This window comes from Anolis carolinensis, chromosome 3, assembly GCF_035594765.1.
Source record: "Anolis carolinensis isolate JA03-04 chromosome 3, rAnoCar3.1.pri, whole genome shotgun sequence".
NCBI classification, from domain to species: Eukaryota; Metazoa; Chordata; class Lepidosauria; order Squamata; family Dactyloidae; genus Anolis; species Anolis carolinensis.
In genome coordinates this window covers 162776799-162902388 of record NC_085843.1, presented here as the reverse complement: position 1 = coordinate 162902388, position 125590 = coordinate 162776799, and the positions used below count along the sequence as shown (strand labels likewise).

General features: G+C 38.5%; 2 protein-coding genes across 4 annotated transcripts; one reads left to right on the top strand and one right to left on the bottom strand.

Annotated features, from left to right (window-relative positions):
- Nucleotides 1–5594: 5594 nt before the first annotated feature.
- dclre1a (DNA cross-link repair 1A) lies at nt 5595–30546 on the bottom strand. Of its 2 annotated transcripts, none has more exons than XM_003223440.3 (10): nt 30420–30546; nt 25049–25873; nt 21853–23286; nt 21078–21211; nt 19761–19879; nt 19302–19445; nt 17959–18104; nt 15588–15742; nt 8119–8260; nt 5595–6293 (listed from the first exon to the last, which is right to left on the bottom strand). In XM_003223440.3, exons 2-10 carry the CDS (start codon nt 25509–25511, stop codon nt 6127–6129), a joined length of 2904 nt encoding a protein of 967 aa, XP_003223488.2. In that variant the 5' UTR covers nt 25512–25873; nt 30420–30546; the 3' UTR covers nt 5595–6126. The 2 variants fall into 2 exon arrangements, with proteins under 2 accessions (XP_003223488.2, XP_062831776.1); XM_062975706.1 differs by having other exon boundaries at nt 21853–22041; nt 30420–30545.
- A 364-nt stretch (nt 30547–30910) lies between these two features.
- On the top strand, nt 30911–84690 carry nhlrc2 (NHL repeat containing 2). Of its 2 annotated transcripts, XM_003223439.4 has the most exons (11): nt 30912–31106; nt 39468–39620; nt 50151–50606; nt 52331–52452; nt 53293–53422; nt 68060–68159; nt 68566–68797; nt 70840–70962; nt 77548–77757; nt 79992–80217; nt 81061–84690. In XM_003223439.4, the coding sequence occupies exons 1-11, from the start codon at nt 30941–30943 to the stop codon at nt 81315–81317; spliced, it is 2175 nt and encodes a 724-aa protein (XP_003223487.2). In that variant the 5' UTR covers nt 30912–30940; the 3' UTR covers nt 81318–84690. The 2 variants fall into 2 exon arrangements, with proteins under 2 accessions (XP_062831777.1, XP_003223487.2); XM_062975707.1 differs by lacking the exon at nt 70840–70962 and having other exon boundaries at nt 30911–31106.
- Nucleotides 84691–125590: the final 40900 nt, after the last annotated feature.

The window sequence follows — 125590 nt, the reverse complement described above, 5'->3', positions numbered from 1 at the left end:
TATCCATAAAATTAAGCCATTTAACTAGTAGAAGAAGTCATTGTAGCAAGCAGTTCACTTCCAACATACATTTCAAAGCAATATGTATTGTTTACCTTTCATTGAGTTGTTTAGTGAACCAAGATGAAGCAAATAGTAGCAATTTCCAAAAGAAAGCAAGATATGCTAACAAAGCATGAAGGTGCTATTTCTGCACAAATTAAAACTGGCAGTAGAAAGAATAGCTTAAAACAATCATGGAGCAGAGAGAGTTTTGTTTGATGAGTAGCTGCAAGGGGACCAAGCTAAACCAGAAGTCGAGCAGTTAGCATATTAATGATTACATTTCTGTACTACCCAATACCCAACCAATGGCTGCAGTGTGTGAGGTATATCAGCAATTGTCAATGTTGAACTCTTCAGTATTACCTGTCCATGATAGACAAGAAATCCATCCAAATATCAAAGAGAGAAATACTTTGTGAGCCTCAGTCTTCATTACATTACGGCTAATTTTTCCAAGGTTCTGTACTCTTCAATTAATATTTCCCAATGTTGCTATGGAGCTGTCATTTTGTTATTCTACTTGCCCAGTTGTAAACCCATCACTTACACAATTAAGAAACAACTTACATATAAAAAGATCTAACCTATGTCTGTGAGTGTGTCTTTTGCTTACTGGGTATTTATTAAAGAATAGCTGGCAGTTTTCATCATAGGCGATTACTCGTGGCCAACTATGATTGTCTTCTAAGAGTAGAGTCTTGATGGTTGGTCCATAAGTGACTATGAAGACCTATTCTGTATCCATATGGCTATTCACATTGAGAACATAGATTTCCAGGTGGAAGGCGGTCCTGACACTTGATGTGCCTTTCTCTTGGCACATTTATTTCTTTCACCATGAAATCATGCCTCTTTAAAATCCATAGCACCATTGGTAAGAGCTGACCTCCAGTTAGACCTCCATGAGAAGATCAAGGCCAAACAGCTAATAGATTATATATATTCTTCACGACTTTCTATATAACTTTTATTTTTAAGTGTACTGTATCTATTTCATATATTTATAAAATGTATAAACTTCTTTACCAAAATATAACCAGATAAACCCAGAGACGTTCACCTCCCTGCTGAGAGATTTCCTGGACAAGGAAGGGTGGGAAAAACCTCTGGGACTTTTTCCAAGCCAAGACAATTAATCAAGCCCATTGTTTGTGTGTAAGTACAGATAGGTGATTTCCTGTAAGTCCAGATAAACCCAAACCTGTTTATCTAGTTATATGGTTCACTTGAAGCTGAGATATTACTGCCTGTAAAAACAGAAGAACAAAATATATACATTCATAAACCTCCTTTCATAAGGAGGCTTTCATTCATAAGCCTCCGGTGGCTGTGTGTTAAAGCGCTGAGCTGCTGAACTTGCAGACCAAAAGGTCCCAGGTTCAAATCCGGGGAGAGGAGTGAGCGCCCGCTGTTGCCAACCTAGCAGTTCGAAAACATGCAAATATGAGTAGATCAATAGGTACCGCTCCGGCGGGAAGGTAACGGCGTTCCATGCAGTCATGCCGGCCACATGACCTTGGAGGTGTCTACGGACAACGCTGGCTCTTCGGCTTCAAAATGGAGATGAGCACCAACCCCCAGAATCGGACACAACTGGACTTAATGTCAGGGGAAACCTTTACCTTTACCTTTAAACCTCCTTTATTTTAGACCGAGACATGGACTACAGAGATCATTACCCTTTGTCTCTTGAGCCTTGCACCTTTGTTTGGACACAGAACTAGACATTTGAGCTCATCAGAGGCCCATCGTCATATCTTTAAGCTTTGTTTTCTCAGACTGTGCCCTCCCAGGGGGGTGCCTCTGCAGCTGATCATTCCTTCACTCCAACTAGTTCCCTGCTGCCATTCCCCTCTCCCAGCCAATGCTGGCATAGATCCTAGGCAGCTTTTCTGGCCAAATCAGGGGAGAAGGCGGGAAGTATGAATAGCTATCAGAACCATAAAATATCTTGTATTTCTCCGCATGTTTATGCTTGTACCTATGAAAGCATCCACTTGTACATGCATCCTTTCTGGCCACATCAAATAAACTTCTGTGACTTATCTTCAGCTTGGTGAGTTGGCTTATCTGTCCTGGCCTATCAAATAGTCATGTGTGCAAAATTTTGTTTTTCCCATTTCATCAATTTATTTCATTTCTTTCGTTCCTTCGGAGGCACGAAACAGGAAGGCTCCTCCCGGAACGAAAATAAACTCGATACGAAAGCGGGCGGGAGCAAATACAGCTCCAAGTCTGCTTTTTGGCATCCTAGTTATAGAGAAGAGGGATTGTGCTGAGGTCTCTTCATTGGAGATCCTTGGCGTGGTGGCTGGCAGCTTGCCGGTTAATGGGGCTTACCCTCCATCGCGTTTGCTGGTGGCCTTGTTTGGCAAGTGTGCTGGCCAAGAAAGGCCGAGACGCCTACATGCACAAGTCTGCCAGGGCTTTTCTGGGTTGACGGTATAATTTCTCCAGTGGTGTGGGGTGTAGACATCCTGTGATAATGCAGCATGTCTCATTAAGAGCCACATCCATTGTTTTAACATGGTGAGATGTATTCCGCATTGGGTATGCATATTCAGCAGCAAGGGCAGAAGTCTTCACTGTGTCTGGTTGTGATCTCCAGGTTGTGCCAGTCAGCTTTCATACAATGTTATTTCTAGCACCCACTTTTTGCTTGATAGTCAAGCTGTGCTTTTTGCAAGAGAATGGTCCAGGGTAACTCACAAGTATTTTGGGGTGCTGCAATGCTTCAATGAGATTCCTTCCCAGGTAATCCTCAGAGGTCGAGATGCTTGTCTATTCTTAAGATGAAAAGCACACATCTGTGTCTTAGATGAATTAGGGATCAGCTGGTTTTCCCTGTAATAGGCAGTTAACAGCACCTAAAGCTTCAGAGAGCTTCTGTTCAACCACTTCAAAGCTCCCTTCTTGGGCGGTGATGGCAGTATTATCAGCATAGATGAAACTCTCTATACTTTTTACCATTATATACATATAATGGTGAAGGAAAATGTGTCCCTTATATAAAATATCATAACAAGGTATGTTTTATGGAATATATTTTATGGAATATTTTCAAACCATGGATAGTTGAATCCATGTATACAAAACCTATTGATATGGAGGATCAGTTGTATTCTTACCTCTGGTTTTTAGACCTTTAACAATAAGTATTTTAGCTTTTTGGAAGATTTTAAAAATATATTTTGTACTTCATGCACTCTTTCAACCATTTACATCTGTTCTAAACTTATTCAAGTTGAAATACAACTTCCAGAATTCCTAACCATTGGTTCTTGCTGGCTGAGACTTCTGAGAGTTAAATATTTGGTGAGCCAAGTCTGAGAACTAATAAGTTAGATAGACAAAAAAGCATAATGAATGAATGAATGACATGACATGAGTGGTTTTCCAGAGCTCTTTGTAACTCCAGTTTGATAGTCCGAGAAACCATTTCCATTATTAATCATTTTGCTTAGCAGGTTCCAGATGGATCAGTATTAATCATGTCATCTGAGTTTAGGATCATAACAGCAATTTTTCCAATCCAATGTGCTCAAATTAAAGAGAAAAATAACATCCCATTACCCACAAAAGTAGATGAAACTGAACACTGGTAGTCAACACACACACTCAAAAAGCTAGTGCAAGGGCAGGGCACAGATCTGTGTTTTAGCAGTGCACACTGGAACATACTGCTGCCTTCAAAGTATCAATTGACAATAATTCCACTTCAGCTTTGTTCATGAAGTAAAACTGTGTTGGCGCTCAGCTCTAACCAAGACAGAAAACTGGCTAAAAGGTGACAAATGGTCCTGCTAATTCCCACCATTCACAATAGGATCTTTCCAAGATTCTTCAGTGTCTAGACAACTCGTTTTGTGGACTTATGCATTCTGGAAGTATCTTTACCTTCAAACTGAACCAAAAGGTCATACCTTCTATTCATTTTGCAAAACTGATAAGAACAGGAGTGGGTTGAATGTAATGCCTTTGACTCTTCCTACTCATTTTTTCAGTCTGCAAAAATGTTCTTAGAATTAAATCTGTTCATTAGTGAAGTCATTGGATTCTGTTTCAAAACTGTGCCAAACAATCTCTCTCTCTAATATGAAGTGGTCTGGTCAAAACAGATATAAAAAAAGGTTTTGTGAGTAGTTGAAGAGTTGTACACACCTTAGCATTCTTAAAGAACCACAAATGTGTAATCTTTAAATTGTAGAAAAGGAAGCATTCAGTACCAGTAGGGTTTGCCTCTTTTCTGAAGGATAGGAAGGTAACCAACATTATTATTAACCTTTAAAACGGAAATCATCCATCCATTGGACTAAAATCTGTCCTTCCAGGCAGATTGGTTGAATGCATAATTAAAGGTTTGTAGGGAAGACTCTGCAAAATTAACTCAACAATAATTTATATTTTAGGACTTCTTTATTAATATTTTAGTTTTTGAGTGTAAATAAGTGTAATTAGGTCCAATGCAACATTATTAATTGGACAGCTAACAATTCCTTTTCCTCCTTTTCCTTTTCTTCATTTTTAACAAAGTTATTCAGAAGATTTAAAGAGGGAAATTAGCAGTAATGGGATAAAAAGTCAGGCTCTGTTACTGCTCTTTATTTGAAGTAAAATTGTGTAATTCATTTATAAATGATCTAGAGAAGGTGATGAGTAGAAAGGTAGTGAAAGGTCAAGCAAACTATAAAACGCTCAAGGGATTACATCATAAAAATTGAATGATCAGTAATATGAGGCAAGCTGGGACAGAAAACATCTCAACTTCACTTATGGAGATGTGACATAGTAGTAAAAAAAAGGCTATCGCTATGACTTCTTACAAATCTGTGTTACAGTCACAATTCCGTTATTATAAACAGGTATTGCTTCTGTCATTTCAAAAACGAAACAAGTATTACAGAGTTGGGAAAGATACTAGAAAAAAATCAACCAACATAATTAAAGGAATAAAGTAGGACTTTCCCTGCACAATATGACCCAGATCCTGTGTAAGAGGCTATGACACAGAACTTTATGATGGAACAACACTCGCATAACCCACAATCTTGCCAGCAAATTGCCAGCAATGGGGCGACATACAAGATGTCCTAGTGAGCAACTAAGACTCCCACTGTACTTTGTGCAAAAGCCGGCTCTGTTAAAGCAACTGTCCTGGTGGTGTTAACTACATCTTCCCTTACTTCCTAAGAATACAAACGTTGCACAATTGTACAATTCAACATTACAATTGGTTTATAGAGATATAGCATCTCCACAAAATACCAACCTGCATGATTAAAATATGGAGAATGTTGTCACAAGAAATCATGGTGACCACTAACTTGAAAGGAAGCCAGATGAGAACATAAGCTTGAAGTAGTATCTGATCAACAAAGCTTTACTTTAGCGCAGAAGCAACTGTATGCTCAGTGTTCGCACTGTAAACATAATCACACTATTCTGTGAATAGACAAACTTCAAAAATTATTTTGGAACCTTTAACTGAATTTAAAAAAAAAAAAAGAGCTAAAAAAGACAGTTCATACAATGTTTCAATAAAACAGGAATGCATTTAGATAGTTTATTTAAAATATATTTCTTTTATAAGCATATAGAACATAAAATATTATTAGTGTATACCACTTGAAGTGAATTCAGCATTTTGTATACAGTACAATCACAGGCTTTTTGAACCTTTAGTTATAATACAAAGTTTGCAAATAAGTTAAATAGTTTGTTTTCACTTCTATGAAAGAAACTGATATTCTACAAATCCATGTTACCAATTTATAAATTTTTCCTGATCTGTACTTAGTATTGTGGGACATCTCCAGAGGATGAAATGGGCTAAATGTTAGAATTAAACAGATACTTCAATATGACAGTACTGTCAGCAGCCATTACCTTATCAATTAAGTTATAAGTTATTTAATGAGTCTGTATCTCAACAGATTTCATCATTTTCCTGATAAATAGTATTATTTTATTAATCAGCATGAGATTCCTATCATAATACAGTGACTCCATGATTCAAGGTCAAAGAATAAGAAAGAAAAACTAAAATGGAATGTAAAGCATGACACAAATTTCCCTCAGTTCCTAGTTCCATCCAGGAGTATCCATTTTCCAGTCTCTGAAATGTTTTTCCATTTCATTTCTGGTTTTCCAATTACCCACATTTACAGTAGGGATAATCTTCTGTGGTTTCAACCATTGGACAAAGCGTTTCATTTCAACAAAGCTGCTGTGTTCACTGTAAGGAATCCCTGGAAATGAAACATTTCAGAAGAAATGTAGTTAACATATGTAATTGAAATCTAGCACAACATGTTCTATAAGAGGCTATGGAGCAACTATTTTAATTACGAAGTAATTTATTTATTACATCACTTCTACCCCGCCCTTCTCACCCATCGGGGGACTCATTTGACCTTCAATTTGTTCTAGCAAAAGAGGAGAGACGTTTCTAGCATTTATCTTTCCCATAACTTCTCAATTATACTTGGTAAAATTATATTTGATAAAAAAAATGCAATACAGGAGTTTTTTTAAAATCATGTCAGAAGCGATGTGAGAACATAAGTCACTTTTGGTGTGAGAATTGGCCTTCTACAGAGACGTTGCCCAAGGAACGCCTGGATTTGTTAGCTGGGAGGCTTCTCTCATGTTCCCACAAGCTAGAGTGGACAGAAGGGAGCTCACCCCCTGACCTTCAGATCAGCAACCCAACCTTCAGGTCAGCAGTTCAGCCAGTACAAGGGTTTAACCCACTGCGCCACTGCAGCTTCATTACAGGAGTTGATCAGTTTGGAAAATAAGTCATTGTCAATCATACATAAATAGGTTGAATTCTATGGCCCTTGAGCAATAGGCATACTCGCTTCATGGTTGTGTGAACAGAGTTCCACAAGTGGAACCACTGCAAATGGGGCCCAATCCTATTGGTTATCCTGATTAAAGAATAGGCACTGAATCAACTAAATTTACCATTGTAAAACCACCATGTAAATATGCAAAAGTGTAGCTTTATGAATGCTAGCACAACATTGGATCTTGGTGTTTCAAAATTTGTTTTTGGTGTAAGATTGCCTTTCATGCAATCCATTGGCTCTGGAGTAGCTCTTAGAACAGGAGGGGGCAATCTGCAGTCCTACTTATATGTTGCTCTTGGCCTAATTTCAAGCTATCAACAAGTCACCCGTTCAGGATTCTGCAAGGATGATTTGATTCTTCCGAGTAAATGAGGGAAGGAAAAAAATAGGAGGTTCCTGTTTTTTTTGGCCCCATTCATCAATGCTAGCCATCTCATTTGCAGTGGACAGAGAATGACATGCAAAAAGATAGCTAGGCCTAGATTTAAAGTTAAAGGCTATGAATGTGGGCTTGTTTCACCACATGCATGGCTTAAGAGAAGCGTAATTGTGCTTCATATCATACGGTTATGCACAGCCCAGGAAATGTAACCGATTTCATCAATCATTCTGGCAAACTTAAACATAATGGCTTTATGAATCTAGTCCTGCTTGTCTATATGTCTAACCAATCTGTTGTCATTTTAAGGTGTTGTGAAATATATTTGAAAACATTTGCAAACTACTAAAGTTAGGCTTGCTGGTACAGTAGAGTCTCACTTATCCAACACTCGCTTATCCAACATTCTGGATTATCCAACGCATTTTTGTAGTCAATGTTTTCAATACATCGTGATATTTTGATGCTAAATTCGTAAATACAGTAATTACTACATAGCATTACTGCGTATTGAACTCCTTTTTCTGTCAAATTTGTTGTAAAACATGATGCTTAGTTTGTAAAATCATAACCTAATTTGATGTTTAATAGGCTTTTCCTTAATCCCTCCTTATTATCCAACATATTCGCTTATCCAACGTTCTGCCGGCCCGTTTATGTTGGATAAGTGAGACTCTACTGTATATAGCATTTTGGCAAAACATCAGGAATCACAAAGATTGCCTCTATGTCCACCATCATGAGTAGAAATTGTCTAAGAGCTACTCCAGAGCCAATCGTTTGCATGAAAGGCAATTAGAAGAGCATGAAACATATTAAACTTTTTGGAAATGATGTTACCATAGATGGTGATGTTTCCTCTGGTCTGTGGTTGGATATCATTCAAAGAATAGCACTGATCTGAATAAGTCCATCCAGTGGGTTTAAAAGCCAGAATTTGATCAAATTTCGCAGAAAACTTACTCAAGTGGTTTTGCAAACCCTGTTGGTGAAAAGCAACTGGTTATTAACAATAGGAAACAAATGCTTTGTGAAAAAAAAATTCAGGAGCTTCTCTATAAAAATGACAGACATGTTTTGTGGACATGTTTACAAAGAAGCCAATGACTAAAAAGTCTATTTACCTTAGTACAGGCTGAGTTTTTTTTTTAATCCGAACTAATTTTATATCATTTTGAATTTCAATTTTCCAGATAAGGGATGTTCTGCTCTACTTTTATAGAGTTTAAAATGCATACACACATGCACTTATGAGATGTAAATCTCTTCCTTTCAGTCTATCCCCCCACCACGCAAATTACAGAGGTAAGAATGCTTGTCATGAATCCAATGCAAGAGCATTGGTATTAAAAAGCTAATGCAGAAAAAAAATCCCTGTACAGACAGGTTAGCTAACCAGTGCTTCATAAGAGAACCAGCATTATATACTGTAAACATAAAGAAGAGAAAAGGAAAAACCATTAGTGACACAGACATATTGACCAGCCCCTAAGTCAGAAACATCTATAAAAAGAATAAATGGGAAAAAGGAAAATGTAGGCTTTTTAGTAACGAAGCAGAAATTGCAACTACTCATAACCTCCTACAAGCAATTACACAGGTCTGTTTGTGGTGCTTGAAAGCACTATTCGCTTTTACTGTATATTCCTGTCTATGAGTGTAACAATTGAACCCTTCATCAGACACATGATTTGCATGATATTCTTCAAGTGACTAAGGATGCCTGGGAATCCTGCTAAATTCTACCAAGACCAAATATACTTCTAAGGAAACACAGAGAGGACTGCATTATAAGACACCAATCCTGAAGACTGAAAGGTAAGTTACAGTAAAATCAGTTATCCAGTTCTTGATCAAACTACATGTTATATTTTCGCAAGGTGGTCAACAATGCACATTGACACATATTTTGTATTTTCTACAGTACAGAATACCCAAGCATCAATTTTTTTTTCACAAAGAAAGAAATAGTGATTCACTGGCCAACACACATTTTGGTGCTTCAAATGTTAGGCCTGTTTCTGGTTATATTTGACCTGCTGACTCCAAAAATTACACCAGTTTTTCCACATCAGCTGTAGTTTTTGAGATACAGAACATATGCCACATACTTCATCTGCTCATACAGAGAAAATAATAACCATATCTAAGAAACTAGAGCTGATGAGGTCTATCCAATGCATTTTTTAAAATCAGCTCCCCAAAGAACCCCAGGAACAGGCCCAATTTTTTTTTGGTTGGGCTGTTATCTGAGGTAGCATTTATCCTAGTGTTCTAAAGATCATCACATAGATAATAATGTTCACACATAATCATTCTGAGTGTTGAATATCTCAATATTTTAAATATATTATTTAATTATTAGCAATTTGGTGATTTAATTCATAGACAAGGTCAGAGATGCTAAATTTGTTATGCAAAATTCAGGATACTATTTGTCCCTCATGACACTGTGAAATGCTGTAGAGCTCAGAGGTGGATCACATGCGTTACATTTGAATCAAGCATGAAGAAAGCACATCCCCAAAGGTTGCTTGTGTTCCCCCAAACCTTATTTTCAATCACTAGAACATTTGAGTGTCTTCAAGAGTATGAAAAACCATGACCAAAATTAGTGTACACTGTAGTTTGTCGCAAAACTTTTATGGGACAATGTTATTGCTGTCTTTGTTCTGATATGTTTTTTCTACTCCAACTTATGGTGACCCTATCTTAGGGTTTTCTTGGCAAAATATTTTCAGAGAATTGGCACTGCTTTACTCTTAGGCTGAGGGTTTGTGCCTTGGCAAAGATCACTCAGTGCATTTCCATCTCTGAGTATAAATTCTAGGAGTTCTTACTCGACCCACAAACCAGCATACTGCACTAGCTAGGAACAAATAAGTATACATTTCTCTCTAAGCTTTCACCCCTAATCAGAAGAAGAACAAATCTTGGAGATGGGCAGCTGCAACAAAGAGTTATCATAACATCGGTTACTTTAAGTCAGTGGTTCTCAACCTGTGGGTCACCAGGTGTTTAGGCCTTCAACTCCCAGAAATCCTAACAGCTAGTAAACTGGCTGGAGTTGTAAGGCCAAAACATCTGGGGACCCACTGGTTGAGAACCACTGCTTTAAGTGATAATAGGAAAATGAGTATTTACATCTGCCATGGGTTAAGGGTACCATCACTTTTTATTCTTCACTCAGCACTTCCTTTCACTAAAGCAGGTTCCTCTCACTTGTCCAATTTTCATGAAAAAAGTCCAAGGAAATGAAAACCAGTTTCAGGGGCTGCTGCTACTTATGGTGGTGCTCCCAGTGGTTGCACTAATCATGAAGATAAATACAAAAGAATTATGGATACAATTGCATCATATATGAAAGAGAAGGGACAACACTACAACTCTTAGCATACACAAAAGTTTGGTTGCTTCTTAGCCCCATCCCCATTAATACAGAGATAAAGAGCCAGGTCTTTTCGTTCTGTAAGTCCTTTGTCTTCCCTGCCAGGAAAAATACATCTTTGTTGACTTTCAAAGTCTTGCTGCTATAGTTCTTTTAAACACAAGGTGTCTCCTTACCCAAAGCACAGTCTCATTTGTGAATCAACCTTGTTTACTTTTCAATGACACATCAGAATGAATGTATTTTATTTTGTGATTAATTTTGTGAAGCTAATATTTACGGAAGAATTAATTTAAATGAATGTAATTTATTTGATAAAAAAACAAGCAATACATGGCATTTTATTACTATAAAACTGCACAACATTATGATGTTGTTCGGAACAACATGGTTCAAGAACATATTAATAAGTTGAAATATGTCCAGAGGAAGAAAACCATGCTGAAAAAAAAGCTCTGTAAACCAAGCCCTTTAAACTTGGGAGAACTGAATGTGTTTAGATTGGAAAAGAGAGGACTGAGAGGTAATATAAACAGCTATCTGTAAAGATCTGAAGAGATGTCACATAGAATAAAGAATGAACGTGTTTCCAAATATCAGAACATGAACCAATTAACTGAGATTACAAGAAGGGATTCCTTCTAAAAATTAGGAAGAATACTTTTCAACAGTGGAATAGACTGCCTATGTGAATGGTGGTTTCACCTTTGTTGGAAGTCTTTAAATGTAGGTAGAATGGGCATTTTTCAAAAGAGCTTTTATTGTCTGTTCCTGTGTTGTAGGGATTGGTCCAAAGTCCCTTGAAACTCTAAGAACCTGTGCTTTCCATCAACCTGGAAAGTGGCTACAGTTCTGCCTTACTTTTTTATCCTCAATGTAAGGCATGCCACATTCAATCCCTAACATTTCCCAAGTAGAAGTGGGGAAAATTCATGTCAGAAATCATAGAGATCTGCAGCCAGCTAGCAGAGTCAGTCGGCACTAGATGGAGTGGAGATTGTATTTGGCATGATACTTTTTGTATTAAATTCAACAGAGTAACATGTGAAACAGTTGTGTAAATTTTGACACAAGCCATTTCTGTGGCCATAAAATCTGCTTCACACAGTAGACTAATCTCTTGGGTCACGGTCACCTCTCCTACAGCTGCAGTCAACAAGCTTAGAAGCAGCAATAAAAAAAAACACTGGCAAATTCTGGGCAACACTTACAGGTCTGTCCCAGAAAAACAGATAAGTCTCCAGCAAACTAGCACTTAAAATTCTTATGCAGAAGTAAACATCTCTGCTCTCCCAATGCATTAAGATGCTAAACTATAAATACAGTAAATAAATAATAATAAATAATAAACATAAGATAGAAGCAATAAAGTATTACAGCAAAGCATGGAAAAACACTAGGACTCAAGCTCCCATCCTATGACCAAAGTCACAATATAGGAATGATAGCTCCGTATCAGTGAAAAAAGATGGTTGGCATTATAATGTGGAGCCATTCATTTGTCATAATGACAAACTCTTCCAAGTTAGAAAAGAGCAAAATGTTGGTGGCTTCGTTCAATGGCCATTTAATGCTATATTTAGTTTCCAGTTTTATATTCCAATGTTTTCAAAGCAAAATGCCAGTTCTTTGCACAGGATTGCTGCAAAATTGAACATCTGCTTCTCATTGACAGTGTTAAAAACTAAGTCTTAAAAATGAATGTGTAATAGATGTGTAAAAAGAAGTATAATATTCAGTTAGCTGGTGCCAGTGAGCTTCATTTTTCAGCAATTCTGGAAGTGGTATTTTACCCAGTACTAAAATAAGTAAAGCTGTAATATCAATTCAATGTGCATCCACGGAAGCCAGCAGTTAATGACTCATAGGACACATTTCTCACTGGTTATCACTTATGATTGCTAAATGAAGCCTCGGTGTTCAGAGGTAGGAGCAATTTATCACTTTCTAAGTTCCTTTTCAAGCATGCAGATGTAGAAGGAAGAACACTGAGTTCCACAGGTTTGATAAGGTTTCTGTTTATGATAGATACATAACCTATTCACCTAACTCCACAACGGTTCATGGTTCACTGAAAAGTGTGGACCAACTTCAATCTAAATAATTAACCTAACAATGCCAATGGAAGGATGGCCAGTATGCTGATAGTTATAGCAATGAGAGGCTAAAGTAGCATAATATCAAATTCAATTTACACTTGAGAATTCTACAATGGAAGAATAACGTTGACGGTTCTGTTCAATGTTCATCTAACACTGTATGTCAAAGTTATTCAATCAGGGTTCACTGGATCCCTAGGATTCTGCAACAGGTCACTAAGTTTTCCATGAGAGATCACGACAGAAAATAATTTAGACGTCTTTGGACCTGTATAGATAATATTCTTAATGCAATGGTTCCCTGAGAATTATATCAAGGATTTCTTAGGATAAAGGAGTTGGGAAAGACTGCTATATATGGCTTCCAATAGTCATCATCAGCTGCTTCTGATAATATCTCTCAAGAGAGAGAAATCTGGGGGCTCCTGATGAAATCTAGAATGTATTCCTCCCTCAAGTGCTGGATACACAAACATCTGGAGATGTTTTTTCCCAGCCGTGAGCAAAGTGCTGGAGAGGTGCCCCTATTGGGTCAAAACAACTAGTTGGACCATATAGTTTACTTGTAGGAGGAAGCAGCACCCCCTTATGGAACCTGAAGGCCATTGCTTTGTGGACTATGAACCTGAAAGGGCCCCTTTGGCTGAACTGAGATCTGAAGACACAAAAGGCTCCAGATCAAGAAGGGCTTATTTGGTGGGGAGGGGTAAAAAAAGGGCAAAACTTTGTTTTCACCTTTGGTTTCCACCAATACATTTTCCAAAGCTTCACTAAATAAACTGACAAGTAGCCAAATTACATTTTGATTTGATATTGGTGTTTCAATTTTTATCCAAAGTTGGTGGCTGGCCACAATAATAGCCATGGTCTAGAAGCAAACTTAACACAATTAAAGCTAATATCTGACATAAGAACAGAAGCCATTATGAGTTTATCCCCCTCCCTAAAGACCAGCAGAAGAACATCTAATCACAGCTCTGACAAACAAGGAGATTACTGAAGCAGCTTTGATGGCATGAGCAATAGATTCATGAGGCCTACACTAAAAAAGCCTCCAATCTTTTATCCTCCAAATTTTAAGGACTATTGTTGTCATCTTTAGGAAAAAGAGAGTCCGAAACCAATGCAGCCACAGTGATATTAATAAGGGGAAGTTTCAACTTTTTGATAATGCCAAGAGTTAGTGTATGGAAACATTTAGCATTAGATGGAAATACTTTAGCCATCCCAGGATGAAACCACAGCTTCCTTAACCTGTCACCTCTTTAAGGAGAGGCACAGCAAATTGCTCCTGCTTAGCCCTGATTTAGGGGACCTATTCAGAAGTTCTAACAGAAGCTAGGCCTACCTTCTTAAAAATCTATTCTTTATTTGCTTACTTTATTTCTATCCCACTTTCTTCCCATAGGGACTCAAGGTGGCTCATAATTACATGACACAATCCAATAAATTTTAAAACAGCAAATACAAAAATTAAAAACAATAAAGTATAATGTGTCACAGATATAAGTTAAACCTTGGTTAAGATACAATAAAAATACCTGCACAATTAAAATTGCCCTTAAAACATATCCTTCCCAACTCCTCCCACAATGTCAGAAAATACTCTGCCTCAAATGCACAAAAACGTGTGGGAAAAGAATCTTCTTTATTTAAAGATAACTCTCCATCCTCTCTATCTGAGATCTCTGAAGAGACAGAACTCTCACTGTGTACAACAGACATTTTCTTTATTTTCAAGAAATCAATAGACATTTTCTTGATTTTCTTTTAACTGTATGAGAGAAACAGGAGCTCCTTCCTCATGTTCTCCTCTCCCATTGTAAGAAGTGTGGGAGGATTGTGAAGACTGCCACTTTCTGGCCTGGGCAGTAGAGGGCCTGCAACCTTTTGAAAGCTGTCCACCACTTCTGCGTTTGTTTGTTTTTGCACCAAATCTCATGGCACTTTCCAGACTATTTGTCATCTTAGGTAGCTTCAAAATTCTCACAACCCAGGCATACATGTCTGCTGTCTCCATAGCCAAACAACAAGAGGATTTAGTCCCCCCCCCCCCCCCCAGTAATGGTAAATTGGTTTCATCTCTGAACAATACCAGGATTTGATCCCTCTGAGAGAGTAGGTCGGTCTGCTCTCTGAGTACACCCCTAATTGGTTCCCCCAATTAGGCTGGAAATAATGACTGTCATTAAATAAAATTCTGCCTACTAGGATCATGGAAGGAGAAAGGTCCAACTTAAAGTTTGTCGCCTCACTGTGCAAGAAAAAGCAGTATTCGATACATATTCACAATCAAGGACACTGTCAAAAGGGATAAGCTGAAAGTCTACCAGCCACAGTCTGTTCAGAAAATTATTAATTAGATGTTTTACGATAATTTGCAGACTTTTTGCATGAGAGACCACCTTCCTCCTCTCAGTACATTTCAAATCTGATCTCGTGGGGTTTTAATTCTTCTTAAACTTTGAAATTATCAGAAAGGAACAAGAAAGAGAACAAGAATTGCAAGATCCCAGTAGTTAACAGGAGTGATAAGAGGTAATATTCTAAAGAACCTTTTTTCAAATACCCATGAGTCTTTGAACAACTACCATCTTGTCTTGTTCCATGAAAAGACTTTAAAGAGAGAGCTTTTACATCCTATAAATTATACTGTTCGCCATTAATTTTTAATTTTTTCTTCGACTGGAAAGGTTACTACAGTAATTATAAGAAAAGCAGTAACAAATTATGATACTAGAAATAAAATGGAAAACCCCTGAGATTTTATCCTCACATTCTAAGATTAGTCAGTAAATACAAGTGACAGTTTTTAAACTCACCTTAAAATTAATTTGCATCATAGGCAGAAGGTGAAGCAAGGTATTATTCCAGTCCAGGGTGATGAGGGAATTTATTTCTGTTGATTCCAGGCACTGCAATGTTTTATATTTTTCTTGGGACATGCTCACCTTTGAGCCTAGAACATTAGCTATTGCTGCAAAATTAATGGGGGGAAATTGATGGTATCATGAAAAGAGAAATGGATACATAAAATAAAAAAATCAGCGGACAAGATGTTAGACGGTTATGTTATAGGGCTAAACTTATGACCACACAACTGTTTATTATTTACATCTGTAGTATTATTATTATTACAATTTAAATGCCTTTGGAATTGACCTCAAAGGCCTTTTAGTCATCCTGAGAGACATAATTTTGTGACTCTGTCAAGGACACTAAAGGATGATGTAAACAGGCATCAGTGAGTGATGGTATGACAAAGAGTTGTGCATATACCTCAGAAACTTGCTTCAGCTATTCAAACCATTGCTCACTGGCAGGAGGGTGCTGGTCATATCATAATGTAGTGCCTTGCTCACCAGCACCACATAACTCCATTGCTTGGAACAGCTGACTAACACTTAAGGTGGGTATCAGAGTTAGATTAGGAGATGAAGTGCAGCAATGATACTCACAGGTTCTTGACTAAAACTTTACAAAAAATTGTTAAATATCATCTTGCAGATACTTCTGAGATTGTTTTATACTTTTCTGCACAATTCCTTGTGCTTCCTGAGCATAGCTGACCCAAAGCTGCAAGATACTAGCTAATCCATTCCCCCCGCCCACCCCATGCCTGCATCCTATGGAGCTCTAAGGCTTGTAGTTTGGTGAGATGCTAAAGAAATTTGCAAGAGCGTTCTAAATATCCCTCCTTTAACTGCAAATTCCAGGATTTCACAAGAACATACCATGAAGTAGAATTGCAGTGCTGTAACTGTGCAGTGCAAAAGGGCCCTCAGCAACACATTCCTACCACAAGCCTTAGCATTCCTCTCCCATACTTAAAAGAGTGCAATGAAAATTTAAGGAAGTCAGATTTCTTCACATGTGAGGCTTAAGAATTTACTTTTAGGATTGCTACTGGATAAAGAATTGCTAGAGAGAAAAAATGTTCCCGTCACTGGGATACCTTTTTGTCCTTACTGAAATAGAAATATTCCATGATTTTTCCCAGTAAACCCTGATGCTAAGTAGTAGGAATGGCATACTCGGGTTGTCATTGGCCTGGCACCATTCAGGAGAAATAGAGGTTGCCACAGTATAAGACGTGTATGTTCTATTTGTTTACTGATGCAATGTTTTTTGTTTTGTTTTTAAACTTAGCACGTAAAGGTTTTTTTTCTCGTATCAGGAGTGGCTTGAGAAACTGCAAGTCATTTTCGGTGTGAGAGAATTGGCCGTCTGCAAGGAGGTTGCCCAGGGGATGGCTAGATGATTGATGTTTTTACCATTCCATGTTTATGTTATCCCGTTTATGTTGGATAAGTGGGACTCTACTGTACTATTAAAAGGGAAAGATCCAGAATACCCGACTAATTTCTTATGAGAGGAACGAGTATTGAAAACTATATAAGCTATTCAATTAAAAAATATATACAGTAGAGTCTCACTTATCCAACATAGACGGGCCGGCAGATCGTTGGATAAGCGAATATGTTGGAAAAAGAAGAGATTAAGGAGAAGCCTATTAAACATCAAATTAGGTTATGATTTTACAAATTAAGCACCAAAACATCATGTTACACAACAAATTTGACAAAGTAGTTCAATATGCAGTAATGCTACGCAGTAATTACTGTATTTACGAATTTAGCACCAAAATATCACGATGTACTGAAAACATTGACTACAAAAATGCGTTGGATAATCCAGAACGTTGGATAAGCAAATGTTGGATAAGTGAGACTCTACTGTATTGTGTTACCAGAACTGAGAGATTTTAAAGTAGAGTAATTTAGATGCAGGTCTTGAATGGTTTCAAGAAATGATGCAGGAGTCATTTCATTACAGAGAATAATTTTCAAGAAGTATTGATGTGTATGTTTAATAAATTATAAAATCATTTATAATGTATTTTGCATTTGGAAACTTAATGCACGTACCAAGACACTAAGGCTCAAACTTTTAAAAATGCATTACATTTACAAGGCTATTACTATCACTGGAGAGTTTTTAAACTGGAGCAAAATCAGCAAATTATGCAAGCCATCTACTGTTTGGCTCTGAACTCAAAAGCAAATAGATTAAAATGGTCTGTTTGAAGTATTTTTTTGTAAAAGAAAAATAATAAAGAATAGATTGTTTCGAATGTTATTACTTTAAAAACATGGAAATGTGAGTAACATTAATGTCTGAGATCTCACATACCTAGAAAGACCTTTTCTTTTCCAATAGAATAGGTACCGCAAACAACTAATGTTCGAGGGTTTAAGGTCACTATCTCAAAGGCAGTATTGGCAGCAAATTGGATCATTTCTTGCTGGGAAGGAAATGTATATTCAGGACTGCAGTATCTAAGGAACAGAAATGGAAAACAGTCAAAAGGTTTGAATGTATTTAAAAAGAGAGACTCTGCATTATTCCATGGACAAGAAGAGATGCCTGTAAAGAAGGGGGTGGGAATCATAAGGCCTTCCAGATGTTGTTGAACTTCAACTTCTAGCAGTCTTGGCCAGTTTAACCAATAATGAAGAATACTGGGAACTTTAGTTCACAATATCTGAAGGGCCACACAGTTCTATCCCCTGGTGTACCAATGCAAAATAACATTAGGATAGAGCGGGTTTTTAAGATCATGTCAGGAGTTGCTGTGGTTTTCCTGTCATTTCCTGTTGTAAAAAAGGCCTGTCCTGAGTCAAGGATGCCCCCATGTCCCCCAAAGATCATGGAGGGCTGGAAGGAAAGTTTTGCATTTTTTGCAGGGAGTGCATCGGGATGTTGTCATATAGAATACTCAACCTTAAAATGCAATAATAATAAGACTTTATTTCTAACCTGCCCTCTTTCCCCAAGGAGGACTCAGGGCAGCTTCCAAAGAAAAACAAAATGGCAAACATTCAATGCCAAGTGCAGAAACAAGATAAAACAAACAGTCCAATTAAAATAGGCAGATTTAAAATACACAAATAAAATAAAAAATAAAATAAAACAACACTGGCTAAAACATATTATAAATCAGGCCTCATAAATAACATATTAAGCAATTAAATCTGTATAAAAATATAAAAGTGTAAAAGTGTGTCTCTCAAATAAGTTAAGGCAATTGCTGTCAGCATTGTCACATGAGATAAAATCTGTGAAATCAGTCATCCTCCTCTCTGAAGGCTAAAGTACAAAAATAGATTTTTAATTTATTGTCGAAAGGTTTCATGGCCAGAATCACTGGGTTGCTGTGAGTTTTTTGGACTGTATGGCCATGTTCCAGAAGCTTTCTCTCATGACGTTTCGGCCACATCTGTAGCAGGCATCCTCAGAGGCTTTTTACTACTTCACTATTTGATCATTTTGTTAATTCAATATGAGACTCATTTCTTGAACATATTTTCCCTGTTTTTAATAACTCCAATAATGGTAAAATTATAAGGATAAAAATTTAAAAGTAAAAGTAGCATCGTCATCATCCAAAGCCCAGGGTATTAAACAGTTTTGATTTTAGGCATAATTAAACTTTCAATGACATAGGATGGTCTCTACAAATGAATATAACTTACGTTGTATCTAAGTAAAGAGTATTAATTTTCCGGCCAATCAGAAAAGGATAGCGCTCCATGGAAGGATGTGCCCTGAAGTCTCCTGTATGTAAAATAGCAGTGCCATTTGGAAAGGCAAAAAGAATCATTGCAGCACCAGGGCAGCTGTTAAAGAAGAAAAGAGGGAAATGGAAATTTAGTTTGGAACTCACAGGACTTCCAACACAAATAATAGGGAGGTTTGTTGCAACAGGCATTTTAGTTAACTACATAATTTCAATTATACATTTATTTATTTGCTACATTTATATCCCGCTCTTCTAACCCCGAAGGAGACTCAAAGCGGCTTACAAATCAAATGAACATATAATATATTATTAGTATAGCACAATATAAGCATTAAATTACTATATCGTACTATATCATTATATGGTAATATTAGTATTATTATTACATTAAATAATTGTTAAAGATACATACTGATTAGCATCAAGTAACACCACTTTGATACCATCTATTATGCATTCTGTATTCATTGGCAGAATATGGATGTATTCTTCTAGCACTCGAAGTTTGCTCTTCACCAAATTTCCAGTTATCTGAAAAAAAACCCATAAAACAGAAACAATTTGATGAAGGCACACAACAATTTGTGCATGTTTAAATAAGATAGTCTAACTGCCCATTTTATAGTGTGCCAATAGTACAGTAGTTTCTCAATAACCTTAATATGAAAGCTACTGTTTCTCTAAAACTGAGGCTATGTAGCTTATAAGACTATGAACTATCAAGGGAAGCCACCAGGGGATTCTCTTTTCAGATGAGGATTTCAGGACTGACTAAAAAAAACCCTGCAGGTAAAACAACAGAAGAAGTGGCTAAGGAGATGCACCTAATAGCAACAGAGCTCTGTTCCCAAGCTTTAATTCCTCACAATATATTGCTAATAGCTATGAATCTTCAACATGCTCTGGGAGCTAGGGAGCAATCTGCATAGAAAGCTGGGCTAAAGTCTTTTGAAGCATAGTGAATAACAAGACCTTGATACAGGAAAGTACTATTACGTATACTATTGATTCATGGAAATCAGTGGCTGAAAGCTTGGAAGTGAATAGTTTTTAAAACAAAGGTGGAAGGAAATTTTTAGAACTCTGTGTGAACTGGGCTGCTGTGGGTTTTCCAGGCTGTATGACCATATTCCAGAAGCATTCTCTCCTGATATTTCGACCACATCAATGGCAGACAACCTCTGAGGATGCCTGCCATAAATGTGGGCGAAACATCAGGAGAGACTGCTTCTGGAACATGGCCATACAGCCCGGAAAACTCACAGCAACCCAGTGATTCCGGCCATGAAAGTCTTCGACAACACTCTATATGAACTGTTCATCTTCCCCTTTTCTTTTCTAGCCTCTCTTGTTTTCATTTAAGTATTTCCAGAAAGGGTAAATTAGTGAACGGGAAAATTACAAAATTATTTAGTATCTTACTGGAAAGCATCTAATCAGCACATCTGTGACCTGGGGGAAGGAATTCAGTAGGTAGGGAATGGAGGTTCAATGTATGTTAGGATGGGATGGAGAACAGCAGCTTTAAAAATAAAATAAAAATAATTGAAGCCAATTTTAAAGAAATTTCACCAGCTGCAGTTATCATTTGCGAGAACCCAACACTGTAGATCTCAGAACAAAAATATTTGCCAGTTCAGCTTCAAAAGTAGATGTTCTAGCTGTGTGTCAGTATCATAAACAGACAACATAAGTCTTAGCTGTTCAGTGAATCCTGCAATAAACATACCTTATTACAATATATTGGGAATGTAAACTTTTTAGTTAGACCACCATAATGATCAGAATGGAAATGTGTAAGGAAATATCCTTTGCATCCTTCAATTTCTCCATACTGAAACGCATCAACCACAAAACTTGTTCCTAAAAACAAAAAACAAAAAAACAGAAGAAAAGACTGTCAGCAAATAAGAACTAAAACTCCCAAGGCTTAAAACAACAACATTAGCAACAATTAGTCGAGGTTTGAAAATAAAAACGAGAGATTTAATCAATATAGTTTTAAGAATTAGAGGGAAATAGAACAACAGATCGTTCTGTAAATTTAACAGGAGAAATATTATTTGTGGATGCCTTTCTACCCACACTTTCCAGTCTATTTTAGTTTCTTACGTGTTTTCATAAATACTATTTTTCTTTGCTGTTCATGAATAAAACACAAAAAAAACAACATGAAGTAAGTTTGTTATTAAGAAATTCTAAGCATTTCAAATAAGTTCAATAGTATTTACTTATAGGACTGTGTCCTTAAGAAATCTCAGGCAAATTTAAAAGCATAATATATTTTTATAGTATATTTCTACTATATCTAATTAAAAGGTCTCATTTGCAACTAATTAAAACAAGAGCCAAGGAGCTTAAAAGGGAAATGCAAGAGTTGGTGAGAAAGACAGGGATTTCCAAAACACATTTCACCTTACATGAACACAAATGGCTTTTTGCCATGTAAGAGGAAATCATATCTACACAATGGAAAGATAACAAAATTAAGAAACTCTTGCTACCTGGAATCTTCTTATAAAAGGGACATTGTTTTTTTCTTGTTCCTTCTTCATCAGGACACGATTCTTTAAATTTCTTCCTCCACCTTCTCTGTCCACCAGGTGTTGTATTCCTGCCTGAACTTTCAGGAATCCCATCTGAATCTTCCACTGAACCCTTAGCTTTCCTCTTTCGAGTTTGAGGCCTTGTCCCTGTGGCAAATAGTGGACTCAGAGATTGCACATTATCACTAAGATTTTTCTTTTCCTTGCCCTCCATTTTTGCTATGGGTTCTAGTCCAAAGAAAACACCAATATCCATTTGTTTTAGTTCCTTTACAGGGTAGCATTTGACTGCAGTAGAGACACATGGCAATATTTTAGAGGCTGGACTAGGAAAAACAGACATAGCTATGCTGTTAGAATCTAAGTTGTTTCTATCGGTGCCAGCAACAGTTTTATCCAAGCAACGTCTGACTTTCTTTTGGCCCAAACAAAAAGACATAGCACCATCTTCTGAAGTTAGTAATGTGTTCTGAACAGCTGAATCTTCACTAGCCCAATTAGAGCCATTACAGTCGCTCCAACCATGTTCACCTGTATTCAAGGCACCTGTATTCAAATTAAACCTCTCAAAGTGCTCCCTAGTTCTCTTGCTCTCAACAGGAATAGTGCAGTCTTCTGTGGGAAGTTTTAAAACCTCACCATTTGTTGAACTGTAAACTCTATTAACTATATCTTTGGAGAGAGGCTTTGTACCTTTGTCTTTAAGAATACTGAGTATCTTAGAGGAGTCATTGCTTTTTTTGCAAGCTTGTATTCTTTCAACGCTGTTATAATTTAATGTCTTTAGAGGTGAGGCATTAAACACAGAACCTCCACCTCCTTCATTCTTCTTCTCTATGTCTCTTAAGTCAAAATGTCTTTTTGTAAAATGATTTGCTTCTTCTGCCTCTTCTTCTGTCAGCATAGCCTCTTCCTCATCAGTATTCAGTGGAGAGTAAGAAATGTCACACTCAGTGGAGTTGGCATCGAAAGTGAGTGTATTTACTTGATAAGAACCATGTTGATTCTTTAAATCCTCACCGTTTTCCTGAGAAAGTGAGCCAAAGAATCCAATATAGTTTGTATCATCTGTATGATATGTTTTTTCTTTAGATCCTTCAATATTGTCTAAAGAGGAAGTTCTTTCATTGTTTACATTCATACTGTTTGCGAGTATTGAGTTCTGCTTTGGAGGTTTTCCCATATTCTGGGAATCATTCAGATCTATCCCAGAATCAAAGGCATTAGGTCCAGTGGACGGAACAGTACCCCACACAAAGGAATTATTCTCTATACTATTTGACAAGAATTCAGGGATGTATTCGCCAGCTCTGCTTTCTGCAAGAAGTAAATGGCTGTACCGTTTGTAATGAGAAGGAATGGTTGATGTGCACAGAAAACCATCAGGGCATTCTGAAGGGAAAAGGGGAAAAAAAGTCTAAGTAGTTATGGAAACTTGTATCAGTAAAAAAACAAAACACAGTCTTGGATTCAATTCTAAACTATCCAAAGGATAAGCAATAGCTATTTGTTCTGCGAAAGGTAAAATCCTTTCATGGAGAATAAAGTTAATGTCAAATGAATTGACTCCTATCCATGTATCTATTATTATAACCAGGTCATTATACTCTTAATCATCAGATAGAATATAAAATAATGCTTAGCTGTAAACTTTCCAACTGTCTCCGAGAACAAAATGCCACTGGTAACCAGGAAATCTTTCCTTTTAGCAAGGTAAGTATAAAGAAACCCTTCACAGACTTCTCTATGATGGCACTTTAGCTTTAGAGCTGCAGGCAGAATTGTACAACTGAGTCATAATATTGGAAATGTTTGTTGCTTTTATTTAAAGCTAACTTCTTGCTCAGTGATTCTTAACCTGGGATCCCCAGATGTTTTTGGCCTTCAACTCACAGAAATCCTAACAGTTGGTAAACTGGCTAGGATTTCTGGGAGTTGTAGCCAAAAATATCTGGGGACCCCTGGTTGAGAACCACTGCCTGAATATTTTTTGTTCTTCTAAAGTGTAACGATTGTTTATTTTATAAAGCAATACTATCTTCAGTTGTGATTCCGGTTTTCAATTTTTCATTTTTGAAAACTGCTCAAATGAAATATGTTTAGATTTTGAGAAAGTACACTGTTATCGCTCTCTTTCTGGCACTGGCCGTGTATTTGGCCAACAATCAGACACAGAAAATTAATAGAAGAATCTTCTTCTGACAAACTGTAGAAATAAGTGGCAGAGAAATCTTTGCCTTCTAGGTTTCTCACAGCCATATTGCTCTTAAAGGCAAAGAAGTACAATCTGTTTTTTAAAAGGGGTTTATCTATACCAGGGGTCCCCAAACTTTTAAAACAGGGGGCCAGTTCACGATCCTTCAGACCATTGGAGGGCCGGACTATAGTTGGCCACCGAGCAATAATAATAATAACAACAACAACAGTAAAAAAGAGGGTTGGAAGAGACCCTTTGGCCCATTGAGTCCAATCCCCTCCTGCTTTTGTGCACCGAAAGCACAAGCAAAGCACCCCTGACAGATGGCCACCCAGTCTCAATGTTAATAATAATAATAATAATAATAATAATAATAATAATAATAATAATAATAATACCGGTAATAATAAAGAGGGTTGGAAAAGCCTAGGGCCATTTAGTCCAATCCCCTTCTGCCTTTGTGCACCAAAAGCACAAGCAAAGCACCCCTGACAGATGGCCACCCAGCCTCAATGTTTAATAATAATAATAATAATAATAATAATAATAATAATAATAATAATAATAACAACAACAAGGGTTGGAAGAGAAGAAGAGACCCCTTGTACCGTGGGGGCCGGATAAATGGCTTCGATGGGCCGCATCCGGCCCCCGGGCCTTAGTTTGGGGACCCCTGATCTATACAGTAGGCTTTCCACATCCACTGGAGTTAGATTCACGGGACCCCTGCAAAAGTGGAAAGTCCATGAATAAAAATATGTACTTTTTAATGTGAGGGAACACCTCTCTAGGTCCTCCAGTGTGAGTCTATGGTCAATGTTTGCTAGAGGTTAACGACAGAGTTATTCTAGTGGATGTAGAGAAAACATGTTAGTAACAACTCTGAATAGTCAGGCCTATAAATGCAAGAAGACAAGCTGTAGTTAAAAGACATCTTTACCCCCACTGTGATCATACCTTTCTCAGCTGTGCTTTTGCCATCCAAACATTCTGTAACATGCCACTGAGGTGTCTGGATCAACAACAAAGAGAAAGGCATCTGACAACTTGGGCAGTACCCTTCATAAACTGGCCGTGGTTTTGATGGGCTTTGTTTCTTGCAGCTTTTCTTTGGTTTTGCAGAAGTTGATGGCACGCCTTCTTGTGACTCTGGAATGGGGTCATCATTGGGAACACTACACTGCTGCTCTGGTTTTAAGGTTGCTTTACTACGTCTCTTCCTCTGTCCCTGCTTCGTCTTCTTAGAGGTCTCTCTCTCTTTGGAGGCTCTCTCATTGCCCCCTCTTTGTGACTTATCCTTTCCATCATTTGAGTTTTGTACATTTTGAGAGATGGATTCCAAATCATAGCTTATTGAAGTTATCTTTCTAATAGATTTGTACTCCCAAATGTCTTCCTCCAACAGGTCATCTTTAGACATGGCAATCCAACAATATACTTTAAAAAAGTATATGGCAGTAATTTTATATTTTCATATATACTCATCAGTTTCTGTATTTGCTTTTATTTCAAAATGTGCATGTCTAAAACTTCCGCATGCACTGTAAAAATAGGATTTGGCTTTATATTTTAAATATTATAAACAATATAGCTTTAGTGGTTCAAACGGTATAAAAAGTTTTGAACTTTTTAGTTCAATGAATTACACCAAAAGATAAAGTGCACGTAGAAAAGATACAGCTTCTACCTACTATGTAGGTATTTATAATTATACTTTGTGGGAAATTTCAGTTGAATCATGTCAGAACTCTTCCATTGATTTCTTCACTTTTCTCAGTGCTCCTGAAATATAGAACAATACAAAGAGCAAAAATAATTTTTACTTGTGGAAATACTTATGTATAAGTTGACTTAATATATATTTTGTGAGCAGGTCTGAGGGCCAAAATTATGTATTTTGTTACAATGTGAATAAATTTCAGTAACTATGTGAGTTCTAAATGCCACCTTCTAAACTGCAAATCCCAGGATTCAGTAGGATGTTGACTGACTATTAAAGTGGAATATAGTGCTGCAACCAATAACCGTATTATTGTATTTGTTTCTATTAGCCAACAACAGTGCAATTCTGTCTTCACATTTGAGTTTTATCTGACAACTGGTTAATGATTAATGTACCTAACAGTGCATTACACTGCAAATGTATTAGTCTACATTTTACGCTATAGAATGATCATTTACTCTGTAAACATCTACTCTGTGGGAATTCACAAACACTTGGACTGTACACCAATCTTCTGAAAGAGCAGTAATAGTCTGAAATAATTTACAAACCTTAAAACATTTACTTAACATTTAAATTACAGAAGTTTATGACACAATCCTGAATGCGCTCGAATATCATTTCTTCCATAGAGAAGGTTCGTCAACATATACATATTGGACCTATTTAGTCCAACTGACATGAAACTCATACCTATTATAAGTATCTCCTATGCAAAACAAGAATTTATACGTAGCCAGGCTAAGGATAGAGATGTACAACTCACTGAATTTAAAATAATTCTACATTCTGGGGTGCATGTTTATAATTTGTGCTTTTAACACAAGAAACAATAGGTTATAATGGCAGTGTGTATAGTGTGACATATCTACACCTTTGGAAAACAGAATGTCAAAGCTGAATGCTTCTGCCTTGTTGATTTTCATTACATGTTTGTATTTCTGTTCCATTGATTTTGCAGATGAATGCTTCTTTTTATTATAACACAACCTAACAAAGAGATAGGGCATTCTTGTAAGCAATATATTTCACTCTACAACACTCCACCAATGCAGAAGATGTACTAGGGCTCCAGTGGTGATGGCTTCCTCAAATAGGAATAATTGCCAGCATAGAAGAGAATATTTTTTGCCTTCATTCCCAGGTTTTTACTTTACATTTCCAGGTTTTTGTCTTCATTCCCAGGTTTTACTGGTTTGTAAAAGTGCTAGATTTAAAAGACACCAGATCTTTTTATCTCCAAGACCCTCAATATGCCAGCACAGTAAATGAAGAAAGAAAACTAAGAATGCATACGCACTGTACATTTATTGCAGTTTGACACCCCTTTCACTGCCATAGCTCAATGCTATGAGATCATGGGAGGTGTTGTTTGGTGAAGTACCACCATGCTTTTGCAGAGAAGGCTGAAAAACTTTGTAAAACTACAAACCTCAGAATTCCTCAGTATAATTGCAGTGACAGTTAAAGTGGAATAATAGCTAGTACCAGGCCCGTAGCCAGGATTTTGATTCGGGGGGCAGGGGGGCTGTGATTTTGATTTAGGGGGAGGCTGTGATTTTGATTTGGGGGCGGGGCTGAGTCTGAGCGAGAGAGGATCTATCCTAGCAAATGTTTTGTATCATTATCCCAATACTCCCATGCATATGGGCTATATTGAGCATGGTGATCAGATCATGATATGAATAAACATAACAGTTTAAATAATAAATGTAAGGCCTTCTCGCGGACCACCCTGAGAATTTCGGGGGGGGGGGAGAGAAGCCCCTCAAGCCCCCCCCCCCCCCCGGCTACATGCCTGGCTAGTACGATTGATACTTTGTTTCCAGCAGATATGCATTTAAGCTCAAAAATATTTGGAGAAAGGAAGTCTAAAAAACCAAACCTTGGTTTTGCCACACACAGGGCACTATGAGAATGGGTAAGCATACCCACCACTTCAAAGATCCTCAGGCTGTCTACATCACTTGTTTGGCTTGTTCTCCATTTTGTATAAAGGACACTGTTATGCCATCGCACTTAATAGAATTTGATAATCCATGGTTTTAGATGTCTACTGGGGGATCATGGTGTTACCCCATCTACACTGACCATTTAATACATTTCAAAGTTAGCTTCAAATTGTGGCAGCCAGAGGACAACCTGCCACAAAAACGTGCCAAAGATAGCCCCTAATGTGCACCTAGTGCTGTCCTTTAGGTTATTACCATCCAGGCCTCAAACTGGTTCCAGGATTTCCTGTGCAGTTATCTTAAACAAGCATTCGGTGAATAAATCTAGGCTGACAAGAAGGTCAATCCTCATTGAGCGATGTGAAGTGTGATAAGTAAAAAGTGCAATAAGTTCTGTCAAGACACCACAATAATGTTTACTGGTTTTAAAATGTTTATGTTTGGTTTACTGATTATGTTTTGTATTTGTATTTTGATTGCTGCTGCTTTTGTATTGCATTTCAGTGTATTTTATACGTTGGAAGCTGCTTTGGGTCCCATTGTAAGGGAGAAAGGCAGGATATAAATAATGATGATGATTATCTGTCCTGTGTGATTAATGTGTATTTTATAGACATGCTTTGATATGTATCTTTTATGGGCTGCATTTTAATATGTGTGCTTGTAGAGTTTTTATATAGTATTTTTATACAGTAGACTGTGCTTTGACCCTCCTCGAGCTATGGGGAAAGGTGGGTAAGAAATACTATCATTATTAGTATCATCTGGGCAGTGAACTACTGTCTTGAATGCCAGTTTGAAAGAGCATGAAATGGTCAGTGTAGGCGGGGCTTGTGTGTACCAGACCCAAACCCAAGTGGATACTAAGGGTTTCTTGTAGTGTAAGGTTTGCAAATCAATCCCAAATCAATATGTTATCGAAGGCTTTCATGGCCAGAATCACTGGGTTGCTGTGAGTTTTCCGGACTGTATAGCCATGTTCCAGAAGCATTCTCTCCTGGCAGGCATCCACAGAAGTTGTGAGGTCTATTGGAAACTAGGCAAATGGGGAATGTCCAGGATGGGAGTAAGAACTCTTGCCCGCTTGAAGCAAGAGTGAATGTTGCAACTGGCCATCTTGATTAGCATTGAATGGCTTCTCTATGTAGTCTGACATGATAGTTGTTAGAGTGCTCCAGCATTTCTGTGTTCTGCTATGGTTGACTTCTCTAACTGAATTAGTCTGCAGTGCCTTTCATGTCCTTTGATTCGTGTTTGGGCATTGCTGTGTTTGGTGGTCCCTATGTAGACTTGTCCACAATCTGGGATATCTAACACCTCCCAAGAAAGGATTCCCCCAGGCTGGAAGCAGCCGGCATTGAAGCTGAAAGGCAATTCAGTGCTAACCACACTGGCCCAATTCAAGGTGCAGGTTATCACCTACAAAGCCCTAAACGGTTTGGGACCCACCTACCTTAGAGACCGCATCTCCCCCTATGATCCTGCACGTTCTCTTCGCTCGTCGGGGGAGGCCCTCCTCTCGCTTCCACCACCTTCGCAGTCGTGGTTGGTGGGGATGAGGGAGAGGGCCTTCTCCGTCGTAGCCCCCCGGCTTTGGAATTCGCTCCCCAGGGAGATCAGGCAGGCACCCACCCTCCTCTCCTTCCGGAAGAGCCTAAAAACCTGGCTCTTCCAAAAGGCCTTCGAGGATTAATCATTGTAGGTTTGATCTATCTGCCCACTCAACAATAGGATGCCTGACTATTTTTTACTTTGCACTTTATTATTTTAGCTTTGAAACTACCTCTCCCATGTTGAAGTTTTCTGCACTTTGGCCCAGATCCATGTTTTAGCCTCCCCTTTTTAACATTTTATGCTGTATGCTGACTTTTATGACTGTTTTACTGATGTTGATGTTTTATTGATGTGATATTTGTTTTATTGTCTTATTGCTGTTATTGTATTGTTGTGTCGGGCATGGCCCCATGTAAGCCACTCCAAGTCCCTCCGGGGAGATGGGGCGGGGTATAAAAATATTGTTGTTGTTGTTGTTGTTGTTGTTGTTGTTGTTGTTGTTATTATTATTATTATTATTATTGCCTTAAGCAGATAAAAGTTCTTTCTCCCACCCTGGACCATCCAGATATATAAACCCCACTTGCCTAGTTTCCAACAGACTTCGCAACTTCTGAGGATGCCTGCCATAGATGTGGCTGAAACGTCAGGAGATAATGCTTCTGGAACATGGCCATACAGCCGGGAAAACTCACAGCAACCCAATCCCAAATCACTTACCTCAGTTTTTAAACACTAGGGGTAAGCTTTCCATCAGATTAATCAAAACGCATGGGAACTGGAGTGAAGCCATACCTGGAGGACCACAAACTTGCCTCCTTAGTACTATTTACAGTAAGGGGACGCTTAAAGAAGGGACAGGAGTCATACACGATATCTTAACATCTATCAAATGAATAGAAAACAGCTGCTAGTAATATGAACTCCAGGAAGAAAACAAATCTGAATTGTCTCCCTCCCCTCCTCCACCAAAAGGCCTGTATCAATAGACATTGCCCTTTGAATTTGATTTCTAAATGAATGGCATATCCCTTCAAGAGGGACGCGATTCTAATCCCTGTGCCTGACAACACCAGGCAGAAAATAGCCTATTTATTACCTGTCAAGAATTCCCTGCTTCATTTCCCACTCGCACATTCAGCGCCATTCCCTCCTTTTGGCAGCTTTCCCTTCCTCCTCCTCCTGCTTCCTTCTATCACTCCACTGCCGCTCGCACTTTCGCTACTGCTTCTGCCATCATTCTGCGCCCTTTTGACGTAATGTCATAAAAACAAGTACCATTTTAAATCTTTTTCTCCTGCCAGAAGCCAATGTTTTTAATGTCTTCCACATTTTCCCGGTGCCAAGCGCACCCGCGAAACAGCGAACGCGAAACTGCTATTTCGTGTGGAATGTGCCGTTTCGAAAATATTTTTGAAAGCAAAAAAACCCCTGAAATTTAATTCAAAGTCTGGCTTTGAAGGCAAGAGAGTTCAAATAAATGATACGCTTTATAGCGGGTCTATTTTTGTAGGATTTTGTTTTAATTAACGAAAGCAGGCGGAGGCGTGTCTCGAATGTGCGGAAGGCGAAACGGCAGGGCGGTAAACAGAGGCCTCTTCTCAGGGAGAGTGGCGGAAGATGGCGGCGGCAGCTGGGTTGGGCGGCCTGTTGCCCGCGCAGAGCCAGCTGGAGTACGCGCTGGAGGAGGCCACGACGGCTCAGGAAAAAGAAAACCTGGTGTATCAGCACCTGCAAAAGGTGGATAGCTGGGAGCGGGATCTCAAAGTGCCCGAGTTTGGAGCAGGTGAGCTGTTTCTGCACTGCTTTGCAGACTGCAGAGTTCTGGCTGAAGTGCCAAGAGGGGAGAAGGAAGCGGAGAGAGATAGGACCCTTGCAAACGACACTCTCAGCCCACGTTGACTCTCAGGGTAAAGGAGTCTATCCCAAAGTGAAGCCCCATTGTATAGTCCTGGAGTCAGCTCTCTTTAAATTGCATTCCTAGTCCAATTTAGGGTACACTTACACTGCAGAAGGCTTTCATGGTCGGAATCACTGAGTTGCTGTGAGTTTTAAGGGCTGCATGGCCATGGCCAGGGGAACTTTCGCACAATTAAAACTTGTGCACCAGTTGCACCCGTACCTTGAGAAGTCTGACTTGGCCACGGAAGTCCACACTCTGCTTACATCATGAATAGATTACTGTAACACGCTCTACATGGGGTTACCTTTGTCAGCTCCACTGGCTGCCGATTAGCTACCGAGCACGATTCAAAGTGCTGGCTTTAGCCTATAAAGCTCTAAGTTCCAGCCCAGCTTACTTGTTTGAACGTGTCTCCCGCTATGACCTACCACATAATTTAAGATCTTCAGGGGAGGCCCTGCTCTCGGTCCCGCCAGCTTCACAGGTGCGGCTGATGGGGACGAGAGACAGGGCCTTCTCAGTGGTGGCTCCTCGGCTGTAGTGACATCCCTAGTGACATCCGGCAGGCTCCATCCCTTTTGAGTTTTAGAAAGAAAGTGAAGACCTGGCTATGCGAGCAAGCGTTCAATAAGTTTTGTTGGCTTCGACCTGGTCTGGACTAAGGTTTATGTACAAGGTTTTGTGGATGAATGGCTCAAGTATTTTGTATTATTCTAAATCTGTACTTAATTGTTTATATTTTATTATTTTGTATTGTTGTGTATTGGCATTGAATTCTGCCAGTTTTGTAGGCCGCCCTGAGTCCCTTCGGGTGAGAAGGGCAGGATAGAAATGATGGAAATAAATAAATAATAAATAAGACTGTTTGGAAGCTGCAACTGGTCCAATGAGCGGCAGCCAGATTGATCAACAGAGCTGCGTACAGGGAGCATACAACCTCCCTGTTGCGCCAGCTCCACTGGCTGCCAATCTGCTACCAAGCACAATTCAAAGCTGGCTTTGGCCTATAAAGCCCTAAATGGTTCTGGCCCAGCTTACTTGTCCGTACATAACTTCCTCTATGAACCATCTCAGAGTTTAAGATCATCTGGAGAGGCACTGCTCTCGGCTCCGCCTTCTTCAAAGGCACGATTGATGGAGACGAGAGACAGTGCCTTCTCGGTGGTGGCCCCTCGGCTATGGAACTCCCTCCCGAGAGATTAGATCAGCTCCCTCCTTCCTGTCCTTCCCCCCAAAAGTGAAGATGTGGCTCTTTGACCAAGCCTTCAAAAATCTAGTGCAATAATTAGATACGAAAGATGTGTAATTGACTTATAGAACGGCCCCAGACTACGCCTATGGATCACGTGATTTTAACTTGCGTATGGATTCAAATGCTTTTAATTGTTTTAATGGTGCGGTTATTTTTATTGTACTATGTTTTTAAAGGCATTATCTATGTTGTGAAGCTGCCTTGAGACCCCTCCAGGGTTGAGAAAGGCGGGATAAAAGAGCCATAAATAAATAAATAATGTTGCAGAAGCATTCTTTCCTGACGTTTCATCTGCATCTATGGCAGGTATCCTCAGAGGTTGAGAGGTCTGTTGGAAACTAGTCTAGTGGGGTTTATATATCTGGAATGTTCAGGGTGAGAGAAAGAACTCTTGTTTGTTTGAGGCAGATGCTAATGTTGCAATTGGCCTCCTTGATTAGTATTGCATAGCCTTGCAGCTTCAAGGCCTGGTTGCCTAAATCAGGACAGTAAATAAAGAACACCACTCAGAAAGCAGAGGAAGTCCGGACATGAATCAATCAGGGCCAGCTAACACCTTCAACAAAGTATTCCCCCAGACAGTAAGCAGACAGACCTTAAAGCTGAAAGGCTATTCAGTGCTAATCAAAGTGGCCAATTGAAACATTCACACCTGCCTCAAACAGACAAGATAATAATAATAATAATAATAATAATAATAATAATAATAATAATAATAACAACTTTATTCTTGTATTCTTTATTCTTGAACTCAGGGCAGCACACACGGACCAAGCCCAATAATACACAATAAAATATATCAACATAACTACATTTAACTTATAAAATGTAATAGCAAAACATCCAATAAAATCAGTTTAAAACAGTTCAGCAAGGTGCAGTTAGCGTATTCAGAAATTGGAGGCAGGCGCTTAAAATTACATATGTGCAATAACTGGCAGAATACTGACGAGATGGGCCATAATAGAGTGCAGTTGCTGGCTATAGGTGGAGGCATGGACACCATCAAATTATACCAAATTAGTCAAAAGCACATTGACAAGAGTTGTTCCTCCCACCCTGAACATTCCACAGATATATAAATCCCACTTGACTAGTTTCCAACATACCTCACAACCTCTGAGGATGCGTGCCGTAGATGCAGGTGAAATGTCAGAGAATAATGCTTCTGGAACATGGCAACACAGCATTTGAACTACCATGGCTCAATGCTATGGAACCGTGGGAGTTGTTTGTTTTCCAAGGTCTTTGGCCTTCTCTGTCAAAATGTTGAGTACCTCACCAGACTACAAATCCCAGCATTCCATAGCAATTAGCCATGGCAAGTAAACTGTATTAACTCTATAGCAGACCTAGGCAAACTTCAGCACTACCGGCTTTTAGGAATTGTGGGAGTTGAAGTCCAAAACACCCGAAGGGCCAAAGTTTGCCCAGGCCTGTTCTATAGTGTAGAGTAGTGGTCCCCAAACATTCCACTTCATTACTTTGAGAAATTTTCCCCTCATAGGACGCTTCAGTCTCTTTTTGAGCATGGAGAGGCACTGAGATCATCACACAAGTTAAACTACTTCTGGCCATCATGCAGACTCCTCTGTGGCTGAAAAGAGGCAGAAGTGTCCTGAAAGGAGGGAACTCCAGCAATCTGATATTGTCACATGGAGAAATTTCCCCCTGATAGAACACCTCAGTCTCTTTTCAAGCACGGGGAGGCATGAAGCTCATCACATGTTCCAAGGGCCATGGTAGCACAGTGGGTTAAACCCTTGTGCTGGCTGAACTGCTAACCTGAAGGTCATCCATTTGAATCCGTGAGAGGGGTGAGCTCCTGTCTGTCAGCCCCAGCTTCTCATGCAGGGACATGAGAGAAGCCTCCCACAGGATGGTAACACATCCAGGCGTCTCCTGGTCAGTTTGCTCACACCAGAAGCAACTTGTAGTATGTTCTCAGTTTGCTTCTGATATGATAAAAAATCACATGTTCCAGGGTTGAAAAGAGGCTGAAATTTCCTTAAAGGAGAGAACTCAAAACACAGGCCAGCAATCATGTTCAGAGATCCTACCTCTAATCTCACTTTAATCACCTCTTTAAAACTGAAAAACAGGTGGGATGAGAACTATTAAAAGCTTTCATTGCCCTGTCAGTCAGCAGTCTGTTGTATCCTAAAGGGTTTGATGCGGAACCCTAGGATGCCATGAAAAGCAGTGGTTTTACCTTGGCTCACTGTTTCTTGTATCCTATGGGCTTTAATACAGATCATAGGATCCCATGGAAAGCAATGGTTTCAACTTGGCTTGCTGTCTCTTGTATCATCTGGGGTTTGATACAGATCTGTAGGATCCTATGGAAAGCAATGGTTTTGACCTGGCTCACTGTCTCTTGTATCCTATGGGGTTCCATGCAGATCAATAGCATCCCATGGGAAGATGAGGTTTTAAACTGGTGTCAGTCTCCTTTAATGGAAGGGGCTCTGGGTAGGGCAAGCAATCCTTTGGTTTTTAGATACGGTTGTTTCTCCTTACTAAAAAAGGAATACTGATTTTGTGATGAATGTAAAGATGCTTGGAATGCCAGCTCTTAAGTTTCCACATGAAACTGGGTGATTCTCTCCCTTAAAGGGATTATTCTCTCACTTAAAGGGATAGTCACTCATGCTTTCCCCTCTCAGTATGATTATTTTTTTTTTCGTGTCAGGAGCAACTTGAGTCGCTTCTGGAGTGAGAGAATTGGCCGTCTGCAAGGACGTTGCCCAGGGGACGCCCGGATGTTTTGATGTTTTTACCATCTTTGTGGGAGGCTTCTCTCATGTCCCCGCATGGAGCTGGAGCTGATAGAGGGAGCTCATCCGAACTCTCCCCGGGTGGGATTCGAACCTGGCAGCTTTTCAGGTCAGCAACCCAATCTTCAAGTCACGAGGCTTTAGTCCACTACGCCATTGGGGGCATGTGGTAAGGCCTGTGGGCTGGATTTGATCCTCCAAAGTTATTTACCCAGCACCTGCCCTATACTTTAGAATTAGGGTCATCCTAAGTGAAACAACTTGAAGGCACACAACAACAATCCTAATTCACTTGACTCTCTCATTAGCCAAAAGCACACCCACATTTCCGATTGAAATAGTGGTAAAGTTATGTTAGGAGGGATAGCTAATACTCCAAAGTACAATATCAGAATTCAAAATGACCTTAATAGATTAGAGAGCTAGACCAAATCTGACAAAATGAATTTCAACAAATGTATTATACTACACTTAGGCAGAAAAAATAAAATGCAAAGATACAGGATGAGTGATACCTGGCTCGACAACAGTCCATGTGGGAAAGATCTTGGAGTCTTTGTGGATAGCAGGTAAAACATGAGCCCACAGTGTGATGCAGCATCTAAAAAAGCCAATGGGATTTTGGGCTGCATCAAAAGGAGTATAGTGTCTAGGTAGAGAGAGGTTGTGGTGCTTTTGTATTCTGCTTTGGTTAAACCTCACCTGGAATACTGTGTCCAATTCTAGGCACCACAGTTCAAAAGCAGTATTGACAAGCTGGAAGATGTCCAGAGGAGGGCGAGTAACATGATCAAAGGTCTGAAGACCATGCCCTATGAGGAGTGTCTTAAAGAACTGGGTATATTTAGCCTGCAGAGGAGAAGGTTGAGAGGCGACATGATAGCCATGTATAAGTATGCGAAAGGGTGTCATAAGGGTGCTGCCCTTGAAACTAGGACTAGGAGCAATGGCTCAAATTACAGGAAAGGAGATTCCACCTGAACATTAGGAGGAACTTCCTGACCGTACAAACTGTTCAACAGTGGAACTGTCTGCCTCGGAGTGTGGTGGAAGCTCCTTCCTTGGAAAGTTTTAAACAGAGGCTGGATGGCCATCTGTCAGGGATAAGTTGATTGTGCTTTTCGTGCATGGCAGGGGATTGGACTAGATGGCCTTGTGGTCTCTTCCAACTCTATTATTCTATGATTCAGTGGATTCAAATGCCTCAGATCTGTGGTTGCTCGTGTTTGAGGCTGTTTCTACACTGCTTTAAACTATGGCAGCCAGACAACATGCTACTACAAAAGCACACAAAAGAAAGTTGTTAATGTACATCTAGTTCTCTGTTATTTGTGTAATCATCATCTGGGCCTCAAACTAGTCCCAGCATTTCTTATGTAATCCTCTGCATAGCAAAAACACTGTCTTCAATACTGATTTGAAACTGCATTAAATGTTCAGTGTTGTTTTATCAGTATCTCTGCTGCACTTTATTCCTTTCCTTCAGTTGTTTATGCCTGCCCTAGCCCCTTATCAGGATAATAGTTCCGGGTATTTACCTCTCCCCCAGTTTACATTCTTCACTATATGCACTTTCTCTGGCCCAGTTCATTTTTAGGAGCCTACCCAGGTTTTTATGTTTTACTATATATGTGATTCTTATATGTTTTATTAAATTGTTTATATATTATTTTTACATTGTCTGTAACCACCTGGGCCTGGCCCCATGTAAACCGCCCCATGTCCCTTCAGGGAGATGGAGGTGGGGTATAAAAATAAAGTTGTTATTATTATTATTATTATTATCAGTGTAGATGGCCCCGAGTTTGACTTCCTAACATTTAAGAACTGTATCCTGGCATAGAACCATAATTTCAGCATTACATTCTGCTTGTTTTGAATAATTCAACTAGTAGACACGTTAACTGGTATGTACAGGTAACTGGTATGTACAAACACACTATAGCTATCTTGTTGCAGCCTGAGCTGTTCTTGCTTAAAAGATAGCCTGACAGTCCAACCGCATACATATCTACTCAGAAAAAATAAGGGCCCTTCTACAAATGGTTAAAAACCCGGAAGTAACTGGGATAAAAGGGGGAGGGTGGCTAAACAATGTTTAGCCAAATAGCTTGTGGAATTGGGTTAACTGCTGAGATGAACTTGTTAAAAAGTATGCTTAAAAACAAATCCTCCCAAAAAATATGCACCTTCACAAGGACAACACGTACTTCCCTTCCCTTCCCTTCCCCTGTGTGGACTGCTGCAGTGCACATGTGTGTTTTAAAAGCTTGAAACAGTTGATCAGCTGATTTTGCTGTCAAAAAATGGGCCATGGACACACAGGTGGCTCAAAGGAAGCACAATTAGAAAGGAATTGGAACTGCCTGAAACCATTCCTTTCTTTTTATCTTTATTACACAGGACTTGAATCTAGAATTGGGTGAGGAAAGAGAATAAGAAATCTGCTTGTGCATACATTAAGATGTTTGCACGTGTGCATATGAGGTCCAATGCATCTAGGAGATCATTTTCTTTAAAAAAAAACAAACTTCTGCCAGATGTTCCCCATCTGCCTTCGATCTTGAGCTGCTTCAAAATGTGAGGGATGGCAGGGGAGCATTTCCCGGGACAGATAGTGTGTGGCTTCCACTTTTCTTCCTTCATCTGTCTCTGTCACAGGCAGGCTGGAATGAACCCCTCACCTTTTCTTGATGCTGCAGCCACCATCATCCCTTCCTTTGCCTCCACTCTCAATATCATTGGTGAAAACAGCCTCATAAAGTCACAGTATCACTGGCAGTGAAAGGAGAGCTGTCCTACTAGCTTACCCCACAAGTGCTAAGGTTATAGTGGTGGCAGTGGCAGAAGTACAAAACCAAATGGTTTACTTCATTGCCTTGTTTCCTGTCAGGGCTCTGCCATTGCTGCCATTGCCGCTGCTTCCTCTTGAATGCCAAGAGTACAAACATTATGAAGTCTGTGTGTGTGGTGCAGGGTGAGGAGAGCAGGAAATTGCGAGTAGTGTTGCCCCCAGTAATTATGGTGATGCCACTGCCATAAGGCTGAGAGTAGTTTAGGTGGAAAAGAGATCTCTCCTCACATAGGTCTCACACTTCCCGTTTTCTTTTTCCACCTTCCCCTGTAAGTGGAACACAACGGTGACTGAGGAGAGCATGGGCATGCAAGTGCAGCTTGAACTGACAGTTAAGCACCTTGACAAGTCTTTTTTTATTATATGCAAATATGGATATTCCAAAATCTGTGGGTAAAAATTCAAATTTTAAAAAACTTCTGGTCCCAATTATTTCAGATAAGTATTTCATTCAGCACTTCTGTTCTAGTTGGAAGTAACCAAAAAGGTTTCAGACATGAATTGTTAAAACAGTAGCCTCCAGTCTCCTAACAGTGTCACAGAGTTAAGTCTAGGTCTTTAATCATACTTGCAATTTTATTTTATTTTTGTTCTTGTTCATGCAGAAAAATAATTCTTATAAATTTGAATGCTTGTATACTTGTGATTTATGACTGATGATAGTGAAAGTATTGATTTAATTTGCTTGATTTTTTTTTTGCTTTAATAAGGATTGTGCATAGGACATATTTCTAAGATGTTTCTGAGAAACTAGAACATATGCTTCTCCAGGAAATTAACTCATTGTTCCATAATTTCTACACTTACATGTAATGCCTTCATTCATATTTAGCATCCCTATAGACAAAAAGCTAAATACCACATAAGGTGGCTTATTTTCCAGATAGTGCATCACGATGGTATTTATCAGCTTCCCTGGTAGCTATTAGGCAATCAGGGATTTCATGCAGGTGAATACTACCCTGGCGGGTAAATGATAGATGTCTCTTCTACATCAACCCACTTGAATATGGCTGTGGAGAAAGAGAAAATTTGAATCTATACATTTCGTGTTTACATGTTTTTCTCTTTCACACATCACCCGGGGGTGGGGGGGCATGGTAGGCTGAGAGCTAATAAATACATGCCTTAAATGCATTCATAATTATTGTCACCTATCTTTCTTATAACTTAGAATTGCACATTGTTTGACGTAATGCTGAGAAATTAATTCCATTTCAATATTTCCTGTCTTACAGTAGATTGTCTGCCTTCAGAATTCTGATGGATGGTGAAATATTAGATTCATTTTGTATGAATTAATGAGGTTCCTTGGCTTTTGGTTCTTGAAAATAATACCCTAATCTGGTTTCTATTTTCAGATCTGCAATGGCTGAATACTGAAGGTTCTCTCTCTTTGTACAAAGATCTTTGCGGGAAAGTAGTGGTATTAGATTTCTTCACTTATTGCTGCATCAATTGCATCCATGTGCTGCCCGATCTCCATGAATTAGAGCAGAAGTATTCTGTAACAGGTATTTCTTTTTCTAAGAGTAGAATTTCTTGATATTGTTGCAGTTAAAGTTGTTTACACATATTAAGTAGTATGTTATTAAATATTATGTCAATAAGAGATTGTAATTAAATACGTAACAAAATATTTCCAAACAAATGTTCTTAAAAACCTCCTAGAAAGAGTTACATTGGTTGATTGTATCTCTCGATATTTAGGGGTTTTTCAAAATGACAACAATTGAAAAGACCTCTTGTATTTAATCTCATTAATGAAGTTAAGATTTGGCTTCACATTCTGGATATATGTCATATATAATCCCAGATGTGATGTGATGGCATTTTGACAATATTTTGATAAAAAAAACCTTCTTGATTACAAATGCAAAATAATAATAATAAAAAGATAGAGTCCTTTTAAAATAAAAATACTTAAGTAGCAATCATGCTATTATGTGCATTAATAATAATATACACTGTTTAACATATCTAGGATCAGTATGATTTTCTAATTATTTAAATATTGCAATGGTGTTTGATTTATATGTGTAATTTTTAAAATCTGAAATAATCCTTTTTGAAGATGGGTTTGTTTATATGATAAATAGAAAATTTCTTTAGTAAAAATTTTAAATCTGCTTGAATGTGAGAATTCTGTATGTCCTAGAATATCAAAATCAAGAGAAGTAAGATGGGAATCAAGATAGAATCATAGATCATTAAAATATTCTCATTAATACTGTGTTGTAAGTTGTCACCAAGGTTTTTTCCTCATTTTCCTCCTCCTTATGTCTTTTGCGGTATCATAAATTATTGTCTTTTCTAGTGAGTCTTTTCCAAGACATGCTATGACAAACTTGGTTTAGTAATCTTGGCTTGTAGTGAGAGTTCAGGGTTAATATCTGATTAGCATTGTATAGCATTGCAGGTTCAAAGTCTGGCTGTTGCTGCCTGGGGGATCCATTGTTTGGGAGGAATCAACTGACACTTCATTGGTGGCTGTCTGGAGTTCCCCCATTTTTAGTAGTGTTCTTTATTTGCTGTCTTTATTCTGGTGTTTTTTAATACTGGTAACCAGATTTTGTTCATTTTCATGGTTTCTTCCTTTCTGTTGGAATTGTCCACATGCTTGTGGATTTCAATGACTTGTGGATCCTCCAGACTGTTTCTGCAGGATTGATTTTCAGTTTCATTTCTTGACCTTAGGCAAGGTATACTATATTTTTTGTTTGTGCTCTATTTTCTACTTTTACATTGTAGTTATTTATAGCTATCAGTCAGGTCAATTCTTTCTTGAACATCTTTTTTTGCCTTTGACTTTAAACATAAATTTAGATTATGGAAGTACTGATGGATTTTTCTGAATTCTTATTAATAGGATTTTTTCAGACTTTGACTGCTATTGTACATTGCTTCTCATTATTAACACCACCATATTTCTTCTTAGAATTTTATTTCCTGAGTAAAACATTGTCCATTTATTTGACATAAAATGCCCCCATCCTATCTACTTTTGCTGAACTCACCCCGAGTATTGCAATGAAAATATATTCCATTTATTGTGTAACAGTGTCTATCTAACTTCCCCTGGTTCATGCTCCTCACATTCCATGTCCCTATAATGTGTGTTGTATTGCTTTGAATTTTCCTTTCACCTCTGAGTACATCAACAGCTGAGCATTTTTTCAGCTTGAGTCCAATTATGTTACTACTCATAGTGATACTCATAATTATGCCATGCTCTTCTCCAGTAGTTCCTTGATTATCGCCAACCATGTAGTTTCATCATTGACACAAGCTCTCATTTCATTTGGACTATATTATAGGGTTTTCTCAGTATATACATTAAAAGGGGGTTTATTAATGCTTTCTTCTGCACACTTACAGGTCTTAGATATGGTGCTACTGCCATTGTAGCTAATAGATACTGATGTCACTCCACTACTGCTGCTGTTGCCCAGGAGCTGTTTGCTAATTTAGTCTGGCTCCTCCATGAAAGCCTGTCTGACATCGATGTGTCCTTTTGTCTCAGAAGAACACACAATCCCACTACTGTAGAAATGTTGTCCATGGAAAGCCTGATAAATATATTCTGAACATATATCACTTTTTATTGTTGACATATTTTACTCTCATGCTGCAGATAGCCTTTTAGTATGCATCTGTTTAACAATATAATTCCATCATGAACGTGCTGATGTAGAAAATGCTTAAAAACAAAGAACTGTTGTATGACATTTCCAAGATCAGTGCATATTCGTTCGTTAACATGTACACATCTGGAATTTGAAGGTATATCTTGGAACAAATGTCAAATTTCACAAGAATTTATTCCAGCTACTGTGTTTATCTGATCTGTTCTTACTCTTATCATTGTTAGTGCTATTTCTGCATCCAGAAAGGCATTCACAAGGTTATTTTAAGCTCTAATGAACATTCATTTCACATCAACAACCTAGAAATGACTTGCTGGACTCCTGCTTGAGGAAGTGCTTCTTGACAGAAATTCTTTGGGAGAGGGCCAGTTTGCTTCTGTTGTATAATCTTCTAAGTATACAGTGGAATTCAACTGCATTTTCAGATACTAGAAGTTTAACTTCAACAGTTCTAATTTTGTTACTGATATAGGAACCCATGGATTTAATTTACTTTTCTCTTCAATTAAGGCTTTCTTCTTAAGCAATATATTGGGCATATTTTTTGATAAATGGGGCCCAAATTAAAATAAAAACTTCAGTATCAGAGTACTAATTTGTAGTTCTGTATTGACTGCTATGGTAGTGTGTAGAGCAACATAGCTATGAATGTATGTGACAAACAGCTAGGAAATGGTAATTGACCAAATGCCTGGTACATTTACAGTCGGTTTTTACACATGAGTCTCTTCTCCATAATATATTTCCCACGTTTTATTCAACCTGGGGCTGCCTTTCCATTGATGTTTGAAGTAGCCCTAAATTTAGTAATAGTTGTATATCTCTTGAGTAAAAATGCTGGAGACTACTGCCTTAGAACATCCAACTGACATATGTAATGCAATGTTTAATGTAATTCAACTCACAGATGTAGCTATTCCCCATCACCCATTCTTATGCATGTGTACTCATAATTAAAGGGCCATCTACATGTGCCACAAATTGTGATGTTGATCTGGAATGGGGTACTCCAGTCCGCAAAAAATGGACAGTCACTGAACCAGCTTGGCATCTGATGGTTGTTTGCACTGTGCTCCAGTGGCTGAATGGTGCCCACGTGGCTCGGTGAAGCCAGTTGCCATGGAGCCCATTCATCCTCACATCAATTCATTTGACCCATGTAGGTTCTCCCTAAGTCACACAGATTTCAGTTTGTGCTTTATTGCAACCTTTTGTCTAGTTAATACAAATAAATAATGGTTATCCATATCCCTTGCTTCTGTAGTAAAGTGACAGCAGAGACATTGTATTTAGGCAACTCCTTCTCAGTTCATGAAAAGTGAGGAAGGGCAGCAATATTTAGAAAGCCGATTGCAATGCCTGCCTTGAAATCTTCTGCATGTCAGGCCATGACAGAAGGATGTGAAGAGCTGCCTTGATTACACTGTACATTTGCTCTCACTAAACACTCCTCTCACTCTTTGAACTCTTCTGCCAGATTTAGATAAAAGGAAATTGGAATAGATCCAAGATGGGAACAATTTTGCCATCTCATGCTGCTGTTCTTATTCTTGGGCTGAAACTATAACACAGGATGCATTTAAAAACCAGAATGCCCTTCTTTCATTTGATAAATGATTAAATACAATGTGTTTTAAAGGGTCCTCTCTCTAACTCACACACTATTTTTGTACTTATATATAGTTATACATGAGTGTATGTGTAGATAGGAATGAAATGTGTTGTGAGAATGACTCTTGAAACCTGATAGCTATCACTTTTCACAGTTCCTTGGATCTAATTAACAGAACAGAATGCTAGAATCTTATCTATGGTGTTGGTCTGTCAACAGTGCATAAGAGGATGGTAGGGAAGATTCCTTGGAGTTTTTCAGTTTTTTGCACTAGAGAGTGATATAATTTTTTTTAAAGTGGAAAATTGAACTTTCTTTATTTTCTAACCACTCCTCTATTATATCTGGTAAAATCCTTTTTTTTCTTTTTCTTTTTTTGCAGGGGAGGTTGTAGAAAAAGGAACTAGGGGAAAATTGGGATTGGTTTTCAACATTTGTTCCACTATTTATTTACTTGATTATAAATATTACTGGAAATTTATTTGCATCATTATTATCAACCAGTAACCGCATCATAATCATAATTGCTAAAATGACTACAGTTCATTCAGTGTGTAACTTATTCTTCATGAAAACTCAAGATAGCAGCTTGATATTTGTGGAATCTCAATGTTACTGTGCATTTTCCTGAACCTGTGTGGTGTTGTCATTTTTACTGTCAGACTAGAACTGTGGGAAGCCAGCATTAAAACCCGGCTCAGCTATGGGAACCCACTAGGCAACCTTGGGAATTACATAATTATTTAGCCGAAAAAGGGGTCAATGACAAACCTCCTCTGAATAAATAATGCCAAGGAAACTGTATCATAGGACCAACATGAGCCAGGCAACAAGAAATGTTCCACAAAATACATGAAGTCTAATAATAATACAGTTGAATATGTCATGTATACATTTATCTGTGTGATAAACAGCTATTATAATGTGTTGTCGAAGGCTTTCATGGCCAGGATCACAGGGTTGTTGTATGTCTTTCGGGCTGTGTGGCCATGTTCCAGAAGTATTCTCTCCTGACGTTTCGCCCACATCTATGGCAGGCATCCTCAGAGGTTGTGAGGTATGGATAAACTAAGTAAGGAAAGGAAAGAATATATATCTGTGTAGAGTCCAGGGTGTGGCAAGAGTCCTTTGTCACTGGGAGCCAGCATTAATGTTTCAGTTAATCACCCTAATTACATTGGAAATGTTTTGTCTCTTGCCTGGGGGCATCCTTTGTTCAGTCAAGCCCTCAGAGTGTTGGTTCCCATCTACTGTTTTGATTTTGGAGTTTTGTAAAAGGAAGAAACCATGAAAATGAACAAAATCTGGCTCCCTCTCTCACTCACTCAGTCACTTGCCTTGCCAGGCGCCGGAGCGAGGGACGGAGGGTGGGCAGGGGACAGAGGGTGGCAATGCCCTCCCTCCCTTGCTTGCCCTCTCACTCACTCTCCCTGCTGGGTCCCGGTGCTGCCGGAACCCAGCCAGGTGAGTGAGCGAGGGACAGAGTGCGGGCAAGGGGCGGAGGGTGGCAAAGGCCCTCGCTTTCTCGATCACTCACCCCGCCAGGTCCCAGTACTGCCATCGCCGCTGCTGGGACCCGGCCTGGTAAGTGAACGAGGAAGGGAGGGTGGGTGAGCGATTATGTTAAAGTCTTAAAATACTGTTGTTAATGTAAGTGGAGTGAATTCAGGGCTGCCATTTTTCTAGAGTGAGATATCTTCTGTGTGCTAAAGGAATATTTATGACTGAGCTCAAATCTTTGCATTTGTTAAAAAAATAGAAATCCAAAGAAGTCTTGTCTTTTTATGAAATATTTTTCATAATGTCTTATTATAAATGCTACCTGAAGTTGTTTCACAGTCTCTTGCACAAGGTATTTGATGAGCTCTTGCAAAACAGTTCACAGAGCCGCATCACTGACAGAATTTCTTCTACATGTGCAGCTGTAGATTTCTAATATTTGCTTATCTTAGAGAAACAGGGATTTTAGAGTTTTGCAATTATAGAGCATTTTCAAACTGTAGTTTAGAAATTCCAAGGTTAAGCATGGCAGGCATTAATAACCCTAAAATATGAGTGAAAGAGGAAAGGATCTGCCCCTGGGGCTTGTTCTTTACATGTCTATTCACTAGGGAATACACTTGAGATAGGAAAAAACTTCTTTTTATGGATTTGGGGGATAGTATAAATTGATTCACACTGAATAGATTGAAATAACAAAGAAAAGCACTAACTTGCATTCCCACTCTGAAAATTATACATATTCTGCAAGCATTTTAGCTAACTCAGCAGCCATAATATTTCATATAAGATCATTAAGTGCATATACTATTTGTGCTACTGAATTATGTCTAATTAAAAAGTTATAGCTATATAATTAATTAATTTCCATTTAGTTTGCTCTACATGCTTGCAGAACACTAAGTAAACTGGTTACATGATAACTTAACCTGCCTCTGGCAATCTCTCTAACCACTGTACTTGCTCCTCACATGTTATTGGAATAGTGAATCAAGTAAGGCAAATCGAGGAGTGGGAAGAGGTTCAACCAACATAAACACATACATGCATGTGAGAGAAATACATTTGTGAGAGTCTGCATATTTTCTCACTGCAACAGTAGAAGAGAAAGAGCCCAGAGATACTCTATCCTTTTCTTATGCTGTTGTTCAAATCTAAATCATCCTCTGCAAATTATTATTCGTTTTCTACCCAAAAGGATTGCTAGCTATTTTGCAATGGTTTTAGAAGGGATTAAGAAAAAAGATATTTACATTTTAACATAAAAATTTGATTTGATCTTTACTATTACTAATTTGATTTGATTCTTTGTACTGTTAAAATTAAAATTTCATAAAATGCCTTTAAATTTTAAAATTTCAGTCTCCAAGGAAAGTAACTCATGGGACATTGATATTATAGATAGCATCTTTATTGCTATAAAAATTTCCTGGCAATTCAAAATGATATCAAGAGACCATTTTGACAGTGACGCCATGTGGATTAGGTAGATACTAATCTTGGATCAACAAGCCTGAGTCATTTTTACAGTAGTGACAGTGCACTTCTATATATAGTTATATATATAATAAAAGTGAAATCGGAGTATGTATCAGCGTTTTGATTGGCCTGGCGGAATATGTGCTCGCGTTTTGATTGGCCGCCACTATCCCAGGCCACTGAGACCAACAGGAATGACGGATCTGCACCAAACTTGGCACACTTCATCTCCACGATGCACTTTATGACCTGCTGCCATTTGGGGGAGGATGGACCACAGATGATGGGATTTGCAGTACTTTCAAACACTTTAACTCCCACAGACTACTGCAATGCCCACCAATGATAGAAATGGACCAAACTTGGCACACAGAACTCCTGTCGACCCCTTTACATCCTGATGTATATTGGGGCAGGATGGACCAAGGGTGATGGAATTTGCAGTACCTTCCCTCACTTCTTGAGACCACAGCAACTGCCACAAATCACACAACTGAACCAAACCAGGCACACATATCCCAAATGACACACTTCACATGCTGCAGCAGTTTGACGGAGGGTGGACCAAGGATTATGGGATTTGCAGTACATTCATCCAATTCACCTCCCACAAACCACTGTGATGCCCATGAATGACAAAACTGTATCAAACTTGACACGCAGGTGCAGGGTAGCCCACTTTACATCCTGGTGCAGTTTGGGGAAAGAGGGACCGTGGATGAGGGGACTTACAATATCTTCAGTCACTTCCTGGGACTACTGTGACCCCCACCAATGACTGATCAAGACCAAACTTGGCACATAGAGCCACCATGGCCCACTCTACATCTTGGTGAGATTTGAAAGAGCTTGGACCTTGGATGATGGGACTTGCAGTATATTCATTCACTTCCTGAGACCACTGTCACCCCCATCAGTCTCATCAAGACCAAACTTCAAACAGAGAACACCCATGACTCACTCTACACCCAGGTGCAGTTTGGAGGATGATGGACCATGGACGATGGGACTTCCAATACCTTCACTCACTTCCTGAGAGCACCGCGACCCACACAAATGACTGATCAAGACCAAACATGGTACATGGAGCCCTCATGACCTATTCTACATACTGGCTCTGTTTGGAGGGGGATGGACACTGGACGATGGGACTTGCATATGAGAGTTGGAGCTCACCCGCACCCACTGAACCCAGCTGACATTGGATATAGGCTACACTTGGAACACAGGCAAACAGTGCCTTTCTCAAATGACCCGGGCATCGCCGGGTCTCCAAGCTAGTATATAATAAAAGTCAATGTTTGTTTGCGAGTATGTGGCAGCGTTCTGATTGGCTCCCACTTTCACAGACAACTGTGACCGCCACGAATGACGGACCTGGCCCAAACTTGGCACACATAACCCCCATGACCCATTTTATGTCCTGGTGCCGTTTGGGGGATGATGGGCCATGGAGGATGGGATTTGCAGTACTTTTAATTGCTTTACCTTCCACAGACCACTGCGATGCCCACCAGTCACGTAACTGGACAAAACTTGGCACGCAGAACTTCCATGACCCCCTTTATATCCTGGGGCAGTTTGGGGAAGGACAGACCAAGAATTATGGGACTTCCAGTACCTTCACCCACTTCTAGAGTCCACTGCAACTGCCACGAATCACAGAACAGACCCAAACTTGGCACACATATCCCAAATGACACACTTCACATGCTGCAGCAGTTTGGGGGAGGATGGACCAAGGATTATGGGATTTGCAGTACTTTCAAACACTTTGTCTCTGACAGACCACTGTTACTCTAATGACGGATTAGGACCAAACTTCGCACACAGAACCCCCATGACCCATTTTATCTCCTGGTGCCATTTGGTGCAGGCTGGACAATGGATGATGGGATTTGCAGTAGTTTCAAATGCTTCAGCTCCCACACACCACTGTGGTGCTCACCTGTGATGGATCTGGACCACATTTGGCACACAGAGCCCCTGTGACCCCCTTTACATCCTGGTGCCAATTGGAGGAGGATGGACCAATGATTATGGGATTTACATACAGTACCTTCCCTTGATTCACCTCCCACAGACCACTGAGACGCGCATGACTGAAACAACTACACCAATTTTGGCACACAGATGCTATGTACCCCACTTTACACCCTGATGTGGTGTGGGGGAGGACGGACCATGGATGATGGGATCTGCAGTACTTTCAAATGTTTTCCCTTCCGCTGTCCACTGTTACTCTATCCAATGACGCATCATAACCATACTTCACACATATGCCCCACATGACCCTCCTGCAGTTTGAGGGTCAACAGACCAAGGATGATGGGATTTACAGTACCTTCACTCACTTCCTGAGACCACAGCAACCCACAACAATGACTGATAAAGACAAAACTTGCCACACATACTCCCTTTCACCCACTTTACATCCTGATGTGGTTTGGGGGACAACGGACCATGGATGATGGGATTTGCAATACCTTCACTCACTTCCTGAGATCACTGCAACTGCCACAAACGACACAACTGAACCAAACTCAGCATACATATCCCAGATGACACACTTTACACCCTGCAGCAGTTTGTGGGAGGATGGACAAAGGATTATGGGATTTGCAGTACCTTCACCCAAATTGCCTCCCACTGAAAACCCCATCAGCCACAGATCTGCACAAATGGGCCCATTCAAAATATCCAAAACAACTCAATGCCGTCTACGAATAACCCGGGCACCGCCGGGTCCCCAAGCTAGTGTATGTATATATATATATATATATATATATATATATATATATATATGGAATTGCATGTATCTAAACCAAGGGTGGGAATCATGTACAGGCAGCCCCTGAGTTACAAATATCCAATTTACAAACAACTCATTGTTAAGAACGGGGGTGAGACAAGAGGAAGTGAGAGAAATCTACCCCTCGGAAGGGAAATCCACTCCTGGAATAGTTAACATGGGGAAGAGGTGACTCCACTGAAGCTTTATCACCAATCCTTGTTTCCACAACAAGCCAAATTTTTCAAAATCCAATTATCATAGGCACAGAAAGTGAGGTGAAATCTTCTGAACAGGGGTAAAGACAGCAAAACAAACTTCACATGGGTGTTAAACCTTCCCTATGATAGCTAAACATACACACACACACACGGCTATAGTTACACTTAAAATGTATCAGTTCTGACTTACATACAAATTCAACTTAAGAACAAACCTTCAGAATCTATCATGTTCGTAATTTGGGGGTTTCCTGTAGACCTCCAGTTGCTATCAGAGTTAGTCAACATAGCCAGTGACGAGGAATGCCATTAGAGAGGAGTACCATTAGAGTTGCAGTTCAACAACATGTGGAAATGCACATGGTTCCTACTCCATTATCAACTCTCCCACAATGTGTAACAATGCACTCCATAGTTTCTTACTGCAAAGTGCAAAGAACTTAAATTGTGGCTAATATATACAATCTTTTTGATTGCTATGTACAGTACGAACCCTGTATCCACAGGGGATACATTCCTGAACTTACTGCAGATAGAAAAAATGTGGATAATAGCAAAACTTATTGAATTAATGACTTCCAATGTAGGCATGCCATAGTGCTAAAGGAACTAGGACACCTATCTAGACACTGCAAAGTCCTCCAGCACAACTTTGTGTTCAAAATCAGGTGGAAGTATATCATAAAATTGTATGGAGGACCTAGAAAATACCTAAAGAGGGTATCTTTTATCAGATGTCATATGTTATCAGATGACAAGGGTCATTGTTTCTTTTCCTTTATCTGTATTTTCAGATGGTCTCTTTGTTGTTGGAGTTCATTCAGCAAAATTTCCAAATGAAAAGATTCTGGATAACATAAAAAGTGCTGTTCTAAGATACAACATCACTCACCCTGTGGTAAATGATGCCGATGCAACTCTGTGGCATGAGCTGGAAGTGTCTTGCTGGCCAACCTTGATCATCGTTGGGCCCCGTGGGAATATGCTGTTCACTGTGGTTGGTGAAGGACAGAAGGAGAAATTGTTTCTATTTGCATCCATAGCCCTAAGGTATTACAAGGAACAAGGACAAATCAATGCTAACACAATCAGAACACGACTCTACAGAGACTCTTTGCCACCTTCACCTTTGTTGTTCCCTGGGAAGGTCACAGTGGACAGCTCAGGGGACAGATTAGTAATAGCCGATACTGGACATCATAGGATTTTGGTGGTGAAGAAAACTGGTCAGATTCTGTACACTGTTGGAGGTAAGAGTAATATAGATGGATCAGCACATGGCTTTTAAGCTAGCTCAGCAGATCCTTAATTCTGTGTTACCTGTTACAGTAGTATTAATAACTAATTTTATGTGTATGAAACATTGCTTCAGTTATTTTTTTACATCATATTGGACTGATGTTCATGGACGAGATCAATTGATCATCACCAAAATGGAAATGAAGGCACCAAAAAGGGTGAAAGTGTTTTGCCTATAATTATAGTCAAGGTAATTAGATACAAGTGCCTAGTAATAAGATTCAAAATACACGTATACCTGCTTTCTTCTTTCTGCTGCTCCCCATAAATCTTGCATCACTGTGAGTACCTCCCTGTTCTGATTTGATTATATTCCTGAATATGTGACATGGAAATACTTGAAATTTGACTTTAAAAACGTGATCCATAATCTTCCTCTTTCAGTTCCAAGTAATCCATTCCAAAAAGGATATTTCTACAGTAATGATGATGTTTCCTCTGATGTTATCATGTTGTTGAGTTAGATTCTTTCCATTCCTCCATCTGCATATATTTATTACATTCATTGCTAAACCTTACTGCAATAACTATATGTCAGAATAGTTCCAAAATCCATATCAGGGTAATGTGTTTAATGGCCAAAGCAAGGGCATTAAAATGGGTTGTTGTATGTTTTCCTGGCTATATGGCCATGTTCCAGAAGTACTCTCTCCTGACGTTTCACCCACATCTATGGCAGGCATCCTCAGAGGTTGTGAGGTATGGAGTGACTGTTTCCATGGGCCCAAACTCATGGGCTACTCTGAATTCTGGGGCAGAATTCAGAGCAACCTACAACTTGAATAACGGTTTAGCCACCACCTAGATGATTCGGCTGCCTTCTGTGCTAAGTGGTTAGTATAGACGTGCCCAAAGCCATGCTGGAATTTTTAATAATAACAATAATAAGTTTATTTATATCCCGCCTCCATCTCCCCCAAAGGGGACTCGGGGCGGCTTACAGCAAAATCAGATACAAAACAATGATGAAATAAAATATGAAACATCAAAGAACAATTATAAAAACCAATAATAATATATACACAGCAGCCGAAAAAACACAAACATCGAATTAAAAACAATGAGGTTGCAACAGTGGATAATTTTTGACAAAGCCACTGCTTTTATATTTTATTTTTATTAAAAATTATTGTATTTTCAATTTAAATATGGTTTTGGTTTCCCTTGGACTTCATTAAGCTTTTCAGGGTCTATAGGAGACCAGTAAGGAAATCGTAAATTTGCAAATTCAGGCATGGGAAACATGGCCAGGGCTTATGGCACTCCCAAGTGCCTATTCCTGACTTAAGGTACAGTTTCAGTAGGATTGCTTCACTGTTATTTGTGCTAAAATTAAATCATGAAAAATGTGCAGAATATATTCCAGTGTCAATTCTGTTTTTTAAGCAAGTATAAGTTATTTTCCTGAAACAGCAAATAGAACAGAAACAGCAAATACTGTATGCTAAATGATATAATACAGTTATAATACAAATCTCTCTAAACAACATACTGATTTTAAGAATCCTTTTAAATATTAAGAACTGCAGACTACAAAACATTGTGTCTTCGTTGAGTTTTTTTTAAAATAAAAGATTTTAGGATTACTACCAAGCTTTGTATCAGCAGTTTCAATTGTTGATCTTTTGCAAATTTTTATTCTGATGATTTGTTTGTTGTTTTCTGTTCTGTTAAGGACCAGATAGTGGAAGAAAAGATGGCACATATTCAGAAGCCACATTTAATTCACCACAGGGGGTGGCCATAAAGAACAATATTATTTATGTAGCAGATACAGAAAACCATCTGATTAGAAAGGTAAACTTTCTTAATTGGAAAAAAATTAAAGTATAATGGCTATATTTTCTTCCTAGGATCATGGACAGAAAGTGATGTCAAAGCAATTATTCAAGGACTATGCAGTGTAACTGAATGTAAAATACTGCCAAATATTTATAAATATATTTTAAAAGTATTTGGAACAGACTTATTGTTCTCTTGACATATGCTTTTAAGGCAAGTTATTAGAATCAACAATTTAGCGCTTTTCTAAAGAGAAAGGAATGTGGTAATAATGTTGTATGCTGTGATTTCTGTATTCCATTTTAAATGTTAAAATAATGATATTGTGGCTCTTCAGGATCATATGTTTTGTCTCCATTCCTTTGGAAGACATCTAGGAATATAATTTGGACTATATCCTATTTATGTTCATTTCCAGCATTTTAAACTTAAGAGGTTTTTCTGAGATCAACACACATGTTTAAATTTTTTTCTACATATAGAATATGAAGCCACATTTCTCTGTATATGCAATACAACCTCCATATGCAATGGGAATACATTCCTGGATTTCACGTGGATATGTGAAACTACAGATAACAGCAAACCCAATTAAAATGGAGGATATTTGGCCCAATAATATTATAGTTACACTGAAGGACCTAGAAAATGCCCAGAGAGGACATATTTTGCCAGATGTGGGTAAATGGAATCATGGATGCCGGTCTCGCAGATATGGATGCCATACTGTATAATACTGAGGAAATCCATAGTATCACCACAATTGCAAACAATTAATAATCAAATCTATTTTACATTATTTCCAGTTTAATATTTGTCATCAGAGAGAAAATAAAATTCTTAACTTAATTCTAGGTTGACCTGCAGTTAGAAATGGTGAGCACTGTTGCAGGAGTTGGAATACAAGGGACAGATAAGGAAGGAGGAGCCAGAGGAGACGAGCAGCCTATTAGTTCACCATGGGATGTTGCCTTTGGAACTTCAGGTATTTTTGTGAAAATTGCAGACTTCACACTTTGTATGATCCATTTAACAGTTTTCTGATTAACTTAGCCATAAAACCAGTCAGTTATAATATTTTCATATCTCAACGTGGCATCATGTGTTTTCCTAGCTTTTTAAGAAGTGTGAAACCAGGTTTGCTAACCGTTTGCAATTTGTTAATTAGCCACAAAATACAGAATGAATCTTTAAAGACCTTAATTTCTTGGTTATGAACTCTTATGTGTGTGTTTTTAAAAAACAATTGGCTGTTGTCTGAACCGGCAAATGTATGTTGTCCTTGATTTGCTTCTTTAGCAGTCTACTGTGAAAGGAGTTGGGAAAAACAACCAAGTAATGAGTAATACAAGCCACAATTTGTTTGTAATCTGCAGACATGCCAAATATGTCCCATTTCCCTCATTTTTGGACTGTATGTGATTATAGGTGGATCTACCCTTATCCCAAAGCCAATCTGGTGTGGTGTACACTGAATCAGCCCCAGGATGGTAAGAGGGAGTCCTGACCACCCTACAGTGCCTAACCCAGTTCAGCACTGCCAGACAGCCTCCCTTAGAGCCTCTCTAGTTCTTGTTGTCATGGCGCTCTGCAGGTGCAACATGGGTCCTACTGGTCACTTGGGTGGGATACCAGAGTAATGAGAGAGGGGTGAGATCAGGGATCGATCCTTTCTCTCCCTATCCCCTCTTTGTTTGCTTTGTTGCTCTGGCCAGCATCACTCCAGGTGACAACCGACTGGCAGGACCCATGTCACAGCCAGAGATTCCCATGACAAGGGAACAGGAGGTAACCGTGAGTACTGGTTGAGCCCAGACAACAAGAGATAGCCATGTAAATAGTTGCGGCCAGTGCCATCTGGGAACTGGCCCAACTGTTTACATGGGCTCAAAGTTGCAGGTTGTTTCAACTTCTCAGGCAGCAATCCACAAGTTTAGTTAAAGCTACATTAAGCAGCTTTGCTCCACATTAATCCAGATCAGCTCCATGTGTAATTTCACCACCACAGATCAGATTTGGGCACTCTTCACACTAAAGGCACATCCATAAATGACTTGAATGTTTGTTCATAGATTAAGATCTTCCATGGAGGTTCTACTCTCGGCCCCACTGGCCTCACAGGTGCAGCTGGTGGGGACGAGGGACAGGGCCTTCTCGGTGGTGGCCCCACATTGTGTAATTCCCTCCTGAGTGAGATTGGGTCAGCCCCCTCCCTCCTGACATTTAGGAGATAGCTAAAGACCTGGCTGTGGAACCAGGCGTTTGGCCCATCATAGGAATATTTAAAGTTAAAGTGAAAGTTGAAAGTGCATTGATCCCGAAGTTGAAAGTGCATTGATCCCGAACTGTTTACAGACAGTGGTATGTCTTTGTGTGATATATGATGTTATTTCATGTGATGTGATTAATAATATTTAATGTTTTATTAGGGGAGGGTCAACTTTGATGTTTTATATTGGTTTTTTTATCGAGGGCATTGAATTGTTTTTTTTAAAAAAATTTTTTATTGTTATTATTGAGAAAAAGTTACAATTATATAAACATATTCTATACATTTCCCCCTCTTTTATTTACATTCACCCCTGTGCTCCCCTTCCCCAGAGCCATCTCTTCTTCTGTAGTCCATCTCTTCTTCTGTAGTTCTTCTGTAGGGCATTGAATTGTTGCCAACACTGTGAACTGTCCTGAGTCTCCTTCGAGGTTGAGAAGGATGATATATAAATACCGCAAAAGAATAATTAAATGTGCCAAAGTGAGTTTAAAAAACCCACTTCGGTGTGGATTTAAGTTCACACACATCCCCAGAAACCCGGGCTTTCCTAAGGTTGGAGGGGGTGTCTACATGCCATCCCAATAACACTCGAGATGGCATGTAGTCACCCCAAAGCCTCCCAAAAGGACTCAGGGAGGCTTACAAAAAAAAAAGGCAAACATTCAATGCCTAAAAACAAACAATCAAGGCAAAACATAAAATAACATAAACTCAATATAAATTATAAACAACCAAAACCAAGGGTTAAACTAAATAAACATAATTGACACAAAATATCAAACCAATTAATACAAACTACATTAAAAGCATAATATAATATAACAACATCAGCTAGCTGAGGTAAATATCCCTTGTCAGGGCAGGAGTGTATGTCATATACGTGAATTCTCCTCTCCTCTGTAAGCTAGGTTGCATAGATGGGTCTTTAAAAGCTTTTTAAAGGAGAGGAGGGAGGGGGCCATTTTTAGTTCTTTAGGGAGGGAGTTCCAGAGGCGGGGAGTGGCCACGGAGAATGCCCCTCTCTTGTCCCCATCAACCACGCTTGGGGCGGGGGTGGAACCGAGAGCAGGGCCTCCGCAGACTGAAGTGCTCATGCTGGTTTATACAAAGAGATGTGATTTTTCAAATTCTGGGTCTGCACCGTTTAGGGCTTTATAGGTATTAATAACCAGTATTTTGTAATTAGCCCAGAAGCAGACCGGCAGCAAGTGGAGTTATGTTTCCAACTTTTCAGAAAGAGGCTAGTTTAGAGGCGAACCTTTCTGCATGTCTCTTCCCCCCCCCCCCCCCTTTGCTTGTTAGCTGTAGTTTATTTGCTTCCTTTAGAATCCTTTAAAAATATGTTACATACATTGTACATGGGGTCTTAACACTTTATTAATGGCTGTGTACTTTTCAACTTTCTGTACCATCCTCTTCTATTTTTACTTAGTGCTGTTGAAAGCAAGCAGTGCTAAATGAATTTTCGGTTGAAGTGTGAAATGTTCTTGATAGCAGCATTCTTTCTCAAAGGCGCAGAGCTATGACCCAGGAGCCACGCATAGTTTAAGTTTGAAAGCTTTTTGAGAAACAGTTCTATCGATTTATAAAAGTGCTAGCTAGTATACAATTGTAAGTGAACGATACTTTAATCTGCAGACAGTTGAAGAACATGGTCCTGAAGAAAAAGGGTGGGGTTTCACACTGTCTATGAGCAGACTTTCACTTGTGGTAGAGAATGGGATAATTTTTTCCATTTACCACTGGTTCATGGTCATTCATGAAAGAACAGCTTGGGGTGCACCATTGGAAGCACCTTTCTTCACCTAGAAATTTGAATCAGCCCTTCAGATTCAACCCCATTGTTTTTAAATGAATTAATAAGTTATGACAAATTTTAAACTTCAATTTTATGTCTAATTTTTGTTTGTGTATTTTATTATGTATTGTATGTAAATATGTTTTAATATGTGTATTTTATAGAGTGTTTTTAAATAATTGTGTGTTTTGATTGTTTTAACAATGTTGTAACACACCTTGAGCCGAGTAAGAAATAAAATTATTATTATTATTATTATTATTATTATTATTATTATTATTATTATTATTATTATTATATTAGGGCACTATGTGACATAAGATTGATGCTGAGTTGTGAAAGGTGAGCTATGAAGCCTGTCAAATTCTTTCCATAAAACTATTGATTGTTATTACTTAATTTCTACACAAAAAGGTTTTCACCTAGTTGGGTGATAGTAGTCTGAACTCTGATCTGTTCACTGTCATTTGTCAATGCTTTTAGCTCTACTCTATTCCCATTACAGTAGACTCTCAGTTAACTGGCACCCATAGGGATTGGTAGATACTGGATCAATGTAGTCTTTGATAGTTTGAGAATTACTATTTAAAAACTGGTATTATACCCCATAGTATACGATACCTTGGAGTGTATGGGGACCACTTTTCATTAAAAATATGCAGATGTATGAGTGTTATGCATCCCCTTAAGTTCTCAGGAGAGGAAGGAAGGGTAGTGTGATTATAGAATCTTGTCATTTGTCCACCCCAGTATTAGAGGAATATGCATGATTAAAATGGCCATGTCTGTGAGTAAATTGAGGTAAAGTTGTTTATGAAGGGATTAAAAGTTAGCTAAGCACTGGAGAGGTTTTTTTAAAAAAAATCCAGATCAGAATAAAAAAGTATAATGGTAAAAAGTCTTAACCCAGTGGTTCTCAACCTAGGGTCCCCAGATGTTTTTGGCCTAGAACTCCCAAAAATCCCAACCAGTTTACCAGCTGTTAGGATTTCTGGGAGTTGAAGACCAAAAACATCTGGGAACCCCAGGTTGAGAACCACTGTCTTAACCAAAGATCAGGCAAGTAGAGCAGCTAGGAATTTGTCCCGTTTTGGAAAAAACATTACAGTATATGATTTACTTGAAAATGAGCATATTGTCTGAAAGTAAATAAGAGTAATCTTAGATCTTGATTTAAAAGGAAAAAAAGACAGAAGAAGCATTGGGTGAACTTTTAAGAGAATATTTTGTATACCTAATTTACTTTATTAACTTTCTTACATACTTTTCATATATCTAATGAAAATGTTTCACCAATTCTTAAAATAACGAGTTATCTTTGAATATTTTATTTATTAAAACTATGTATGTTAAATACAGAATATTATTTATGGCAGGTTATATTTTACAATGAAAGAAGAAGTAATTGGAAACATTCTTTCTAGAATTTCATTTCTAGATGCATTTTATTCATTTGTTGTGTATACTCTGACTTTCAATTAAACTTCTGGCAGCTTATAAAACTTCAGAACTCAAAGCAAAGTTAAAATATACAGATGTGTATTAAAACGATAAAAACTTACAGTGGTCGGAAAGAAATAAAATAAATCAGCTTAAATTTATGTGCATGAAAAAGGAGCATTAGGTACAGAAATTCGTGGACATCAGCATAAAAATAGACACATCAAAATCTAAGTAATACTTGTGCTTAATTTGGTACCCAGAATCGTTGGAGAAGAATTGATGTGATTTAGCTTGACTTTCAAAATTGCCAGGTTGCTTTTACTGCACTATGTTATTCTCCCAATGCAAGACATTTATGGCACTTTAAAATCAAGGTGGTGTATTCTTTGTAAAATGGGGCAGTTAAGGTACTAGCTTAGTAATGCTTTAAATACCAAACTGAACTTACAGCCTCATATCACCTTCCTAAGGTGACAGAACACCTGAAGGCTTCTACCACGCTTTCCCAGTTTGGTGTTACTGAAGGTCTGCAATCATTATGGTTACATTTGCTGTGCTAGCCCAGTAAAGAACATAAGGATACAAAATGAATACCCTCTTATCCCATTCTTAGGGACCATTTCAAGACACCTATAGGTCAATTGTAACTCATTTACAGAAGAGGGAGAAGATCTGATTGGTTCTATGTCATTTGCCAGACATTTGTGCCACTGCTGTAGTAGCATTGCTACATTGTGCTATAAATGTGCCCAGCGCTACATGTATCTGATTCTTTTTGATTAATTTTCTATAAATTCAAGTTGAGTGCACTTCATTCAGCAAAGCTTCAGTAAAAGCTGAGTTTAAATAAAAAAATTATATCAGGTCATATACTGAAGGTATTGATTTTTCGTACTGATTCAACACACCACGTGATATTATGAGCTACTTTACAAAATGAGGGAGTCTAAAAAATTCAGCTATAAACAACAATGTCAAAATATGAGCAGTAGCAAAACACCTTAACCTTTAAAAATACACAAAATATATATTTTAACTTTTCCTTATGTGCTCTAATAATAAGGTAGCCTTGCAGTCTCCCAGCAAAACTGATTGCAAAGTTCCATCCTCTCATAGATCATTATAATGTCCTGAATTAAGTTCTATTAGGTTTTGCTTTTGGGAAATAAGACCTTTCTAGTTGATTGCAGTTGTGTAATTTTATATTTAGTGATTTGAAGATGACAGTGATAAGGTACAGATCTGGGGATTGTAAACAATAACCACCTTACTTAGATATCATTATTATACCTTTGCCAGGGGGAGTGTTTTTTTTAAAGAACAAATAGGAAGGAACAGTTACCTATTATTTATGTTTCGAATTGCCTTTAAAATATTTATGGTGTTTTGACAGAACTGTTTCTCTAGGAGTTCAGAGGCAATTGAAGAGAAAGACACAAACCTGTCTTCTTCTCAGGATGTAGTTTGAGATTCATTGCATAGTGCAACTGGTACTTGGTTTTGATTTAGGAAGCCCAGTTTTAAAGCTCAGCATAAAGTTCACTGTGTAGCCTTGGGAAAGTCACAATCTTTCATCCTGTCTTTCTTTGCAGATTTATTAATGCAGGTTAAATTAAAACCATATGCATCATCTTGTATTCCCTAGAGGAAAATGTGATGCAAATGTGTTGTTTCTATTGGCCTCCACCAGTCCACTGCCTGCTATTCACCTACTATATGATCCAAGCCATGAATGGATGAAAAGCCTCTGCCCTAGTTCTCAGATGGTATCTCAACTTTGTGGAATTTGAAGTGCAGCTCACATGAGAGAATGTGTTGGAAATGCAGATATCCTTTATTCATTTTTATTAGCATAGTAAAATATTTCCTACTTGAGTTTTGAAATTGTAGAGATCTCGAACAGGTTTACCTCTTCAATGAGAATTAATTCTCTTTTTCCCTTTGGTCCTAAACTCTGATCTGTTCCTTTGGGACTATTATTAGAAAGAAAATGCTCTTTTCCAGTAGGTAGGGTAGCCTGATACCAAGTACCTGAGGTCGAAGGTTGAAAGAAGAAGCCTTATTAGAATGTTTGTGTCCTGTTGATCTTAAAAACCATTTGCCTGTGTAATTAAGTATGAGTTTTGTATTCATGTTTGTTGTATCTAACTATGTGCTTGTGGTTTGGTTAGGTAGGTATGAGATGGCGGCAGCCATTTAGTGGCTCTCCTCTGAGGCAGTTGCCATGGAAATGTGGGCGGAGCCATCTGCCAAGGGGAGGAGAAGTGAAGAGTTTTTTTTAAAGTGAAGTCTCAGTCTGTGCTCTGATGAGGCACAGGGAAGATTGATTCCAGGTTGATGGGATCAAGGAGACTCAATAGTTCATTTTGAGTCGGTTTTAAATAAGTTTGGTGACTTATTTAATGTAGTCTGTGTCCTGGAAAGGCACAGAGAATCTGTGATAGTATATCATGGGGGTGACTGTGGTTTGAAGTCACTGGATAGTCCAAGTTTAAGACTTTGGGAACCAATCCCAGCTGGACTCACAGAGATCCATTGAAATAGTAGTTTAAAAGGAGCAGAGGAAGAAGTTTTAACTACTTTAAGTAAAAGAAGTGATACTTTAGAGAGTTTGATTCATCTCATTCTAGTATTGTAACTGTTAATAAGAATACCTCTAAGTGAAACATCTTTTGTAACCACCAAGCTTGTGCCTGAATAAACTTCATATTGTTCTTTCAACATCAAAGCCTCTGTCGTCTGTAGACTCCCTCAGCACAATTGCAAAAGGCCTCCCCTGAGCTATTGGGTGGTTGAGCACTTTTATAATCTAAAGGTGTCTCTCCACACAGTGGTGGCTGCATTTCCACTAATCGGTGGCAGTTATCTTTTATTATTTGGAACATCTAGTCGTTATTAGACTTTTACAGCCTGAATTTATTTTTGTTAGATTTACTAATAAAAAGGACGTTGATTTTAGAAAAGTATTTATGAGGACTAATAATGCATCCAAAGCTGAAGCTCGTTCTTACTAAATTTTTATACCAGAGCAATCATTGCAAAGTAAAAAAACTTGCTTTGATAAATGTGAGTACCATTTATTTATTTATTCATTTATTTAAAACATTTATATTCTGCCCTTCTCACCCCGAAGGGGACTCAGGGCGGAGCACAACATACATACGGCAAACACTCCATGCTGGGATATAAAATAATTATAAATATACACAAACATTAAAATCAGTTATATCCTTTTTAAAATCAGCTATTTAAACCAACTCAGGACCCCATGCTGGCCATTGACAGAGATGGTGTACATGCCCTAATAAGGATAAGCTGCATTGGTTTGAAATTGCTCCCTAGTTGGAATGTGAGGTATAATTATATAAAAGTGTAGGAATTACTTTTTTTCTTTTTACTAGAGTAACTACTTTAAAATAAAAGAACGTTAGATAAATACTTTCCGTAGAAGGATTGTGGAGAGTATCTGGGCTTTCAGTGATCACAGTGAGAGGCGCGCATAAGTACAATATTTTGGTTTCCTGTAGTATTTTTCAATAAGGCCCCTCTGTATTTTTTAAAAAAGAAAATCTAAGTGTGCCCATTTCAGATTAAAAAATAACATTCCTCGTTCATGGAAAGCATGAAACCTTTTGTAATGAGCTTCTTTGTTTAAAGTAAGGGAAATGTGTATAAACTAGTCCTATGGTAATTTTTCAGTTTTGTAGACATAGAGTGAAGCCAACTATTTCCAGTATCCCTGGACTATTAATGGCAACCATGCTATTGTAAGTCCTTTATTTCTGGCGTGATCCTGCATGCGATTACAGTCAGTGAGAATTTTACATATAATGATTGTCCGAATTTTGTAATACAGTGAGTGTAGATGCAGCTATATATGGTAGTTCTTCTACTGTCTCTTACATTCCCAGTTTTTTTTTTTAAAAAAAAATCCCCAATGCCCAGTTGTGTCCTCAGCAAGCAAAGAAGTTTGAGTTCCTCTGTGATTGAAAAAGATGGTTAAATAGAGCAAGTGATATTTTAATATGTAAACCAGGTATGTTGATTGCAATTTTAAAAGCTGTTGGAGAATACAGACTACAACAAAAGCATGGGATATTCCCAGCCATCTGCTTCAAAATATATGCCGTAACATTTTTTATCAACAACATTTAGTTGTTGTTGTTGTTGTTGTTGTTGTGTGCAACTTCAAGTTCTTTCTAATTTACACCGTCCTTAAGGCAACCCTGTCACGGGGTTTTCTTGGCAAAATTTATTCAGAGTAGGTTTGCCCTTGTCTTTCTTTGAGGATGAGTGAATGTGACTTGCCCAAGGTCACCCTGTCCAACACTTAGCTCACTACACCATGCTTGCTCTCAGTAACATTTTAGAAGTTTTTTAAAAGCTAAAATCATGTCAACTGCAATGCAATATGAGATTTGAAGGTGGCAGGCATGATATTTACTTGGGCTTGAAAAAAAACTAGTATAAAAGCATATATAGCTTTTACAAAAACTAGATGTCCAGTGAGGTTGAAGTTCACAAAAATAAGTGAAGCATACCATTTTATCACTTCTATTTTTAAGGGTTTATGTGCCAAATCATTCTGCAGGCAAAAACCTTAGTAGTGGAGATCGAGCATCCAACATTCAGAATTCTGAAATGGGAAATACTACAACTTCTGAAATTGTCCACATTGTCTCAGGCCAAATTGTGCCAGAAATTTTTGTTTTTTGGTGGGTGAGTGTACACAAACTTGTTTTATGTACACAATTATTGAAAAAAAATTATATTGTCTTCAGGCTATACATATATGAAACATAAATGAATTTCATGTTTAGACTTGGTTCCCATCTCCAAGATACCTCATTATGTATATATATGCAAATGCAAGTATTAAAAAAATTAAAATCCAAAATCATAAGCACTTCTATTCCCAAGGACTTCAGATAAGAGATACTCAACCTTATATGAAGTGCTCATGTACCACAAATAGATCATATCAGGAGTTTGGAAGCTCATATTTTTGAACACTCAGATATATTATTCTAGGATTAGATGGGAGCTGTCATTCGAAGTCAAGTATGTGTCTTCATTGCCTGAATATACATCTTCAGTGAATTATTTTTAGTAGAAATGTAACGTACACTAAAACAGTCCCATATGTCATTACACAGGAATGAGATATTTGGCAACTCATTAAACTAAAACTAGACTGGAAGTATGGTGCTGATAAATATATATATACATGATGCTAATTTTTTTTAGAGAACAGACCTTTCTTGTGTGATTGTATTAGGATCCTGTAATATTGTAATTAGTAATTAGGAGAAATGCTGAACCTGACAGATTATTTTTGCCCACTAGGGGTTATAAGGAACTTTCCGTTGTTGTTTTCTTTGGGGGGGGGGGACTTTTTGCAACCGGAAGTAAAAAGCAAGTTATTTCTGCTCACTTTTTTTGTTAAAAAGTATTCTGAATATACATCTTTGCTAAATTATTTTAAGTAATAATATGACATCCAATAAAAAGTCCCATGTGCCATTGCACAGGAATGGGATATTTGGCAAGTTGCATTATACTAGACCTAGACCTATGAAGGCCTGAGATCATGGTGAATATGTCCCTCTTGAGATCATTTTGAGATATTTTTCCCCTGATGCACCCTTTTAAGACCTGTGAAATGAGGTGATGCAGTCCCCACAGTTATACACATGTGCATTAGAATTGTAGAATCATAGAGTTGGAAGAGACTACATGGGCCATCTAGTCCAACCCCCTGCCATGCAGGAAAAGCATAATCAAAGTACTGCTGACAGATGGCCATAAAACTTCTGTTTAAAGGTTTCCAAGGAAGGAGTTTCCACCCTGAGACAGAGAGTTCCACTGCTGAACAGCTCTTACAGTCAGGAAGTTCTTCCTAATGTTCAGGCGGAATCTCCTTTCCTGCAATTTGAACCCATTGCTCCAAGTCGTAATTTCCAGGGTAGCAGAAAACAAGCCTGCTCCCTCATCCTTATGGCAGCCTTTCACACATGTCTCCTCTCATCCTTCTCTTCTGCAGGCTAAACATACCCAGCTCTTTAAAACAGTCCTCATAGTGTCTTTAATCATTTTAGTTGCCTTCCTCTGGACATCTTCCAGCTTGTCAATATCTCTCAATTAGGATGAGGATAGATCATTCCTATGGGAAATTAAGTATTTCTGAATTTTATCTTTGCATTGATATTTTGACTGTCGTGTGTTACATTTGAATTTCCTGAGTGTTATCCCTTTCAAACGTTGAATGCTGTATGGTGCCAATTTTATTATAGAACTAACTTAGGTACCTGGCAATGCTTAGGGTAGGTATTTTATAAAGATAAATATTAGAAATAGTCATTGTTTAGTTTTTGATTTTATTAATGGTCCCATTAGATAATGCATAAGAATGTGGGTGAACTTGGAACTATTTTATGATGGTCATGTTGGATATGTTTGCCAAGTTTGGTCCCGATCCATTGCCTGTGGAGTTCACAGTGTTCTCTGGAAGTGGAAGCTGTCTTGGAAAATAGATAGATAGATGCATGCATATATACATACATTTTTTTCACTTTTACATATACAGTGATACCTTGAGCTATGGGTTTCATTTGTTCTGTGACTGTACTCTTAACTGAAATCACTCTTATCTCAAAGTAAATTTTCCCATTGAAATGCTATTAATCTGTTCTGTCCCTGAATAGCCCCAATTTTTTGCTACATGTTTTAAAATAAGAAAATGTACTTTATAAATAACAAATAATGTATAAATGCACGTTCACATGGAACAATAAAAAAGATCAATTTTAAAATGGTAGAAGCACAAAGTGAAAAGGTAGAAGCATCATTTTTTTCATACTGTACTCATTTCAGCCTCCCTCTCTTGCTCTCTCTCCCTCTTGCTCTTCATGAAGCCAAACATAACAGGAATAAAAACCACGCAAAATTAACTAACACAAATTCCTTAAAGCAGACAAGTGCAAAGCAGACAACAATCTCCCAAAGCGGACAAGAGCATGAGGCACTAAGGCTGCTCCCTTGAAGCTCTACAGCTTTGTACTCTTGCTCTAGCACTCCCTCTGATGCTTGCTCTTAACTCAAAATGCTGCTTGTATGTCAAAGTGAAAACCCAGGCTGAGTAGTGGCTCTTAACTCAAAATGGTCTTAAGTTGGGGTGCTCTTAACTTGAGGTTCCACTGATTAAAGAGGAAGCAGTTAGGTAAACATTCCTCAAATCATTTTTGTTGCCTTCTATGTGAGTTAAAACATAATTTAAAGTGGTCTTATCTAGCTGTATGAGATGCTTCAATCAGGTGATGTATGCGGTTTAGTATGGTTGGTTGAAAGCTAGAGATGTATGTCTGGTAGTATTCCTCTTGTGATCAGTGAATAAAAACAGTGGCATTATTGTTTTAGTTATATTTGTTGAAATATAGGCAAATGTATATTAATTAAAATACATCAGCTGTGTTTATATGTTGATGCCATCTAATTGGTATTGGCTTCTGTTAGTAGTAAAGGATGATTCCCTTTTGTGGAATCTTTATCCCACAGAACATCAGGTACTCTCCAGAGTAAATGAGATAAAAGGAAATGTCCATTGTATGAAATCTGCTTGAGCAATATTATAAATAGTCTATGCAACTAATTGACATTTTGAAGAGAGAATTCAGAACCGAAACTGTTTGTAAGAATATGGACAAAGTGAAATACATTGGCAGCTCTATTTTACTGCATGCTTAGTGGAAAGCAAATCCTGCAGATATTCAGTGTCATATAATCTTAAATTAAGTATATTAGGGTTGTAGTGCTGGCATAATTTGAGCAAATAGATACAATGTCAGTTCTTAATAGTGTCCACTAGAATGCACTCTGTTTTCAAAGCATTACTTACTGTGAATGGAACCTTCATTTGCTTTTCTGGAAAATTATTTAATTTTTTCAATAAAGGCTAGATAATTAGAAAAACATGGAGTTTGTATATATTGTTGGGAACTATCGATTCTGTAATGAGGATAAGTATCAAAGGGGGGTAAGCAAACACATTTTCACTATATTATATAATGAATAAACACATTTTCATTTTACTTTATTGTGTATTCCATTCAAATTTATTACTATATTCATGTAAGAGCATGAACATTATTTTTAAAGATTTAAAAGTCAAACATAACTAGACAAATTTAATACTGAGTATCTTTCTCTTTTTATGGCTGTTTCATCGCTTTCACTAATCAACAAAGGCTGTGGAGATTTAGACCACTTCCGCAAAGGAAATTATAATGACTTTCTCTCCCTTCCTTTTCCTGTATTTACCACAGAAAAAAATAAAAGAGGAAATTGTGTTTCTAAGAAGTGCAGTGTTTTTATTTCTGCTGCTGAACAACACATAACTTTATCCTGTTGAAAAACCCAGTACAGTGATGCCTTTACTTAAGAGTTTAATTTGTTGTGTGAGCAAGCTCTTAACTCAAATGCTCTTATCTCAAAGCAATTTTACCATTGAAATGATATTAAGCCATTCCAGCCCCCCCATTTTTGTTACATTTTTTAAAAATAAGAAAATGTACTTTATAAACAAAAACAATGTATAAATGCACATGAAACAATCAAAAGAAAGATCAAATGTAAAATGGTAGAAGCATAAAGTTGTGGCAAGAAAGCACAAAGCAAAGAGACTTTGTGCATACTGTAGTCATTTCAGCCTCCCTCTCATACTCTCTCCCTCTCTCTCTTCATGAAGCCAAACATACCAGGAATCCAAATTAACTAATCCAAATTCCTCAAAGCAGACAAGAGCAAAGCGGACAACAATCTCCCAAAGCAGACAAAAGCACAAGACACAAAGGCTATTCCCTTGAAGCCCAAAAGCTCTACACTCTTTTGCTGGTGCTCCCTCTATTAACTCAAAATGGCACTAGCTTTTAGCTTTGATTGTGCTTTTCCTGCATGGCAGGGGGGTTGGACCATATGGTCTACGTGGTCTCTTCCAACTCTATGATTCTATGAAAATGTTGTTTTTATGTCAAAGCGAAACCCAGACTGAGCGGCATCTCTTAACTCAAAACAGTCTTAAGTTAGGATGCTCTTAAGTAGAGGCTCCACTGTATTGATGTAACCCTAGATATGGCAGATGATTCAATTTCTAACCAGAATGTCTGAGTTTGATGAAGTTTTGAACATTTGAAATATGATTGGATATTTAAGTTTCTTGAATGTAAACATTCCTAAATGTTCTGCACAGGGGGAGCCACACAAATGAATGGCATCTCTTCCCCCCCCCCCCCATTCATATGGGGCATAAAATGTGGCCACTTGTTCAATTGTAGATATCAGTAATTAAAATATCTGATAATGGTACCCCTGAACCATGCCTTTTTCCTTTTATATATATAGAAATCATGGAGACAGTGTTGTTAGATTGGTCATCCTCTTCTTGACCTGCATTTGTAGAAGCAGTGTGTCAGACATGAATTATTATTATTATTATTATTATTATCATCATCATCATAATTGTTATACTCTTCCTTTCTCCCCATGGGGACTCAAGGCGGCTAACACTCCAGACTAGACAAGTTTAAAAAGTGCAATACAAAAGTTAAAAAGCAATTAAATAATAGCAGTGTGGTAAAAACAAAATTAAAAATGCAGTATATATATTAAAATGGCATTTAAAACTCACATTTCCCCCCAGTCCACACACAACACACCTGACCTTAAAAACCATCTTCTTTAAAAGCCTGTCTAAATAAAAAGCCTGTCTGAATGGGCTCTCCTCATTTCTGAAAGCAGATCCACATTGTTATAAGCAATATAATTGTCAGCAGAGGTGTATAAATATTTACATAACTTACTGTCCAAGTCTATCCATCACTAGGACCATTCTATCTCAAATCATTGGCATATGAATATAAGTTCTTGAAGAGGCCATATTGCTCTAAAATGTAGTAATACAGTCAGCCCCCTGCATTTGCCGAGATTAGAAGTGCAAAACATGACTAAGGAATACTTTTTTTAACCTGAGAGAACACCTCTTTCAGAATCTCCAGGTCTTTCCACTTGATTCTGTGATCATCTTCTGACAAAAGTTAACATTGTGCCCCTTATAGTTTCAGGAACACATGAAGATGATGTTCTATGGATTGCCATGGCAGGTATACACCAAATCTGGGCACTCATGTTGGATTGTGGAAAACTACCCAAGGGAAGGTAAGCAAATTATATCTAACATAGATATGTAAGGTTAGTAATTGGTGTGCAGCTTCTCTCATCCTCTTACATCCTTATTGAAACTTCAGGGGGAAATCCAAGCTGTTATTAGTCAGCAATTAAAGCACAGAAGTTTCTTCTTCCACTAAAGCAACTGTAATTATTAGTTACTATAATTGGAAAATTATACTTGAAGAGAAAAGAGGGAACAAATCAGTTTTGAATTTTTAATCAACTATTAACATCAAGAAATAAAGATGTAATTATTCTACAGTTAAGATAAAAAGTTAAGGTTTCTTCCTTTTGCTCAACAAATCAAGTTATTTAATGTAAGTGATGATTATAAAGAATGGGCCAGTTCACCTAATGTCATATATCCCATGAAAATTCCTCCTTTTTATCTTAGTGACCTTAAAAAGGGAACATGTCTCCGGTTTGCTGGGAGTGGAAATGAAGAGAACCGGAACAATGCCTATCCCCATAAAGCAGCCTTTGCCCAACCGTCTGGTTTATCTGTTGCTCCTGAAGAGCCATGGAACTACCTTTTTGTAGCAGACAGTGAGAGCAGCACAATACGAACAATTTCCCTGAAAGACGGAGCTGTGAAGCACCTTGTAGGAGGAGAGAGAGACCCAATGGTAATTTACAATTGCTTGTGTTACTATTCCCATTAGTTCCTCTCAAGACCAATTTAGCAAAATTTGTCTAAGTGGTATGTAATAAGCTGTTTTACATGGTGATTCAAGTCTTCCATGTTATATTTTTCAGTCCGCATTATAATTGTTACTATAGATAATTATCAGTGAAATAATGAATTCTTTCCCCTGCAAATTACAAAATGTTAAATTCTCCCTGCACAGCTCTATAGATCTACAGTGCATGCCAGCTAAAATGGGTAGTGCAGACAAAATGTGCCTCATCAATATGTCCTATGTCAGGAAAAAGTCAGAACATCAATTAAATAGAGAGATAGACAGACAGACAGATAGATATTTCTTTTTATTTATTTATTTCCATCATTTCTATCCCGCCCTTCTCAACCGAAGGGACTCAGGGCGGCTCACAGTCTTGCAAAATTCAATGCCAATATACAATACAAGAAGATAAAACATAAGCAATTAAAACAATTAGATAATTTAACAAAGTACAATAAATAGATTTAAAACAATACAATATAAAATACTTATAAAAGGTGATGAGACCGTTTTACCATTTTCTTTGCTCCTTCAGGGCATTTTAAGGCCAGCAGTTGCCTTAGGGTAAGAATAGAGGATGAAAATGAAATGCATTATAAAAGTTGGCCAGAGGGAAGCTAGCCAACCATCTGGGAAGCCACCTCAATGATAGTTGCCCATTGCCATTTATGGCTAGGCTTGGTTTCTTTCTCTTGTCCCAGTTTTCCCAGTGCTGGGACATGTTTATGTGGAATAGATTCCACATGCAATCACATATACATACATATTTACAATGTAATTCTATATGAGCCTTCTTGTTATGTGTCTTCAAATTAACTCTTGACATATGGCATCCGTATCATAAGAATTTCTTAGCAAATTTTATTTAGATTTATTTGTCACTGAGGCTAAAATACTGATTTCCTTATGGTTATCCAGTGGGTTCCTTGGGCTAGGTGGGAATTGATACCCTGGTCTCCCAGAGTCTTAAATCACAACATCACATTAGCTCTATATATGTTTGTGTCCTTCAAAGTAAATTCACTGACAAAATAATTGCTACAAGGGTTGAATGAAAAGTAATGCATCCACCTTCGTAACTCCTCAACAGATGGCAGTACTGCTATGCAGCAGGTACTGGCTTGTTCAGTAGACTCTCCTCTACAGTTCCATTTGGCGGGAAGCCTTGGCATTCAATGGTTGTGTTGTTAAAGTGCGAAGTATGGAACCCTGCGCAAATGCTCAGTCAATGCGACTTAAGCAATGTGCAGTCACTGAATTCTTGACAGCAGAAGGTGTCACTCCAAAGGAGATTCATCAGAGAATGCAAGTTATTTATGGTGATTGTGTTGATGTGAGTACTGTGCGTCGTTGGGCAAGTAAGTTTAAAGATGTTGAGGTGGGAACATTTGACTTGCGTGACAAAGAGTTGGATGTCCTGTGACAGCAACCACCGAGTTTCACAAGCAAAACGTTGACAGATTGATTCAGGGCGATCGCCGTATCACTCAGAGAGAAATTTCAAGCATAATTAGCATTTCACAAGAACGTGTGGGTCACATTATTGCTCTGCTTGGCTATCAGAAGATCTGTGCAAGATGGGTACCCAGGATGCTGATGCCTGAAATGAAAGCGCACAGACTTGAAATTTGCCAGGAACTCCTCTCGCATTACGAGAATGAAGGTGACGCCTTTCTCCTTTGGGGTGACACCTTTTGCTGTCAAGAATTCAATGACTGCACGTTGCTTAAGTCTCATTGCCTGACCGTCTGCGCAGGGTTCCATACTTTGCACTTTAACAACACAACACATTCAATTCTAAGACTTCCTGCCAAATGGAACTGTAGAGGAGAGTCTACTAAACAAGTCAGTACCTGCCGCATAACAGTACTGCCATCTGTTGAGGAGTTATGAAGGGGGAGGCATTACATTACATTACATAACATTCAACCCTCGTGCTTGAAGCATTGCATAGTAATATTTACTTTTCTTTTCTTTGGAAAAAGAATTTATTTGCTTTTGGTGATATCGATGGAGCTGGGATAAATGCAAAGCTGCAGCATCCCCTAGGAGTAGCCTGGGATAAGAAAAGAAGCCTCCTTTATGTTGCAGATTCCTACAATCATAAGGTAAGTCTGGATAATGACTCAGCTATTTCGACTTTTTTCATGACCACTACTAGTCCAAAACTGCTTATTTGATTTTAGTGATAAAATTGATATGTCTTTGTACATTCTCGTGATTGCTTTTTACACATTATTGTCAACTTGTCCATTATTTGTGGAAGATAATTATGATTATGCATACAGTGTCAGTAAAATTACTAAGTGGAAATTCCCACATGGTGAGAATTGATTTATGACACCTAACAGCAATAAACATGAGTATAAAGTGGCAAAGTGCCGAGGGCAGCTGGCTGTATTCATCTGCGATTGTTTCCACAGCATGCTTATTACAATAACACAGAGCCCAAAAATTACATTTTCCCCTCCCTGAGTATATCTAATGATGTAATCTGCACTTTAATAGCTGTAACTCATAGTGAATGTAATCATACCATTATTGTAAATATCTACAATATTGTAGGTACAGTAGAGTCTCACTTATCCAACATAAACGGGCCGGCAGAATGTTGGATAAGCGAATATGTTGGATAATGAGAGATTAAGAAAAAGCCTATTAAACATCAAAATAGGTTATGATTTTACAAATTAAGCACCAAAACATCATGTTATACAACAAATTTGACAGAAAAAGTAGTTCATTACACATTAATGCTATGTAGTAATTACTGTATTTACAAATTTAGCACCAAAATATCACAATGCATTGAAAACATTGACTACAAAAATGTGTTGGATAATCCAGAACTTTGGATAAGTGAGTGTTGGATAAGTGAGACTCTACTGTATATGTTCTAGGATAACAGAGACCGGCTAGATATGTCACGTGCAGAAATTAAATTCCTCTGCATTTTGACACAATCATCCATCTTCAAGAAGTTTTTTATTAAACAACTGCCCCTTTTCCAGCAGTCACTTGAAATCCATATTTTTCATAGCTAACAACAACAACAACAACAACAACAACAACAACAACAACACTTTAAGTAAAAAGATCCATGTAATCAATATAGCAGCCCAGCTGAATGCTAGATGTAATTGCTGAGTGATTGATGATCATGGAAGTGATTTGCTTCTTTTGTGTAACAATAGTAAATAGTTGGTCAAATTGTCCTTCATATTGTTAAAAAAATAACACTTGAATGTTTAATTCATCCTGGACTCTAATGTCTTATCAAATGAGGACTTATACTAATCATTTATTAGCAAAAGATATTCATTCTCTATTAGCAATGTGGCAAGTCATAATGGGAAAATATAGGACCTCTCTCTCTTTCTCTCTTTCAACTTGTATTTTACCAGTTGCAACTGTATTATTAAAAGTAGCGCTTGAATGAATGTAATTCATTTAAATAGGAAAAATAAAAAGATTTAGGAACATAGTTAATTAGTGAACTAAATTTATACCCTGCCCATGCAGTTGGTAGTTTCTGGTGCAGGACTTTCAGGATTATTTATGTTTTCTATCAGGATGATTTCTGGTTGAAGTTTGTTTATCTTCTCCACTCGGTTCCATTGAGAAAAAGAGGTAGTTTCCACAGACCTACTGATTTGTGGAGTCTAGCACTTGATTTTGATTCTGATGTTGATAAATAGAATATGTATAATTATCTTTTGAGGTACTTTTTGTTTAGTTTTCCCCCCAGTTATGGCTCTTCTTCCAAAACACAGCACAGAATATTAATAATGACATATTAGGAAATAATTAAAATACGATAAATATTGATTTATTTCTATGAAGTATGAGTATTAATAATTTAACATTTGACTGCTTTAATAATAATAATAATAATAATAATAATAATAATAATAATAACAACAACAACAACAACAACAACAACAACAACAACAACAACAATGCCCTGGCAGAATATGTAAAGCAAAGTGAAGAACCTGCTTTGATTGAAGTCAAAAATCAGAAACTCCTCAAAGCACAGCAGACAAAAAACCAGTACAAGAAAACCGCACAACAAACTAGAGCTGACAGCTGGCAAAACAAAACATTGTATGGAAAGTTCCTTGACAAAATTGAAGGAAAAGCTGATAAGGAGAAGACCTGGCTCTGGCTCACGAATGGGACCCTGAAGAAGGAGACAAAGGCCTGATCCTTGCAGCCCAGGAGCAAGCCATCAGAACAAATGCAATTAAGGCCAAGATCGAAAAATCAGCTGATGACCCAAAATGCAGACTGTGCAAGGAAACCGACAAAACCATTGATCATCTCCTCAGCTGCTGAAAGAAAATTGCACAGACAGACTACAAACAGAGGCACAACTACGTGGCCCAAATGATTCATTGGAACTTATGCCTCAAGTACCACCTTCCAGCAGCAAAGAACTGATGGGATCACAAACCTGCAAAAGTATTGGAAAATGAACATGCAAAGATACTGTGGGACTTCCAAATCCAGAATGACAAAGTTCTGGAACACAACACACCAGACATCACAGTTGTGGAAAAGAAAAAGGTTTGGATCATTGATGTTGCCATCCCAGGTGACAGTCGCATTGACGAAAAACAACAGGAAAAACTCAGCCGCTATCAGGACGTCAAGATTGAACTTCAAAGACTCTGGCAGAAACCAGTGCAGGTGGTCCCAGTGGTGATCGGCACACTGGGTGCCATGCCAAAAGATCTCAGCCGGCATTTGGAAACAATAGACATTGACAAAATTACGATCTGCCAACTGCAAAAGGCCACCCTGCTGGGATCTGCGCACATCATCCAAAAATACATCACACAGTCCTAGACACTTGGGAAGTGTTCGACTTGTGATTTTGTGATATGAAATCCAGCATATCTATCTTGTTTGCTGTGTCATAATAAAATAATAATTTATTTGTATTTCGCCCTATCTCCCCAAGGGGACTCAGGGCAGATTCCAGCAAACACAGACACAAGGTAAGCATTCAGTGCCAAAAAAACAACTGACATAGATAAGGGTAAAGGTTTCCCCTTCTGACTCGGGAGTGGTGCTCATCTCCAGCTCTGGGGGGTGGGGCTCATCTCCATTTCTAAACCGAAGAGCCTTCGTTGTCCATAGACGCCTCTTAGATCATGTGGCCAGCATGATTGCATGGAACTCTGTTTACCAGAAATTCCTATTTGTAATTTTCAGTAGATATACATTATTGTTTATTATAACCTTAATACTTATTCAGAGATTTGAGTTTCATTTTATGGTGGATCGATACTAAACAATTACCCCGAATTGTTTTCAGATCAATTTTCAGCTAATCAAAAATGCAGTCGCATTTCATTCCTTCAGTTTGCAAGTGACTGAATTATATATCCCATCCTCTCTTACTGTGGGGTCCAAGGGGACTGACATTTAAATTAAAACAAATATTGATAAAGCAATGTATAATACATCCAGTAATAATGAAAACATTTTAAAAATGAAAACACATTGAGAGCATAGTAAAAATAAAAATACTGCTCATCCTCCTTCCACTATCATTCAAAAGTTTCAGATCTGTTTAAATAAAAATATTTTACCTGTGAAAAAAGAGTAGAGGGGACCTGCCAAGCTTCCTGCGCATGACTCACGAGCAGCCACTAAGAAGGCTGTGTCATGTTCTCAATAGATAGGCTTGTGAGGGCAATGGGATCATGAGACAACTCTGCCCCACAAGATCACAAGAGTTAAGACCTCTTCACACGCAGCAAAGACAAAGCTTGCTGTTCACAATCACACGACTCACAGCAGGCCTTGCCCAGATTCCTTCCAAAGTGGAGAGGAAGCACTGGTGTTTTCTTCACCACTACATGGAGGAAAGTGTAGTTTGGGTAGCTACAATGCCCAATGGAACTACCTGCACTTTCCTCCCCTCTTTGCTATATGATTGCAGAAAAGGTGGCCGGGCAATGCTTATTGCTGTCCTTTCTGCTATCTGATGGGGACAGGGTGGCACCCTGTCCCATCCCCACGTGTGGTGGAGGAAGATTGGAGGGTGCACGGGATGGCACAATCAGCCCCATGCGCTTTCCTTTTTGTGACACAACAGCACAGCCTAATAGGACCGTGTGAAGAGGTCCAGGCTTTTCCAGGGTTGTCTTCTGTGTTATGATCTACTTCATTTATTGAAATTCTCTGGTCACTGACTTTCTCTAAAGTTTCATTTAAAGAAGAGAAGAAGAGATTGCATGCACAGATTATACACCCCTGCAGAACAGCACTGATCAGGTTATCTCCTAACACCATAAAGATCTGTTCATATACATGATTAAAAGTTGTATGTTTGATATTTATTATTGTATCATTGACCTAGATTATTTTATTTTTTGCCAATTATTTTAAGAAAACTTTTAAAATCTGACTTAAATTTTTAAAAGTGAATATAAAAATCTAGAATCTGACTTGATTTGTTCTTTTTTATCCATCAAGACAACAAAAATAACTTCGTCAAGTAAGCACAGATATAAGCAAATTAGGAGCCAAATGTTTATGCAACTAAAAAGGTGCATTTTAAAGTATCCTCTGTTGATCGGGGACACAAAGGTGCTTACTGCTACATGCGGCAAAGAGCTACAATATATTTGTAAGTCACCTTGAATCCCATTGTTGGGGAAAAGATATAGCTGGATTTAATATTAGTAATAATAAAAAACCAAATAAAATTATATCTATATTTCAGTATATAAATAAATACACATTAAGCATTTTGCTGGATGTAATAGAAGCTTGGGTGTTTAAAGCACTTCAGTATCTGTACAACATCATGGCTGTGTTCACTGAAATGTTTAGAAATCTTAATTAGCAGTTGCATGCACCTGTGAGATAACAGTATTTTCCTCATATTTTGATTTTTCCTAATTAAATAGCACAGTACTCTATTCTAAACATCTTCTAGCAGTTAGTGGAGACAATGATCTTTCTATTAATTCTTGAAGTTGAAGGTCAAATTTGATACTTGCTTCTGTGGACTTTTCTTTTAAAGTTCAAGCAACAGAACCTTTCGTGTAATGATTATTATAATTATTAGACTACTGTAATGTGCTCTACGTGGGCATTACACATCTTGAAAAGCTGCAGGTAGTGTAAAATGCATCAGTCAGATTGGTGTCAGGCGTGCATTTTAGAGATCATATAACAACAGTCAAGCAAAAACTACTGGCTTCCAACTTGCTTCTGAGCTCAGTTCAAGTTGCTGGTGGTGACCTATAAGGCCCCAAACAACATGAGACTGGAATATCTGAAAGACCACCACTTCTCATATGAGGCTGCCAGAAATTTGAGATCTTCAGAGGAGACTCTGTTAGGTTGGGTGCAACTTAGTAGTTTGGGTGCATGTCATGGCTTTTTTCTTTGGCATTGTCTCAACTGTGGAACTCCTAATTCAAGGAAGTTAGACTAACTCCATCTCTTCTAAGTTTCCACTGAGAAGCCAAAACAGTGCTGTTCTGCCTGGCATTCAAATTGCTGTTTTTAACTATTTTAAAACTGGATTCTAGAACTGTTTTTAGAGTGCTTTCAAGTATTTTTAAAGAATAACTTAGGAAATTACTAACTACTAGTTAACAGCCTTGTTAACAACTAGTATAAATGCTGCTTATTTTATGATGTCAAAGCAGTGATATTTGAGTTTTCCCTTTGTTGTTTGGCCATACCTTTTGATGCATGGGGGGAAACCGGTGAATAACTTCCCGAAAGCAATTTGTTCCAGTGTTGGACAGTAGTGTGATAAGTCACTAGCACTGTGGCATCAAGATGTGTTGTTGTGGGCATGGTGTGGGCATCACTCTTCTCCGTTTCACTTCCTTGTTCCCAAGCTGCGGAGTAGCTTGGACAACATATCCATTACTTCCCCCTTTTGTCGCATTTGCTTCCTTTTTTATTGACTGTTGTGGATTCTCTGTAGATTAAGCATTCCCTTCATGGAGGATATACCTTTAAAAAAAGTTTGTTAACTTGGATTGACTTTTGAATGTGGATGCATTCCCTTTATTGTGATATGATGTGCTATTCAAAATTACAGATATTGTCACCTGTAGGAATCTCTTCGTGTTCCATTTTCCAACAAATTTGACAGAAAAAGTAGTTTAGTATACAGTAATGCTATGTAGTAATTACTGTATTTACTAATTTAGCACCAAAATATCATGATATATTGAAAACATTGACTACAAAAATGCATTGGATAATCCAGAATGTTGGATAAGCGAGTGTTGGATAAGTGAGACTACTGTACTGCAGATTATACAGATAATACTACAGTGGCCACCCATCTGTAATACTAATAATAATAGCAGAAACCCCAGTGAGCATCCAATTCAACTCCCTTCTGCCATGTAGGAAAAGCACAATCAAAGCATCCTCTGAGCAGAGAGCAGAAAACAGGGTTTTGGCTGCAAGGAAGGTGAGGAAAAAAGGCTTTTGGTGGCAAAGGAGGCAGGGAATGGGGAGGAGCAGGGAAGAGGAGGGAAAGCTTGGAGGGGAAGGGAGGAGGAGGAGGAAACTGTGGAGCCCCTCAGTATGTTTCATGGCGCCCCAAGGGCTCCACAGTGCACACTTTGAGAATCACTGCTATAAATAAATACATAACTACAAAAAATATTTACAAAGTTCTCTTTGTGTTGTTTTTCCTTTAGATTAAAATTGTAGACCCCAAAATGAAGAATTGTGCTACATTGGCAGGTACAGGAGAAGCAAGCAATACAATTGGTTCCAGCTTCATCTCTTCAACTTTTAATGAACCAGGAGGCTTGTGTGTTGAAGAGGGAGGGTGTTTGCTCTATGTTGCAGACACAAACAATCATCAAATTAAAGTGCTAGATTTAGAAACCAAAACTATTTCACTGGTAAGTTGTCTTCATCAAATGTTATATTGCACTATGTAGCAATTTGTGTGCAGAATTAATTATTTATAGTTGAATCATCCTTCATCAGATATCCAAAACTACTGCCTGGAGAGTATGAAACATAGCAGTAAATGCATTCTTATATTGTTTTATAATGATCTGGCAACTAGAACAGCTTTTGTGTTAAGGATATCCTGAGGCTTAAAATAAATGTTCCATCTGTTTAAAGAGGTTGGAAAGGACACTAGTGCAATTCGAATAAGCTGAGATACAGAAACTTCAGCTTTCAGAGTGTTATTGAACTTAGATGTGGGAGACCTAATTCAAGTCTCCTATCAGTCCTAATGAGTAGATCTAATGAGTTCCATGTCATTCCCACCTTAAAAAGGAAATGTCCCACCCAGTGGGATCTTAAGAAGACAAATGAGATAACTATTATGAAGCACTTTACACATGTTTAAGAAGTTTTTAATTAAGTAAATAGATTCTCAGATCATGTTTTTCATTACGGTAATAAGCCTCTGCACCTAAGTAGAATAACAAAAGTGGAGCATAATATTTTTCTTGTGAAAGATATAGGTATAATGTCTGCATGATTACCTTCAAAGCAGCGGAAATCATTGGTTTTTTTCCCCTGTTTCAGCCAACTAAAAGATTGCTCCTGGTTTCACCCACAAAATATAAAGACTTGATAATTTAAAGTCAATATCTGCAATTATAATCCCTTAGAACAGTGGTTCTCAACCTGCGGGTCCCCAGGTGCTTTGGCCTTCAACACCCAGAAATCCTAACAGCTGGTAAACTGGCTGAGATTTCTGGGAGTTGTAGGCCAAAACATCTGGGGATCCACAGGTTGAGAACCACTGCCTTAGAATTCTAGAATAATAGAGAATCGTCTTCTGTTTTAAGACTACAGGGACAGGCAAAAGAATGATAATAAGTTAACAGTGTCACAATACAAATAACATTTGCAGTGTAATGAATAGTACAGCAATTTTTCTGAAAATTACTTGTGTTTGAGCTTAAAATGTGTTTACACAGTTAAGAATGGGCACCTAAACAAGTCAAAATTGCCAAGCGAAGGAATATCTATCACTTTGTTTGCCACAGAAGACACACTGGTGACATGTAAACTATGCAAGATTCTAGAAAATCTCTATAATAGCAACTTGTGGCACGCATATTTTGTGTAAAATATGATTCATATCATTTCAGTGTTAAAAATAGAATGAGTGCTTGAATTAAACAGCAAAGTTGTTTTGCTTTTGAGGGATTTTTTGTATCCATCTGTTACTCAATCAGTTCAGAACTTGGTCTGCAAAAGATGATGAACTAATCATAGTGTTTACTGAGGGGACAAGCCCCTTGATTGTAGACAAGCTCCCTTTGAATTGAGAATCTTCTTTGTCTGTACAATGTTAATCCAACTCTGCATATATGTCCCCCACTCCCCTGACACTAGAAAAATGAGGAACCTTTGCTTGGCCTGAATTCTGCATCAGTGGGGTTGGGCTTGCGTAACTTAGGATAATGGATGATCGTCTCATATTATCCTGAGTTTCTGTAAAAGCTTTTTATACTTTCAGATATGCTCTATATTTTATATGAAAGCCAGGAAACTGAATCTCATAATGAGGTGTATGATTCCATACCCCCAATCTGAAATTCTGAAAATACATTTAGCCTTCAAAATGGCAAATTGGACCTCTAGAAGATGGTAGGAGTCTGATTTAAATGCAGTCCCCCAAATTACATCTTACACTAGAAAATGCAATTTCCCCATAAAACTGGCAATTTCCCCAATTTTCTTTTTAGAAAATAGGTCTGGAGAAAAGTCATTCAAATGGCAAGTTGGTCCCCCAACAAAAATATGAGGTAGCACTGGAGGGATGTTGCCCAGCAAAAAAACCCACCAAGAAAGCTTGGTAGGCAACACTCTCTTAAAAGATGTCCACTCCTGCTATAGATTGGCCAAACAGAAAAAGCTTACTGCCGGTGAAATTGCAGTCTTTTGCCCAACAACCTGTAAATAGTATTGAAACCATTGGGTATGACTTGCTTACTAGAATTCTATAGAATACATTTGACTACTTTTATTGTGCAGCAATTTAGTTTCCAGTTTAATAAGTTGTGGTTTCTTTGTAACTATCAAGTGGATGAACATAGTTAGCTTTTCCCAATACTCAACTAAGAACCTCACAGTAAATGAGTATTTATTTTGCTTCCTTTGATAGCTGCCTCTTCTAAATTTTGACACAGTGGATACTGTAACCGATCAGAGTATGCAAAAGCCAGATATGGCAAAACCACCAAAGCTGCCTAAATCTGCCCCAAATCTTCAGTTGCCATCACTGACTGTCAGTCCTGGCCAAGCACTTCAGTTTGCATTGAAGCTAAGCCTCCCTTCAAATACCAAATTGACTGAAGAAATGCCCAGTGCATGGTTCCTCACAGCAGAAGGTAAATGGCCTCATTTGTTGTTTAGAGGGAATATTTTTGAACCGTTGTTATTTTGTTAGTGAAGTAACCATCACTACAAATCTACTTTGACAGACATAAGCTATATTCAAAAATATAGATCGACACTGTGTATACGCTGTCCCGATTTAAACTTGTTCTTTGTTGTTGTATGTGAGTCCAAAGCCTTTAAAAGCCATCTGTGGTTTCAGCCATGTTCCAGACAGACCACCTTTAAACTGAAATTAAAGAGTTTTTTACCATTAGAATTTATATGGATCATAAGTATCTTTTAAGGTTTCAGATAAATTGAAGATATCCAGATGCTTAGGTACTAACAGAAAGTTATTTCCGATTATAAAATAACTTTTTCAGACTTAACAAGATCGTTACAGAATTAAAAATTATGTTTCCCAGAGATTTCTGTTCTCTCAAACCTTTGGATAAGACTTTGATGGGCATATTCTTCTATATACATATTTGTAGACCATTCAGGTTTTTTTATCAGGACAAGAATTCCGACCTTCCAGATATTGCTTAATGAGAGCTCTTATTAAATATAGACAAGTAGATACAGTCTTAACATCTAGAGAGCCACTCATTTCACTATCTCTGATATATATCCCGAAGCATGCATTTTCAATATTCATTTTTTCTTACATTACAACACAGCCTGTGATATCTTTGGATACTGTAGTGGGGAAAGTCTTTGACTATTATTTTCAGTTTTCTTAAAAAAATCCAAACACGTTTTGTGATAAAGTCTTTACAAAAGAATTAACTGTAACATGCCAATATACTGAAATGCTGAAATACCATAGTGATGTCATACCTTTTCTTTCCTAGGTAGCGAGTGGCTGATTCATGAACAGAAGGCGTTGGGGGAAATCGAGGACATTTCCAAACAGCCTGTGATCCCATTTCAGATACCCATGATCTGCCTCTCATCTGAAGTCGTACTGTCCATTAAAGTGTGCCTTTATTATTGTAGCAAGGACAGTAATGCCTGCATGATGAAAGGAATCTCCTTCACTCAGCCTTTCCACATAGCGACTGCACACCAAGGAAGCACAACTCTAATTGAGCTCTTATATGCATTTTGACTGAACTGAAGAAATAGGATAAATTCACTTTCTTAATTATTATTGTCCAATATTCTTTTCTCTCCAGAAGACATTTGACAATTTCTTGTATTTCCTTCACTTTTGGTCTTCCAACAGAGTGCGATTAATTTTGTTATATATTCCATTTTCAAGTTCCTCTTGAAAGCCTACCAGAGATCTCTGCAAACAACTTTGCAGATGAGATAGAAATGACTGTTACATCATTAAAAATGTAACAAAATTGTATTCCTTTATTACTTTATTATATAAGCAATAAACAAGTTCAGGTAACTGCAAGAATAAGGGGAAATTCCTATCTTGAAAGGTCATTCATAATGCTGTATAATTTGATCAAACTTTTGCCTTGACAGAATACTGTATATGTCTTTTTTCAGAAATATGAAATGGCAGTTTAAATGTATTTTTCTGTTTGGCTTTGTCATCTAATAAGATGTATTTAAAAAACCTATGTCATCTGAAATGATCTTGAAAAACATTAGTAGTATTTATTATATAATTAATATATATATATATGCCTTATATTTCTAGGTGAACATTTATAACTACAGTATTAGTAATAATGATTGCAAACCTTGCTGCTTTATGAAGTAGAATGTAAATCTAGAGATCATTGCCTTTCTCTATTTTTTTTCATCCTATGGGTATTACTCAGTTTTTTCCCATAACTGCCATGTCTCTTCACCTATAATGGTGAAGCTTCAGGATTTAATAGCTTCGGGCTGAAGTTACTATGTCTTGATACTAAGAGTTCTTGTTTAAATTTTTGGCAGAGCTGTTAAAACCAAGAGGTCATTAGGTATGGTTTGCATCTATCCCACACAATATTAAAGTCCATTGATTTATTTTCATTAGCTTCATAATGCTTTACAAAGATTCATAGTACTATGTAAATAATAATTTTTAAAAAATGTTATTTATATCCCGCCACCATCTCCCAGAAGGCACTCGAGGCGGCTATGTATAAGTATTTGTTACTTTGAAGGTCTTTGGCACTACCATCATAGCACATGATTTGTGTCAAATGCCTTACTTTTCCATGCAAAAGCAAAGTTAATCTATAGTGTTGCTGAAGAATTGTCAAGTGCTTTTTTCTTTGAAGGGGGAACCATATGGTGCAATTATGGCTTTCCTTTCCTCTTCAAAATCACTTGTCAGCATAAATGAAAGTTGAAAGGTTACTTGAATACCAAAAATAGCACTATTCCTTCCAGTACTGTGTAGAATTAGAAAATTTCTACAGCCTTCTGGCCTTTTGTTCAAGCCAGGTTTTTCAACTCTTTTAAGTAAATTTGTGCATGTGAAAAATAATAGACATGAAATTTTCTCTGCTACTTTGAAAGCATTTTTAAACTGGGTTAAGTATTGTCGACAGAAAAGTGCTGTGTTCCAGTGCAGCAAGATTAATGCAAGTGATTGTAACCCCTTGCCCTTTATACTTTTCCAAATATTAAAACAGTAAGAGACATTCTCTTTCCCACTGTTCTTTTTGATTCTGTCTTGGCTAAAATTCAGGAATTGCTTCACACATTTTCAATTATCGGGTTTTGAAAAAAATCATTGTTTTGTACAAACCTCTGTTCTCCACTTTCTCCCATACAACTAGACATAACATTCAAAGTGTACGTTTAACCCAGTGGCTCCCAACCTGTGGTACATGGACCATCAGTGGTCCACAAGAACTAAAATATGGTCCATGGTCTGACTGTTACTACACCGTTGCAATAAGAGCGACTGGTCTCACGAAACCCTCTTATTAGTGCTGAAACTTATTTAATATGGTTTTATGTGGATGAGTAGATGGCAACTACAGGTTGGCATATGTTCTGTATCAGAAACTACAGCTGATGTGGTCTTTCCAGTGCAATTTTCTGAATCAGCATCCTAAATAACCAAACCAAATCTAAAGTTGACTAAAAACTGACCCTTTTGGTACTAATGTTGGAGAGTGGTCCCTGGTCAAGTGGTTCTTGGTCAAAAAAAGGTTAGGAACCACTGGTTTAACCACTGCTGTACATTCAGAAATATACAAAAATCAATGTCTATTAGAAGAACTGGGAGTCCAATTAATATGTTAACAGGATTGAAAATCTAGGCTTGTTGAGTTGAAATTATATATACATCTTATGAGATTTTTAAAACTGAAACTATTTTAAAGTTTTCATAGCAGCTTGTTATGTCTCCAAACATAACAAGTTGGTCTGAATTGGTTTGAAGTTTTTAATCTCATAAACTTGATCAAGCCAGAGCTTCATGATTATGAGTTTTGGGGGCCATGTCACAAAACACAGTCTTGATGCTATTTTTTTTAAACCATATTGATCTGGAGTAAGTTTATAAAAATAACAAGATTTCTAATGGGCCATGTTTGTCCTGTATTTTTATTAATAAAATATACAAATTATTTTAGTGTAAAGTCAGTAGAGGTTATCGATAATTTATAACAGCAGTCGTAATCTATAAAAATACCAATTATTGTATCCTCTTGTTTAAGCTTCTATTTATTGTTTTGGATTGGAAAAGTACAGAACTGTATTTCAATAGTACAAAAGATGTCAGAGTAAAAACATATTTATCATGATTTCTTTGAAAATAATTTCAAAAACGGGCTTTAGAGCTTGCTTCTTTGAACAAACCATAATTACAATTTGTGACAATTTAATATCCAGATGACACACTAAATCAGAGTTTCCCAACATTTCATGTTGGTGACACACTTTTTAGACATGCATCATTTTGTTGCACAGTAACTCAGTTTTACTAGCAAAGCAGAAATTAAGAGATACGGACATATACATAAATTATAGTAATGAAATGTATGCAGACACAACATAGCTCATGAAAACCTTTCATTTATATTTTTTAAATATATTATTTGTAAGATAATAACATTTCTAAGATTTTTGTAATTTCTCTTTATGTTCACACAACACACCTATACACCGCAACTGACACACTAACACAGTGGTTCTCAATCTGTGGATCCCCAGGTGTTTTGGCCTACAATTCCCAGAAATCCCATCTAGTTTATCAGCTGTTAGGATTTCTAGGAGTTGAAGGCCAAAACATTTGGGGACCCACGGTTGAGAACCACTGCACCAACGTGTTGTGACACACAGTTTGGAAATCTTTGCACTAAACTGAGAGTTTATTGAAATCAGAAGCAAAAGCTTCACTCTCACAGATCTGTTACAGGAGAACTGGGAAGGATGAATATGTAAGATTAAGGTTTATTGCTGTGCTGTCATGTTAAACAGTGTTTAATGATCAAATATGAGCAGTAAACAACTGGGTAGATTGATTTTTATAAAAAAATGCAGCTGTCATTTGAAATAAAATAATTTTGTACATTAAATATCCCCTTTACTTGTAATTTTCTTGTAGTTTGTCTCCATAATTTGCAAACATGACATGGTAATGTTTTATAGAACTCGTCTAGTTCTTAAATTACAATGGGGTGTCAAGATTTACATTTAATCTTTTTCGGAGCATCTGGGTTTTATCACATAATTGAATGAATTAAAAATTAAAATGTAGTTTTGCTGCTGCAATGAGGAAAGTAAAAATGCTAGTTTGCCTTTAATCTACCCAGCCTTCCAGTAGACCAGAATAAACATAATCAAAATGTAGTAATTGATGTCCTCAATTTTGATAGATTTGTCATGTAATTTTTAGACTTTGTAGCTTTTCATTGTAGCATTAACAGGGGATGCCCAGTTGAACGTATTAATTCAGAACACTGCAATTTTTTTTTTAAAAAAGGGAATATCCTCTTTCACTTATGATTTTGTATCTGAGTTGTTTGTTATGATTGGACTTTGCAGTGAACAGGACTAACTATTTTGTAGCAGCAGTTGAGTATCCCTTATCCTAAATGCTTGGTATCAGAAGTATTTTGATTCTTTTTCGTATTTTGGATTACTTGTATTTGCATATCTGTACATAATAAGATATCGTGGAGATGGTACCCAAGTCTAAACAAGAAATTTACGTATGTTTCATATACACCCTACACATAGCCTCAAGATAATTTATACAATATGTTTTTAATAATTTTGTCCTTTAGGTACATTGAACCAGCAAAAAGTAAAGGTGTCACTATCTGAGTCACCAAAGTGGACAATTTTTGATTTTGTAGGTTTTGGGATTTGAGATTTTGGACAAGAAATGCTCGAACTGTAGTTGATGTGATTGTCTAAATAGCTTCTTTTAATGTTTTTCTTGTTTATTCTGGAGTATAACAAAATATATTTTTCTTTTATGAGTTTTATGTGATATTTTGCATTAAATGGCTTTGATGCCATAGCACATTTTGAACTTGGATGCTAAAAAATGTTAGGATCCTTAGGCACAGAAACCGACTGTGATTGTTGTTTTGCACACAGATACTCTGATATTGAGGTTGGCGCTTAAGTAGTGAGTTGTGTCAGTGTAAGTAAGTTGGTTTAAGTTAAAGTAAGTTTCTTTCTAGAACAGGGTGTGTTAAACCTCTCCATTTGAGGCCTCTTGAGGCCTGAGACATTTTTATGTGACCTCCAGGTATATAGGTACTGTATATACTCGAGTATTAACCTAGTTTTTCAGCCCTTTTTTAGGGATGAAAAAGCTCCCCTCGGCTTATACTCGAGTGAGGATCCTGGCTGGCTTATGTTCGGGTCAGCTTATACTCAAGTATATAGGTAATCAGACTTAGTCTTATCTTATTAAAGTCATTATTATTATTATTATTATTATTATTATTATTATTATTATTATTATTATCATAAATTACAATTTTATGTAAACATTCAAAAACATTTAACCTATTGATGCCTCAAATAATGTAATTTTATTTGTATCTATATTTATTTTTATTTTTGAAATTTGCCAGTAGCTGCTGCATTTCCCACCCTTGTCTTATACTCGAGTCAATAAGTTTTCCCAGTTTTGTGATAAAGTTAGGTGCCTCGGCTTATATTCAGGTCGGCTTATACTCGAGTATATACAGTATATAGAATAGGTATAAAAATCACACATTTACAGATAAGAAATCAGCATTTACAAGGCTTGTTAAACATACTGGTTTTCCTTTTTATGTAGTACAGGAAGTCCCCAAGTTATGAACAAGATAGGTCCTGTATGTTTGTTCATAAGGTGAATTATACTTCTTCATTGAGATGTTGAATTATTGGATGCCATTCCTTAACAAAGTTCTCTAATAATTCTCCTCTCAAAAGTATATTTATTTTGTCCATTATTAGTAAATCTGTATGTAATGTATTTTACCATTCTTCTAAGGGAAGTTTCTTTGAGATTTTCCAATATCTAGCATATACTATTCGAGCTGCCACTGTCATGTAAGACATTTTTTCCCCAAATTTCCATTCTAGTTCTTCATCTGGCATGTTCAAAAGGTACAATTGTGGTGTCACTTTAAAGTTTGTGTTTAACAATTTTTTGAGATACACATGTATTTGTTTCCAATAGTTTTTTACTTTGTTGCATGTCCACCATATGTGGTAAAATGTGCTTTTTTCTTTTCCACATTCTTAGCTATGAATGGCATAAGGAAGTATTAACACCCCTGAGACGTTTTCTTTGCTCTCTGTGCCCCTGGCTCTGGTTCTTAACTATGAATCATTTGTAAGTTGGATATTTTTAAGTCGGGGACTCCTTGTATAGCTGAAGCATCAATTGCAGAGTCCACTGTAAACACTACACAGCAGATTCGTGTTTCCAAGTTTTCCAGACCCCAACATTGAGCTAAGAAGCAATGGTCTAGAACAGACCTTGCAACTGGGGCTGCTGAGATGGACTTTAACATAGTATCCAAATCTGTGGATTTTATTCTCTCTCACTTCACAATGATTTTTTCCTTCTTGTAACCTAAAAGAACCTGATAACTTTCTAATAATAAATTTATGATTCTTTCAATTTCTTTCAAATTCAGGTATAATATAATCTTTAATACAAAGTAGTATAATAGTACTGTCTTGGTCGTCACTTCTCAATTTAGGGTGGGGATGGTGTAATATTCATAACACACAGCAGATCGATGCAAAAGGAACAATATAACATGCCAGTGGGTTTATATTATATCCAGACTAAATTTGCTAGACCATTTTGACGGATTAATTTAAGACTCCCCGCAGTATTTGAAAAGATGTTTCATGCAAATGAAGAAGGTTTGATTGCCGAACAAAATTCCATTAGTCGGGGTTTATTAAACATCCCTTTTGAAGGAAGCATTTTTTTTTCCAGTTAACTTTGCAAAGCAAAACTGAGATTTATTCTAAACATATTAGAATTTAATGACGCCTTGATCATTACTTTATACATGAATCTTAACTCCTATTCAATGAAACATCTGAAAGCTTATTTGGTCTTTATAAAATTGTTTGCTGGTTTCAAGTAACAATCATGCCAGATGCCTGGAGATGGATGGTATTTTTCTTCTTTTCACAAATACAAGTACAGTAGAGTCTCACTTATCCAACATAAATGGGCTGGCAGAACGGTGGATAAGCGAAAATGGATAATATGGAAGGATTAAGGAAAAGCCTATTAAATGTCAAATTATATTATTTTACAAATTAAGCACCAAAAACATCATGTTTTAAAACAAATCGACAGAAAAAGACGTCGAAATGACAGTAACGTTATGTAGTAATTACTGTATTTATGAATTTAACACCAAAACATCACAATATATTAAAAATAGTATCTAGAAAAACATTGGCTACTAACAAATTGACTACAAATAAAGATAGTATTGCATAAAATGAACTTACAGTAGCAACATTGTCAGAAATTAAATCCATAAAAAGTTCAATTGCTGCCTAGAGAAACATCTGTGGATCGAGTCAGGAGGCAAACTGCGTTGGATAATCCAGAAAGTTGGATAAGTATGTTGGATAATGTTGGATAAGTAAGACTCTATTGTAGTCACAGATTACGAGTTTCCTATAGCTGCCAAACATTCTTGGCTACCTGTAACTAATCATAGCAATTAAAAATGCAAACTACAAGAAATGTATATGCAATTTCTAAGTTTTGACTATCTCTGAAAGTGGACAAGTAAATAAGAGGATTATCCGAAAGAGGCATGGTTAAGTAATCAGTTTAGGAATTTTAGAAGCTTTCTTGGAGTGCAACTGAATGGAAATCCAGGTCTAAAATATCTAGAAATGTTTGTCTTTGACTCCACAAAGTATAATCAGATATTTAGTTTTATGCTTTAAAGGGGTAAGATGTTTAAGGCTCATCAAGAAAGGGAAAAAAGTATCTGGAAGTATTTTCAGTGTTGTTGTTGTTGTTTTACCTACATATTTCCAGGTTTCTAAACAACTCTGGTCCCTCCCTCCTCCTCACTTGCATTTTTTTCTCTTCTCCCTCCAAGTGATCACATCTCATGTGTAGACTCACACAACATTTCAGAAATTCATCTTGAGTTAAAAATGTAAGCTATCTCTGGTATTCAAATAGTCTGGTAGTTATTACAATGCAAATAGTATGTATTCATCATCCAGCAGTCCTTACCCGGCAAGGGTTTCGCTGTTTTTAAAAAATAATTTCCTTGGATTGTTTTGATGTGTAATTAGTTTTAATCCTGAAGAATTTGCCTGTGATATCTTGACCTTAATTCTTCTTTTTATTGGATGGAACTTGCTTCATTCCAGGATGTGTGGGACCCACAAGGAAATACTTTCTGAGTATGCTTTTTTTCCTTTTTATTGCTTAACTATGGCTTTTCCAAGCTGAGTGACTGAAATCCTATCTGTGCCTATTCAGAAGTAAGCTTCAAGGAGCTCAGTGGGACTCTTCCCAGGTAGTTGGGTATTTTACTGAAATCTGATGCACATTCCCAGAAGGGAAAATTTGCTGGAACTTTGGGACTTAAACATATAAGGTCAGTCTATAAGGCTTTCATTACTCAGCAACAATCCAAAATCAAGTAGCATTTGGTATACTTCAAAGCATATTCCTATGCATTAAAATCCTTTTCAAAGTTTATGGAGGCAGAATTTACTGTGGTCTACTGAGGGGTGCTGCTGAGAAAAAAGAAAATGATCTGTTTTTTATTATGCTATATACCAGAGTCCCCAATGGTTCAGTGGGTTAAACCACTGAGCTGGTGGACTTGCTGACCGAAAGGTTGGAGGTTCAAATCGGGGAGCGTGGTGAGCTCCCACTGTTAGCCCCAGTTTCTTCCATACAAATGTGAGTAGATCAATAGGTACTGCTCCGGCGGGAAGGTAATGGCGCTTCATGCAGTCATGCCAGCCACATGCCCTTGGAGGTGTCTATGGACAACAAAGGCTCTTTGGCTTAGAAATGAAGATGAGCACCATCCCAGAGTTGGACACAACTAGATTTAATGTCAGGGGAAAACCTTTACCTATATACTTTTTATTTAAAGTAAGTGCTTACTGCATAAAGTTGTTTATATACAACAAAAAAGTAGCAATTTCTACTATTACACAGCAAAGATAGCAGCAATTGAACTATTGCTAATACCACAGACAAGCCACTTGGATGTGTTTCTACTCAGTGAGAGAAGGATTGATACAACCAATTCAATTTCAAGAGCCAGCATCAACAATAATTGCGTGACAACACTGTCCATGCCGATAAGATGGTTGACCGGTGTGCATGTCAATGTTATATCAAAGCACTATCCACTCTGTCACAAATGTCTTTATGGTATTGCATTCTTTTAATTAATTTTTTAAAAGATTTGAACACAGACACACAATATGGTAATACTGTGCACCAAATTATTACATTTTTACAGCAAGGAGACCTCGCAGCATGAACTTTCAATATATATGCAACCCGGTAGCTGTGCAACTGAACAAATGTAATTTCAGTGCTTGCAAGTATGAAATCACTGTAAAATCAGATACATGACTGTCTGTTCAGTGGAAAGTAGTTCTCCCATCCTCAGCAGCCTCTTTGTGATTCCCGTCAGGTCTCTGAGAGAAACTGCTATTCGGCTTATAGTTTTCTGTTTGTTTTGTTTATTTGTTTTTTAAAAACATGTTCTTCTGAGAAATCTATATTGTTGAGGGGAGGTTTAAGAGTTGGACTACAATTCTGAAAACCAGACTTTATTTGCTTTCTTAGCCTGCAGAAGAGAAGACTGTTGTATGTTCGATTTATCTGCCCATTCAACAATAGCTCCATCGATGATGCCTCGCCAGTATTATAATGCACTTTATTGACTATTTTAGCTGTGGATCATGCCTCTCCCCATTTTGAAATATTCTGCACTTTGGCCCAGATCCGTGTTTTACTCTCCTGTTTTTAACATTTTATTCTGTATGTTGTTGATTTTTATGATTGTTTTATTGTTGCTGGTGTTTTATTGTTGGGATATTTGTTTTATTGTACTGTTGTTGTTGTTACATTGTGTTGGGCAAGGCCCCATGTAAGCCGCCGCGAGTCCCTTCAGGGAGATGGGGCGGGGTATAAGAATAAAGTTGTTGTTGTTATTATTATTATTATTATTATTATTATTATTATTATTATTATTATAAGACTGAGAGGAGACATGATGATAGCCATGTATAAATATGTGAGGGGAAGTCATAGGGAGGAGGGAGGAGGCTTGTTTTCTGCTGCCCTGGAGACTAGGATGCAGAACAATGGCTTCAAACTACAGGAAAGGAGATTCCACCTGAACATCAGGAAGAACTTCCTAACTGTGAGAACTGTTCAGCCACGGAACTCTCTGCCCCAGAGTGTGGTGGAGGCTCCTTCTTTGGAGGCTGTTAAGTTTGATGGCCATCTGTCAGGGGTGCTTTGAATGCGATTTTCCTGCTTGGCAGGGGGTTGGACTGGGTGTCCCATGAGGTCTCTTCCAACTCTATGATTCTATGACATGGAAGCGCACTTGGTGATATTGGGCAAGTCATACACTTTCAGCCCCAGAAAATCCTGTGATGGGAAATATCTTAGGATTACCCTAAGTTGGAAATGACTTGAAGGAATGCAACAATTCTGGAAACCAGGGTTTAATTTCCCCATGAGGGTCTGCCTCCAGGGCAGGGCCGTAGCCAGAAAAAAAAATTCAGGGGGGGGGGGTGTTTGAAAATTTCGGGGGGGGGGGGGTTAACCCCTAGCACACACTTCTCCCCACTACAAACCTGTCAATATCTGCTTGAGATAGTGCCTGGAGGGACTCTTAATGTTTTGTGTCTCATAGACTTAGCATGGGGATTTGGTTAACCAGTTAAAATTCATGAGTAAACCAGGTTTTTTTTATAACCTGAAAAATTTCGGGGGGGTTTGAACCCCTATAACCACCCCCTCGCTACAGGCCTGCTCCAGGGGCAAACCAAGAATGGACAACTTGGAAGTCCCTAAACAGACGCAGAAGTGGAGTGGGCAGATCAAAAGACAACCTGGCAAGATGGCACTACCTTGAGGAATCCTCCACCTTGTGTGACTGTGGAGCAGAACAAACAACTCCACATATGTGTGCTTGCTCACAATGTCCTGCCTCATATACGGAGGAGGAGTTGTTTAAAGCTATGGACAATGCAGTAAGCTGTTGCCCGCTTTTGGTCTAAAACTATTTAGCTGCTTGTGATTTCTTTATTTTATCACTTTTAAACTTATTTATTATGCAATGCTTTTGACACAAAATACATTCCCTGCTCGACCATAGAAACCTATCTGTGACATTGGGCAAGTAATAAGGCGTGTCCCACATCTGAGACTTATCGGCTTCTATTATACAATAAAATTACATTAATTGAGGCATCAGTAGGTTAAATGTTTTTGAATATTTACATAAAGCTCAAATTTAAGATAAGACTGTCCAACTCTGATCAAATCATTATTCTCATCTTCTTCAATGTAAATGTGCTTATGTATCCTTTTAATAATAATAGAAGGAGCCTCCGGTAGCCTAGAGGATAAAAGCCTTGTGACTTGAAGGTTGGGTTGCTGACCTGAAGGCTGCCAGGTTCGAATCCCACACAGGGAGAGCACGGATGAGCTCCCTCTATCAGCTCCAGCTCCATGCGGGGACATGAGAGAAGCCTCCCACAAGGATGGTAAAACATCAAAACATCCGTACGTCCCCTGGGCAACGTCCTTGCAGACGGCCAATTCTCTCACTCCAGAAGCAACTCCGGTTGCTCCTGACACAGAAAATAAATAAATAAATAAATAATAGAGTAAAAGAATACATGTAATAACAATAAATACAGGAAAATAATACAAGTAATAATAAATAGAGTAAAATAATAAACGCAATAATAATAATAATAATATCAGAGTGAAATAATACATGTATTGATAATAATAAAAATAGAGTAAAATAAATGTAATAGTAGCAACAATATTAGAGAAAAATAATAAATGTAATAATACCAATCATAATAGAGAAAAATAATAAATGTAATAATACCAATAATAATAGAGAAAAATAATAAATGTAATAATACCAATAATAATAGAGAAAAATAATAAATGTACCATATATTCTCGAAATAAACTGACTCAAATATAAGCCAACCAGGACCCTCACCCGAGTATAAGCTGAGGGGGGCTTTTCAGTCTTAAAAAAAGGGCTGAAAAACTAGGCTTATACTCGAGTATATACAGTAATATAGGTATTATTTCCTACTGTTGATGACCTGACTGTAACCAAGGTTTGCGTTAGGCCACCATATTGTACCTGGCACTTGTTCCATGAAGTTTTTCTACCCAAGCCAGCATTTATTCAACAGTCATAACCACTCTTGCCAAGAGTTCACAGCAGCCTCTTTTGACTGCAGTGGGTTGGCGATCACACAACTATTCCATAATGAAGTAAGAATTACAAGCACAATATAAGACCATTTGATGAAATCACAATCTTTCGTTGAGTTGTAATGTTTTCTCATTGCAACTACGTGATGGCATTTGAACATTTTAACTGAGAGAAAACATGTAAAACAGGTAAAGAGCTTGCAAAATGGAGTAAAGTACCCCTTTCCAGAACTAATTTTAAGTACAGAGTGTAACCATATCACTCAATCAACATGTTTAAGCTGAACTTGGAAACATTACCTTTTGGACTAAAACAAAAATAGTATTTCCAAGCCTTGGATATGCTCTTAGTAGGAACTTTTAAGGTGCTACATTAGTAACAAACAACAGTAACAATAGCTTCTTTGTGTAAAGTACATGCTTTTAAGCACCAGCTTTAAATATATATTAAGTCACCTCTATTTAAAGCTGTTGCTTCCAAAAAGACTTGGTTATAGAGCACCGCTTCTTCAGAAGACCTAAGAACACATCGTGAACAAATGTGTTGAAAGATATATGGTTATATTTAAATAACCATGTCAAAAAGTATTTTGGTCACCGAAATGGGAAAATGTTGCAACTACTGATGCTTTGTCATTTCAATGTTTTTGCTTGCTTTTACCACCATAAAATAAACAAAGTCCTATACAAAGTCACACAATACTGATCTCAGTGGGGCTTATTCTTGAATGAACATGTTTAAATTGTAATGTAATTTACTTATCTGGGCAAAGACAGGAGAGAGTAGTGAAGTTAATAATTATTCTACGAACCATTTTGGTTTCCTTTTGCTACTTTGGGCCTTTTGTTCTAAAACTTGTTTTAATTATAGTAATTTTTTCATTCTATTTTATAGTTTATATTTTGTAAGTTTTAACAGCAGTTCACAGCAGTCTAATGCAGCATAATCTGAAGAACACAAGTAAGACAATTTATCAAAAGTATCAATATTACTGTATTAATTCTATTCTAAAATGCACTCCTCTTCAAAAACAACAACAACAAATACCTATGAAAATGGGGTGTGTCTTAGGACGGTTCAAGACAGCTCTTTAATGCAAGTTCAATCGGGTTTTACAAACCCGATTGGACTCACATTGAAGTCAATGCACACCCAAGAAAGTGTGTGGGTTTTTTTTTAGGGGGGGGGGGGTCCAGATGCCCTGCCAGGCTAGCTAGCAAGGCATCGAAACATAAAATAAAACCCCTTAAAAAGTCTTAAAAGCAGGAAAATAGCTCACACAGATGTTGTATCCCAGAGCTGGAACCCCTCTGACCTCAAAACACCACACCAGTTGGTTATTATCAGCAAGCAGTTTATTGAAATATATATAAAAGCGAAGCAATAAAAAAGTATACAAAAGTATAGTCCAAAAAGGTATCTTCAAAATGTAACCATTAGTCCATATCTTCCAAGGTACAAGGATAAAACATAAGGTACAAGGTTGCAAAATCCAGAAGTACAAGGCAGTGTAAAATTCCCAATATTCAGAACATGAGCTTAGCAAAACTGGAATCATGGAACTAGAAAACCACTTGAAATCACAGAACAGAAACTTGGCAAGACAGGAACCATGAAACTAGGAATCCACTTGGAATCACAGAGCAGAAACTTGGCGAGACTGGCATGAATGATTAATGTTTACCACTCTGAGGTACGCACAGCTTAGTCTTGTGTCTTTTAAAACCTCCCTGTCTCATTCACTGAGAAGAACACATTCTATTCCACTGTCCCACCAGATTACACTTTATCTTCCCTCTTTTCCCAAAGACAGGCTGACCTACAAAGGACCTGTGAACTCTCTCTTTGTTTACAAAAGTCTTGTTGTCTATCTTCAAGTTCATTAACTTCTACATCTGCATCTGACAAATCCTCCTCAGAAAACAGATTCTCAGAGAAGATCTGCGGAAGGCCTCTCTCAGGAATGTGGCCTTAAGCATCCTCCCTCTGTTCTGCAGAATTGTCAGGCTTGAAGGCAGGTCTATCAACAGTCTCAAAGTCTGGCTTGTCAATAACCCCATCATTTCCAGAAACCTCATTGACATCTGATACTGTCACAGGCTGGACTACAACAGCGGCAACTATTTTTCTTCTCCTGAGCTCTTCTGGCTCGTACCAATGGTGCACCGACAGAAAAGGGGAGGAAAATTGATCCTGCCCCCCTTCTGCTGGCACATCTTTGGTATGAGCCAGAAGAGCTCTGGAGCAGAGGAAATGGCTGCCAGGTGTCTTATTTTCTGGTTTTTGAGACTTTTTAAGGAGTTTTTTTGGGGGGGATGGGGGCTATCTTGGGTTTCTTGGGCTCCAGTAGCCCAAGAAACCCAAGACAAATGTGTTGATGGGCACCAGAAGTCACACAACGTGACCTCCGGTCCCATCTATACATCACCTCCAGCTGAAAAGACACGAGTCTTTCTCGCTAACAAATAATCTCAGCACAAAGCAAAGTTTTCCTGCTTTGTGGCAAAAACATTTGTGTTTTCATGGGGTATCATCTGGACACCCCCCGCAAATATCCGTGCCCTTTCTGGATGGGCCCTTAGGATCACAGGTGATATATATATAAGGGGCCTCTGGTGGCACAGTGTATTAAAGCGCTGAGCTGCTGAGCTTGTGGACCAAAAGGTCCCAGGTTCAAATCCTGGGAGTGGAATGAGCGCCCACTGTTAGCCCCAGCTCCTGCCAACCTAGCAGTTCGAAAACAGCCAAATGTGAGTAGATCAATAGGTACCGCTCCGGCGGGAAGGTAACGGCGCTCCATGCAGTCATGCCGGCCACATGACCTTGGAGATGTCTATGGACAACACCGGCTCTTCGGCCTAGAAATGGAGATGAGCACCAACCCCCAGAGTCAGTCACGAGTAGACTTAACGTCAGGGGAAAACCTTTTAACCTATATATCTTTGTGTCCTGTTGATGGTACTGAAATTAATGTTCACCTTATAATCAGTAGTGTCTTAGAATCAATTAAATATGGTATATGAGTTTTCTTTCACAGTAGCATACAAAATATTTCATCTCCTAAAATTGCAGTGTTTGGATTCCAAGTTAGCGGAATGTTCCCTTGCCTCCTATTCCTTGACGCATCTACTTTGTTTTGTGTCTAAGGCTTCCTGTGTTATAATTTTCAAATTTAGGAGACTGCTAGTCCAGTGGGAAGTATTATGACTTCTAAGGATGGCGGGAGAGCTTCATTTTATGGCCAGGTGTGCCTTTTCTATAAATTGCAAGCATCAACGTCTTTTTAATGTTGTGCAGCATTTAAGCAAGCTGCAAATATCAGGAGTTTGCGAAACAGAATTTTATGCTCATCCGTTAAATAATGTTAATAGATTAGCCAGAATCATGCTTTAGTGGAGCAACACTAATGCTCCTTCCAGGTGGCAGTTAAACAGTTTTCTTGAGCTTGAAAGATACTCATTTCCCAGAAAATGATTATTCCGGCCTTCCTAGAAAGATTCTTCTCAGCTTGGCTTTTAAAGAAACAGTCATTTTTTTGATTTAATTTATGAGAATCTCACACTTCCTTTAACATTCCTTGTGGTGAAATGTACACATTCCAGATGCATATACAGTATAGCCCTCTTATCCACAGATTCAACACCCACAATTTCATTTACCCATGCTCAAAAATATATATTCCCTTCCCAGGAAGTGTTTGTGAGCCTCTCTGGATCCTTCAGTGAAATTATATGGTATGCACCTGACCCACATATAATCAAAATATAGGGTTTGCTGTTATCCCTGATTTCAGGTATTCACAAGGAAGACTTAGAACATGTCCCCTACAGATACAGGGGTTGTAGTTCCCAAACTTCCATGTAAAATTATGCAATGTGATGCATTACAGTTTATTTTCTTTGATTATCAAAATAGCAGCCTGTTCAAGCTAAGTCTTTTTAAAAAAAAAAAATTCAGAGCACTGCTGCTGTTTTATTGATACTTCTAGAAACTTACAATATATAAAAATAAGAGTGCAACCCTGAGCATACCACCTCAGAAGTCCCCTCTACTGAGTTCAGTGGAACTGTCTTCCAATAAGTATATCTACATTTGTAGCCTCATATTCATGAATGGTTCAACCATTCAGCAGTAGTTCTACAAAAGATACATATTTAAACATATTTCTATATGCCCGGGGGCCGGGCTGTGGCGCAGGCTGGTGAGCAGCCTGCTGCAATAAATCATTCTGACCATGAGGTCATGAGTTCGAGGCCAGCCCATGGCGGGGTGAGCACCCGTCAATTAAAAAATAAAAATAAATAGCCCCTGCTCATTGCTGACCTAGCAACCCGAAAGATAGTTGCATCTATCAAGTAGAAAATAAGGTACCACTTATAAAGTGGGGAGGCAAATTTAACTAATTTACGACATTGGAATGAGGAAGTGCCATCACAGTGGATGATGAAGCAGCTGCTCCCCCCTGTGGCCAGAATCGAACATCCCCTCAGGAGAAGGTTAAATTGCCTCTGCGTCTGTCTCTGTCTTGGTTCTATGTGTATATGGGCATTGAATGTTTGCCCTATATGTATATAATGTGATCCGCCCTGAGTCCCCTTCAGGGTGAGAAGGGAGGAATATAAATACTGTAAATAAATAATACTTATTAAATACAAAAGACAGAGATTAAAACACTATACACAAGTTTAAAATTCATGCTTAAAATTGGCTGGGTTCAATGATTTCGATTTTATCCTGCCTGGTTCTCTTTGTAGCTGCCCTCCCTGGCTTTCTGATGTCTTGACTGGAGTCTTCATTCCGATTAAACATGTTAACTTCAATTCTTCCTAATCTACTTTAAAGTTATGTAAATTATCAGAGGTCATTGTTTTTGTTTTCTTGATATTCAGCTGTAAATCTGCCAAGCTTTGTATACTGGACAGCAAGAAGAAATATCCAGCTGGTGTTTTTCTTAGAGTGTAGTTTAATATATTATATCATTAAGAGCAATTGGGTATTTCATTCCATACTGTGTAGGATGCCTTCATGAACATTTATTCTTAAGGTCTACTGATAAAAGCAGCCGCAAATATTAAAAAGACTGTGGAAACAACTGGGAAAGGGAGATTATTAGGCTGTTGCATTTTGGGTGACTTGCTATTCGTTTCTGCTTGACAGATACTGGCAGCCCCCCCATATCCGTTTTCCAGCATCCCCCAAAAGCGGGAGCATTGTCGAATGGGCATTTTCTTTCCACATCCAAAAAAACCCTGTTCTTTTCGGACCATTGGCAGCAATGGGGAATTTAGGTTTCCTTTTCTCCCGGGAGCCTTTCCTTTCTTCCCTTCAAGGGAGCCTGAGTGTCAGCAACGGGGTTAAGAAAGCCCCATTTTGGGCGGGGGGGGGGGGGACTTCCCATAGGCTCCCCTTCCATATCCTTCATTAAGACCTGGATTTAAAAAAAGCCTTAGAGTTACCACTCTTTCTGGATCCTATTCCTTTCCCTTTTGTTTATAGAGGATAGTGGTTTTAATGCTTCTTAAAGCTGTTCTACTCTAGAGGAAAGGCAGGTGTATGCGCTTTCTCTCTCAACACCAGCATTGCACACCACACAGCTTTCCAAGGCAGGAAATTTGCAGGATTTTTCTGAGGCAACGCTGATGGAAACACTCTAGGAGTTTGGTGTGATGTCTAGACCATCCACGTTTCGCAGACGTAGAGCAGGGTTGGGAGGACAATGGCTTTATAAGCAAGCACCTTGGTATCTCTACGGATGTCCTGATCGTCAAGTCTAGAGATTATTGAAGGAACAAACTGAGAAAGGGATCAGAAGAAAATGACCTGTGCAAACCCAATTGCAAAAGAACTGCAGCTGGAAAGAAGTTGGGCCTACTGTCATTTAATTGAATCCCAAAGTACCAAACATAGACTACCCAGGAACACTTCTGAGCACAGAAGCAGGGACTCAAGATTGCTTGTGGAAAGGTTACACAAAATGCTAAGCCCTCCTGTTGCTTTTCCTCTGAGATTAATGGAGCTTTGTAGAGCTATTATGCAGAACCAAAGACTTCCTGCAGTGACAGCCCTACACATCTACTCCAATGTAAGCCACAAGGTGCAATGAGACTTACTCCCAGGTAAGAAGGTATAATAGGATTGCAGTCTAAGAGATGTTTAATTCCTCCTCTATAGAATTAGGGATTCAGAATTTCTCAATAAACTAAAGCATACAGTAACAGAAGAGCACAGCCAAACTGAAAAAGCTCAGATCAATCCCCGAGAATGCCGAGAATATTAAAGCACATCTTCAGCAGCAGGCAGCAGCTTATAGAGAGACAGAAAGCAGCAGGGTGCTTTCTGGCCCAGTTTTAACCCAGGCACTTCCCTCCAGGACTTCTTTAGGACTCTAGGACTCCAGCTGCAACAGATCAGCTAACCTGCATGGGACAAAGTGGAAAAGAGAGACTTTTCCATTGGCTTATTCTATCATGGCTTTCCCTTATTATAGCATCCTTGCTCCTTTTTCCCCAAAGTGTCACCCTGTAAATTATAACCCTGTGGGCGAGGGCTGTGTTTCTTCCATCTTTTACGAATAGCAAATAAATAAATGATCTCCCAGCAATGACATGCTTCCCACAGATTTCCGTAAGAATTGTGTTGATGCCATAATGACATAACAAACCCACTGATTTAACAGCATGCACTTAACACAAAAAATGTGTTCTCATTCACACTACCATGGGCAGTACTGATGACTGCGTTGTCTTGAGGGAAGTCACAAAGGGTGCAAAGAATTACTGTCTTGATAAAACACCACTCAGGATATGATGTTTTTAGAGACTTTTTTTTTGCTGCCAATTCAGTATATTTTGTGAGTCAGGACATGTACAAAGATTAGTGTAGGTTTACTCCCAGGTGACAGCTAATAAACTGCACCAAAGGGATGCTGAATGTGATCCACCTGTCCAAACAACTCTAACCTAGCATAATTTCAGAATGGGAAAATGCATTTATTAAGGCAGAAGTTTCTTTCCTTCATTTTTGTAACAGGTTGCATTAATAATGTTGATGTCATTACTTATCACAGGATTCGGTAAAGTTTGACATTCAGACCCAATTTCTGGAAGCTCCCAAATTTAGCAGAAGTTGTTTTCCCAGGTGATTTTTTTCAACCCAAACTGTCTTTTGCAAACACAACAACCCTCTATTGAAGGTTGTTCAGATAATAATAATAATAATAATAATAATAATAATAATAATAATAATAATAATAATAAAAACTTTATTTATACCCCGCCACCATCTCCCCGTGGGGACTCGGGGCAGCTTACATGGGACAGAGGCCCAAACAACATAAGGACAAAATATAAGCAACATAATACAAACACAATATGAAACAGATAAAACAGTAATGCAATATATCAATTAAAACAACATTAAAAACACATAAAAGGTAAGACCATAATAAATACAGGATAGATTATTAAAAACCCTCTGGGGCTGATTAATTAATGACTGTATCTCCGAAGGCCTGCTGAAAACTGGAAGCCATGTGTGTTATCACCTCTGATGCGTTGGGGTGTATATCTGATAGGAAAAGTCACAGGAGTCAACTGTCTTACCACTCTTCTTCTTCAATTGCACAGTCGTTTCCGACTCTTCGTAACCTCATGGACCAGTCCACGCCAGAGCTCCCTGTCAGCCGTCGCTGCCCCAGTTCCTTCAAGGTCAAGCCAGTCACTTCAAGGATACCATCCATCCATCTCGCCCTTGGTCGGCCTCTCTTCCCTTTTCCTTCCATTTTCCCCAGCATCATGAAATTCTCCAAGCTTTCTTGTCTTCTCATGATGTGGCCAAAATACTTCAACTTTGCCTCTAATATCCTTCCCTCCAGTGAGCAGCCGGGCATTATTTCCTGGAGGATGGACTGGTTGGATCTTCTTGTGGCACAAGGCACTCTCAGGATTTTCCACCAGCACCAAAGTTCAAAAGCGTCTATCTTCTTTCGCTCAGCCTTCCTTATGGTCCAGCTCTCGCAACCACAGCTTACTATAGGGAATACCATTGCTTTCACTATGCAGACCTTTGTTGCCAGTGTGATGTCTCTCCTCTTCACTATCTTATCGAGGTTGGCCATTGCTCTTCTCCCAAGAAGTAGACGTCTTCTGATTTCCACTTATTACTACTTTATGTGATTGTGACAGTATGGACTCCAAAGGCAGCAGTGGTTGTTTCATTCCAGAACTATGTGAAGTTTCAGGCTTCTTCCAAAGGTTCATTTGGTGCTGAATCTTGGCACATGTTAGCATAAGCTTTATTGATGGCAGATGATGAAGCTGTCAAGCATTCAAAACCATTTGCTGATAGGGTCCAGCATTCCCTTACAGCCAATAGCAGAAGTGAATCTGCAAACAATTTCTATTCCCTTATCCTTTAGTAAAGATAAAGGTTTTCCCCCGACTTTAAGTCTCGCCATGTTGACTCTGGGGGTTGGTGTTCATCTCCATTTCTAAGCCGAAGAACCGGCATTGTCCGTAGACACCTCCAAGGTCATGTGGCCGGCATGACTGCATGGAACACTGTTACCTTCTCACTGGAGCAGTACCTATTTTTTTAATATAAATTTTTATTGATATATAAAATAATTAAGTACAACAAAAGAGTGAGAACAATGTTTGGTAATAGAAAGTGCAGAAAAAAAGAGAAGTGGAGCAGTACCTATTGATCTACTCGCATTTGCATGTTTTCGAACTGCTAGGCTGGAAAATGCTGGGGCTAACAGCAGGACCTCACCCCATTCCCCAGATTCATACCGTCGACCTTTTGGTCAGCAAGTTCAGCAGCTCAGCAGTTTAACTTGCTGCACCACCGGCGGGAGAGCTCTCAGATTTCCTTTAATGGTGACCAACTCCCCGTTGCTGAACATATGGGAAGCCCTTGGGCTGAGGTGCAGCTCTCCCTACCAGTATGGCAAGACCAATAGAAGACGGGCTCCCAAGGAATATATACTGCAGAAGCAAACCTAAAATCCAACATATCCCCTAATAGCCATGACAACTGTACAAACAGCTTAGAAAGAGAAAAAATGACTCCAAAGTTTCATGTAGTATACTCTGCTTCAAACTCATTGGATCTTTGTAAGCATAGGTGCCTTCAAGCTGCCTGTCAATTTATGGCAACCCCATGAATTTCATAGGGTTTCCTTAGGCTAAAGATATTTAGAGGTGCTTTTGTCAATTCCTTTCTCTGAAATACTATCTACAGCACCTGGTATTCATAGCAGGATATACATGTAATAAATAGATACAACAAATAAATGACAACTGCCACATAAAAACTCCTGAAACAGTTTTGATTTATTTCCTCAGTGGTATCAGAGGAGATGAAGATAATTTTTATATGGTAATATATTTCTGTGAAAGAAACACTGTTACAAAAACAAAACAAAACCCTGATCTCTAGTTAATGCCTGATGGTAATTTTGGTAAGTATTGGACAATGCAGATGATTTTACAAATTTGTTACCAAAAAAGGAAATTCCTTTTTAAAAGCCATTATAGTCCTAACTGTAAAGAAAAACTTCTATGGTAAGAACATATTTCTGAGCACAATCCATTTGTTGATTGTTACAGTCAATTCTCACTCTGGAAATAAATCCCCCTAGGGTGGTTCATTACACAAAGCTTAATTTCCTCCTCATAATTCACAGTACTCCTCTTAGAATAAATAATGGTGAAACTAGCCATGAAATATGCTTGTTTCTAAACTGCTACTTTTATGTGGAATTAATAAAATGGGTTAAAATAAAACAGGAAACACTTGACAGCAGGGAGAATCCATAATGGAAGAGCTACCACTTCCTAATCCTGGTGTCGGTGGCAGATTTTTTTTCCTACCCCAACAATTTTCCTTGCCACTTCTGCTTTCTTCCTTCCCTTTGTATTAGTGGGAGGAAAAAATAAAAAATACTTGTTAAAAGGTTGGATAAATGTTCCATTTCCAGGACTGTAAAAAAAAAGAAGAAAGAAATGGATGTTGGATCTGATGAATCTACACTTTCTCCTCTCCTCTTCCTATCCCTATGACTTTTTTTTCGTGTCAGGAGCAACCAGAGTTGCTTCTGGAGTGAGAGAATTGGCCATCTGCAAGGACCATCCTTGTGGGAGGCTTCTCTCATGTCCCCACATGGAGCTGGAGCTGATAGAAGGCGCTCATCCACGCTCTCCCCGGGTGGGATTCGAACCTATGACTAACCTTGCATGGATGTATCACCAAGGAATATCCTAAATCAAGGAATATTCCCCATGCAATGTGGAACAATGTGAATCCAGGATTCTAACCCACAAAGCCGGCTACAGAGTCAGAACAGGCACTTCATTTCATTTCCATCCAGTTCTTAAAAGACAACAGGTATGGTTGCCAGACTGAAAACTGAAGTGGGGTTGTGTACTTTTATGTAAAAGAGAACATTTCAGTAGGTGTTGTTTGTTACCTAGGTTGCTTCCAGACAGTACCAAATCATGGGTTTTAGTCAGGGGCAAAAAAACCAGGAGCTTAGAAGAGGCCCACATACAGACCTTTTGGTCCCGGGATTTCTGCCTCTGTCGTCCACACTAGCTGCTTTGTCCTGAGATTTTCCAGCCCACAAGAAGACAGCCATGGGACATCCACTGGAAATTTCAGCAGAAAAAAAAAATAAGATGTGAATATATGAATATGCAAATCATTGTATAAGTTCTGTTCCTGGGTTATAGAGGCTGCATGGTCATCTGTGCAGACAAGTATGGTCATGTATTTTTTAAAGTATTTTTATTGGTGATTATTTAATACAATTAAAATCTAAAGGGGGTGGGGAAAGGGGAAGGGAAGGGTAGAAAGGATAATGGGGAAAAAGGAAAAAGAGGAAAAGAAAGAGAAAGAAAAGGAATATATATATATATATTATAGATAGATAGATAGATAGATAGATAGATAGATAGATAGATAGATAGATAGATAGATAAGGTAAAGGTAAAGGTTTCCGCTGACGTTAAGTCCAGTCATGTCTGTCTCTGGGGGTTGGTGCTCATCTCCATTTCTAAGCCAAAGAGCTGGTGTTGTCCGTAAATACCTCCAAGGTCATGTGGCTGGCATGACTGCACGGAGCACCGTTACCTTCCTGCCGGAGCGGTACCTATTGATCTACTCACATTGACATGTTTTCGAACTGCTAGGTTGGCAGAAGCTGGAGCTAACAGCAGGTGCTCACTCCGCTCCCGGGATTTGAACCTGGGACCTTTCGGTCTGCAAGTTCAGCAGCTCAGTGCTTTAACCCACTTCGCCACCGGGGCTTGGATTTTTAATAGGATGCCTCAATATGTGAAGACATCTTTTTTCATCAATTGTGTTAGATGATAATAATAAAAATCTATAAAAAGGAGGGGAGAAAGGGGGTGTTTTTGGATTTCAGAATATCTTTAGGGTGGTATAATTTGTGGAAAGGGGAGGGTAGGTCTTGTGGTGATACATGCGAGTGACTGTGGATGGTGGCTATTGCTTTGTGTTCGGGGGAGTGTGATATGTTCTTCAGTGGTCATCGATGTTATTATTTCTTGGTTTTTCTGGTTCTTCTTTTCCTTGTATAGGTTCGAAAATCTATCCCCATCTTTTTCTTGTGTAGTCTTCAAAGATTAATCAGTCTGTTTCTCTTACTGGTTTACCTTGGTGTTTTCTCATCAGAAATGTCAGCCTGTACATATTTTTTATTTGCCAAATCTTTGATATCCGTTGGTCAATTGTTGTTATCTCTTTTAATCTCCATAACTTGGTGAAGACAATTCTGGTTCCTATTACCATGTAATTTAGTATCTTTTCCTCGTTTATTTCTAGTTTCAGATCAGTTATGCCCAGTAGATATAATTCTGGACACATTTGGAATTTCTTTTTCAGTATCTTCTGACATTCTTCATGTACTTCTTTCCAATATTTCTTTGTTTTGGGACAGGTCCACCACATATGATAGAATTGGGTACGGCCGTGTATTTGTGCCTGGAAACTACGAGGTGCTGTTCCTGGGTTATACGTGTCTGTTTCTCATTGCTTTTATCATAAAAACATGGGGAAAGTTGATTACGTGGCAAAACCTTTGTGTCACAAACTTCATTAAATATGTGGAAGATGAAATTTTTCATGCCAGGATAAAGTTTTTGCCCTCTAGTCAACTGTCACCATGTTTTTAGGATACAACCAATCAAGAACTAACATGTATAACCCAGGAACAAACCAATAGAAAAAATCCTGTATTTTCTGAGTGTAGGGACATACAGAAATTCAAATACCCATATTTTCCAGCCAGAACTGGGATATCCCTGCACCTGAAAATCTCGCATTTTTTAGCCTTTGTAGTGATTGCTCCCATGTTTGGCCACCCTCCATTTTGAAATGGGAGCTCCTAGGATAAATATACTGTCTGGACGGGCCCCCAGTTGTGACAAGTGTGGAATAATGAGGCTTTTAAATATTTTGGACTCAAGTTGTCCATTATTTAACTTAATATGACTTGCAATTTTCCACTTTTAAGCTCACAAAAGCCAGCCAATCAATGCCATTCTCCATGGCTTTTAATGTTTAAGAGTTTAAATCTGTATTTAGACTGTTTTAACGTGTTTCCAAATATTTTTTTCTTTGTATTGCTTTAATTGTTTTTATTTGTGAGCTGGGAGGTGACCCAGAAGTATTATAAATGAAATAAACACATTATATCTCTGTCAAAATCAAAACAGTGAGATTTCTTTAATGTTTGCATTTCAAAATGGAAGCAAAATGAATTTCAAGATCCAAAGTCAATTTCCATAAATGTATTATGGATTTCCCCCCAATCTTGTTGTTCACGTAACACTAAAAATACTTAAGTTGCTGTGGAAATGAATTCTCTGGTTTGGCACCACACTTGCATCTCTTTACTGTAAAAATGGCCTGGACCTTTTGATGTCTCATAAATGTAAATCTAGTGTTTTCTCCACCAACCTTTCTCTCTTCTATGCTTCAAACTGTTTGCCTTCTAAATTTGCTACCTGGCCAGGATTACAAGAATGTTTGGTTGATAAACTGGTTTTTAATTGGAGCTTTACGTAATGGGGTCAAATGTGGTATCTATTTCAAGCCTGAAGTCACTGTGAAGGGAAGACAGAACTGGGTTGTTTTCAATCAATATTTTTTTTGTTCACCCTGATATTCAAAACAATGCCATAAATTAAATGAAGCTGTCATTTGAAATTCTGCTCTGCTAAAACAACCTAGAATTTTGCCAGCTGACTCTTAGGCTTCTAATGACTGACCAATAATTCTTATCTGCAGCTATAGAAAAACTCACTTTTCTTTTAGTTTTTTAAAAGCACAAACATACATACTTTTACTCTTTTAACTCCATTTTTTCTTTTTCAAGTTTTGCACTGCTTTCCATAAGTCACATAATTTAATGGACCAACATCAAACACCAGTTAACCTTATCTGGCAGCTACTCACAAACATTCATATTTCCTAAGTATTTCAGTTCTATAGTAAGTTTTCGCATTAACTGCCATTGTTTGCTTTCAGCAATGTAAACACATTACTTTTGACACATTGTGTGGTAGTTTGGCAGATAGCTTGCAAAACCTATATAGTTCAAACAACAGTAAGCGGAACAGGAACAGATGTTATAGCATCAACTGAGGCTGAACAGAGATTATGTTGATTTCCAAAATAACAAATGCCAAGGCTACCAACCCTCAATGTTGGGGGCAATGCCAAAGGCAAAGCTAGACCTCTGATTTCCATGTCAATTCTAGGGATCTATTAATTCTATATACCAAAAAAAAAAAGTTCCAGTCCACTCACTCTTCACATTGAATGCCCGGGGATTGCTGTTAGATATTGGATGGGAACATTCAGACATTCTCAAATAAAGGGAAGAGAGGAACGTGAAAGGCAATCTGGCATTACTGGTGGGTGCATAGATATCTATAACAACATAGAACAACATGCACATACATTGTTGTTCTCCTCTTCTTCAATCGCACAGTCGTTTCCGACTCTTCGTGACCTCATGGACCAGTCCACGCCAGAGCTCCCTGTCGGCCGTCGCTGCCCCCAGCTCCTTCAAGGTCAAGCCAGTCACTTCAAGGATACCATCCATCCATCTCGCCCTTGGTCGGCCTCTCTTCCTTTTTCCTTCAATTTCCCCCAGCATCATGATCTTTTCCAAGCTTTCCTGTCTTCTCATGATGTGGCCAAAATACTTCAACTTTGCCTCTAATATCCTTCCCTCCAGTGAGCAGCCAGGCATTATTTCCTGGAGGATGGACTGGTTGGATCTTCTTGTGGTCCAAGGCACACTCAGGATTTTCCACCAGCACCAAAGTTCAAAAGCATCTATTTTCCTTCGCTCAGCTTTCCTTATAGTCCAGCTCTCGCAACCATAGGTTACAATGGGGAATACCATTGCTTTAACTATGCAGACCTTCGTTGACAGTGTGATGTCTCTGCTCTTCACTATTTTATCGAGGTTGGCCATTGCTCTTCTCCCAAGAAGTAGACGTCTTCTGATTTCCTGGCTGCAATCTGCATCTGCTGTGATATTTGCACCTAGAAATATAAAGTCCGTCACTGCCTCCACGTTTTCTCCCTCTATTTGCCAGTTATCAATCGGTCTGGTTGCCATAATCTTGGTTTTCTTGATGTTTAACTGCAGCCCAGCTTTTGCACTTTCTTCTTTCACCTTGGTGATAAGGCTCCTCAGTTCCTCCTCACTTTCAGCCATCAGAGTGGTCTCATCTGCATATGTATGGTTGTTAATGTTTCTTTCGGCAATTTTAACTCCAGCCTTGGATTCCTCAAGCCCCGCACATCGCATGATGTGTTCTGCGTACACAAGTTGAATAGGGAGGGTGAAAGTATGCAGCCCTGCCGTACTCCTTTCCCAATCTTGAACCAGTCTGTTGTTCCCTGGTCTGTTCTTACTGTGGCTACTTGGTCTTTATACAGATTTCTCTGGAGACAGACAAGGTGACTTGGTATCCCTATACCACCAAGAACATGACACAGTTTATTATGATCCACACAGTCGAAGGCTTTAGAATAGTCAATAAAGCAGAAATATATGTTTTTCTGAAACTCCCTGGCTTCCTCCATTATCCAGCGGATATTGGCAATTAGGTCTCTTGTTCCTCTGCCTTTTCTAAACCCAGCTTGGACATCTGGGAACTCTTACTCCATGTATTGCTGGAGTCTGCTTTGCAGGATCTTGAGCATTACCTTATTGTTGTTCTATAATCTGGTATTGCTGTCTAGTAGAGTCAATACCATCAGAATGAAGCTTCATGCTTGAAATTGAAGCTGTGCAGCCACTTCAGCTGAATTCCAAATAATGAAGCCAATCAGGGTGATTCAAACTGATTTGTCCCACATTTTCATCTTATATAAAATGACATTGAGGTGCTGTCAACCTAGGGCACATGTACACTGACCACTTAGATCAATGCAGGGCAGGATCAGCCCTGTAGTGGCCAAACATTGCATGAAGCTATTTGGGTAACGTCGGCAAGGCTGCCCATGTTGCTTGCACTGAACTCACAATGTGTCTCTCCAATATGCCCCAAACCAAAAGGACCTGGAGGCAAGTTAAGATCTTCCTACAAATCCTCAATCTCTAACACACCTGCTGATCACAAACCCTAGATGCCCCATGTACTGCTTCATGGTGTAAATAAATATGTCACTCAAGGCTACTAAAAATATCCTCAGGATGGCTAGGTTTTTTTTTTCAAAAATGGAAAATTGTTGTTATTACTGTTTTTCTTATCAGTTGTTAATGACCCCTAAAGGACTAATACAGGAATATTCAGACAGGTACAAAAAGATCTCCTATAAGCAGCTGACTTTTGTATCCTTAGCTGGATACTGAAATAAAATAACGTCACTGCATTCTGAAGGCAAGGGTGTTTAGTTTGGGAATGGCAATGGTTTCTCAAAGTTTATTAACCTGTCTTCCATGTTACTTTGGCTGCTTCTCTCCACTTTTTAATGTTATTCCACTTCTATCAAGCCACCAAATGGGCTTTATCCATTATCTTTGTTTGTGATGTGAACGCTCTTCTTTTTTCATAATTCTGTTATCGAAGATGCCTGGAATTCATATTAAACAATGTTTCCCTGAGGTTTTACCCACTCTGCTTAAACATCCACAGGTGACATATTGGAGATGAAGTGTCAACCCACAAGCATGCAGAGTTTTTAAAGAAAAAATAAATTAAAAGTTACCCCTTTAGATTAGCGTTTGCGTCATGGATTTGAAAATTAACTATAAATTGCTACCTTGTGAAGAAAGCAATAAGTGTTTTATATCATTCAGATGCCTGGAGCTGTGTCACTTACTTACAGTGAGAGCCATTCATGCTCAATATTCTCTCCAGGTTCTTTAATATTTTACAGAAACACCTACACACACTATGCAAAACAATGCTGTTAATAGAGGGGGGGGGGGAAGTCAGCCCACTGTAGCAACTACATTCATGCCCACCTGATGTTCTGCAACTTTAACAGTGAAGATTTTAAATAGAATGGTGACATTTGACATAATTGTACATTATGGGCAGAGATAAAATAAATCTCTGTTTTTCTTTCTTTTCCACACCTTCAGATAATGTTCCAGTTTATTTCCCTTGAGCTTGAATGTGGAAGTTTTTATCTGGGCAAAATCATAAGAAGTAGATTACGAGAAAAGACATCAGGATCAAAAGAGACTGGAAAAACGATAAAACAAAGGTTTAAGCTTTTACATAACCTGACCAATTGGTACTTATCCATTAAATGGTGACCTCTTGTCCTAGGGTGGGTCATTAGTTTAATTGGCTGTATCAATGTTTACATGGTACAGGACGAACACATCCAAGTCACATTTGTAAACTGCATGCAATACACTTGACTTTCCTGGATATCTGACAAATCAGATTGCATTTGAGGGAGATACTATTACAATCTGTAATTGCTGTCCATCAAATGGAAAAAGTTATGTGACCAATTCCAAGCTGAACTTGGAAATAGGTAGATCTCTAAGATAACGTCTTTGGAAGGTAAATTGGATGCATATATACCAGGCATGGGCAAACTTTTTTGCCTTGGGCCATAATGTGAGCCCGGACAGGAAGGCCAGGCCAGGAGGGAAGGGGGTTGTGAACACGCTTGGTGGGGAGAGCCCTGGAAAAGACAGGGCCAGGAGGGGCTAGAGCAGGGCCTGGGTCATCCTCAGGTTGTCCTCCCAACATAAAGACGGGGCTGCTCATCCCATCCTTATGCTGGGAAGAAGGTGCGACACGCGACAACTGCCCCGATCCTCCTTCCCATCCTCCCCCCCCCCCCCGATTCTCAGGCTGTCCTCTTGGCATAATACAGGGAGGAGGGCCAAAGAGGCAGCGGCTGGGTGTGCTCTGGAAAGCTTCCTCAAGCCATCCTCTCAGCTTAAGGATCAGGTCACTCACACCATCTTTATGCCAGGAGGAAGGTGAGACACACAGTGGCTGAGAGTGCTCCAGAGGACTCTCAGCTGCTATGTACCTTCCTCCCCTGTATTTTTGCCATAAGGATGTAGCAGGCCACCGTGTCCTTATGCCAAGAGGACAGGGAAAATGGGAAGGTCCTGAGGTAAGCGCCCAGGGGATCGCATCCAGCCCCGGGTTTTAGTTTGCCCATGCCTGATCTATACTCTAGAATTATTGGATTTTAAACACCACTTTAACTGCTATGGTTCAATAGTTTTGAATCCTGGGAGTTGTACTTTTACAAAATCTTTAACCTTTTCTGCCAAAGAGGGCTGCTGTTCAACCAAACTACAATTTTCATGATTCCATAGGATTGAGCCATAGCAATTAAAATGATGTCAAATTGCCTCAGTTCCGCAGTGTAGATGTAGTCTGAAATCATTGCCTCTTCTAGTTCTGCATTGCTTCCTACATTGATCTACATTGGCTCTCCAGATGTTTTTCAATATGTCAGGGATTGAAGCTGGGACCTATCCATGTGCTGTATCACTAAGCTTGGGGCCTATAGCATTTCCTGTTGATATATCTGTATATTTGAAAAGGGAGCAACAGCTATGTATGGGACGAAGTTGCTCTTACAATTGAATTGGTACTCCCATGTTTGAACTCATATATCTTCAGTAACTGTAAAAAGGTAAAGGTTTCCCCTGAGGTTAAGTCCAGTCATGTCTGACTCTGGGGGTTGGTGCTCATCTCCAATTCTAAGCCGAAGAGCCGGCATTGTCCGTAGACACCTCCAAGGCCATGTGGCTGGCATGACTGCATGGAGTGCTGTTACCTTCCTGCCGGAGCGGTACCTATTGATCTACTCACATTGGCATGTTTTCAAACTGCTAGGTTGGCAGAAGCTGGAGCAACAGCGGGCGCTCACTCCGCTCCTGGGATTTGAACCTGGGACCTTTCGGTCTGCAAGTAACCCACTTCACCACCGGGACTCCCTCAGGAATTTATCCAAGTACAGGAGCCCCTGGGTTAAACTGCTGAGCTGCTGAACTTGCTGACTGAAAGGTCAGTGCTTCGAATCCGGGGAGCGAGGGTGGGCTCCTGCTGTTATCCCCAGCTTCTGCCAACCTAGCAGTTCAAAAATATGCAAATGTGAGTAGATCAATATGTACTGCTCCCGCGGGAAGGTAACGGCGCTCCATGCAGTCATGCCAGCCACATGACCTTGGAGGTGTCTAAGGACAATATCGGCTCTTTTGCCTAGAAATGGAGATGAGCACCAACCGCCAGAGTAGGACACAACTAGACGTAATGTCAGGGGAAAACCTTTCCCTTTCCCTACATGAAAGAATGCCTGCCATCATGGCTTGTTATGAAACAAATGCATCTATCAGAGGTTTTACTAAAACTCAGTATCAAAGCCAGAGTTAGCTTTAACAGAAGATGAAGGCTATTCTGGGTGTCATAATCCTTAAAGCATGCAGAGAACATCTTCATCTCTTTGAAGTTAAATGAAAAATTGTAGTGTAGAAGACCCAGAAGGAACAATTGTGGGACTTCTGATTTGTCCAAACTTAGGTGTTGCCTACTCCAAGACTGCGGGTCAAGTATCTCTCACATCCATCGATTTTAGATGCTTATCGTTACATAAAATTAATTAACTAGTGTAGCCTCTATTGACCTCTATTGAAAAGTCTATTAAGGAAATGATAGAGATCCAGTCTCGCAAAAGGAATGAGGTTGCCTGTGTTCAGTTTTGGACTCCCATGTTCCATTGCTCAGCATTTCAAACCTAGAACAGGTTTACATAGGAAATTTAGCATAATATATTACAACGTTTCCACTCAGCACATGTGAGAAATACAGCATGTCAAATTATTTCATTTTCAGCATCCTTTCTTAGTGCCTTTCATGGTTACAAATAAACAAGGCTTTGCTAAAAGCCCTTATTAAGATTGAGGGGAAAAGTATTTAATTGAAAAAATCTTTAGTGCATGACCCTCGTGTCATCTCAAATAGCTTTTTTATTATTGCATTCACTATCTGCCATAAACTTAGACACTGTCCTTTAATCTTTATTTGAAAGGTAATATAATCGGGAAAATAATGAGGTGCTGTCTAACTCATGTTCTAAAGATGGGGCTACATCTCATCTCCTTTGGCCTGCACATAAAGTCTCTGATATTATTTCTTACAGTACAATCTCAGTTGATAAAACAAAGTGGAAAAAATTTGAAACAGTTTTATGTAACAGAACCGCCCCCCCCCCCCTTTTAAAAAAAAAGAACTGAATGTTAATATGTGAGCTTTGTTAGTCATCCAAATATGTAGAAGACATCCTATACAGAGCTGAACTGTACCTTATGAGCCAAAAATATATATAGCTGTAATGAAACAGAACTTTATTAGTTTTCCTCAGGATCAACAAATATTTAAAAAAGCATCGGACATACTTTCCCTGTCAAGGTTCCTGCACCACAGGCTGAAATGTTCCAGAGGCATTTTAGCGCTCAGGGACTGACTCCCAAATACTGAGTTGTGGAAGCCCAGCTAAGCAAAGCAAAGCAAAGGAAAGGAATATAATCAAGGAAGAATATGATTTATCCTTGAACAGCCAGAATAAACTAAATAAATTGGACTGCAGCAGTTAAGGTGACAACATCAGCAGACAGTCCAAACAAGACAAGTTCAAAAACAGAACACGGAGATTTTCAGGTCTTCAGTCAGGGAAAAATGGGAAACCTTTTTGCCTTTTGCTGGAAGACCAAGAAATCCCTAGAGAGGTTTTCTCTTGGGTAAAAAACAGAAATTTTTTATTTGTGGTTTTTCACTTTCATAGGATCATGTGCCCCTAACCCCAGTGAATGTAAAGAACTAACTGTAAATGAAAACTTCTACAAGACCTTTCCAAATATTCATTTACATAGATTAACTCATAAATTATTAATACAATACATATGTGGGCATTATCATACATTCAACAACAAATGCATTTCAACAGTCAGCATATGGTTGGACTTCACACCTTGTAGTAGAATTAATAAACTCTGTATGTCTATACTCACTAATTTCTTGTTTGCAGACTGCCTGTTTGTTTGCTTTTCCAAACCAGTCTGTTCCATGCATGCATTGCTAACTTGCAGTAATTTTAATTCTTCCTTTTTTCTCCATAAGATTATGGGTTTGACTGTGTACATGGAGTCTGCAAGGAAAGATATTGTAAAATGGACACTAAATTTGCATCTTTTACCTGCTGGCTGCAGAGACTGGGTAGGTCAACATGGGACAGATGAGCTTCACCTTCTTCCTTGCCAGTCTGGTTATTGTGTGACATCTACCTTCAATATACAATATCTGTCTTTAGGTGGATACATTAAACCATGGATAATAGTAAACTCTGTGGTGGAATGAAAATCACGCATAGTTCATGTTTGACCTGTCTTGCCAAAGAAAAGATATACCACGCAGATGATCAGTAAAGAACAAGAGGTTTAATCTTCAAAGTTCAGAGCAACATATATACAGTGACTAGCTGTGCCCGGCCACGCATTGCTGTGGCATTGTCTGGTGGTGTTGGTGAGAAATTGTTGAGGTAGTGGTGGTACTGAATGTCTATTGTATGGTTGTCTTTATGTTTAGTATGCATTTGGTTGTTTGTGTACTGTGAAAGTGGTGAAGGTAGAGGGGGTCTATGTATTTTATAGGCAGTGTGGAAGAGGCCTAAGTGAGGCCTAACTCTGCCTGTCCCCTGGGCTGAGTGGGTTGGTAGGAGACCAAGTGGGCAGAGCTTAGCCTTCTAACTGGCAGCAATTGGATAAAAACAATTATTCCTCTCCCTCTAATTAGGACTTTATTTTTCTTTTCTTTTTCTTGTATCAACCTAGAGGAATGGATGAGGGGTTGTGCTGTCAAATTTCAAGGTTGGGGGGCCTTTAGTTTTGTTGTTTTGTCGGTTGCCGGGATTCCATCACTCTTTTATATATATAGATATGAACAGTTGCGTTGACTCACACAATGTCCTTTGAGAAAGATTCAAATAGTCCTTAGATGTCCATGTAAAACAGGCATGGGCAAACTTTTTTTTACCTTGGGGCCACATTGTGAGCTTGTCCAAAATGGCCTGGCCGGGAGGGAGGATGGCCGGGAGGGAGGATGGATGGTCACACACTGTGCGGGCTGGGCCTAGGAGGGACGAGGAGAGGGCAGGGCCAGAAGAGGGCACAGCAGGGCCTGGGTCATCCTTTGGTTGTCCTCCTGTCATAAGGACAGGGCTCCTTGCCCCTTCCTTATGCCGGGAAGGAAAGCAAGATACACGGCAGCTGCACCGATCCTCCTCCCCATTCGCCTCCCCTGATCCTTGGGTTGTCCTCTTTGCTATATTCCGGGAAAAGGGGGGGGGGGCAAGACACACGTTGGCTTAGAACATTTCAGAAGGTTCTCAGCTGCTGCCTGCCTTCCTCCCCCATCTTTTGGGCATAAGGACACAGCGGGCCGTTGTGTCCTTGTGCCAGGAGGACAGGGAAAATGTGGAGGGCCTGAGGTAAGCACCCAGGGGCTCCGCATCTGGCCCCCGGTCCTTAGTTTGCTCATGCCTGATGTAAAAGGTCTTTTTTTTTTATAGCAGCTCTGAAGCAATAAATTCTCCTGGTAAGCTCCTGCACAGAAAACTATAAGCAATTGTTGCCAAAAATCCCAAGCTCAGATAGTTCCCTGGGTGTAACCCAACCAATCAGCTTCATGCTTTGCATTTTCAGTTAACACGCTCACCAACTGATTTTACATGCTCTAACAAACCCTACTGAACAACTTCTTCAGGAAGAAGACCTCCATCTCAACTCTATAGTCAATGTGGGACCACCAGATGCAAAAATTGTACGGTACTTTCTTATTGCTCCCCACTCTATAGGAGCCCCGGTGGCGAAGTGCGTTAAAGCACTGAGCTGCTGAACTTGCAGACCGAAAGGTCCCAAGTTCAAATCCCGGGAGCGGCTTGAGCGCCCGCTGTTAGCTCCAGCTCCTGCCAACCTAGCAGTTCGAAAACATGCAAATGTGAGTAGATCAATAGGTACCACTCCAGCGGGAAGGTAACGGCACTCCATGCAGTCATGCCGGCCACATGACCTTGGAGGTGTCTACAGATCAACGCTGGCTCTTTGGCTTAGAAATGGAGATGAGCACCAACCCCTAGAGTCAGACATGACTTACCGTCAGGGGAAACCTTTACTTTACCTATATGTCCTAGCACTTTATTGGAACCTTAGTCCCTTCCTGCCCTGATTTTACTCATGTCCGTGCACTATTCACTTATTATTATATGTGTATTGATGTTGAGTTTTAAGGTATTTATTTATGTGCACATTTTATTGCTGCATTGTGTTAACTCCTGTTTTAAATCACTGTTTTTATGATGTTATGTTGTTATGCTGGGCATGTCCCTGTTGTAAGCCGCACTGAGTCCCTTTGGAGAGATGGTGGCGGGATACAATAATAAAGTATTATATTATATTATTATATCACACAATGTGGGACCATCATACTGAGCCTGGTGGTAGCGGGGCCATTTGCCACACAGCGTGGTGAATCTGGGAGGCAGCAGGGGAAAACCATTGCCCCACACCCTGCATCGCCTGCTGTGCCCCTTACCTTATCCCACGGGGGAGGGGGAGTGTTGACACCGGGCTGTGGCGCAGGCTGGAGAGTAAGCCAGCTGCAACCCTGCAATGAATCACTCTGACCAGGAGGTCATGAGTTCGAGGCCCGCTCGGAGCCTATGTTTGTCTTGTCTTTGTTCTATGTTAAAAGGCATTGAATGTTTGCCTATATGTGTAATGTGATCCGCCCTGAGTCCCCTTCGGGACGAGAAGGGCGGAATATAAATGCTGTAAATATTAAATAAATAAATAAATAAATAAGTTTCCAGTGTTCTCTGGGAAGCATCCTAGCACTCTGCCAGGATGTTTCCTCTGCGGACCCCTTCCAGACGTAGCCTTACATCGTGTGATGGCATCCGTCAGGCTCCGTTGAGGAATCGTCATAGAAGCTTCTAGGATGCTTCGCAAAGACTGTGTGATGAAGTGGCTAGAAAATGTCTAGAGTGGGCATATTTTGTCAGATGTGGATAAATGAAAGTACTGTTATTGGGCTCATGGGCGTGTGTGGGGATGTCCTACCTGACTAATTACTTTGTCATATTCTCTCAGAACTTTTAAAGTAAATTGATTTTGAATATGGCTGGGTTAATGGCAAATCTTCAAATATTTGAGTGTGAACTAAAAATCCAAATCTCACTTGCGCACTTGCTAATAGCAGCATCTCTATTTCAATCTCATATACAATTAACCAGAAATTACTAAGAAGTAGCAGAAAGCAAAGGGTAACTACCAAGTGTGAATTGCTGTTTTTGACATCCCATGGATGGGTGTGGGTGGGTGAGGTTTTAGCCTCTTCTCTTTCCTGAAAATAGACACTCACTATATCAGATCGCACAACTTCAGTTTCCAATATTAGGAGAGGTGTGAATAAGCTTAGAGTTTTATTTCTCCCCATTGTATCTGTAGCCTGTAGCTAAAGATGAATGCTGAAGACTGAAAAATGTGTTCTGGGAATAAACTGGAGGTTTCAGTCTCTGGAGCCTTTTATTCTATCATCCATCTGCATTCAATTTATTCTAAATTAATATGTGCTATTCATTTTGTGTGAAACTGAAAAGTGGTTATTCATTCTAAATGCAGCTTAGCAGGAGCTTCTTTTTCTTCTTTGTGCTGCATGTGAAACATTAGCAGGATTTTCAAATCTTTGGGGAAAGCCACCATTATCCCTCATCCTTTCAGCTGAAGAGCAACAATAAACCATCCAGCCTGGTAGCCTGGCATTTGGCAGCCTTTTCACGGTTCTGTGTTTTCAACAAGCACACCAGAAATCCCCGGTTGTACTTAACTGCAGCACATCTGTTTATGTCTCTTTCAGTCTGACCTATCAAGGAACCAATTGCCTGAGACACTGCAACAGCTGAAAAATAAGCACTGTGTCAAGGAAATAACAGATGCTAAAAATAATATAGCCATTGGTCTTACTTGGGTAGTCTGTTTAAATGGCATAAACACAATCAATGTGGGTTTCTGGCTGATGGCTGAGTTTAGAATGAAGATGCTATTGCCCAATATTCCTCCTCTTCACTATTTTTCATTTCAAAAAAGGAAATTGGCAGCTACAATTTAACAATATTTCAGAGCCAACTTTCTCAAAGTATCAAGAGTGTCCAGTTTTTCTTAGTCTAATTGTATCTTCAGATGTCCAGATTCACATCCAATATCTTACCTCTATTCATGCAACGTTTCAGAAATCGATTCTCACCACTGAACTTTCTTCAGGAGCTGCAGTGAAAGTGTTAAAGTACTTTAGCAACACTAAACTACTGAACATTAGAATCATTTTGTTTTGGTACAAACATTCCTCTTTCGTCCTCTTGATCCCTGTTGAATTTGGATCCTAGAAACAATTGTATTTACAAACAGTGGCCATCTTATTTAATTCCAGGATAATGTAAATAGGCAAGTAGAGATACATTTCATTTCAGAAAATACTGAGTTAATTTAAACCGACCTTAATAATGCAAGGAGTTATTTGGAAATACAATACGACCTCTGCGTTGGCAGAGGGTACCTTCTTGAATTTGCCATGGAAACAGGAAACCATGGATAATAGTGAACCATGTTGAAATGAATGACTTCCACCAGTGGTTACTATAGAGTTGTAGAACACAAATGACACCTCCAGTAAAACCGAATTAATTAGATACCTGGTAAGACTCAGATCTTAGGTAAGATCCGGACCTTACTAGGTGTGAGACCACTTCATGTGATTGGGCCCAGGCCCAATTCACACAGCCATCTCAGAACAACATCTGGATCTTACAAAGATGTCCTCTTCTCTGAATGAGTCAAAGAATTGCAGCTTTAAGACCTGACTTTTATTGGTCCCTCCAACTGCAGTTAGACCCATTGAATCAACTAGATTTCTATAAGCATTCATTCATCATTATGCAATTGGTGTTCTGGATCTCATCTAGTTGAAACTGCCATGAGGTTTCAGGCCTAAGAATCTATATGTTATATTTCTCGAGTCTGTGTCTAGTTCATATATAAGGAAAGAAAGTAACCTACACAGACATTTCCAAGATATTGAATTTATGGCACATACAGTAGAGTCTCACTTATCCAACATAAACGGGCCGGCAGAATGTTGGATAAGCGAATATGTTGGATAATAAGGAGGCATTAAGGAAAAGCCTATTAAACATCAAATTAGGTTATGATTTTACAAATTAAGTACCAAAACATCATGTTATACAACAAATTTGACAGAAAAAGTAGTTCAATATGCGGTAATGCTATGTAGGAATTACCGTATTTATGAATTTAGCACCAAAATATCGTGATGTATTGAAAACATTGACTACAAAAATGCGTTGGATAATCCAGAATGTTGGATAAGCAAGTGTTGGATAAGTGAGACTCTACTGTATATCCAAGGTAACAATCTGGCTGCAGATCTTTGGTAACAGTGCAATTGCAATGCCAGCTTGGTTATCTCATACAATAAAGTCCTATATCAAATGAAAAGGCTCTTATGGTGAAATTACATGTCAAACCTGGATTTCAGGGTTAAAACAAATGTTTCCGTTTATTTACATTTTTATTTTGGAGGTATCTCATAAGCTATAAACATAAGTATAGGAGCCTCTGATGGCCTAGGGGATAAAAGCCTAATGACTTGAAGGTTGGGTTGCTGACCTGAAGGATGCCAGGTTCGAATCCCACCTGGGGAGAGCGCGGATGAGCTCCCTCTATCAGCTCCAGCTCCATGCGGGGACATGAGAGAAGCCTCCCACAAGGATGGTAAAAACATCAAAATATCTGGGTGTCCCCTGGGCAACGTCCTTACAGACGCTTTCTCTCACTCCAGAAGCAACTCCGGTTGCTCCTGACACGAAAAAACAAAACAAAAACTTAAGTATGTAGTTTGTGCATTTTTCAGTTCTGGCGACGGGTTAATTTTGGAGACACAGAAGACAGGATAATATAAACAGGCAAGTAGAGATACATTTCATTTCAGAAAATACTGAGTTAATTTAAACTGACCTTAGTAATGTAAGGAATTATTAGGAAATACCTTCCTGAATTTACCATGGAAATAGAAAACCATTGGTACTGCTACTTTTCTCTCTAGGGATGCCAGATCACAATTTTTCCAAATCCGTGACACTTAGGGACTTGTGATCTCACAGAAGGCAGACTAAAATAAAGGTAAAGCTTTTCCCTTAACATTAAGTCTAGTTGTGTCTGACTCTGGGGGATTGTGCTCATCTCCATTTCTAAGCTGAAGAGCTGGCATTGTCCGTAGACACCTCTAAGGTCATGTGGCCGGCATAACTGCATGGAATGCCATTAGCTTCCCACCAGAGCTGTACCTATTGATCTACTCACATTTGCTTTTTTTCGAACTGCTAGGTTGGCAGAAGCTGGGACTAACAGCGAAATCTTACCCCACTCCCTGGATTCGAACCGCCAACCTTTAAGTCAGCAAGTTCAGCAGCTCAGCTCAGTTGCCTCACCCTGCCTAATGTTAGGTGCTGATATTCCTGTAATAGAATTTTGCAATCCCATTGATTTGTAAAGCAACTTGCTCAGGATGTTCCTGTACCAATTAGGTATTCTCAAGAGACATAGGGTGTTTGTAGGTTTGTTTGTTTTTTTACAGAATGGTCAAGGACACCACAATCTTTTTCTCAACATCAAGTTTTTGTTGATTCAATCTGCCCTTTGCTGTGGTTCACTGATATTAAAATGTCTACTCTTGGAATTTAATCTTACTCTTGTTTGCATCTGACATGTCTGTGCATACAGGCAGTAAACTATGTTCCCAATGAGCTGAGCACTGTTGCTGTGATTTAAGGTTATGTTAATATTAAACAGCTAAGATGGTGTAAGTTATTTTAAACTCTATCTGTATACACTGAAATAGATACAAGAATAAAAAAACCCTACTTGCTAAAGCGAAAAGGAAAAAGGAAAATAAATTACATGAACAAGTGCCTTTACAAATGGGTTTTCTGATCTAACCCAGGAGAGGTCAGTTCCTACAATCCATCTTCACTAACTATGATGCAGTGAACTTGATGGGAGTTGCAATCCAACAACAGTTGGAGGGGCATGGATTTTTTTCTGTGTCCACTGATTCAACCATCCTTGTCTTGAAAGGTAAAGGTAAAGGTTTCCCTTTGACATTAAGTCTAGTCATGTCTGACTCTGGGGGTTGGTGCTCATGTCCATTTCTAAGCTGATGGGCTAGCGTTGTCTGTAGAGGCCTCCTAGGTCATGTGGCCTGCATGACTGCATGGAGCACTGTTACCTTCTCGTCAAAGCAATACCTATTGATCTACTCACATTTGCATGTTTTCAAACTGCTAGGTTAGCAGAAGCTGGCACTAACAACAGGAGCTCACCCCATGCCACGGATTCAAACTGCAAACCTTCCAGTCAGCATGTTCTGCTATTTTATATAAGGACACAATTTTACTACAGTGTTCCCTCATTTATCGCGGGGGTTAGGTTCCAGGACCACCCGCAATAGGTGAAAATCCACGAAGTAGGGACACTATATTTATTTTAATATTTATACATTATTTTAGTAGTTATACACTATTTTAAGTCTTTATCAACCAATCATGTGTTGATAAATAACCTCCTTCTCCTCCTGTTGCAGCTTGGGCTCCTTTTCTTTCCCTTTGGCTTCTCCTTCCTCCCTTCCATAGGCTATACATTGTAATTTTTTATAATTTATACTTGTCTTTTAGAGTTTATTGAAAAACCTCAAAACAGTGAATCTGCGAAAAGTGAACCGCAAAGTAGTGAGGGAACACTGTACATGTATTTGTTATATTTTATTATTTTCTTGTATTATTTTTAGTTATTTTCTGTTATTATAGTATTTTATTTCATTAATTTTTAGTGTTTTTTATTATTTTTTATTGGGTTGCTAGGAGACCGAGTTGGAGGAGCTTAGCCTTCTAACTGGCAGCAATTGGATAAAAGCAATTATTCCTCTCTCTCTAATTAGGACTTTATTTTTCTTTTCTTTTTGTTGTATCAACCTAGAGGCGTGGATGATGGGTTGTGTTGTCAAATTTTGAGGTTGGGGGGCCTGTAGTTTTGTTGTTTTGTGGGTCGCCGTGATGCCATCACTCTTTTATATACAGTAGAGTCTCACTTATCCAACACTCGCTTATCCAACGTTCTGGATTATCCAACGCATTTTTGTAGTCAGTGTTTTCAATACATCATGATATTTTGGTGCTAAATCCGTAAATACAGTAATTACTACATAGCATTACTGTATATTGAACTACTTTTTCTGTCAAATTTGTTGTCTAACATGATGTTTTGGTGCTTCATTTGTAAAATCATAACCTAATTTGATGTTTAATAGGCTTTTCCTTAATGCCTCCTTATTATCCAACATATTCACTTATCCAATATTCTGCCGGCCCATTTATGTTGGATAAGTGAGACTCTACTGTATATAGATATATATATATAATATATATGATTATATATATATATATAATATATATATATATATGATTAACACCCATTTTCACACATCAGTGCCTGCTTATTGTTATGGGGCAGAAACGAAAGGAAAATGAAAGCAGGCACAATGACTGTGCAGCTTTCATTTTTGTGTCACCTCTCGTTTCCTATGAAAATGTCATCGTTCGTTTTGTGTAGACAAACGATCTAAACGAAATAATAGCACCAAGGAAATGAAGGAAAATTTTTCGTGCACATCTCTAACAGATAGCTCTACTCTCTTTCCTCACTTTCTCTTTACTAATCTTGTAACCTTTGCGATTCTTTGTGATGAGAGGGAAAATATACTTCAGCATTTCAATATCTTTAGTGCTTGGTGTTTCCCACCTCACAAGGAAGCAACCTTCCACTATGTATAGATTATCTTGACTGCTGCTACTTTATCCAATAACTCAAAATCCAATAGGGTTACAGTTTGAGACTCTTGGTTGCAGGTCCTGCTCAGTTTCCCATTGCTTGTGCTGATAGAAACATCCATGACAAAACACCCCTTATTGTTGTAGTTCGGAACCTGTGGGTCCCCAGATGTTTTGGCTTTCAACTCCCAGAAATCCTAACAGCTGGTAAACTGGCTAAGATTTCTGGGAGTTGTAGGCCAAAATACCTGGGCACCCACAGGTTGAGAACCACTGACTTATTGCTGCTTGAATTGCTCCATTATCCTATGGTGCAGGAAGATCTTCAACTGCTGGTATCCTTGCACTGTTTTTTTTCAGGGAAATGTCACAATTTCATTATAAAAGAAAATTCAAGGAAACTAATAATTAAAACATCCCCACTAGAAAATAAATTGTGATTGGGGCTACCCATTACTCATCTTCCAACTAAAAGCAACTTGAAACAATCATGTATCATTAAAATTGGGAGGAACCTTTTCTAAATGGAATCGCAATTATTGAATTCTGTAGCGCAGCAGGATCTAAGATCTCAGTTAAGTATTTGTTATTTTATCCTCTTATCTGCAACATATTTTGCGCATTTGATGTGTATGTGAGCGTGGGATTTGAGCAAGGACCCTTGATTTTCATTGCTTCGTCATCTAATCATCTTGTACACATAATCACAGCTATAGAATAAAATACTAAGGCTAGAATTAGCTATCAAAAAGGCAATCCATACAGTTAATTAATATGACTTCATGGATTTTTACATCTTCTGGCAACACATCTCTCATCTATTTCTGCAATTTATATACCTCACTTTAAATGAAAATCCCCTTGGGATACAGAATAATAACATTACCTAGTATGACCCAGCCTGCAGTTGAAAACCTTTCCCACTGCAATTATCTTTTTTAAATGATCCTCTTCCTTTTTGCTCAGAAACAATGGGTTTCCATTAGCACTTTTCCACCACATATTTTCCCCAGCTTTCTGGGCAAGTGGAGAAAATGGAATGCTGCCCATTTCATGACAAATTTGAAAGAGTTGCTTTCCTCATTTTTGCAGCTGGTGACTCTTTCTGGTTTGCAAGGTTGCATAAGTTTGGCTTCGACTGCGTTTACTCTAAAAATGACAAAATATAAACAGCATTCACATTTTTTTGCAGAATGTGAAGTCTGAGATAGTTGTTCACTCCAAAGAAGTCAACATTTGTTCCGATGTATTTTGTAGCACTAGGACTGGATAGGATACAGACAAGATAAGGCTTTATGTCATGTTTAATAGGCCCCATAGCATAACCATAAAAGGTGCACAATTCCAGTGCAAAAGAGTGTGAAAATAAACATGTTATCCAGAATTGTGTGTCATAGTTAAAAGACCTGGAGTTACACAGTATTTGTGATCCCTATGGGTATGTGGGGCCCCCAGTGTCTCAGCGGGTTAAACCACTGAGTTGCTGAACTTGCTGACTGAAAGGTCAGTGGTTCGAATCTGGGAGCGGGGTGAGCTCCCACTGTTAACATCAGCTTCTCCCAACCCAGCAGTTCAAAAACATGCAAATGTGAGTAGTAACTGTAAAGTAGCTGGCTGCTATTCTTACCCCTTCTCACATCAGGAGGAGGCAAACTTGTTTACTGCTGCTCTGGAGACTAGGACATGGATCAATTGATTTACGTTAAAGAACAAAATATTCTAAAACATTAGGAAGAACTCCTCAATGGTAAGAACTGTTTGGCAGTGGAATATGCTGCCTTGGAGTCTTTCTCAGGACGTTTTTAAGCAGAAGCTTGATAGACATCTGTCAGGGGTGTTTTGATTCTGTGTTGCTGCACGGCAGAGGGTACGACTTGTGGTCTCTTCCAACTCAAACAAACACATTTTTAGTACAGACATAGACCAGCATAAAGGGTGTGGGGTTCAGTCTCATAGAAGCATTAAAACATTAAAATCATTATAGTCTAGGTCAGGGGTCCCCAAACTAAGGCCCGGGGGCCGGATGCGGCCCTCCAAGGTCATTTACCTGGCCCCCGCCCTCATTTATAATATAATATTTTTATATCAGTTTTAATAATATAATATATTGTATATACATATGGGGAGCCCTGGTGGCGAAGTGTGTTAAAGCGCTGAGCTGCTGAACTTGCGGACCAAAAGGTCCCAGGTTCAAATCCCGGGAGCTGAATGAGCGCCCGCTGTTAGCCCCAGCTCCTGCCAACCTAGCAGTTCGAAAACATGCCAATGTGAGTAGATCAATAGGTACCGCTCCGGCGGGAAGGTAACAGTGCTCCATGCAGTCATGCCGGCCACATGACCTTGGAGGTGTCTATGGACAACGCCGGCTCTTCGGCTTAGAAATGGATATGAGCACCAGCCCCCAGAGTCAAACATGACTGGACTTAACGTCAGGGGAAAACCTTTACCTTTTACTATATACATATGATATTGATAATAATATTTTCATTTTATACAATATAATATTAATAATACCATATAATAATATTGATTATATGTTATATATTACATATAATATTACAGTGTAGTGGTATAGTTCAATATAGTAATATATAATGCTAATATTGTGCTATGCTAATAATATAATATATTGTATGTATGTACAGCTGCTCTGTGTTCCCTTTGGGGTGAGAAGGATGGGATATAAATGTAGTAAATAAATGTAGTAAATTAATGAATAAATAATTTTGGACTTAGGCTCGCCCAAAGTCTGAAATGACTTGAAGACACAAACAACAACAATCCCAATTAACCTGACTATCTCATTGGCCAGAAGCAGGCCCACACTTCCTATTGAAATCCCGATAGGTTTATGTTGGTTAAAATTATTTTCATTTTTAAATACTGTATTGGTCTTTCATTGTTATTGTTGTTTTGCACTACAAATAAGACATGTGCAGTGTGCATAGGAATTTGTTTGTTTGTTTGTTTGTTTTTTCCAAATGATAATTCGGCCCCTCAACAGATTGTGGGCCGGCCCTCTGCTTTA

What these genes read in the sequence shown, in the direction of transcription:
- dclre1a (XM_003223440.3), bottom strand. Translation starts at nt 25,511, where the DNA reads ATGTCTAAAGATGACCTGTTGGAGGAAGACATTTGGGAGTACAAATCT. An exon ending in CAAAAGCACAGCTGAGAAAG is followed by an intron (nt 23,287 to 25,048) that starts GTATGATCACAG and finishes TTTTCCCTTCAG; the next exon opens with AATGCCCTGATGGTTTTCTG. An exon ending in AGGAAACATCACCATCTATG is followed by an intron (nt 6,294 to 8,118) that starts GTAACATCATTT and finishes TTTCATTTCCAG; the next exon opens with GGATTCCTTACAGTGAACAC.
- nhlrc2 (XM_003223439.4), top strand. Translation starts at nt 30,941, where the DNA reads ATGGCGGCGGCAGCTGGGTTGGGCGGCCTGTTGCCCGCGCAGAGCCAG. An exon ending in GATTCTGTACACTGTTGGAG is followed by an intron (nt 50,607 to 52,330) that starts GTAAGAGTAATA and finishes TGTTCTGTTAAG; the next exon opens with GACCAGATAGTGGAAGAAAA. An exon ending in AAAACCATCTGATTAGAAAG is followed by an intron (nt 52,453 to 53,292) that starts GTAAACTTTCTT and finishes ACTTAATTCTAG; the next exon opens with GTTGACCTGCAGTTAGAAAT.